This window comes from Rhinolophus ferrumequinum, chromosome 10 (genome assembly GCF_004115265.2).
Source record: "Rhinolophus ferrumequinum isolate MPI-CBG mRhiFer1 chromosome 10, mRhiFer1_v1.p, whole genome shotgun sequence".
Taxonomy (NCBI): Eukaryota; Metazoa; Chordata; class Mammalia; order Chiroptera; family Rhinolophidae; genus Rhinolophus; species Rhinolophus ferrumequinum.
In genome coordinates this window covers 21,854,279-21,978,803 of record NC_046293.1, presented here as the reverse complement: position 1 = coordinate 21,978,803, position 124,525 = coordinate 21,854,279, and the positions used below count along the sequence as shown (strand labels likewise).

At 38.9% G+C, this 124,525-nt stretch overlaps 4 protein-coding genes across 4 annotated transcripts; 2 read left to right on the top strand and 2 right to left on the bottom strand.

Moving 5' to 3' along the window:
* Window positions 1–31,573: 31,573 nt before the first annotated feature.
* On the top strand, window positions 31,574–38,484 carry SNRPF (small nuclear ribonucleoprotein polypeptide F). Its single transcript, XM_033118442.1, has 4 exons — window positions 31,574–31,713; window positions 33,595–33,720; window positions 37,719–37,783; window positions 38,373–38,484. Exons 1-4 carry the CDS (start codon window positions 31,711–31,713, stop codon window positions 38,437–38,439), a joined length of 261 nt encoding a protein of 86 aa, XP_032974333.1. The 5' UTR covers window positions 31,574–31,710; the 3' UTR covers window positions 38,440–38,484.
* Window positions 38,485–38,617: 133 nt separating this feature from the next.
* On the bottom strand, window positions 38,618–78,737 carry CCDC38 (coiled-coil domain containing 38). Its single transcript, XM_033117632.1, has 12 exons — window positions 78,620–78,737; window positions 71,690–71,743; window positions 69,053–69,150; window positions 67,557–67,726; window positions 65,171–65,228; window positions 62,893–63,056; window positions 62,700–62,780; window positions 60,233–60,396; window positions 58,330–58,422; window positions 44,032–44,266; window positions 41,915–42,008; window positions 38,618–39,628 (listed from the first exon to the last, which is right to left on the bottom strand). Exons 2-12 carry the CDS (start codon window positions 71,727–71,729, stop codon window positions 39,515–39,517), a joined length of 1,311 nt encoding a protein of 436 aa, XP_032973523.1. The 5' UTR covers window positions 71,730–71,743; window positions 78,620–78,737; the 3' UTR covers window positions 38,618–39,514.
* Window positions 78,738–78,910: 173 nt separating this feature from the next.
* On the top strand, window positions 78,911–93,267 carry AMDHD1 (amidohydrolase domain containing 1). The gene is made up of 9 exons (XM_033118459.1): window positions 78,911–79,099; window positions 80,507–80,613; window positions 82,421–82,485; window positions 84,382–84,659; window positions 86,711–86,936; window positions 89,283–89,407; window positions 90,650–90,743; window positions 91,314–91,474; window positions 92,350–93,267. The coding sequence occupies exons 1-9, from the start codon at window positions 78,963–78,965 to the stop codon at window positions 92,435–92,437; spliced, it is 1,281 nt and encodes a 426-aa protein (XP_032974350.1). The 5' UTR covers window positions 78,911–78,962; the 3' UTR covers window positions 92,438–93,267.
* Window positions 93,268–98,527: 5,260 nt separating this feature from the next.
* HAL (histidine ammonia-lyase) lies at window positions 98,528–121,565 on the bottom strand. Its single transcript, XM_033118457.1, has 20 exons — window positions 120,936–121,565; window positions 120,204–120,264; window positions 120,087–120,114; window positions 119,663–119,737; window positions 119,495–119,567; window positions 119,320–119,386; window positions 118,969–119,006; window positions 118,027–118,152; window positions 115,818–115,957; window positions 113,892–113,939; window positions 113,096–113,243; window positions 112,245–112,340; window positions 112,100–112,158; window positions 111,143–111,223; window positions 108,677–108,742; window positions 108,436–108,601; window positions 105,603–105,737; window positions 101,875–101,983; window positions 101,707–101,776; window positions 98,528–99,265 (listed from the first exon to the last, which is right to left on the bottom strand). The coding sequence occupies exons 1-20, from the start codon at window positions 121,180–121,182 to the stop codon at window positions 99,125–99,127; spliced, it is 1,974 nt and encodes a 657-aa protein (XP_032974348.1). The 5' UTR covers window positions 121,183–121,565; the 3' UTR covers window positions 98,528–99,124.
* Between the last annotated feature and the right edge of the window lie 2,960 nt (window positions 121,566–124,525).

Genomic DNA, 124,525 nt, shown 5'->3' with positions numbered 1-124,525 from the left:
ATCAATACTTTCTCCCAGGTGTATCCATTGTGACACAAAACGTATTCCCTAATTCAAACTCAAGGTACTGAAAGAAAGAGGTTTTAGGATTAGCTGGTGGGCAGTTCAAGAGCATCGTAGTACAGAGACGGGGCGTGACAAAAAGCAGGTCCTTGGCCCTTGTAAGCACTCTCACCCTGTAGGGTGTATTGTACTGTGAAACAATAATGTTGTGAAATAGTTACCAGGAAGAATTTAGTAGCAACCCCAAGTAACTAATTGTGGATAGAATTACTCAAGACTGCTGCTTATGGAAGGAGATTAAACAGCGCCTGAGTCTGGAACTTTTTTGCAAGTTCTATGAAAACATAATTCGATGTACACATCCAGGGAAATTTGCAAAAGTTAAGTAAAAAGCAATTTTTTATTGCAGTGTTCATTTTATGCCTTTGAATATTTTCCAGAAAATTGGCTACTTTACAGATATCATTCAGTTGTGTGTGTCACTGATGAGGACGAGCTTTGGGGCACATGTAGGTATTATCTGTAATGACTCCACTGGGGATATAGAAGAAGTTTATATCTCCCAGGAGAAACTGGGGTGAGGTCAGCATCATCCATTTGGGAGACATCAAAATTATTCTTCCAGTCAACAGTGGGAAGTGGCAAATGGTGTGGGAATGCAATGTGTATTAACACTTTAGAAAATAAAACTTTTGAGTTTTCAAATATTAGCAGTATTAGGACTTTCTTCATAGCTTATAGATAATGTTCCCGATGGAGTCACTGAAACCAAACAACTCTCCAAATTATCCTTTTTACCAAATAAATGATAGGAAATCATTTCCTTACAGGGAAAGCAGTCTTTTATAATCTGCACAAAACATTATTATGTTTTTCTTATATTTTTCACTATTCTTAACTGAGAACACTTATTTGGTATATAGTAAATTTTCATTAAATATTTTCGACTGACATATAAAACTATGGCTATATACTAAGAAACAGGGATTAAGAAAAAACAGTGAAATCAGAATGATTCTTCATATTCTAAATGAATCTGTCCCTTTACACCAATACTTTATATATGAAGCAGTTCAGGAGAGAAAAGTAATTAGCATTCTAATCAATTTCATTTGGTTGTATAGTCTAATTTAGTTCTAAATTCTAATTTAATTTAATTCTACTTGAGTTATAAATTCTATTTTCATTTTGAAGAAGCTATCTGGGAAAAATTGGCCTGCATAAGGCAATCTTACTCAGTGATACATGTATCATTGCCTATAATTGTTTTTGAAAATTTCAGTAATGGATTCAGAATTTCTTTTAAAAAAAATTATGAATTAGTAGGAAGCTTAACAAACCTATGGATTTTCAATAACAAGTTTCCAGAAGCCACATAATTGACAAATTAAATCTAGAATATTCCTGAGAACTTGGAAGAAAGCTAAAAGGGCCTTTAAGATCTAAAATAGATAGAAAAAGTTGACGTGCCAAAAACTTTATTCATGGAAGAGCTCTTTAGGTCTTCACTTAAATTATTCATGCAATGTTGGTAAGTTTGGTTATAACATTTTCCTAGGCCACAGCATATTAGAATTAACAAATTAGAATGGAGCAGGATGGCGTTAAAACAAGGAACGAGCTGAGGCAACCTGGTAATAAGGAGGATGAGAGATCTATAAAAAGTAGCCATAAGGACAAAAAACCCCACAGCAGTTTGAGGTCTTTTAGTGCAGAGGCAAAGCACCAAAAGGCTATAAAGCTGTCACTCTATTATAACTTAGTACAATATGTGAGGTTCCTAATGGATCATAGGATATTCAGCATCAGAAGAGACCTTAGGGATCATTGAGCCCAACTTCTCACCCTATCAGGAACCCTCTCCACAAAATCTTTGTCCAATGGTCATCCAAGTTTTGTTCCAAAAATCTCAGTAAACGAAAGTCTCAGAAGCAGCCCTTTTCATTTTGGGTACTGTTTTATTTAACTAGGACACCTCTCATCTTAAATTTTTACCTATGTTTGCAGTTTAGTCGTCTGCAACTAAACAGAATAGGTCCACTTTCTTTCCTGATAGGTATTTAAAGATTTTTTAAATTAAATTTATTGGGGTGACATTGGTTAATAACATTATATAAGTTGCAAGTGTACAATTCTATATCATCTGTATATTGCATTGTGTGTTCACCACCCAAAGTCTAGTCTCCCTCCATCACCATATATTTGATCCCTTTTGCCCTCTTCATCCTCCCCCAACCTCCTTCCCCTCTTGTAACTATGCTTCTGTTTTCTCTGTCTATGAGTTTGTTTGTTTTGTTTGTTCATTTGTTATTTTTATTTGTTATAGCCCACATATGAGTGAAATCATGTGGTTCTTGTCCTTTTGCATCTGATTTATTTCATTTAGCATGGTACTCTCAAGACCTACCCATGTTGTCACAAATGGCAGTATTTCATCCTTCCTTATGGTTGAATAGTATTCCATTGTATACACTATGTACCACATCTTCTTTATCCAACCAAAGGACACTTAAATTGTTTCCATGTCTTGGTTACTGTGTATAATGCTGGGGGTATTTGAATATTTGAAGTCAAGTTTTGTTGCTCTTCTTAACTATTGTCTTCTCCAAGTGTTTGTTTAATCACCTGTATGGTATGATTTCCAAACCTTTCACCACCTTAATCACCCCTTTAGATATACTACAGTTTGTCAATGTTGCTTTTATACTGTGCATCTAGAATTCAACTCCAGGTTTGTCTGGATCAGTGTAGAAGAAAACAGAACTCGTAGTTCCCTTTACTTAGGTTTAGGACTTATATTTCTGTAGACTAAAAATGCATTAGCAGCTTTGTGATGTTGGCTGATATTATGCTTGAAGCAAACTAAAATCCCCTTTTCATATATTGATGTCTTAAAGAGTCATTAATAAAAGGTAAAATATATTTTGTTTAACCATAGAAAGAGTTCCATTAAAATACATTGCAGGTAGTAAGCATTGAATAAATATTAATTTAAAGAACAAAAGTTAACAAAGTTAAATCATAAAATGTGAAAAGTGGTTAAAATTTTAAAAAGAAATTAGTACTGAATGGGATTAGTACTTGTTTTCTGAATAAAAATCACTTGTGTGGAAAACTTGACTCTTCAACAACACTGTATGCACATGGTATTCCTATACACTTCTAAGGGAAGGAAGGACTTTGACAGAGTGATTTTTTTTTTAGTATACCTAGTATCTTTCTTCCATGGAACTATAAACATGATCCATTTATCCTCAAAGCATCCATGTGTGGGAAAGAACAGGAATATTTGCACTCATTTAAAGAGAAAGAAAGTGATATAAAAGGTGTAAGTGCCAAACTTAGGTCATTCAATAAGTATACACTGGAGATAGAACATGGGTTTTCAGATTTTTTAAAAAAATCATTGCTATCCGTCAGTTTTCCACAAATACGATCTTACCTCTCCTTGAACTAGAAGAGTATTGGGAGAAAATGAATTGTTTCCATTGACATAATCCTATGTTTAGTTTTCTACCCGGTCTATGTCCTTCAAATGCCATTTAAAAACATCATCTTGAGAATTTCCTTAAATTTTAATCTAAGCCTTCTGCCACTGGCACTGTTTCTTATTTCATGTGCTTCCTGGCTACAGCTGCTCATTCCTAGGAAGGGAGTGAGAGCTTTTGAAAATACATGTGCTCTTCCAAGAAGGTAAGCGGTACTTTTGTTTAAAAAAAAAGAAAAAGAAAAAGAAAAAAGAAAAAGAAACTGCACGCATGCTCTCTCATGTTTAAATTAATTATATGGAGCCTAGAAAGTTCAAACAAACAAGAACATTTCTGTTGTTATTACAGAGATAGCTACTCTGGGCAGCACTGTATTGACACAAATTTTAAACACTTTCTCTTCTATATAGCTCTTAGCTAAAACTTTCTACACATGTTGCTATTTTTCACATTGATGAAAAGATGCTTAGAGTCAAATTAGTACTTTCTTTTAAAATGTAGGGAAATAGAAAAAGAAACAATTGCCTACGGCCTGGTGAGGATGAAAGAATAGTAAACAGTATGGGTGATTCCTTGTATTTATATCTTCTATATTGTGGTGTAGTGGTTAGGGTCATGGACTGTGAGGGCTGACTTCCCAGTTTTGAATCCTGGCTCTGCCACCTACTAGCTGTATGACTGTAGGCAAATTATTTAACCTCTTGGTGCAGCCATTTCCTTATCTACCATATAGGAATAATGATAGTAGCTAATGTGAATATTAAATGAATAATATTTAGAAGTGGTAGGAAAGAGCAAGACACAAGAAACACTAAGTTGTGTTAAATACGTAAAATAGTGAAATACAAATCCATCATGTACATACAATCTCTTTTGATCTCCCCTGGGATTTTTGTGTGTGTGATTTTTTTCCAATTTTTATTATTATTTTAAATTTTGTTTACTGATTTTTAAATTGCAGTTATATTGACATACAATATATTATATTGACATACAATATTAGTTTCAGGTGTACAACATAGTGATGCAATATTTATATACCTATGGAGTGATACTGTGTCCCCGAAAATAAGACCTAGCCAGACAATCAGCTCTAATGCATCTTTTGGAACAAAAATTAACATAAGACCTGGTATTATATTGTATTATATTATACTATATTACATTATATTTCATATTATACCCAGTCTTATATTATAGTAAAATAAGACCAGGTCTGATATTAATTTTTGCTCCATAAGACGCATTAGAGCTGATTATCCGGCTAGGTCTTATTTTCGGGGAAACACAGTAAGTCTTGTACCCTTCTGCCACCATACAAAGTTATTATTTTATTATTGACTATATTCCCTATGATGTGCATTACATCCCCATCATTTATTTTATAACTGGAAGTTTGTACTTCTTAATCCCCTTCCCCTTTTTCCACCATCCCTCCACCCCATTCCCTTCGACATCCATCAGTTTGTTCTCTGTATGAATCTATTTCTGTTTTGTTTTGTTTGTTCATTTGTTTTTTCCAGATTCCACTTGTAAAACCCTATAGTATTTGTGTTCCTTGGAATTTCATCTTCAATTATACATAGATATTTAATAGGCAGAAACTAAATCATTGTCCCGGCCTAATTTTACATGCTGCTGTACATCTATAAAAGGAATTACACAGGAGATGAAAGTATGAAACAACAAATCTTATCTAGCTAGAGGGAGAGGGGAATTGGCTCTGATGGAACAGCTATAATTTACCCGGCATGATGTTGAATACTTTATAATTCTAGCAACTCTTTAAGGTTAGGTTGTCAACCTCTTGATGAGGAAAATGAAGCTGAGAGAATTTGAATAACTAAGCCAGGTTCACACAGCTAAGTAAACAAATAAGTCAGGACTTGAACTCTGGTGTGTGTGTGACTTTAAGTGCAGTATTCTTCCCAATTCCTCTTTTGAGAGAGGTGGCATAGCAAGGCAATTAAGGAGGGGTTCAAAACTAGACTGCCAATGTCCTTATCAATAAAAACACTCATAGAATGTTTCTACCTTAATAATCACAGTTTAACCCATGCAGCCATGGGTTTAACCACCACCTACCTTACTTATGTCCAAATCTCACTCGTGAGCGTCAGGGCCGTATATCCAGTTGTCAATGGAGAGCTCTACTTAGACACTTCAAATTCAACACATTCAAAACTAAACTCATTATCTTCCTTCCCTAACACATTATTCCTCCTGTATCCTCTATCCTGTGGAATGTCACACTTATCCGTCTACTGGATCAGCACATAAACAGTAGCGCTTTCCAAACCTATGCAAAACTAAGTGTTCTGAGGAAAAAGAGTTCTGTTGTCAAATAACTTGAACATTAGGTTACACAAAGTGAAAAAGGACTTCTCAGAAGCTTTAATATGCTAAGTTCATTGCAAATCTCTAAGAAATGAACACAATATTATATGAGGTAGGACTGCATTCAGTTGTATGCACCCAACTCAGTAGCTTAACCAAATTGAGAGTGATTTTCTTCACGTGACAAGAAGTCAGGAGGCAGACGGTCCAGTACAAGTGCAGCTGCTTAGTGAAGCCATCATGACTTGTGTGGTTTTCTTCTTCTTGGTCACAAGATGCCTGCTTCACCTCCAGGACCTGTGTCCCTGTTGTAGGCAAAAGAAATGGAAAAAGAGAGAAGGGAAGAAGACATATGCCAGCTATGTCTGAAAAAGCTTTCCCAGCAGCCTCACCCACATGCTTATATCTAATTGTCCAGAACTGGGGTATGTGGCTTCTCCAGACCATGAGGAAGTCTGAGAAGGTGATTATTTTAACTGGGCACATCGCCACCCTTAACGAGTTCAGGCTTCAATTAGAAAGAAAAAGAGGTTAATGTCAAGTAGACCACTAACTACATATGTCATCAAAAGTTAGCAATTTCACCCATGTATTTGGCCCAAGCACTTATTAACATATTCTGCAACTTCCCACCGTTGACAGATGGAAGTCATTCTGCTTGGCTTGGTACCCAGACCTTTTATGATGTACCAGTTCCTGCCGCAGGCTTTCTAGCTCCACCCACAGTGAACTACCTGCCTCTGAGGTGGACAGCAGTGCTTCCCGCCTCTAGTTTCTGCGCTCTCCCCCTTTCCCTCCTCTTCTCTCTTCCTTCTGGCTAATTCTGGCAGATCCTCAGAAATTTAATTCAGATAGTAACTTCTGTAACACCTTTCTTTCTTACTCTCTCCTCTACCAACAGGATTACTTCCCCTCTCTCCTCCTCTGGATTACTTCATTATCCTCAATTATAGGGTTTTTTTCCTTCTATACTGAGTGGTGGAAAAAGCAGGAAACAAAATTATATTTATGCTTTAATTATAACTATGGGAAACATGCATATAAAAAAGGCATGGGCTATATAAAAATATTAAAGATGATTGTTTCCCTGGCTGCTAAACTTTTAGCGATATCATAATTTTTATGATTACATTTTTATTTTAAAAATATAACAACTTAAGGCAGAATATGAAAAAGCAGGACCTGAAGAGTGACACATAAAGTGGAAATTATAGCTGTTCCGTTAGCGCCAATTCCCTTCTCCATTTAGCTGGATAAGATTTGTTGCTTCATACTTTCAGCTCCTTGTAGTGCCTTTTGTAGAGATATAGCAGCATTTAAAATGAAGCCAGGACAACGGTTTAGTTTCTGCCTATTAAATATCTATGTATAACTATTAGCTTTTACAGCTTCAGAGTATTAATACATTTTGAAAACCTGTAAATGAGTGGTAAAAGAAATTGGAAGGCCATGCCATGTAAGGTTGCAATAAAAATAAGTTCATTTATGTTCTGGCAAACTTCAAAATAACACCTCCAATGTGTTCTAGCTTAAACCTTTTCTACGTATAAATGCTATTTATTGACATAAGTGTTTCTTATTAAACTTAAGGAATAAAAACCTTAAATCCAAAGCTAATACAAAATTAATATGAAAAATTCTTTGTTCTGGTGAAGTTTAAACTCCTTTTCATGCATGCAATTAGTCTCTTTAACATAACTATAGGAGGTTCCTTCATCATAAAGGAATAGTATATCATTTTCCCAGTTTCTTCACTCCTTCGGGAATGTTTGAATGAATGAAAGTTTTATTACAAACAGAGAAGAAGGAATCTTCTTTTAAAATTATCAATTATTGTTAGAATACATGATATTCCTCGTATGGACAGAACTCTTTTTTGGTTACAAAAGCATATAGAACTATATTAACATTTTAAAAGCAATACTAAAATTTATATTAAAAAGAATCCTGAAGCAGCAGGAGATTCTGTCTACTAATGTAATAACCCTCTTGGAAGTTTGTTCTGTGGAACTATCATTTTCTGGCTTCCCACTCACCCAACAGGGGAAAAGAGGAGGTACAGATTGCTTTCTCTTACTCTGAAAAAAAAAAAAATCAAAACCTGCAGACTTGAGGCAATAAGTAGCTAAAGTCAGGAGCTTTGAATTCATTTCTCATTCTCATTGGTGTGGTCCTGGGTATAGTACTTTTAAATACACAAAGAGAGTTAAATACACTATGGTTTCCTAGTATGTCTCCCCCCACTCCTTTTTTTGGTATATAAAACGATATTTAATCGCCCCTTTACGGACTGAAAATACTCTGCCATCTTGAATATGCATATAATCCAGAGGTATAAGTAAATAGAGTCCTATATAGAAATAAAAATTCTCCTATGCAAATCTGAATGAACCTGGTCTAATGTGCTTACTCCTGACAGGACATTCTTTTTTCTATTATAGCCAATAACAATAGCTGGTGTTTATTGGGGACTTGGTGTGTGGCATGGCCTGTGCTAAACGCTGGGCTACATTATCACCTTCTGTCCTCATAGTCACCCTAGAGAGAAAACTTCAGTCATCATCCTCACTTTACAAGTGAGAATGGAGACTCACATGGCAGAGCTGAGACTGTAACCCAAGCCACTTGTTTCCAAAGCCCATGAGCAAAACCACTATGTCCTCATTGGTCTTTGGGAAATAGAGAAAAGCCACAAGAAAGGCAAACCCATCACCCCAAGAAACCAGTTTTCATTTTGGTATGTTTCTTTCTGATCTATATCTATACAATATTTGTTTCATACTCTTTTCACTCATTATTATTATTAGAAATTCTCCCAAAATATCAATTTTCATGGCCATCAATTGTTCCAATGAGTGGATATGCCTTGTTCTACTTAATACCACATTTATTTGGACACTTAGGCTATTTTCAGATTTTTGCTATTATAAATAATACTTGTGTAGCTCTCTATGTGAATTAAATATTTTCTTAACATGGGATTATTTCTTCATGATCATTAAAATGGAAATACCAGATCAAAGGAAAAATAGATTTAAGGCTACATTACCAAATTTCATTTACAGAAGGGCTGTAGGAATTTGTACAACTACCACTAATATATGGTGCCTATTTTACTTTACCCTACCAGCACTGGATATTATACTTTAGGAATATAAATTTCTTAATTAAGTATGTGAAAAGTGGTATTTTTTATTTGCATTTCTTTTATTGGATTATATGTAAAATTGAACATTTTTCTATGTTTGCTAATCCATTTCATTTCACCCTTTTCACTAGTTTCCTAAGTTGGAAACTTAAGTTACTGATTTTCAGATCTTTCTTATTTTCTAACATATGGATTTAATGCTGTACATTTCCCTCTAAGCAGATTGATTTTGCTGTGGTCCACACATTTTGATTGTTATACTTTTATTTTTCTTTAATTTAAAATATTTTAAAATTTCTCTTGAGATTTCTTCTTTAGCCCATGGGTTACTTAGAGGTATCTTGTTTAATTTCCAGATATTTGGAAGTTTTTCCACTATCCTTCTGTCATTTATTTCTAGTTTAATTCATTGTGGTCTGAGAATGTACTTTGTATGATTCCTATTCCTTTAAGCTTGTTAAGGTGTGTTTTATGGCCCAGAATATGGTCTATCTTGGTGTATATTTCATGTGATTTTGAGAAGGATGTGGATTCTGTGGTTGTTGAATAGAGGATGCTATAAATGTCAACTTGATCAAATTGATTGATCATTCAGGTCATCTATATCCTTACTGTTTTCACCCTTTTTAAATTGTACTTTTAGCAATGCAATGAGTGAACAAGACAACTGAAGAGGAAAGTAAATAAAAATCTAAATTACACGTAAAAGTTTTATTGTAGGAAACAGATTTCCATGCACGCTTTCCATGAAGTTTTTAGTTTTTGTCTATTCCCTCTTTTTAACAATGAAGAGGATGTATGAAAGGAAAAGCTGGGTGAGAGGGTAAGCCAGAAACACAGAAGAAAATGTTGAAAGGAAACACCAATCACGTCACTAGTCTGAGATTTTTCCATGTTCTAATGATGGTTTCATGACTATTAAAAAAAAACAAAAAACAAAAAACAAAGCTTATTGACCAAGGATTTTATCTTTATGTCATCTTGAGAATTCATAACTTTTAATAAAAAAGCAATATTATAACTCTTAAAAAGAGCATCTATAATCTTGTGTTTTGAACTGACCCTTGTTTCACTGTAAAATACCACAAACTCACAGTTATAGGCTTGGAAAGGTAACTGTAGGACGGAATGTTTGGCTGATTACACCGGGTTACAGTTTTAAGAGCTGCTTCAAAAGCAATCAGACTATTTGGAAAAACTCTTTTTTATATAACAAATGTGTTCTTCCTTTAAAATGTAAACACTGAGCCAATCTTAGAAGCAAACATTGACTGCATACTTATATCAAGTCAATTGTTGTATCTTAGTTATAACAATGCAAAAACGTGAAGCATAGGTTTACTTTTTAACTCCAATGCTGTCCAAAGATCATTTATTGGCCTCTGAAGGAACAGGTGGCACGTCTGTTATAGTTTAACAAGTGGCCTTTGGGTGAGGTATAGTCATTCAGATACCTCAGGATGCTTTCAGTGCTCTCATGTGTGGCAGGGTGCACTTGCTAAAACATTCTCCTCTCGATCTGGAAACCTAGCGTCTGTGTCATAGGCACTTGGGCAGGTATTCCAGACTTCCCTTCTGAGTCATAGATGAAAAATGCCATGTTGCAACTGAGACAGCAATTCCTTTGTCAAGAAATCACATTCTTAATTTCCTAATGTTGACATAAATATTCCAGTTCTTGGTAAATAAAATAGCTTTTTTATTTGCAGTATATATTTGAGCATTCATCTTTTTGATAACAGAATTTACAGGTATTTTTTTTCCTATCAGAGGTACCGTTAATTATACTAGGCTCCCCAAATACCAACAATTCAATTCTATTCCCACATCTGTTGGGTTGGCTGAATTGGAAATGTATTACATTTATCGTTGATTTTAGGAGTATTTACATCTTTAGGGAATTGAGATTACATTTTAATGAACGTGGTATAACTTTCCATGTATTTAGGTCCTCTTTAACACATTTAAATAAAATTTTATAATTTTCTTCATAAAAATCTCATCAATATTAGACTTATTCCTAGACACTATTTTTGGTTGTTTTTATAAACGATTTCTTTTAAAAAAACAATATTTTTAAAATCTTTGTTGTAGGTATATTGGAATGTAATTGATTTATTTTATACATTGATGTTATATATAGCAAACTTACTAAATTCTTAATTTCAATAATATATAGTTTTTTGGATTTCCCTGTATAAACAACCATATCATATGCATGTACATACAGTTTGTTTTTTCTTTTCTAATCCTTATAGCTTTTATTTGTTTTTTGCTGTTAATTACACTGGCTAGAACATTTAGTACATTTTGAATAGTCATAATATTGGAAGACTGGTGATTTTCCTTATTATTTTATAAAGTAAGCAATGTGTTTAAAAAGATTTTTTTAATCCAGCACTAAGTGTTTTATGCTGATAGAATTCAAGCTATCTAATGTGAGCTATTGCTGGAGTTATAGCCTATCATTAATCATTTCCCATATCTTTACCTTTTCTACTAATTGAATTGCTCTTTATACACTTTCCAAGTTCATGTTTTAAAATTCATTTTTTCTCATTTCCAGTAGCATATTTTTGTGAAAATGAATATTGATTGTGAAATCAATTCCTTACTGAGAAATTATCTTTCTTCATTCAAATTACTTCTTAATCTCATGGCTTCCAGGAAAAACTTAATTACAAATGAAATTACTTTCAAAGACAATGAGATGACTATGGGTCCACCTAACAGTTCAGTGAAGTTTTCGTTATTTCTTCCTACAATGTTTCTAGTATTTCAAACATGCAGGTTGCTTTGTTGCACAACATCAGAGGCACCATACGTATCATTGTCTCTGTGAACGCTAGGCCCTGGAATTGTGCAGTGCACAATTTGCTTGCCTATATATTTCACTTTTCTGTCTAATTAGGAATTTGGGGTCTCTCTCAAGCAAGTAGTAATAATCTGCAAATGTCTGACTCCAAAAACAAACCTAAAAGTGTTTCAAAAAGACTGTTTGGCTGCAAGCAGAGAAATATTACCATGTTTCTCCGAAAATAAGACCTAGCCGGACAATTAGCTCTAATGCATCTTTTGGAGCAAAAATTAATATAAGACCCGGCATTATATTATATTATATTACATTACATTACATTATATTATATATTATACCCGGTCTTATACTAAAATAAGACCGGGTCTTATATTAATTTTTGCTTCAAAAGACGCATTAGAGCTGATTGTCCGGCTAGGTCATATTTTCGGGGAAACACGGTATGTCTGAGAGAGATGTTACTATAATGTAGCTTTTGTAGGGTAATCTTCTTCTACCCCAAATCAGGATTGCTTCAATGTTCTTTACTGTAGTATTATGTGATTAAGTGAATTGTCACTTCTGCTTATATAAACACAGTTAGAATGAGGTTAAAAAATGTGAAGAGTGGGGAGGAATTCCTGGGGAAAAGAATCAACATAAAACTAATATAGTTATAAATCTCATAGTCATAATAATAATATTTGTAATGAGATAATGATAATAGTAAGGTGGTAATGATAATAATGAATCTTAGTTGTTTGGCTTAGTTCCAAATTTAAGCTGCATTGTAGCTTAGTTTTTGTCATAAAAATATTCTTTAAAAGAGAGAGAGACAGGATTACATAGCATAGCTGCTTCTTTCTCACCAAGGGAAGTCAGTGTTAATGAATGCCAAACATATAGTGACACCAGATTTTCAATTGTAACTTTTTGAACTGTCATCTCATGTTCAAGCGAGGTCAAAGTATATTTTATCTGACCGAAACCATAAAGTTCTCTTTAGAAAGGCAGGTCTTTAGTTATAGAATAAAAAGGGCATTATATATATTCATTATATATATTTGTGGAACTATTTTGCTCAGTATTCGTTCAGTATTGAATAGCACAGGTCTAGTGGTAATACCACAAAGGAAGTAATATGTGCTAGGTGCAAAGTAAGCACATGCAACTAGGTTGCGCTATCAGAAAAAAGCACTGGATGGAGCCAAAAGAGGAGTGAAAATCAATCATGACCTTGATAGAAAAGGATCAAGTTTAAATGCTCTGACCTATTTGTGAATGATGATGATAGCGTAGGAGCTAAACAGAAGGCAAAAATAGAAATCACAGGTTATAAGAAAAAGTTATGAATTGTCACGAGTTGGAAAGCAACTTAAAAAGCAAAGGTAGTCTACACGGGCAACGTATAAGGCATATCAGACTTGATGGTACTGAAAGGTGGCCGGGGACTGCAGCTGTGATTAATTTATCTTCATATCACCAGTGCCGGGCGCAGAATAAATCCTCAATAAATATTTGTTGAAATGGAGGAAGAATGATCAATTAAATAGCTGTGCGACCTAGTTAAAAATACCCCAATTCACCAACGTCATATGTGGTTAAAGAAAATCTGTTTCTGAGTTGTTTTTGTGGGTGTGGTTCCCAGGCAGCATGGGTGACGCATCAGGAAAGATGGCAAACAGACTGAGAACTAGTGCTGTAAAAAGTGATCTCACTATAACAGCATGGGTGGGCCTGGTAGGTCAGTTCTCTTTACAAGCACATTCATTCTAGAAAGTTCTAATACGAATAAGAAGAAGCTGACAGAAATTGAACAGATTTCTTCATTAAACAAATAGAAAACATCAAATAGGTAATGGAAAATGTTAATTGAGGACAGGAAGAAACATTTTTATTTTTATTACAACCTTTTGCCTCTTTCATTCCCTTTCACAGACTCAGTTCTCAGCTCCCTTCTCCCTCACCCCCTTCTAACCGTACCCAGTCAAGGCAGGGATGTTTCCCTATAATCAATTCAAGAGCACTGTCTTTGGAGATTAAGTAACTTGCCCAAAATCACCAGAAAAGAGACAGCCGGGATTTGAGAAACTGGAATCTAGAGCTGTTGGCTATTACCATTCTACTAAATTAGATTATGCTGGATTATGCTGTAGTTGCATGGCAGGTAGAAAGCAATCTGCCTTCAAGTATTTTCCCCCCATTCCATCATTAAGCAGCAATTATCTTTCAACTCAGTCAAAGATCCTGACCTTTCTTACCAGAAGAAGCCACCCAAAAGTTTCTAAATTACCCATCCATATAAAACAATAACAACAAAAAAACCACCAAAGACCCATAAATCTCCAGGAATAAAGAATAAAGGTGAGAGAGGACATGGTGAGCATGTTACCTCCCAATTAACTTCATTCATATAATGGGAATAATAACACGTATCTTATAGGTTTCGATATGATTAAATAAGTTAATTAAAGCACTTAGAATAATGCTTGGCACATAACATTTAATAAAACTTAAAATATAATAAAAAAGTATTATATTTCATTTTCCTTTCAAGTGCTGTGGAAATGTTTTTCTTTTTCCTAATTAACTTAAAGAAAATTTCAATATCACTATATGTCATTATATTCTGTAGTCCAAGAATGTGATTTCTAGCATGTAGTGATATTTCCAAAAATTCTATACAACTTATTTGGATATTTCTTGTAGTGAAATACAACATACCATAACTTACTGTTCATATTTTAACAAAAGTAAATTAAAAGATTATTGATCGTGCTACAAATGCAGAGATGAAATGGTTATGAGCCCAGACTCTGGCATTCTAACTCTAGTTTAGAATCCCAGATCTTCTACTCACTAACAGAATCCCAGATCTTCTACTCACTAACAGAGTGAATTTGGGCAAATTGTCTATCCTCTATATGCCTCAGTTTCCTCATCTGTAAATTGGGAAGTAGTAGTAGTAGTATCTACTTCATAGATATAAGGATGAAATGAGTCATTATATGTAAAGTTCTAAGAATAGTGTCTTGTACATAGTATGCACTTATGTGAATTATTATTTCTTTTATACTTTTTCTATATAGCTGAAAATATATTTTGCCAATTAATTTAAAAAACATATCAGTAAAATGTTCATAAGGAAACATTCAAATGTCCCCACTCTTAAAGCCTGAAGTATATTTAATATGTGGTTGAAATTCAAGCCTTTCTAACTATACGCCTAATTTTAGTATATTGTAATTATTACTTTAATTCTATTTTAATCCTCAGATACTTACTTAGTTGGCTTTATTGTCTCAGCCTGTTACTTTTCCCAAAACCCATGCATAGGTTTAAATTACAATGTTTATGTAATTTTAGAGCAAATTCCCTGAAAAAGCAAACTGTTAGAATATAGTAAATGTGATAAATACTTACAATTTTTATCTTTTTATACAGACACTGCTAAACATCATAAATCTTAAGGCTCAAAGATTAAACAAAATACATGTACATATTTTTCATCTTTATGCTTCTGTTTATGATATATTGAAATTAACAACAGGCTCAAATCAAGCAGAGAAATATGCTAGTGACTCATCACATTTTAATGCTGCTTAATTCTTCAACTTCCTGTGTGCATTAGCTAAGAGATACCACAATTTAAAGAATAATGACTAAAACCTTTACTATTTCCTGTTCAATTTCCTTCTAAAGGAATGTACTGATTTTTAAATGTTACTCAGACATTCTCTGTGTAACAAAAAGCAGGGAATTTGAATTCTCTTAACAAGCATATCTTCTATAGCTAAGAATTTCGGATGAAGGAACAAGTGAATAAAAGTATTTTCATACGTTTAGAAAGGATGGGTCTATGTACAGAGAATTAAAAATTCAATCAAATATTGTCTGTGTCACGTTGACAGAATACTATTTTGTGAACCTTACAATTTTATTCCAACGTCAGGCATCAGTTACAGACCTGCACACCAGGTGGGTGTAAGTGGCATTAGGGCAGCACAATTGTGATAACCTCCCCTTGAGAAATAAGATGAATAAAGTGCCATTTAGGTCACTCCTTGGAAAATGTCAGAAGCATAATACAAAAAAGAACTAAAACTACAAAGTCATTAAAATTTACTTATAAAGAAGTCAAAGGGATCAGCTTTCTTATTTATAATTATGAAAAACATTGCATTCACATCACTAAGGGTGTAGTAAGATTTTATTTAACTACAGCTAAGTCCTCTCAGCAAAGTGAATATTTTCTAATGTTATATAAAAAATTTTAAAACTCTACTTATTTAAAATCAATCGACTATCCAAAAATTTGTGTGTTCCTCTCCTTCCATTTCATGATTTATAAGGAATTAGCTTTAGCACTCTTTTTAGAGCATAAGTTGAAAAGGCATTTTAATTTCTACCTCAGAGTAATTTTAAAACCACATCAATTATTTTTCATGTGCAGCTGTTTTTTATCCACAAATTATTGCTTTAGGCATTTTTACTTCACCACACGTTTCAAGAGAAGGAATGAAGCGGAACCAGCTAATCTACAAATATTTCACTAACAGTAGATCAGACTAAAAAAAAAATTTGACAGGGGGTAGTTATGAACCAAAACTTCTTTAGAAATAAGAACTGCTCATTAATAGTCTAAACATTGAATATATAATCTACTTTACTTGCATTTAATTATCACTAAAGAGTTGATTCCCCATTTACTTTCCCTCCTACCACTTACTCATTAATTATTTACTTATGTGCTAGGAAACATAAGTGAAGCATAAGACTGTTCTCAAGAGACTTACAGTGTGATTAGGATTACAATAATTGCAGATAAGACAATAAGAGAATAATACAAAGCAATAAAACACCAATAGAGACTGGGATGCCAAGGAGGAGGAAGAGGAGGAGAGGAAGAAAGCTGCATGGAGATGATAAGATTTGGATAACCTAAGGAGGAAAACGGAAGACACCCTCCAAAGCCATACGCGAAGATTTCAAGTTGACTAAGGAATGTTTGGGATACTGGATAGGCATGTTTTACCCTTAGGAGCAGGGTACCCAGAAGCAAGTAGAATAATAGAATGTAGCACTGGAGGGGAGCTTAGAGGTCATCTTTCTGAATGTGCAAAAATCTCTTTTATAGCATCTCTGGATGACAGCTATTTAACATCTACTATGATATGTTTAGTGTTTGTTTGTTTAGCAAAAGATTATGCTCCGTATACTGTTCTAAAGACTTCACAGATACAAGTCAGGTGGTCTCCTAACAACCCTATGACAGAGGCATGGTCATCCTCTCCACTTTACAGATGAGGAAATGAGGCGAGGAGAGGATAAGTGTTTTGCCTCAGGCCATGGAGCTGGTGAGTGACCGATCCAGGATCCTCATGCAGACAGTCTGGCTGCAAAGTCCATGCTCTGACCAAGCGTTCACCCTTTCTCAGAGTAGTTGGCCAGATCAAATGATGAGATTGTGAGGTCGAAAAGCTCCTAAAATTTCCCCTACATTTCAGCATTATTTGTGATGTAGATTTGCTTCATGAAAATTCATATTTCAAGCAAAGAACATGGTGGAACTCTGAGGATTTGAGTATAAGTGAGTTAAAATAGTCACCAAGTATAGTTACCTAGTACTTGTTTGACACTAAAACCATTGACATCAATTGCATTTTTAAAATTCTCTTAAAGTGAATCCAACTTGACAAACTTAGTGATACTGCATGTAAAAATAGATGTAGTTGATCTATTCACCTGTGAAAGTCTTTAAACAACCTAATGGCTCAGGATACTATAAAATATTAAAGTGTACTAAATACTAAAGATGATGGGATCACTTCAGAGGTAGAATTTTCTCATGAATTGGGAGAATGTTTATAATTAAAAATTCTTCTTGGTAATCTTTCAAAATCCCAATGCTACTAGGGGAGTAGAGACTGCAAGAACTGAAATAGGCCTCTTATCCCAAAGCCAGAATCACATAATCCGAAATACTGGATTTATTCACTCATTCATTCAGTCAGTATTGACAGTTCCCTCTAGGTGGCAGGCACTGTTTCAGTGCCTGGGGATTCCCGGGGTTATGAAACAGAGGTTCCGACTCTCATGACACTTAACATTCTTTGGGGATGAGGGGTGTAGATGGGGTATAATCAGAAGAAGTTTAACATTATTTTCTGTTTTGCCAAAATTATACCATATTGGATTCCCATTTGCCCCCAATTACTTCTATTGTGTTACTAAGAAGGAGAGAAGACTGCAAAACCTTGAAATGTGATTACAACTCAATAAAAAGAAGATATAATCTGAGCTAGAAAGAAAGTCTGTTTTTCCAAGGAGCAGCAGAAGGAGGTGGAGCCAGCTTTCAGGAACACCCGGGTCCAATGCTAACACTCCCAGCAGTGTCACCCAACTTCTCCCCAAGCTGAGAAATTCTATACCTTAAGAAGAAGGCTAATAATTTTTTAAAATGTCAAGAATTAAGGCAAAATAAACACTTAAATTCAGCACATGGTGTTAGCATATAAAAACAAAATACTTTATTACAGAACCATACATTGACAGAATAATCAAATGTTATTGCAAGATCTTGGCTATGGAAATAGGAATCTATTGATTAAGCCTGCCATGACTCATATAGGATGGTTTCCTCCAAGGAAAAAGTTGGTCATTCAATTAAGCACTTATGATAATAGTTTCTTATAAAGAGAAGTCAGATATTTCTAAGTTTTAAGGCCAAAGAGAAATAGTTAAAATCTATCACTGAAAATTTACAGATTTTATCGGGTAAATGGTTCAATACTTAGTTGTGAAGATACTTTTTTCTCCATAGAGTTAAAATGCTTACACTGATCATTTTGTTTAAGGAAACATCCTAGGGATAATTGTCAATTACAAAGAAGGATCAGTACTCTGGCTCTTTGCTTTAAGCAAACATAATTTTAATTGCCCCAATAAAACAGCTGTATGGAGTCCTTTATATCTCTGATAAAGGCCTTATGTTCTTCTATAACTTTTAGAGAGTGTTGTTTTGGTGGTGAGATAATTAGAACCCAATATAGATTCTCTTCTCTTACAGCAGGTTCCATTTTTCACATGTAATTTCACAGTGGGTGCTATGAATGACTAGGTCTACACAGTCACTGCATCAAATCAGGACTCTAAAATACGCTTGGTTTATTTTACCATGGACTAGCACACCTATAGTAGAGTACGAGAAAAATAAATTCTGGTACCATTTGGTGTCATTCTCATAGTATTAACATAATCTCTATTGAGCAAAACCATAATTTAAAAAATTGACTCAATTTATCTGTTGTCAACTATGGCCTAAGTAGTTTAAATAAAAGGGTTGTCATGATAAAGAAGAATTCTGAGGCCTTTTGAATAAGGAAAGAATCTGGAACAAAGAAGATAAAAAGGTTTCAAGCTTATTTGATTTTGAGTATCTTTACACTATATAGTAAAATTTCACTAACTTATATTCATAAAATCAACTACTATCACCTAGCTTGGGTTAAAGGTTTCTTTTCAAATATTTATGATGCAAGAAAATCAATAACAAAATTTTAAAATGTGTACTGATAAATTTATAATATTGCATTTTTTACACTTGATAATAGATGATATCATACTGTATATAAATTCTTTGGCAACTTAATTTTTCTAGTTCAATGTGCTTTTCAGATTTATTTATATTGGTCATTAGTTCTCATCATGTGTAAAATGAAGACAGTTGAACAAAAAGGCACAAGGAAATATTTTTAATTTGTGGAACAATTCCTGGGATTTAGTTTGCTCTATAGGAAAGAATAAGTTTCCAAATAAATATTTTAGCAAATAAATATGTTACTGCATTTTTCATTTTCTTAAATATTCTGACGGGATAAGAATATATAAATACTTTGACCGTATCTATAAGACAAATATTTCCAAAGTAGATATTGCCTATGTTTGTAGGGTTAGTTTCTGTACCATTCATTCACATGATCAAATTGTTTAGCCCACATCACGTGTGCAGGCTTCAGCTGCACATTCCGGTTATTGCCAGAGGAAAAGCAGAGTTTAAGATGCTTGGGAAAAGCACCTGAGCTAGTGCTTCTGCCTGACCCCGCAGGGGATCCCAATCTGGGGTCCATGCATGAACTTTAAGGAGGTCTGCAAACCTGCAGAAACACACAAACAATTTATGTGTGTTTATATGAAAATTTTCAGAAAGTCCAGGGTTTTCATGATTATCAAAGGTGCTAACCCCCTAAAAGGGTAACAATCGTTGATTTAAGCAGTCCTCGCTCGTGGAAGATTCAGTGTGCCAATAAACTGCGATAACAATTTTAGATCAAAAGATCTGAAACGATGTCCTTTTCCTGTTGACCACAAATTGAGTTTTGAGATTAGAGTCACAGTCTTTCCCTGGCAAATCCTTCCAACACCTAACTGCCATTGACAGAAAAACCATTCCATGTAATTTTATTCATTTTCGTGACACTAAACATTTCTTCTGTTTGTCTCTTGTACCCTTTGTCAGTTCAGCTAACAATATTTTTGCGGTCCTATTGTGTGCAGATGTTGAAGATAAAAATGATGAACCAAAACAGACATGTCTCTGGCCTTCCCGGATGGATATGTAGCAGAAAGCACTCTCATTTTTCCTTATTTTCTATATCAACTGGAGAGAAAAATTAGAAAACATACTGAAGTTCATCTAATACAGCTAGAAAGCTCTCATATTAAACCAAATGCATGAAGTAAAGTGACATCTAGTGTTGGCTAAGTGGCAGTGAAATAGTGTCAAGACACTGCGTAGCTTTAACCTATTCTTTGGAAATAATGTTAAATTTGGCTTGACCAATTCCTAACATGACAATTTTGCTTCATTATTTAAAAATATTTTACAGTAATTTTGAAATAATCTGAATTTAAATGTTAAGAATATTGTTTTTTACTTTCTTAAAAAAATAAAATAGTCAAAGCACAGAGAGAAGTATAAAGAACAAAATGACACTTGTGTATCTATCACCTAATTTTGGCAAATCCTAACATTTTGGTATATTTACTTCAGATAGTTTAAAAGTAAAACATAACAGACACATTTGATGCCCTGTGGACTCTTTCCTGATTTCATTTCCATCTTTTTCTCCTCAGAAGTAACCATTATCTGATTTATTATCTTTGTGACTGTTTTTATATTATTACTACCCATTTGTGTACCTATAAAATTTATAACATTGTATTTTTTACACTTAATATAAATGATACTATACTGTCTAACTCCTTCTGCACATTGCTTTTTCTAGTTCAATATTATGCTTTTCAGATTTATTCATATTGGTCATTAGCTCTTATCATTTATTTTAACTGCTGTGTGACAGCAATCCATTGACTGAATTAGACCACAATTTATTGATCTTACAGCTGACGGACATTTGTTTTTTTCTAGTCTCTTGCTCTTGTAAACTATGGTACAATGAACACTTTTGCACCTGACCCCTGATGCACACATTTGAGAGTTTCTATTGGCTGTACACCTAGAAAACAGTGCTTGGGTGTGTACTTTTAAAATATCTGTAATGAGAATTTGCTTTCCAAAGTGGTTGCACCAATTTACACCCTCACCAGCAGTGTAAGAGAATTTCTGTTGCTTCACATTCTCACCAACACTTGGTATTAGGTATTATCAGGGTTTTAAATTTCTGACAATCTGCTTGGTATAAAATGTTATCTCATTGTTATTCAATTCTCATTATTCTGATTAGCAAAACTGAGCTTCTTAAAAAAATGTTTTTACCACCCAAGTTTCTTCTCTGAATTCCTTTCCTCTCATGCGTCTATTGGATTGCTGACATTTTCCTTATTGCATTGTTTGGGTTTTTTGTACATATTCTTGATACAAGTACTTTGTATGTTCGATGCATCTCAAATATTGTTCCTCAGTTTATGGCTTGGCTCTTCCCTATGTTCATGGGGTCTTTTCATTTCAATGTGATCAACTTTATCAATCTTTCTCTTTTTATAGCTTATTTAAGAAATTCTTCGTCAAGCTTTTCTCCTTTATTTTCTTCGAAAAAGTCTTTATTTCCATATTTGGGCGTCTATGTTGCTAACTTTTGTAGTGTATGAGGTAAGGAATGTTTTTTCCTATGGTTAATAATTGTCCTGACATTCATTGAAGAGACTATTCCTTCCTCATTGCTCACTGGAGTCTTACCACCACAGTCACTCAAGAAATTAGTTGTAAAATATCTCTTGCACACAGCTACATCTATAGCACCTTGAGTTTCCCTCAGTTGAGTTTCCCTCATGTGTCTACTGCCTATACCTGTGGGCGTACCCCAACTCACACTCTGAGACCGGTTTGCCATTTGACTAAGAAATATGGCCAATTTCAGGACCATTCTTTCTAATGTTCCTAGATTTGGTGTCTGTGTTCTGACTACTAGCTTTTTCTTGGGGTATTCTGGGTTCTGAGTTAGGATGACCAACCACTGCAGTTTACCCAGAACTGAGGAATTTCCCCAGCGTAGGACTTTGAGTGTGAAAACTGGGACAATCCCTGGCAAATTGGGATGGGATAAAGAGACCCTTGGGTTGGTCTCTTTACTTTACTTCCAGTTTCAGCTTCCTCCCCTTTGATTCCATGACTCTTTAATTTGGTCTTATTTCTGTGCTCGGCAATCATCTCTACATTGAACTTAAATTTGTTGAGTACCAAATATATATATACATATATATACATATATATATACACACATATATATGTGTATATGTGTGTGTGTGTGTGTGTGTGTGTATCTCAAAAGCTGTGTGAAGCATTTTCACATATAGTACCTCATTGAACAGTTACAACAACTCTGTATGTCTTCCTTTAACACATGAGAAATGTATTTAATTGGCAAGGATCACATAATTAGTGACACAAAAGCCTTTTGACTGAAAATATTTTATTTCTACTAAACATGCTATCTTCCCAGCCAGATGAAAATACAGCTGTAAGTTTCTACAAGGTATCTACACTTGTACTAACTGAGCTTCTGGGTGGAACTCCATTATGCCTAGCCTCCCACTATCCATACATTTTTGGTCGAATATGATTCCTGGTACATTTGACAGTATATGAACTCAATTTGGTATGTTATAAAACATGGGTCACAATTCCATTAGTATGAAACAATACAAACATCTCGAATGTTTCATTAGGATAAAAACTAAGAAGAAAGATAAACATGAATATTATTGCATGGCACATCACACGGCTACATCCAATTGTATATCTCCAGTCAAAATGTTACTGTGTGGATATGAGATCTCTTCATTTTAATGCATAATGTAAGTCTTTCCCTTGAGCAAGTGGAATTTATTCCTGGGATGCAATGTTGGTTCAATAACTGCAAATCAATTAATGTGATATACTATATAAACCAAATTAAAGATAAAAATCATATGATCCTATCAATAGATGCAGAAACGACATTTGACAAAATCCAGCATCCATTTATTATTAAAAAACTCTCAGCAAAGTGGGAATAGAGGGAACATATCTCAACATAATAAAGGCCATATATAACAAAACCACAGCTAACATCATACTCAATGGGGAAAAGCTACAAGTGTTCTCCTTAAGATAAGACTTTTATTCAACATAGTATTGGAAGTCCTAGCCACAGCAATCAGACAACAAAAAGAAATAGAAGGCATCCAAATTGGAAAGGAAGAAGTAAAACAGTCATTGTTTGCAGATAACGTGATACTAGATATAGAGAACCCTAAAGATTCCACCAAAAAACTATTAGAACTGATACATAACTTCTGTAAAGTAGCAGGATACAAAATTAATATTCAGAAATTGGTTGCATTTTATACACCAATATGAACTGTCAGAAAGAGATATTTAAAAATATAATCCCATTTAGAGTTGCCTAAAACACACACACACACACACACACACACACACACACACACACACACACACAAAACTAGGAATAAATTTAACCAAGGAGGTAAAAGCCCTGTTCTCAGAAAACTATAAGACATTGAAGAAAGAGATAGAAGAAGACACAAATAAATGGAAGTATATATCATGCTCACGGATAAGAAGAATTAACATTGTTAAAATGTCCATACTATTCAAAGCAATCTATAGATTCAATGCAATCCGTATCAAAATACCAATGGCATTTTTCACAGAACTAGAACAAATAATCCTAAAATTTATATGGAACCACAAAAGACCCCAAATTAGCCACAGTAATCTTGAGAAAGAAAAACAAAATTGGAGGTATCACATTACCTGACATCAATGGAAGCAAACCAAGTGCCTGTCAACAGACAATTGGATAAAGAAGAGGTGTTACATATATACAATGGAATATTAGTCTACCATAAAAAAGAAAAAAATCTTACCATTTGCAACAACATGGATGGAACTACAGGATATGATGCTAAGTGAAATAAGTCAGACTGAGATTCCACTTATATGTGGAATCTAAAGAACAAAATAAATGAGCAAACAAAACCGAAACAGACTCATAACTATAGAGAATAAACTGATGATTGCCAGAGGGGAGGGGAGTTAGAGAGCTGAGTGGAAAAGGTGAAGAGATTAAGAAACACAAATAGGAAGTGAAGTACGACCTAGAGAATATAGTCAGTAATGTTGCAACAACTATATATAATGCCAGATGGGTACTAGACTAATAGCGGGGTCACAGCATAAATTATATAAATGTCTAACCACTGTGCTGTACATCTGAAACTAATATAAAATAATATTGAATGCCAAGTGTAACTGAAAAAAATAATTACAAAATTTTTTTCATTACAATATTATTCATCTTGAAAAAAAATCTTTCAGGTTTTCCTCCAAACCCAAAATGTTTTTGTAGATTAATACAAAATATTATTTGTACAATATTAGTTTCCCAAATATTAAAAGGACTTATGTGGGAAATTAAAAATGATGCAATTAGGGCCAGCCCAGTGGCTCAGGCGGTTGGAGCTCTGTGCTCCTAACTACGAAGGCTGCCGGTTCGATTCCCACATGGGCTAGTGGACTCTCAACCACAAGATTGCCGGTTCAACGAATCAAGTCCCGCAAGAGATGTTGGGCTCTGTCCTCTGCAACTAAGATTGAACACAGCCCCTTGAGCTGAGCTGCCTCCTGGATGGCTCAGTTGGTTGGAGCGTGGGCTCTCAACCGCAAGGTTGCCATTTCGAGTCCCGCAAGGGATGGTGGGCAGCGCCCCCTGCAACTAGCAACAGCAACTGGACCTGGAGCTGAGCTGCACCCTCCACAACTAAGACTGAAAGGACAACAACTTCACTTGGGAAAAAAAGTCTTGGAAGTACACACTGTTCCCCAATAAAATCCTGTTCCCCTTCCCCCCCCCCGCCCAAAAAATGATGCAATTAGTTTGGTAAACAAAGGATTTTTTTTAAATTTATTGGGGTGACAATTGTTAGTAAAATTACATAGATTACATAGATTTTAGGTGTACAATTACATCATCTATAAATCATTGTGTGTTCACCACCCAGAGTCAGTTCTCCTTCCATCACCATATATTTGATCCCTTTTACCCTCATCTACCACTCCCCTCCCCCCTTACCCTCTGGTAACCACTAAACTATTGTCTGTGTCTATGAGTTTTTGTTTCTCATTTGTTTGTCTTGTTATTTTGTTGTTTTTGGTTTATATACCACATATCAGTGAAATCATATGGTTCTCTGCTTTTTCTGTCTGACTTATTTCACTTAGCATTATATTCTCAAGATCCATCCATGTTGTCACAAATGGTCCTATATCATCTTTTCTTACTGTCAAATAGTATTCCATTGTGTATATATCCCACAACTTCTTTATGCATTCATCTATCGAAGGACATTTTGGTTGTTTCCATGTCTTGGCCACCATAAACAAAGCTGAACAAATTTATTATAGAACTTCCCAGTCTTTATTTTGTTAATATGCATTGTGACTTCCCTACAGATAGTGTAGCATTTTCTAAATGATTTGACCATGAAATCTTTTTGTTTTGTTTCACTTTTTGTTTCATAACTTCTCATGTTACTTGGAATATACCTACTACATAAGGAAATGTTTTTGTGTGTAACAGCACAATACCCTCTAGAGGGCAGCAGATCCCCGTGGCATATGGCCAATCACCTATTCATTGAACAGACTGACAAGGGTCCTGGAACATGTTCTATTATTATTCCAGTCATGAATGTAAAATTTCTAGCAAGTACAGGCATTGAAATTTAGCTTAAGGGTGATAATAGAATAAATGCGTGGCACTGAAATATAATAGTCAAAAATAAACCAATTGAGTCTCTGATTGGGTTGAAAGGTTCAGATCACAGAACACATCTTTTCCTTCTTATTTTCCTTCTTACCTTCAGTCAAACAATAAATATGAATCAAATGTTCCATAAGGAATAAAATGAAGCATTAGAATCAGTTCCCTTCTCAAGGAGCTTGCTAAGAGATTGGGTAGATATTTAGATAATGCAGCACATTACCTCATTGCCTTTCAAGCCTAACTGCAAATTAGAATTACTGGGGGACACTTTTAAACAATAATAATGCCCAGGTTCCACCTCAGAACAATTAAATTTGAATCTCTGTATTTCGTTTCAGGTATGGCATTAAAAAAAAGTTCTCAGATGATTTAATGAGTAGCCAGGGTTGAGAACCACTGTACTAAGATGATAAAACAATATTTTAGGTAAGTGGTGGTCTGACCTTTTCAAAGAGGAGAAATTTAGGCTTGATTCCCCAGGGGAAATGTTTTAAATGTAGAAAAATACAAAAGGAAAACCGTCATTCTTACATCCTCTGTCCAAAGTTAGCCTTTACTAACGTTTATTCTTTCTTAGCCATCAGGATTGCATACAACAAATCAAACAAATCCCTCTCATGGTACAGGCCCTAAACATAACTTCAGAAAACATTGCATAGTCTTAGAGCAAAAGACATATTTTTTTTGCCTCCAAAAATTCATTATAGCTCACCTTAGTTAACAAATAGCCTAACACATTCCAAATAGATGCATTGGACCCATGCATGGGCCTCATCTTTTTCTCAGAGGAGAACTAGAGAAATCATGGTGGTTTCGTGGCTCTTACCTGATAGCAAAAAGTGGCTGTGCCAGTACAGATTTTCTGGCTACAATCTAAGGCCATCATCTACCTATGTAACATTCCTGGCCTCAGGGTCCTTACTTGGAAATAAAAAAACTGAAAGGGATTTTTCTTTAAGTTTTCTGTGTGTGTGAATACATAAGCAATATATACATCGATTTCTGAACATTTGGGAAAAAAACAGAAAAATTAAAAACCCATAATCTTATCACCCAGAAGAGAGAGCCATTATTAACATTTTAACATATTTCTCGCTAGAAAGAGGAAAAAAGACAGGAGGACACACACCCCCACACACACACACAGATTAAGAATGGGATATCCGAGTAACCAGATGTATAAAAGGAAATCAACAAATAGAATATTTATTATTACTTTATGAAAATAAATTAAGACATGAATGATTCTTAGGAAAATATAAATTACATTAATTGACAATAATAAAGAGCAGAAACCCTGAAGAAATCGATAGCTACAAAAAAAACCCTGAAAACCTTTGCAGAAGCTTACTTCCATGACGTAGGTATCATTACGATCCCCATTTTATAGAATGGGAAACTTCATGGAAAGTCTACCTATCAAGGAATTAGCAGAGCTGGGAATTGCCAATAGTTCCCATGATCAAAATAACCACACTCAAAGAAGGTCTGGACCCCAACAAGAAAAATCTTATGCGATGGAAGGGGAGTCATTTAACAATCAGTAACCCAGCGCCTACACTGTTCAGGGTGCAGGGGATGCAAATATGAATAAGCAGGCAATGGTCCCTGTGGTCAAGAAGTTTCTAGTCGAGTCAAGACAGACAAATAATTATACAAACTAGACTGCAATGTGTTAATTGCTATACCAGACGTAGAAAAAAAAGTGTTAAGGGTGATAGAGCCCAGAGTTAGGAGTGATGCCACGGGAGCCTGCAAAGGGCTCCTACTGAATGTACCATTTGGGCTGGCTCTGGAAGGCAGGCAGAGAAGGGAGAGACGGGCATTCCATGCAGAGGGCACAGCCTGGGCAAAGGCACCACGCTGTAGATAATCTATATGTTGACTTCTTCATTAAATCATCTTTAAAAACAATGCAAAGACATAATGCTGTTTTGACAAAAGGCAGTAGTTCTTAGTATCATCCTTTTTCTGCTTCCATCAAGAAAAAAACTGCTGTTAGTTCCCATTAAAATGGTAGGAATATTTAGCAGGAATTGAGTGTATTCTTCCTTACTGAGTTGTCAGAGATTCTGTCATGCCATTTGTCTTCTAAGCAAGTTATTACGAAGGCTGTCAGTAAAGAGTGAAGATGAGGATAAGCAATATATTCACCAGTCAGTAGGGGACTGACAAGCTGTTCACTCAGAATCAGCAGGGGGCCGTGGGAAAATGTCGATTTAAGCAAGCCTATGAAGGACTATCATTCAAAAGAGGGGTAGGTTTGTAAGAAGCTAAGAAACTCTTCCTCTAATTTTAATTCCCAGAAGCTGTCTGTGGGCCCTCTGTCTGCTTATGGAGAATAAAATAAAGACATTCAGACATGAGTGATCTTAATTTTGACCACTCACCAAAACCTGATTCAGAGACTGACAGACGAATCTGATACGATACAGAAGGTCATGTGTATGGGCGATGAAGTCAACAGTCACATATCTGAAAATAACTCAGTCTGCAGTATAGGAATTTCATTGTCTCACTGAGGCTGTGAACGATGTGTGGAATTCAGATGCTTTGTTTGTTTCCCTGAGATTCTTTTAGTTTGGAATAGAAGAGCTAAGGAGCAAAGTTTGGAGAAAGACAGATCCTGGCTCTGAGGCTTATTCCTTGTGGCACTTAGAGCAAGTACTTAGCAACTCTAGCTAATCCTACCTACCTCACAGAATTGCTATAAGAATTACATGAGATCACGTAAAGTACTGGCACATAAGTGCTCAATAAATGGCAGCCATAATGGTGGTGGTAATGGTGGTGCTGCTGCTGGCTTACATATTATTATATAGATCCAAGAAGAGTCTAGACTTTTCCCCAAACAGAATATGCACCTACAGGGAGAAGAAAACTTTTGTTGAGTCTAAATAATTTATGACAGATGAATTACACTATGAATAAAAATATTTTCTGCTGATAAATTTTATCTTTTTCGTTGTCAATAATATAATCTAACCTGTTATCTATAATTAGAAACAGAACCAGTTTTAGTTCCCCTTCTTAATTGATCACATTTATAAACCAAGATACAATCTCAACAACATAACTGCAAAATCTCATTTTACAGTGTATGGTTTTAAAACAATTATATTTTCCTGCCTAGCATTCTCAACATACATGGAAAACTGAAAGGTTTCATCTACAAGAAACTTATTGTTCCCTAAACTGAAAAACTATTCTATTCTTTATTTGGGAGATGATAATTAATATTTATTATTAATAATAATCAATAAACTATAATTAATTCTGTAATTGAAAATAGTTACAATGCAAGGGACATTTTTTATTTTACTCTTCATTTTTTCCAATTATTAATTTAAAATATCAAAGAATAATAGTATCAAAGATATATATTAAGATAATCTATTTCAATGCCTTAATTTGACTAATGTGAAACTAAGACCTTGAGAGGTCCAGGGACTGAACCTCATATCAATGATACCAGGTGTAATATTTACATATTTTATTTTCAGAATTGCAGCAACTATAAATAACATAACCTGATAATTGCTAGAATTAATGTGGTATGGAATACACCTGACTCTCACTCCCGGTGACTCTACAAATTAGTGATGTCCGCAATATCCTGTCCTCAGCAGCCTGGCTCAGCAACCATAGACTCATGCCTATGGCTTCTTTTATGAATCAGTCCATCTCATATTTGGTCTCCCTCTTTTCCTGCTGCCTTCTATTTTCCCCCCCTTACTGTCTTTTCCAAAGAACGCTGCCTTTCATTATGTGCCTGAAGTAGGACAGCTTCAATTTTGATATTTTCGCTTCCTGTGATGTTTCAGACTTAATTTGCTCTAGGATCCATATAAAGTAAGATTAATATTTAACATGAGAAAAAACAACTTTAAATACAACTATCTTTATATAGATTACAGAAATATTTTTTTTCCCTTCACTGAGATAACAGCTAAAAAAATAAGTCAGACTTTTAAAGTACATACCATGTTTCCCCGAAAATAGGTCTTATATTATTTTTTGTTCCAAAAGACACATTAGGGCTTATGTTCAGGGGATGTCATCCTGGAAAGTCATGCTCAGGCTTATTTTCCGGTTAGGTCTTATATTCGGGGAAACATGGTATTGAGCGTTTGAAAGTGAGCTCTATAAAGTAGAAAAAGCATACAGTTTTCAGGATGAAACCCACTGTGTGGCCCTGCACAAGAGGAGCCTGTTTCTTGTCTCTAAAAAGGGGCCATGACCACTAAATCAGTCTGTGAGGTAAGATTCCCATTATAACAATTGTGAAGGAGCCTGGCACATAGTAGGAACTCAAAGTCTGTACAAAGGCTAAATATCCATCAGATGATGGTGAAACTTAGGGAAAACCCCCCTGAACTTTAGGGTAAATAATTCCAACTGTTTGGCATAAACTACACTGAAACAAAATTACTGTGTTCTGTCAGTGTTCTCCAACATTTACATGGACATTAAAATCAACATGAACATCTGGTGAGCCCTTACGTGGCCAAGCACAGGCCTAACCTCTTCACATTAATTATTTAATCCTCACAACCTCGTGGGTAGTGTTGTTTTAAAAGCCACTTACTGCTGAGGAAACAAAGGCCTTAGGGGATTAAGAAACTACCCAACACCTTCCCCAACAGATGGGCCCGAGGTTCTGAATTCAGGCTGCCTCCAGTCTTACCCACTAATCCATAATGCGTCAATACGCAACATTTAAGCCTAAATTCCAAAGTCATCTCCTTAGGGTTGCAAAAACGAAACCCAAACCAGCACTACTTAAAGCGTAGCATTTTAGATCTGAGCGAGCTGAACGTCTGTACTGGGGAAAAACAGGTGAGATTCTGATCAATACCGTTTTGCCATCAAGGATTAGCCCGTGATAGCGTAAACATCCCCCACGTCCTTAATTATAAATACATGTAAAAAGACCGGACTGGATTTCTGCTGGCAATGCAAAACAGATCGACAGGGAGACCACCACACCGTATTCTAGACTCAACTTGACCTCATCTGAAATATATTCTGCACTTTCTACAGGGCGTTTCACCTCCCTTAGTCTAGTCTTGCTTTCGCATTTCCTTTAAAGTGGGTTGAAATAAGCATTACAGAATAGAGGTCAGGTAGAAAGGGACTGTGGCAGAGGAGCGCCCAAATCACAGAATCTGTGGGAAAGTGAGGATAAAATTCTAGAGCCTCAAACTCGTTCTCACAGGTGTAAAAGGACAAAGGAATGCCCCATTAGCCAGGTAGGCGAGAAATCACGTCCATCTCTCAGCCGACCCCTGGAGGTGAGCAGACCAGATACCGGGCGGGCTCACTGTTTTTGCAGCCTCGTAAGAACCCTCCGGAGTCCAGTAGCCCACAGCTTCCCATAGGCCCGCAAGCAGCGCCTATGGCACAAACTAGCGCAGTACCGCTGGTTGCTAGAGATACTGCCCAGCCATCTCATCCAATCAGCACATATCTCTTTGCGTCCAATCACAGAAGCGGAAGAGCTGAAGTCGGAGGTGAAAGGGCACGCTGCTTTTTGGCGGCCATTTCTCTTGGAGCACCGCGATACCGGCCCTGCTGTAGGTGCTCCAGTCACGAGGGACGACAACAGCAGGGTCGGGGACTTGTAACCTGCAGCATTTGCCCATCGTCACAATGGTAAGGAGGAAAAGAACAGCTGGAGTCGCCGGAGAGAGAAGGCGGGTGACCCGCCTTCCGGGCCTTGGTTGGTTCGCGCGTTTCCCATTCATCCGCGTGAGGCGCAGCGCCCCGGGTCGCTTCCCCCTTTCTTCCTGCTCTGGGGTCTGAGGCGCGCGCTCCTTCCTCTGCCCTCCGCTCCCCAGAAGTGCACCTGCCCCCTTTCCCCTCTTCGTTTGAGCCTGAGGCATCTTTGCTGGCTGGATCCACAGGGTCAGGGTAAAGACGAAGCGGTTTCTCGCGTCCCACTTACCACGCTGCAGAGTCCCCCTTTCATTCCATGCTGTTGGGGCTCGCAGCCCCGCAGTGCTCTGGAACTCTGAGCTCAGGCTTTGGAGCATCCATTTGTTCATTTAGCAGATATTCAGCTCATGCTACCTGGCAGATGCTGTGCTAGGAGCTGGGAACATAAAGTGAAAAGTACTGATGAACCCAGTCAGCTGTGGGAGGCATTAATCAAATAGTAACGGAAATATATAATTGCAAGTAATGTTAAGTGCTAAGAAAGAAGTAGACAGGATGCTGTGATGGTACATTAGAAGAGTGGTCAGGGAGGGCATTCCCTGGAAGGGGACGGATGTAATCTGAAACCTAAAGGACGTGAAAATACAGCGCGTTAAAAAGCAGGAGGAACAGTGTACCAAGCACAGGGAACATGAGCATAGGCCCTAAGTACGGAAAGAAAGCTGGACCACTGCGAGGAATTGACAGAAAGCCGCAGCTGCTTGCAAGAATAGTGGTTATGAGACAGGGTCAGGCAAGATCTCTCAGGTCATGTTAGGAGGTCAGCATTCTCCAAGTGCAAGTGGAAGCCATTGATGCATTTAAGCAGAGATATAACATGATTAAAAAATCATAGATAATAAGTTGGAGAAAGACAGGAGTGACAATGGGAGACTCATTAGGACGTTATTGCGGTAGTCCCATGTCCTTTGAGATCACTGAATATGCTTATCTTACATGGGCTTAGTATTCATAGCTAAGTTTCTTGGTTCTCTTCTTTCTTTGGGCTGATGAGTGAGCAGATGAGGGACGGAAAAAATGTCTGAATTCACTGAGGATACTCTGGTTTGCAGAATAAACAAACATTAAGTAATAGCTCATATGTAGAACGCACTGCTAAGTCAGGTAAGACCCAGTCCTAGCTCCCGGAATTCAGCGAAAGACTGTCAAATATGATCTGTCCCCTGCTTCATTCTGTAGCCTCATATATGGGACTCTGACAACACTGAATTGTTTGTATGTCCCTGACATCACTTTGTTGCTTAATTCTTCCCTCCTTTTACATAGGTAGCCTCCCCTGCCTATTTTTTTCCCTCTGGAAATACCTTTCATCCTTTAAATCGGAGGCATTATTTCCTTTCCTTTTCTCTTGATGCTGGATTAGTTTGGTACCCTTATACATAGCATATCTCGTCTTACTACAATGCAATATAAATTGTCTCTCTGTGTGTGTTTTGCCCTTCCCCCGTCCACTGTGAGCTTGAGGACAAGGATTATCACCTGCATTATTGTTATTCTTTTTTTTTTTTTTAACTGCCTCTACCTTTGTTTCTTTATAGCCTGGAACAGTGAATGATGCATATTAGGTATTCAGTGTTTCTTAAGGAAATAATGAATACTTTTTTATAAATTTTGATGGGTTGAAGAAGAAATTGGCTAATTAGGTATTTAAATTTCTCTGGTGCTCTTCAACAAATAAAAGTGAAAATTAGTGTGAGGAGTCAAGACTTTGCTTCATTTGGATACCATCAAATTTTGGTGCTTTGGTAGCAAAGACTAGGTGGTGGGAGCTTAGTCAGGAAAATGATTGACTGAGTTCTTTGTTTGTTCATTTTGCAGAGTTTGCCCCTCAATCCCAAACCTTTCCTCAATGGATTGACAGGGAAGCCAGTAATGGTGAAACTGAAGTGGGGAATGGAGTACAAAGGCTACCTGGTATCTGTAGATGGCTATATGAACATGCAGGTAAGTTAAAGATTTATAAAGATCATTAAATTGTGTTGATTTTCTTCACCTTATTCCTCAAAGGTTTAGTGTGACTTACAAGAATCAAATTAATTAAATTGACAAAGCAAAATTCAGGAATAGAGTCAAGGACAGGATATTATAACTGATAAACTACGTATGAGAAAGGTGTTAAACAAAAATTCAGCCACAGATGTGACTCCTAGTGGTTAAAGTGAGAAGAGCTCAGATGTTTGATTCATAATGCTGTAAGGAAAACACTGGTTTTCACAAAAAGCAAAACGTCCCAGCACTTAGCTCTGAAAGAAATTTTTCAAGTGAAATTCTTAAGTCTTTTAATGAATGCTAAAGGCACAACATCAAGTAATTCCATAAAAGCATTTCTTGAGGGAGAAAGCATACCAGCCAAAGGAATTGATTAACTGACTACGTGTCTGTTCCACTAGCTTCTGTAAATGCTTCATCCAGGTTTTTAAAAATATATATAACATAAAATTTACCACTTTAACCATTTTCACGCATGCAACTCAGTGGCGTTAAGTACATTCACGTTGTTGTGCAGCCGTTGCCAGTATCCACTTCCCCAGTTTTTTCATAAACCCAAAATGGAAGTCCGTACCCATTAAACAATAACTCTGTACCCATTAAACAATAATGCCCCCTTTCCCCTGCCCCAGCCCTTGGCAAATACTATTCTTTCTGTGTATTCTAGGTACCTTATATAAATAGAATCCTACAATGTTTGTTCTTTTGGCTTATTTCACTTAACATAATATTTTCAAGGTTCATCCATGTTGTAGCATGTATCAGAATTTCCTTTCTACAGCTGAAATTAATATTCCATTGATATATATACTGCATTTTAATCCAATCTTCTGTTGATGGACATTTGAATTATTCCACTTTTTGGCCATTGTGAATAATGTGGTGAACGTGACTGTACAGATATCTGCCAGAGTCTCGGCTTTCAGTTCTTTTGGGTATATATCCAGAAATGGAATCCTGGATCATATAGTAATTCTTTAATTTTTTGAGACGCTGCCATACTGTTTTCCACAGCAGCAGTGCCATTTTACATTCCACCAGCAATGCCCACAGATTCCAATTTCTTCACGTTCTTAATAACACCTGTTGTTGTTTTTGTTTTTGTTTTTGTTTTTGTATAATAGTCATCCTGGTGAGTGTGAAGTGGTATCTTCGTTGTTTTGATTTGCATTTTCCTAATTAGCAGTACTGAGATCTTTTTATGTCCTTAGTGACCATTTATACAGTCTTCTTTGGAGAAATGTCTAGTTATGCCCTTTACCCATTTTTAAATTGGGGTCTTTGTTTTTTGTTGCATAATTATAGTTTCCAGCCAGGTTTTTGAAGAAGCAATTTGAGATTATATTTTTCTGAAACTCAGATATTTATTATGTAACTGGTTAATGGAAGATGGATGAATTTTAAAGGTTACCTAGACAGGTGGTCAATCCAACCATGATTCCAGGTATTCCATACTGGTAGGACTTTTACTTGTAGGCAGAATACTAACAGGATTACTTGCAGGCAAAAAGCTGAGATTTTCCTTAATTTAAGAGTTTACCCCCTGAACAGATGATGCTCAGGTTCCCAAAGTTCTTATAGAGCATTGTTTTGGCCTGGAAAATTCCCCAAGTGGGAATTATTTATGAAGGCCATAGAAGAATCTGAAGAGTGCCCCTTGTGCTGAAAATGTTCCAGACTTAGAACAACTTCCAGACTTACACAATTTTATGAATATAGTTAAAACCACTGACCTGTACACTTTAGAAAGTGACTTTTATGTTACGGGAATTATATCTCAGTTAAAAAAAAAAAAAAGGAATAAAGAGTACCCACCAAATATTTGGTTTTAAAATGGAGCTTCCTGGTGAGCCTGCCAGTTACGGAATGTATCTTTAAGTAACTAACCACATTGATGATGCTTTTGGGTTTGTTCACTCGGCACATATTTATTGAGTACCCATTATCTTCCTGGCACTGTGAATACACCAATGAACAGAACAAAGTCCCTACCTTCAAGGAGTTCATGTTTTATGGTGGGAGATGGTAAAATAATATGATGTGGTATCAGGTAATTATAGATGCTAGGGAGGAGGAAAAAAGCAGAAACAGGGAAGAGAGTGACAAAAGTGTGCCGTGCCAGAAAGAGCCTCTCTGAGGAAGTAAGTTTAAGCAGAGACCAGAATTGAGTAAGCAACTGAAGAGAGTTGCTGAAAGGATAACAGCTGGAAAGAGAGCACCCTAGTTTGAGGGAACAGCGAGAGCAAAGCCTTTGTGGCAGAAACATGATTGGTGTGTTCAGTGCACAGCAAAAAGGCCAGAGCACAGTGAGGTAGGGGAGAGTGGCACAGAGGTTGGAATGGTAGTCAGAGGGCCTTTTAAGTGATAGTAAGGACTTAGGATTTTATTTGAAATGTGATCAAAGGCTTTGGAGCATTATTGTACGATTTAGAAACCGTTAAATGTTGAATATCTGCCCAAAATAATCACCTTTAAAAGTCAGTTGATGCTAATACCTTATTTCTAAGAGCTTTTACATACCAAACTAATTGTCTCAACAATCACATGTATTTCACACAAAAACCTTATCCTCTGGGTATAGGTTACTTTTTGTTCTCTATAGGAATAGAGGGAATAGCATCCAGTAGCAGTAATAATTCATTGACGTGTTCAAATATCTTACTTCATATCCTTCATATCCTCTGTAATCCCTAGTTTTCTTTCCCTTTGCCAGTTGCCCAGCTAATGAAGGAAACTTCCCTTTCTCCCCTGTTCATTTCTTTTGTGAGTCCCAGGTAGCACTGGTTGTGGTTTTTAAAAAGTAAAGTTTATTGCCTATATGTAGAAGGAAAGCTAAACATCTTGATGTAAAATTAGAAATAATATAGTTCCCTAACTATAAAGGTTATTCTTTTTTACTGTTGAAACATGAAAGCTTTCATCAAACTTCAAGTCAAACTTGGTTTTAAAATGGAGCTTCCTGGTGAGCTGCCAGTTACGGAATGTATCTCTAAGTAACTAACCACATTGATGATGCCTACAATATCATAAATAAATGTTTACCACAGAATAGATATGTAACCCACCAGCCACAATTTAGTAATGAAAATGATAAGTTTCAGTATTTATGAGTGAATTTCAAATGCCAATTTCTAAGGTGTTTTGGGTCAAAAATTTTTAATGAGTTTATCATTATTGTTATTATTACTAAAGTATAGTTGCTTAAAACTATATATTTAGTTTTAGGTGTATACTACAGTGATTCAACATTTATATACCCTGCAGAGTGATTACCACAATAAGTCCAGTAACCATCTGTCACTGTACAAAGTTATGATATTATTGACTGTATTCCCTGTGCTGATAATTACATCCCTGTGATTATGTATTTTATAAGTGGAAGTTTGTAAGGTCGTTCTAATTTTTAACCTTTTAAGAACTTCTTTTTTTCTGTTTATTAGCACATAATTAAAAAAAATATTCTTATTCAGTTCTTTGGTTTGGTTGATGACTAATGTAAAAGTACTTGGTATTTTAGCCATAGCTTTTATACACCCATTGGGTTCCTCAGTATGATACTACAGTGTAACGCATTACTCCAAGAAAACTTAATGTCTGCTTTGCAATTGAATTTTCAGGAAACTTTTTAATTGAAAAATTACTCATAAATTGGGAGAGTGCTTTCCTCAATACATTTTTTTATTGTCTAATAGAACAACTGAGAGATTTAAAAAACTATGTTGAAATGAGCTTTACTGTATATTCTATATCCATCAATGTTAAACTTTACTGAGTATTTATATGAAACTAAAAAGTACTACAATAGTAATAGAAAGGTAATCTTCTAATATTAATTATAGATAAATGTGAGTTGGTATAAAAAGGTCTCAGTTAATAAGTTCTCTCACCAGTGTTAGGTGTTTTATACTATTTACCTTCTGTATCATACTAATGTAATTTCTTTTTATTCAAAGCTTGCAAACACAGAAGAATACATAGATGGAGCATTGTCTGGACATCTGGGTGAAGTTTTAATAAGGTAACCAAACAGCAGTAATTGTATATATAACGAGTATTAGAAATAATTTAGTGTTTCAATTTCAGAATTACTTTTTAAGTTCCTATTAATTTAACATAATATTCTACAACTAGACTTCAGGAGTCTTTGAAATTGTTAAAGTTGTCAAAGAAGATTTAAATATTTTGGAGCTATTCATCCTTAAGATTTTTCTAGTATTGATATTAAACTTCTAGTTCTTAGCTGTAACCTTTTTCAATGATTCTGGTTGTAGGAGCTTGGTTTTGAATTTTAGTTGTGTCTGGATGCATTTTTTTGATTTTTGTTACACTCATTTTCTAGAACTAACTTTACACCTACTTTAGTCATTATTCTCTTTGGAAGATCATGAATACCATTTTATAACAACCACATGGTGAAAAAAAATAAGTGCCATGTGCTTTTTAAAAAAACAATGGTAGAAACATTTTTTTAAAAGAGAAAGACTAAATGATATATTGTAAATTTAGCATTCAGTATTTTTTATAATGAAAAAAATCTAGTAGTTGTAAATCAGATCTTATGTGGTTTCCAGTTGGAACAACAAAATGGACTGTTTTTCTATTTACAGGTGTAATAATGTGCTTTATATCAGGGGTGTTGAAGAAGAGGAAGAAGATGGGGAAATGAGAGAATAACATCTTGTGGGGCTTTTTTTATAAAATAAAAAAATTGGTTTTTCAGCTGACTGGTGAACTATTCATATTCAGATATTTACATGCAAAGATCAAATGTTGAAACAATTGAAAGATTATTCACAGAAGTAATGCTTGAAAAATCACCCAGCTTCATTCAAGCTGGTTTTCTTTTGTAAGCCCAATACTCTATTTTTTTCTAAAAGGGAAAATTATTTATATGCTTTATGTTTATAAAGGTGAATTTCATCCCTTTTCTTGTAATTATATATTAACTGAGACCTTTTAAAAGCAACTGCTTTTAAAGTTATTTTGAGCCATTTTTAACATGTATAAAGTTAAACATTTTCTTACAATTAAATATATAATGTATTTTACTTAGTTGACAAATTACATAATATATCAGCATAAGCTAAATAATGTACACATATTATAGCTAAAATTGAAACATCACCTGAAAATTTAAATGATTGTGGATATAGAACACAACAGAAATTGTAAACACATTTAGGCTGAAGACATGGTTTGTTCACTTAAGAGAATTAAATTTTCTGAACAGAACTCATTAATGTGAGTTAAAAACCAGTCTTACAATTATATTCTAAGAACATAACCTAGTAGTTTTCATTTCAGTTTTAAACTCCTCAAAAACCCTTAAGATGTATTAGAGTTGAACATTAAAATCCCTACTCCACGGTGATAAAATGTGTACTGTGAACTTTCCTGTGGACTGGTTTTTTCAACCAGACTTTAAATGGGTCATTTAAAGTCTGATGTTGACAGAGAATGCCACTGCTGCAATTTAGTGATCGTTCACCATGTAGTTACATCAGTAGACTTTAGATGTGAATCCCCAACTGGGACAACTCAACGTGTAGATATATAATGTTTAGAATAATACTTAAAATATGGGTAATAAAAGGCTTCAACAACAAAACAAAATAACTCCCATTCCCAATCTTATAACCTGGAGAACAAAGCCTTTCTTCAAATTGGGTAGGCCAGCATATATAGAAGAATATTGCCATCATTGAAAGCCAAAATCTACAAAATATACCTAAAACATTACTGCTTCAATTCAAGTGAAAAAATATTCATCCTCTACTGGTTTTGTTTTTGTATCCTTGATTAAAAATAGTTCCTGTTTGTCACTGGATGGAGGTTTTGAACGATAGACAAGTCGTCTTCCCAGCTGAAACAAAAGAAAAAATACATAATATTCTCCAGCATAACCTTTCTCTGTTGAAGTGTAAATAAATTACTAATATTAACTTGATTTTTTTCCCAAGGAATAATATGGTTTAGAATAGTAAATAATTAGTTACAAAGGGATTGCGAACTTTGCCAACATGCTAGGCAAAGTAAAGTGATGGCACACTAGAGTGTGCAGAAGACAAAGCAGTTAGGTTTTATGGGGAAGTGGGGGAGATTTAGGTCGATTCAGACATGTCAGCCTAGAAAAGGACCGTGCCTGAGGCCAGCATGTCTCAGTGCCACATCTAGTTTTTCTTCCATTGGTTGGAAGAGATTGCTCTTCTCTGTTGAGAGTACCTGTTGACTTGCATTTTAAAATCCTGTTAAACAAAACTTGAGAAAACCACGTGCTGTCTCCAACACTAGTAATCCTGTTGACTCTTGGAAGTGTTCCCACCAGAGCAGAACAGGCTCAGGGAAATCCCTCGTTTCACACCTATTCATTCTCTCTGGGGCAAACACTCAAGTAAATCGTGCTAATTATTTTTCTCTTTTAGTCTTTTATCCCCCATAATCTTTTTTTGTTTTGTTTTGTTTATGTATCTGAATTTGTGTAAAATGAAATGGATGAGAAAACTGTTTATATTCTACTGGACTTCACATTTGATGGGACATCTCCATTGTGTCTCAAAACGGGCGCTACCCCTATGTGAAACTGTCCCCTGCATTGGAGAATGTTTGACATTCCTGGCCCAGTGAACTAAACAGTAGTGTTCCTGCCTATTCTACCAACAAAATGTTCTTAGGGGACAGGAATCCCTAAATTCCTTTTTGAAAGTCAGAATTTTTTTTTTTCCACTGTCAGTGATCTCCTTTGGTAACTTTTGGTATTAATATGTCTGAGAAAATCTCCAGTGATGAAGTGTCCCAACTGGGTAAGAACTTCTATCACAGATCTTCATGCATTGTCAATTTATCAGATCATTATTTTTTTTTCCATTTTTTTCCAGTTTTAGTTTTCATTCTCAGTTTTAGTTTGTTAATTCAATAAGCACTTATTGAGTGTCCACTCTGGCAGGCATTGGGGATACAAAGGTCATTAAACTCATTCATGGTATGGAAGGAAAGATGGATATATTTTAAAATAATCATTTCAATTTTGTGGGTTTGTTGAATAGCATATACATATGGAAGGGTGATGAATGGTTAATTCTTTGGGAAGAAGAGGACAAGTCAGGTCTTCATAGGAAGAGTTGAACTTTTTAGAAAAGCACAGACTTAAAAATGTTTATTTAAATAAAATAATATATTTAAATAGTTAAATAAAATAAGGTAATTATCACTTTTTGACATACATACTCAGTTGTCATATTTCAGAACTTTTTTCAAGTACTTCAAAAGGCTGGTTGTCAGGTACACAGCATTCACTGTAGGTTAGCTATTTCTATGGTAAGGATCAATATCCACATTAGCTTTGTAGATAACTATGAAATTGGCTTCCTGGAATATATTTTAGACCCTAACTTAGAGGACGGAGAGTGGCATCCGGAAACAAAAGGCCCTGCACACACAGCGCGGAGGCAGGGACCGTAAGCACTCAGTGACTGCCCAATCCCCAACTTCTTACTACAGGTGATCGTGCAATATAAAGAACCTTGGCTTCTGGTCCTGACTCTGCTGCTAAATCTGAAGTGACACTGGGTAAATCATTTTAACTTCGACCATTAATCTCATTATTTTTACAATGTGAGGATTGGAAGACCCTTCCAGTTAAATGTAATTCTCTGGGTTCACTATCTTCATTATTAAGTGAAAGAAGCAAAGTTCATAGCTACCATTTATAAGAAGAATATACACAAGTACATAGGATATTTTCGGAAGGATGGGGAGGAAACTGTCAGCAGTGGCTGCTTCCAGGGAGGGGAACTGAGGATGACTTAATTTTCACTGAATACTCTTGTATCTTTTGAACTTTGAACCATATGCTTGTACCACCTATTATTTTTAAAAATAATTCTCTGGTTTCATGAACCTGGAGCTAAAGAAAAAGAGGAGAGGGGACAGGTTTCTTTTACTAAAAAGGAGGTCTAATGGAGAACTGTTACCCAGAAATTTGAATTCTAAAAGTAGCAAGGAACCAGAGAGACCAATTGAAGCTGTCAGCAAGAAAGATTATTTTACCGAAGTGCATCCTGGATAAATTAGATGGATTAGGCATTTTGTTTTCATACCACAGAAGCACTCATATTGATGTATCTAGACCTATTAATAACAAAACACAAACCTTTTTCTTTGGTTGTGCTACTGCTCTTTCAAGGGCAGCTTTTAGCCTTTCCTCCTGGTGTCTTTGTTTTTCTTTCATTTTCTCTTCACGCAACCTGGCAAGAGGAGAACATTTTCTTCTAAGTATAAATCACATTTGGAAAGTAAAAAACACCTATTTTGTTACTATTTGGTAATGAACTATTATAAGATTTCCATTAAGGTTAAATGAAAATAATAATTTATCTGCAGCCATAACTGTGGCTTTTGAATATTTATGTGAAGTCTCAACAACAGATCCTGTTTGTGTTGAAATGGGAAGAAATTGCGTGTTGTCATTTGGGTAAAAATCTATTCCGATCTTGGTCTAAAATAAGCAGTTCAGCCAAAACCTCCTCACCGCTCCACTTAAATTTCAGCATTTCACAGTTTATCTACACAACAGCCACTTGGATTAACTGGCAGTTATTCCCCCCCCCCCCTTTTAAACCTTTTTATTGAACATGCAGAAAAGTACACAAATCATGAGTATGTAGTTCAATGAATTATCACAAAAGTGTATTTTCCAGTTAAATTTTTTTGAATGGTATTTTCAAGACCAAGAAATGCTATTTATCTTGTTTTCTTTGGGGTTGTGAAAATAAAATTAGATGACCTGTGCAGTCTCTACTCCAATGCCTCGTGCAGTATTGGCAATCAGTGACAGCTATTTTGTGGACATACTTAATTTTAAGTATAACAGTGAACATTTTTTTAATGCAAAATTAGTATTAGGTACGTCCAAACCATGGGGAAAATCAACTAAAATCCTCTCTTTTGATAAGTATGATAATTGCAATTAGAATCATGTATCACTACTGAAAATAAGTTGTAATTATACTTTGATGACAATTCATTTCCTACTGTAAAAAAGTTGCAGTGTTGTTAGTGTAATTAAACACAGGTCACATTATGGGAATCATCTTTCACTTAGAATTTTTAAAAAATTTGCTTTGTATTTGATAAAATTCCGTCAGGACCACCTTAATATATAATAGACTCCATTTTTATATGGGGGAAACAATCTCATGCCCCATATATGGATAATGTAAATAAGCAATAATAAAATATCTAATATTAATGGCTAACATTTGAGTACCTATGTGCCAGACACACTTTAGTGCTTTTACATAGATCATTTAATTTAATCCTCACAACAACCTTACAGATTATTACTGCCATTTTACAGATAAAGAAACAGACTTGCGAGGTTATGCAGCCTGCCGAAGGTCACAAAAATTGTACACGGCGGAACCTGGGTTGAACCCAGGCAGGTCGGCTCTCATGCCCCTACTTATAGCCACAGTACTAGTCGGCCTCCCAACATGCTTTTCTGCTATGTAACGTGAACATTGTTCCACCTGTAAGCATTCTGTACATGCCATATTATACTAGGGATCATATATTTATAATCATTGCCTCAAAGGTAGTATATACATAAAATCCTTGCTTAACTCGGAACGGAAATTATTGGTAAATCGGTGTATTCCCCCAAAAGACCCCAAACTAAGCAAGGATGTGGCAGGGTGTGGCATGTAGCAGGGATGATAATCCTCAGGAGCTTGTGAGGAATAGATGAGTTGATGTGTAAATGCTGTGTATGGAAGTGTTGGCAGTTACACACAGGAAAACCCTCGCTGCATGGCTCTTTCAAACAATTGTCTCATAGATTGAGTCTCCCTGCAATAAAGGGCTTATAATCTATGCCTTGTGTTTTTCACCACAACTGCAGTTCTCCTTCCACATGATAGCTCTTCAGAAATTATGTAAGTAGTGAATGAATATTCACCCTGAAAATTCACTTTTCTGGGCTAAAATAACTCCTTGCCTATCCCAAACTAAGTTAGTTGTCCCTGGACTTTCTATTCACATGGTTCCTTCATTCACAGTGCCCATGGACCATTGGTAGTGACACATTTGTTTCATAAGAATATTTGGTGAATATATTTCACACTAAAAAATAGCTCTTAGGAGGGCAGGGCTGGGTTTGGTTCCTCCCACTGCATCTCTTGTGGTCATCCTTGCTACGTAAGTGTTGATAGAATCCAAGCAAAAACAGCTACTTATTAAGTCATTCACGACACTTATGTAACATTGTACTTTTGCCGTCGTTCTTTCTGTTTTATCCTCTCAATTGCCTCCACATTTTCTTTGGGAACGGTTTCCATGAGATCACTCAGTTCCACCAGGCGAGACTCTACTTTTACCAGCTTTTGAATAGGGTCGAGGCTGCCAACATCTCCATCTCCAATGCAGACTTTGTAAACTTGATTAATTTTTTTACTAAGAGAGTCTATCAGTTTTTCCTGAGATTGAGAACGAGAGCAGAAAACATCTCATCACTATTTTCTTGTTCAATAAATGTACAAGTTCTATTTTACTATATTACAATGAAAAGGTTTTTTAATACTACAAATGTTTCTTTGTTTAAAAGGACTTTAATACAACAGAAGAGTGAGGAAAAATGCAGCAATGATAATTTATAGTCAGATCATTACTATAGTAACGTGTTGGATTATTTTCTTAAAAATATTTCAGTCTAGGTATAAATATAATTATCTTTTTGTTTGCATGTTTTTGTATATCTGATTCCCTGAGCATTCTAGTAGAGGCAAAAGACATTTTAAATCCTGTTTTGCTACTCCAGTGCATATCCTTGCAGCACAGCATGTGCGATGTGCGCTCCTTTGTTTTTTGCACTTACTACTCTAGTTGTTAAAACTATCCTGTATGACAGTTATTTGCATACATGCCTTGTCTTCCTTTCTAGACTGTAAGCACCTGAAGGGCAGGAGCTATTATGTTTACACTTAATATCTAAAACAACGCCTTGCACATAACTGTTCACTTAATAAATGTTTGCTGAATAAATTAATGCATTCTGTCGGAGGAAAAATAGTCACAAGCAAACAGATGCCCAGATTTGCCTACAAAAGCCTTTTGAGAAGTTTAATTTTCTAATCTCTCCGTTGAGAAGCCATTGCAAGTACTCTAGTCTAAGCAGAGGCTTAGGCCAAACCTTACTGATCCCTGTACCTGGCTACTGCGCTGTTTTAAGTGGTGGTGGAGATGCTGGAGCTTGTACGTAACGTGATTCGGGACCTCGAGAAAACTCTCTCCACTGTGTACCGGACATTCGGAGTTAATAGGGCCTCAACAAACTGCAGGGCAAAGTGAATCGCTCTCTAGGTAGCATTCTGCCCAGTGCCTGATTCTGCCCAAGAAGATGAGAAGCACCATGACGCCAAGGACAAATAACAGTCAAGACAGATGCTGCTCCTGGAGCCATGAGAAATCCATCCTGAAACCGCACGCTCCTTATGGAGCCACGTACAATTACAAGTCAAGTCCTGTTGCCAAGAGTTGTGCTTCCAACAGCTTGTCTCTCCCACCTCCTAGTTTAACCACCTTTCTGATGATCCTATTTACCATAAAGCCCCCCTTTTTTCTCTCTAAAGTAATACATATTGTATTTACTATTTATATTTAAAATGCTTTTTAAAGAAAACTTAGAGAAGTACAAAATAATATAAATGGAAAAAGTAAAAAAAAGCAAAAGTTGTATTTGCCATAAAGCTCCTTTTTTCTCTCCCTTTCTAAATAACATTTATTGTATTTTCTATTTATTTAACACATTTCTTTAGAAAACTTGAGAAATACAGAAAAATAAAAAAGGAAAAAGGTGAAAGTGACCCATCGAAGGCTTGAAATGTACATTGGATGTGAACAATATTGCTGCAATGTGAATCATTTCTAAAAAATATATTGAACACTGATTCTGAGGAAAAGCAACTTTAATATGAGAATGGTTAGTACCTGATAGAAATTTCTGAAGACCTCTTGAACCCTTAAGAGTTTTAGAAATTGTTGGACAGGGTCCTTTCAAAATGTCTTTTAAGTTCCGGTCAAACAGGAGAGGAAAAGGCAAGGAGAGATATTTTCCTAAGATAACAAGGTAAGAACTACGTAAGAAATAGGATTAGGGAATGAGGTTAAAGAAAATACTCATGGAAAAGCGATTGAGGGCCTCGCCGAACAGAAGGGCAAAGAAAAAGGGAGCTCAAGGCACAGGCCTCCTGATGATAGAAGCCCAGTGTCAGGCCTATCCCTGGAATGGCCACCAGATGGCAGGCTTCTCCCAGAGCACCTCGGAGAAGGCTGCTAGGAAAGGCTTCTAGGATGGGAGGAGCTCCTGCTGCTCCGTGAGGTACAGTGGGGCAGGATTGTGCAAGACTGAAAACCGGGTAAGAATCTCGGATTCCTTCCATCAGTGGATGGGAAGTGATCTGGACAGAGCAATGTGTAGAAGGAAGAATTGAATCAAAACTGGGTAGGGGAGTGGGGAGATGTCTAGATGTCATTTAAATTTCCAACTCAAGGATTCTGTAATACTAAGCCACGTCACATTCCGTGTGCTTATTGTAAACAACTCTCCCAGTTGAACTGCATCAGCTCCCTGTTTGAAAGAAAAATTAAACCAGAGATGAATACCTTCTGCAAATAGAAGTGCAATAGGTTACATTCCATTCCATTTTCACTGAAAATAACTGCTACGCAAAACAGCATGGATGAATCTCAAACATAGTGTTGAGAGAAGCCAGATAAGCCAGATTACATGATTCCATTTACATGAAGTTCAAAAACACGAAAGCTAATTGATGGCAATGGAAGTGAGGATGATGGTTACCTTTGAGGGATAGAGACTGGAAGGAGGCATAAGGAAGGCTTCTGGGGGTGTCGATAATGGTCTCTTCCCTGATACAGGGGCTGGTACACGGGTGTGTTTACTTCGTGGAAATTCTTTGAGAAATACACTTTCGATTTGCGCACTTTTCAATACTACATTATACCTGAACTTAAAAATTTAAAGTAGTATGTTAAATCAATGAAAAATATTTTTAGGGGATTAAGTACAGTTAGGAATGTGGAAATTTTGAAAGAGTAAAATACTGGTTTTATAGTGATCATAGCTCCAAAGTAACTGATAATTTATGAATATCAAAATTAGGTGCATCTATGTTTATTTACTCAAAGGATTATGTTTTGCACATTTTGAGATCTGAAAGAATGGGAGTGGTGCTGCAAGCAGGAAAAGTCTAAGAATATTTTTGCCTTACCAATTTTCCTGCTCTCCTCTCCCTTTTCACCCCTGCATTTTGTATCTGTAGGAGAGTGTTCACCTTCCCAGAGTGTGTAATACATGAATGCTCAAATTATACTTCTGATGCAAATCTCACTCCTTTACAAAGAAATTTTCAGATCAATTGTACCTTCTCTGTTTAGGGATTTGGTTGCCTCAAAGTTTAAGAGTATTGAAAATGCTACTTTTTTTCATAACTGCCCTAAACTTGCATGAAAGGGGCTTGGTGGGAGGAAGGGGGTGATAGCACATTTATTTGACGTTTTCCATGTCAATCAGCTTCAAAATTATTTAAAATGGAATTGAAGGGTGAAAACACCCAAGTGTCCATCAACAGATGAATGGATAAATAAAATGGAAAACAATAGGATATTTTTTAGCCATAAAAGGAATTCTGACACATGCTACAGCATGCACGGACCTTGAAAACATTATGCTAAGTGAAATAAGCCAGACGTAAAAGGACAACTATTGTATGATTCCATTTATATGAAGTACTTAAAGTAGACAAATTTATAGAGACAGAAAGTCGAATAGAGATTTACCAGAGGCTGGGAAGATTGGGGATTGGGGAATTATTGTTTAGTGCATACAGAGTTTCTATTTGGGATAATGAAAAATTCTATGGATAGTGGTGACAGTTATACAATATTGTGAATATTCTTAATGCCACGGAATGGTACACTTAAAATAGTTAAATTGTAAGATTTATGTTATGTATGTTTTACCACAATAAAAGAGAAGTTTAAAAAATCCAGCATTGAAGAAATGAAAGGTGGCTGTCATCACACTTCTTCCTCTAGCACTGCATGTCCCTATCCCTTCCTAACTCAGGGTGCTGTACCACCCTAGGAAATATATGTGTGTGAAGGGGTGCCTTTTGTAACCATAGCTATGGGTAGGCAAGGACTATCGTCTAGTGCAGTTTCCCCAAGTCTACTTCTGAAAATCAAGTTCATAACCATAAGTGTGATATTAGCCTCACCTATTAGCTTGAATTTTATTTGAGATTTTTATAAGGAAACCAATGTTAACTGGAGTCGTTGAGCTAGAAACTAACCTAATCATTCATTCAACAAACATTTATTGAGCACCTACTTTATAGGGACACTAAATTTAGCTAACTAAGATGAGCAAGAAATCCCTGCCCTCGAGGGGTTTGCATCCACAGCTGGAAGAGACTAACATGTAAATAAATAACTCACTACTGTGTGTCCAGGTGCTCTTTAAGGAATCTATCCGCAGTCCCAAAGGCCCAAATCTATACAAGCTCAGTGTTGATTCAGTGCTTCCTCTGTTAATTATTTGCTCCATAAATTACTACCAGAATGATCATAGGCAGTGAACTGTTTCATATGTTTACACTCTGACTAAAAGAAATAGGGGGGAAAAAATCTCAGCCACATTTTAAGAGAACCCCCAATGCCAATTTGAATGCTTTCTATCTACTATGTAAATTGACTGTTACATACTAAAAAAGGTAACTCCCAGCTTGTTTTCTGCCTTTATCATTAAGCTGGGACTTCTGGTTTCCTTCCATTCCCCATTCCAATGTGCAGTATCCAGGGAATGCAAATTGTTATCATGAGCCAAAATAAAATTAGCATAGGCAAAGAATGATTACCTGGGCATCTGAGTTAAATTGTCCAAAACTAAATAGCCTGGACCTTAATTCCAGTTCTGCTGCTTTTTCCTCTTCTCTCACACAGCTGGCCTTAAGCATTTCCTTGTGCTCCAAAAGAAACTCTATGTTGCTATTTCTATTGCAAAAGAAGAAAGACCCTTGTCCATAATTTGTGGTTTAGTGAAATAAACCATCAGTCAGGAGCTTCAACACTCCTTCCAGATCATGTGGTAGCATCCTATGTCTAGCAAGCCAAATCCGAGTTTATATTTTTGAGACATTGCCAAAGTATATGCAACTTTCCAGGTTAAAATAAGAAGAATGCACAGAGGCTGCTTTTAACTACCATCAGAAGCGTTTCTTCCCCTCTACTACTTTTGTAGTTCCCATGTGTCCCCCAAATAGAGAGCAGCAAAGGTGAGGTGTCAGGAGCCCAAGTTGTGGTGAGATCTATTATGTCTGGGTTGTCAAACTTGGTTGGTAATCAAAATATCTGGGGAACCCAGCGGAAAAATAGACTCCTGAGTCCCTCACCTAGAAATTCTGATACAGATCTAGAGATGGATTCTGACATAGATCCCCTTTTCGTGCTCAACTATGCCCACCGCATCCCCAAAAATATTGTCAGGGATGGGGACACCATACGCGGTGAGGATTGGGATTAAAAGGATACATTAGTGGTAACGGGGGCAATGAGATCATGACTTTTAGGTTCTTCTAAACAAGTTAATTTGTTCCAAAGTTCAATGTAGTTTGACCTACTATTTAAAAAGATTGCCATCTGCTGGCCCAGAACACTTCTGACAAAGGTTCTACACATTTTTAATAATATAATGCGTAGATACAAAGATCTGTTCTCTGTGACTTGAAGCTGTTTTCCAAAATTGACATAATACAAAATTTTAGAGTAAAAAGGAACTTTGTGAGTCAGCAAATCCAGTCTCCTTCCCCTGACAGAAATCCCTTTTATACTAGCCCTGATATATTGATACGTACTTTACAAAATGATGCAATATTTAAGTCACAAAAATAGCCGTTTTGCTGAGGAGAGTCACAGCCAAGAAAAATGCACTTACTAGCATTATCATCCAAAAGCATGATTTGATTAGCCAGATGATGGGGAAAATTGCAGTGAACAAAAATTAAGGTAGCAGGGTGACACTTCAATTATTTTTAATCTTTTATTATTGCTAGCTAGGAAAATATTTTGATGAGTGAAAGGAAGTAAGGACTAAAATTAAAGCCAGTCTATTCTGTGTAAGCATAACTTCTACTCTTTATTCTCCGCAATGTAAACTATTATTAATAAGAACCCACCCTAAATCCAGAGAAACCACAACAAAGGGCCACACATGAATGAGTTGGACTCTGTCTCTGGTCAGAAATCACTTAATAGAACAAGTCTACTTGTTTTTAATGACTTACATTTTATCCTGTACAAGTTTTTCTCTTTTATTCACGTCTTCAAGATTTTCATCTACATCTTGGGAATACTGTACCAAAGTAAGATTCTGCTCTTCCAGCTCTGTAAAGACTTGAAGTAGCTCCTCTGGTTCTTTGAAATAAAGCTCTGGCTCCTAATCAATAATGAAGAATACAATATGCTGCTTATGCACATGTGACTTATCTAGGAAAATACCGTGGGGCCAAGGAATACCATTCTGATGATGAGGGAGACGTAGGGGGACATTGTCATTACAGTGGAGCCTACTTCCACGTGAGAGCTGGCCCTCAGGAGGAGGGCGTTTGGGGTGTTGGGGGAAAAGAAAGAAAAGAGTGAGGAAAAGAAGCAAGGATGGAGCAGAAAATGAGGCCAGGGCAGGGAGAAGGGAGAGGTGGGTCTAGGGAAAGGCAGAGGAGAAGAAACAAGAAAGATAAAGACAGGGAGCTGAGGGAAGGTCATTTTTCTCCCCGCATTTTAATTATTTTACATTTTCCAAGATTTTAGGAACAAGTATATATTACTTTAATTTTTTAAAAGATGACTTGGGTATTTGCACACCCACGTTCATCATATTAGCCGAGAGATGGAAGTAACCTAAATGTCCATCGATGGGTGAATGAATAAAGGAAATGTGGTTTATCCATATACTGGAGTATTAATCAGCCTTAAAAAGAAGGAAATCCTGTCACATGCTACAACATGAATGAACCTGGAGGACATTATTCTAAGTGAAATAAACCAGTCACAAAAAGACAAATGCTGCATGATTCCACGTTTATGAGATACCTAAAGTAATCAGACTTTCAGCGAGTAGAGGTCGCCAGGGGCTAGAAGGAGGGGCCTTAGGAGAGTTGTTCAGTGGGTCTGGAGCTTCAGTTTTGTAAGATGAAAAGTTAGAGATTCTGTTGCACGGCAATGAGCGTGTTGTTAACACTACTGTACCATCCACTTAAAAATCGTTACGATGGTACAGTTTATGTTTTTTTACCACAATAAAAAAAAGGTGACTTGGGTAAGGTGTGTGATATATAATAATGGACGGTGTTTTTAAAGTGGTTTTTGTTCCTTTTGAGTTTGGTTGTATTCAGGGTGGAGTTAGCTCAAAGTTAGTCTTGTAGCCATGAAGGGATATTTTGTTAAAAGTCAATTTATCTTACAGTTCAGCTTCTCAATATTTCTCAAGCCCCAATAAAATGAGAAGCAATCAGGAAATAGCAATTTTTACAGGAAGACTGTAGATGATATATATCTCCTAAATTATTACCATGTTACAGACATTGATTTTTCATAAAATGTCTGATGACAAAGATGAACTATAGGTACAATTGGGGCACAGTATCAAAATCATTTCCTTCTGCAAAGTTGTGGACTATTTGGAATAGGAAATTTTAATTTCAAAAGAAGAAATGAGCATCTATACATTTCACCTGACGTAATATTTAAATCAAGAAATAAAACCTGGTTACCAGATCATAGTCCATATCATCATCTAAAAAGAATTCCAAACTGTCTTCTGAGCTTATACTTTCAGATAGGCTGAAAAAGAAAAAGAAAATGCCTGATTTCTGAGCCTTTTTCTGTCAACAGATTTGCTTTCACTTCTACATTTTCTTTGGGACCTAACTGTAACATTGTTCTTTTCAATAGCTTGTTTAGCCTTTTGGGGAACATTTTTGCAGAAATCAAAGGATTCCATTTTTGTAGAAATCAATGGATTCCATGAGTATGCAAAAGGAAATCAGATTCACCCAAACAAGGGTGACATCTGCAAACAATGAGACCACACGGAAGGGCCATATCATACAGTACCAATTAGTAAGGGTTGTTTTGTTTTGTTTTAAGAAACACATGACCATCTACACTGCCACATCGATTTTGTCCATTTTAATGCAGGCTTCTTGAGAAACTAAACTTGCTCTAGTGCTCAAAACAAAGCTTGTGCCCCAAGTAATACAATATTTGTCTTTTTAAGAGAAGATTTTACTTTTCAAAGTTATCTTCCGATCAGGCTGAGGAAATGTTGGTTGAAGAAATGTATGAGTGATGAGGTACATTCTTAAAGAATAATTACATGGCTTGCAAAGTGGAAAAATTCTGGAAAAATTCTTTAGAAAGGATGTATCGAAAATGATTGGACCATTAAAGAGGTAGGAACTTTCAAGTAGAGGGTAGTGATCATGGGAAAATGGGTGAGGGGAGGGAGGGAGAACTAGAGATACAGGAAAGAATGAAATCATAGGAACCAAAAATAGAACTACTGGGGCCAGGAGAGAAGCGACAAGCATGACTCCAACGTTTGTAGTCTGTGAGCCGGGAATAATGGAAGTAGCACTAACAGGAAGGAAAACAGTGTAAGGATGGGATAAGAAATACAGTAATATTTGCTTTGTTCATGTTGACTTTGAGGAAACTAAATAGCTACCGGGAGCTGCCTTTTAAACAATGGGAAATAAGGCGTGGGAAAACAGAGACAGGGCCATAGGAGAACATGACTATCTGGGAACCATCCCCTGAGAGAGCATTTGATACTCCTGTCCACCCCCTCTTCTCCTGGATTCAGTGACATCAGTTTCTCATCAGTCTTCTCCCACCTCTCTGAAACTCGTTAACCTTTTCTATAAAAACGTCTGCTTCCTCAGCCTTCATCCCCTCTCATTCTACCTATTCTTTGGGGAAGGGTGTCATCATCTTCTCTCACAGATTCCACCACTGCTAATGTACTAATGACTCCAGCATCTCATCTCTTTCTCTTGAGTTCTAAACTTCCATGTCTTACTTGCACTGGACATCAGTAGCCACTTGACTGCTCCACAGGCAGCTAAAACTAACATCCAAAATTACACTCCTTCTGTTTGTTTTCAGGCCTGCTGCTCTTACTGCGTTTCCAATCTCACTGAATGGCAGCACCGTACATCCAGTTGCCACGCTAGAAATCTGGGAGTTATCTTTGACCACTCTCTTTTCCTCACATTTTCCCCTATCTTTATGCAATCCTTTCAGAGCCTGTCGAGGCCACTTCCCAGATATGTCTCAGTCTTTTCTTCTTCGTTCTCACGGCCACTGTCTGGTTGAGGCAGTTCATTATCTCTCACCTGAATTGTGACAACATGTTCCTAACTGGCCTCTCTACCTCTACTTTTGTCCCCCTCCATTTCATTCTACCACATCATCCGTTTTTCTAAATAACTACCACGTTATCCACTTTTCTAAAATGCAAATCTGAGTTTGTAACTTTCTAAAAAGCCTCAGTGGCTCCTCAGGGCTCTTGAGACAAAGCACAGACTCCTTAGGATGGCACCTCCGCTTACCTGCTTATGAAACAATACAGGTATAACTCAGAGATATTGTGGGTTCAGGTCTAGACCTCCACAATAAAGTGAATCGTTATCTTTTTGCTAGTGGAGGGTCTTGCCTTCAGTGGTAACAAACACATCTGTGACATGCAATAAAGTGAGGCACAATAAAGCAAGGTATGCCTGTACTTATTTACCCCTCAGACCTCTCCCACTTGCACCCTGCGAACCAGCCATTCTGAACACAGCCAAGATCTGCCACTTCTGTGCCCCTCCTTCTTCTGGAGCTTGTCCTCACCGATTTCTCCTCTCACCAGATTCAGCTTAGATGCCACCTGTTCTGCAGAGTGTTCACTGATCCTGCCCTTCCTCTCCCACTGCCTCACCTCTCTGGGTTAAGAGTCCTTCCTTTGCAAGCCTGTGCCACTCTAAGCTTCTCTTTCCAATGGCATTATCATATTACATGATAATGACCAACTAATCCTTTGTCTTTGTCACTAGATGGTAAACTACTTGAGGCAGAGACTGTCTTTTATTTATTGTTGGTCTATAGGCATTCAATAAATATTTGTTGAGTGAATGGAAGAGACTATGAGAGTGGTGAGCTTTCTGAGGGAGTGAATGTGGTGTCTGCATATTACTGTGCATCAATAGGTGCAGAAAAGGCATTTAGCAAAATTCAACACTCATGATAAAAACTCCCCGAAAAAAACAATATAGAGAGAACTTCCTCAACTTGATAAGAGTATCTTCATCTACAAAAATCCTACAGCTAACATTTGACTTAATGGTGAAAACTTGGATCCTCTGATGGGGAACAAAGCAAGGATGTTTGCTCCTAGTACTCATTCCACACAAGAAATTCTACCCCCTGCAATAAGGCAAGAAAATGAAATAAAAGGCATACAGATCATAAAGGAAAAAATAAAACTATTTGCAGATGGCATTATGGTCTACGTAGAAAATCAAAAGGAATCTAAAACTCAAAAAACAGAAACATAATTTCTGGAACTAATAATTGAGTTCAGCCAGGTCAGAGTATACGAGATAAATATACAAAATCAATTGTACTTCTATCTCCTAGCAATGAACACAAGGAAATTGAAATTGAAACTATAATACTATTTACAATTGCTAAAAAATAAAAAATAAATACTTAGGTGTAAATCTAACAAAACATGTACAAGACATGTACGCTGAAAATGATGCAAGACTAATGAAAGAATAAAAAACAAAATAAATGGAGAGACATATTATGTTCATGGATTGAGAGAGTTAACATAGTAAGGATGTCAATTCTTCCCAAATTGCTATACAGGTTTTTATTAGTTTGCTAGGGCTGCCATAACAAAGTGCCACAAATGAGGTGGCTTAAAAAACCAAATTTATTCTCTTATAGTTCTGGAGGTCAGAATCAAGGTGTCAGCAAGGCCGTGCCGTCTCTGAAGGCTCCAGGAAAGGATCTGTTCCATGCCTTTAAGCTTCTTGTGTTGCCAACAATCCTTGGCATTCCTTGGCTTGTAGATGCATCACTTCGATCTTTGCTCCTGTCATCACATGGTGTTCTTCCTGTTCTTAATGACATCATCTTAACTTGATTATATCTATAAAGATCTTATTTCCAAATAAGGTCCTTCATAGATACCATGGGTTAAGACTTTAACATATCCTTTTGGGAGACATAGTTCAACCTATAACAGGGTTAAATACAATTCCTATCATAATTGAAGCAAGATTTTATTTTTTGTAGATATGGACAAGATTATTCTAAAATATATACCATATTTCCCCAAAAATAAGACCGGGTCTTATATTAATTTTTGCTCCAAAAGACTCATTAGAGCATATTTTCAGGAAATGTCTTATTTTTTCATGTACAACAATCTACATTTATTAGGATAAGTCATGTCATCTTCTGGAACATCGTCATAATGTACTAAATGCGTCCATCTGGCTGACGATCTTAACCAGGGGCTTATTTTCGGAGTAGGTCTTATTTTCGGGGAAACATGTTATAGGAAGACAAAGGGACTAGAATAGTTAGTATAATTTGAAAAGTAGTAATAAAGTAAAAAGAGTCTACCTGACTTCAACACTAATAACTATAATAAACCAAGACCATGTGATATTGGTGGAAGTACAGCCACATAGGCCAGGGGAGCAGAATAGAGAATCCAGAAATAGACCTGAACAAATATGCCTCACTGATTTTTGACAAAAGCAATTCAGTGGAGAAGCCATTTCAACAAATGGGACTTGAACAATCAACAACTATAGATGAAAAAAAAAAACTGAAAAAACCCAAAGTCTAAACCTCATACCCTTATACAAACATTAACCCCAAATGGATCATAGGCTTAGATATAAAACTATAAAACTTTTAGAAGAAAACTTGAAAAACATTTTTGGGATCTAGGACTAGGCAAAGAGTTTTAGACTTGACATAAAAAGCATGATTCATAAAATAAAAAATTGATAAATTGGACTTCATCAAAATTTAAAAGTTTTACTCTACAAAAGACCCTGTTAAGATGAAAGATAACCTACAGACTGGGAGAAAATATTTGCAAACCACATATTTACAAAGGACTAGTATCTAAATATATAAAGAATTCTCAAAAACCACAAAAAAAACAAAAGCACCAGACAATCTAGTTAGAAACAAGCAAAAGACATGAACATTTTACCAAAGAGGATATAAAAATGTAACAAGCACACGGAAAGATGTTCAACATCATTACTACTAAGGAAATGCAAATTCAAAGAACAATAAGATACGCACATTTATCAGAATAGCTAAAACAAGAAAATGGTGAAGATGCCAAATACTGGTGAGGACATAAGGAAACTTTGCTGGTGGAAATGTAAAATGGAACAGCCACTCTGAGAAACAACTTGGCGGTGTCTTTAAAAACTAAACATGTATCTACCATTCAACTCAGGAATTGCACTCTAGGCATTTATCCCAGAGAAATGAAAACTGTGTTCACACAAAAAGTTGTACAAATTTATTATAGCAATTTATTCATTGTAGTCCCAAATTGGAAACAATCTGGATGTGTTTCAATGAGTGAATTAACTAAATTGTAGTGCATCCTCCCATACCATAGAATACGAGTACACAGCAATAAAAGGGGACCAACTATTGATAGACCCAACAGCTTGGATGAGCTACGCTTAGTAAACGTCCAACCCCAAAAAGGCTACATACTGTATAATTCCATTTATATAATATTCTTGAAATGATAAAAATCAGAGAAAAGGAGAACCGGTTAGGGATTGCTAGGGGCTAATGGGAGTTGGAGAGAGGGAAGTGGATATGACAAAAAGAGGCAACATGAAGAATCCTTGTGGTGATGTTCTGTATTTTATTTATCTTGACTACCAATGTCAGTATCCTAGTTGTGATATTGTACTACACTGTTGCAAGATGTTACCACTGGGTAAAGGACATACAGGATCTTTCCCTATTATTTCTTGCAACTGCATGTGACTCTACAATTATATCAAAACAAAAATTTAGTTAAAAACAAAATGGTGACTGCTAAATGCCACAGTAGTGGAGGACCTCAGTGCCCCTGGAATTCAGAACGTTGTGTCTGTGTTGATTTTTGTCACATGTGATTGTCATGGATATTGCACTGCTGGCCCAGATCCTTTCCTTGGTGCCAGTGTATCCAACCTGGGCATCAGTATATTTTGTTAAAGCTCCTTGGGGTAGCCAGGGTTGAAACAAACAATCAAAAATGATTTGTGGTCCTATTGCAGCAATTTTGAATGATGTGGTAAAACTGAAAACACACAGGCCAGGAAAGTAGCTTAAACAATTGGGCAGCAGATTCTGAGAAAAGGGCCAAGCAAGATGCAGGGGACGGGCAGTTTCTGTAAACAGCAGTTGCAGCCACTCATCAAAGAACTCGGAGGCCTGTACGAGCTCAGTCACCTGAGGAGCACGCAGAAACGGCAACCACTACCTCCAGCATCTGTTACAATGGGTGTGAGTATATACTATACATTGAAGAATGGCCAAAAAAGATATTTGCTAAAAGACATTCACAGTTTCCAAGAGAGTTAATTAAGTATGTACTGTACTTTGATAAGGATGATTTCTTAGACTCTAGGATGACAGTGGGTTTCCTGCATGGTGTTCCTGTTCAAAATGTCCAGGTGAGGTCCATGTCATCGGTGATGGTGATGGTGAAAAGAAATAACATGTGATTAGAAATTAATCCTTGTTACTTGGTGCCAGCTATTCATTTTTCCGCATGGTTATGCCCACTACCTTTTAAAATTATTACAATGATGATTGTATAGAAAATGCAGCTCTTTTATTTTCTGCCATTGGGTTCCAAGCATAAGAATAAAATCAAAGGCACCCTGGTTGGGGGTGGGAGTATGTGGCGTTTGTCAAAAACATGATACATGTCACAAATCAGGGATATAAATTGTGAAATATAAGCCATGGTTCTATTTTTACCTAATCATGTATATTTCTAATCAGATACCTTAACTGAGGGAAAAAATTAAAATGATGGCCACGTCAGTCATTCCATCCTGTGGAGAAAGCTGCCATGGACACATTCAAGTCACCCCTGCACTCGGCCCCCACCCATCAATGTCTACCCCGACCCTGGTCTGAGACTGAGCCCTGGACAATAGTCTTGGATCTTTTCATCCAGTGGTGGCGCCAGGTCCCCCAGATCATCTTTTCTCACCCCAGCACTCATGACTTCCAGCCACTCTTCCTGCTCTTCTGTCTTGAAACCATAGCAGTCCTCGCTGTCCCCACCCTCTCTCTTCCCAATTAGCCTATAGGCCCTTGGTCTCCAGATCAAAACCAGAGGTGGGCACCTTCTCTGGTTTGACTTTTGTTAGTGAAGTCCCAAATCTCTTGTGTTACCTTGGCTCCCTTTTCCCAGAGGATAGTCTTCTATAAATGATATCCCCTTGGTGCCCTCACCACTGTTCTGTTTTTTCTTTGTATTTAATTCTAGAAATGGAAAATAAAGAGGAGAGAGATGGGGTGGGGGAAACCACTTCTGAGAATGAGAGCTTTATCTCAGAATCACTGTGAAAACGTCTAGGGAAAGAAATATAAGATGGGGACATTGTAACCAGTAAATATCTGATGTAGATGACAAGGGCCGGTCTTTGGAGCAGGCGGAATGGATGAAGACCCACCCACAGAGCACAAGGTCCCTGTCTCCCGTGTCCATCTGTCATAGCCTCTAAAAATCCCAGGGGGAGCCATTCTCTCCTTGGACTGAGACTCATTGCTTTCTGAGCATCTTCTAGTTAGATGACAAATCTAGGAGCCCTGAATCTTAAGCTGTTAGACGCAAATACTTCTCACTTTTCCTTTCATTTGTTTTTTTCTCTGGTCAAGAACCATGTGTTGAGTTTAATCAAGTGTCCTCACTGTGCTGGCTGTTTCACACACAACGATCGAATTTAATCACACCCAGCACAGTGAAAAAAGACACAAGAGAATTGAGCAGGGCAGCCATTTGTGGTGTGCTGGTAAATGTTTAACAACCAGCTCTCCGGGGTGTGTGTGTGGGGGGAATTCTCCCTGATTTTCTGTTTACTGATCTCTGTGATGTAAATGTTCTTTGCCCTAGAGTCTCAGGATCAGCTGTTCCGCTGAGGACTGCAGATCTTCAGAACTCTCTGGGTAGCTTTCTCCTCTGCAGTGCTCCTCTCTGGGAACTGCACTCACTGGCCTCCCTGCACCCCCAGCTCTGGCTTTTCAATTCATGGGGACTGCTGGGCACCCCTGGGCTCTCCCTTCCTAAGCTCCGTCCTGAGGCCATCATAAGGCTTATCTCATTCATTTCCTTTCTCTGAAGGATGATTTTGCACTGCTCCTTGATGTGCAATGTCTGAAAACTGTTGCTTGACATAGTTTTCAGACTTTTCAGGCAGGAGGGTGTCTCGTTCTTGTTACCCCAAAGTTACGAGAAGTGGCAGTCTTCCCATTTGACTGGTGACCCCACTTTGATCACTTATTAAATTGTTATACACATAATAGGATCTATTTCTGGTCCACTAAGCTGACTTCCAAACCCCAGCACCATGCTGTTTTAATTCCTGAGACTCTTGTCAGAATATGTTGTGAATCTTAAAGGGTTAGTAACAGCCCTCTCCATTACCTCTTTTCTTCAAAAGTGTTTGTTTTTCTAGATGAACCTTAGAATCACTGTATAAAGTTCTCCGCAACCCAACACCCAGCTCCTTGATACATTTTTGGTAACATTTTTATTATAATTCCATAAAACTTATACATTAATTTGAGAAAATTTGGCAGCTTTACTATATCAGTATTTCTATCTAAAAACACAACATACTTCTCTATCTGTCAAATCTCCAGGTCACAAAATTAAGGTTATTGTTGCTTTCTTGGATTTAATTTTCTTGTATATTTTCTAATTAATAAAGAGTTTATTTAGGTTAATAAGTTAATAAAGTATAATTGACTTTGTGTTCATCTTTCACTCTACAGAACCCTTTAATAAAATCAAAGTTTTTCAGGTGTTTTACAGGCGGAGGTACTAGGTATGGTATCATATCATCTGTAAATAATTATTTTATTTGTCCATATATATGTTGTTACTGTTTTTTTCCTAACATGAACCTGAATTTCCCAATTAATAATATATACTATCAGAGATAGTGGTGATTCTTGGTCAGGTTCTGCTTGAAATGGAAATTGTAATTATTTAACAAGTAACAAATACTGAAGCAAGACATTTTACAGTAAAGGATATTTACTTAATTGAAATTAAGAATATAGGACTTACTTGTTAATCTTTTTGCAAGACCGCCACTCATATTTTCTTTACTCTTTGACATCTTCGCCTTTCTCAGCGCTTGCTGGATTTGCCATTGTTTTGGAGACAATTTTAGCAGAAAAAATCCATATTTCATATACTCTCTAAGGAGGAATTCTGTTTTTGATATTTCACTACTCAAAGGAAACAAAGGTATGTTTTAAAAAGTATGTTCACATAGATATATCTGTGTGAAAGCATATTCATTTTTTTTACAAAAAGATTCTACAAAATTCATTCTCTTGATTATGTATTTGCATAATAATTTACTTAGCAAAAATTATAAATATGACCATAAAAATATGGGCATCAATAAGATATGAGATGAGAAGAATCTGTAGGAATGCTATTTGAATAAAACATGCCCCAGGTAGGATAGACTGACTGTAGTTTGACTCTACTTATACATTTCTGAGGGAAATATTATATTAACTTTTAGACATAGGGAGAAATTAGAAGGTAGCGATAGATGATACTTATGTGAGGAGAAGGGAAACACTCAATGAGCACCTACTACGTACTGGGCAATACACAGGACACACTACAGATACAATTTCATCCTCAGTACAGCACTTTAAAATAGGCATTATCATCCCTATCTTTTGGAAGAAGAAATGAATGACTTGCAAAGCCATCTGTCTGGTAAATGGCAGAGCCAGCACTCAAGACTAGGTCTGCCTGACTCAGACGCCCAGACTCTTGCCAACAATCCACAGTAGCCTGGACTGAAAGCCTTTCCCCAGCCTCACCTGGCTTTCCCATAATCATGTGTCAAAGTGGACTCCGAAGGAAAGTTTAATATCACAATGAAGGCCCTTAGGAAGCGAGTTCCACCCTTCTCCTTCAGAGCTTTCCTACCCATACCCTCATCAATACCCTTATCAATATCACTCCTGTATCAATAGCTTCAGCTTCAGTGCTTCTGTTGGTCAGAGCCTTCCTGAAGCCCTGGTGTGTGAGTGATATTAAAGAGTCAAACCTGGATGTTTTTAACTATGGTCAAGTGTATCTCACTTGATTTAATTTTAAATATCTAAAGAAGCTCACATATCACCAGTCATGGATGTTGGGAGCCTCTCATTCTACCACCACTTTCTTTTTAGATTGAAAGTCTCCCAGATGTGCTACTAAAAACGGTTAAAATACCTAGAGTTGCACCGCTTCCAAGCAAAAACTTCAGAACTAGCTCCAGTTCCCTTTGTAAACAGATTTCCAGCCATGCCTGCAGTGGAAGACCTCCAGGGGCCATCTCTAGCCCTTAGAGAAGGAAGAGGGAAGTAAATAGCAGGTGCCTGCATCCCTTGCTGTGTTACCAGTTTGTTTTCCATTACCTTTTGCACCTTGCTAAGATAATGAGACACACAAATAATCAGCAAAGTTCTCTTCAGCAAGGCTGTTTGGAGGATTTAACTGCGTGGCCCTTGTGCATAAGTACAGTGCTTTGTGCGAACGTAGAGGCTACTACTGTAGTTCTATAAGTAGAACAGAATCATCTAATTACATTATGGAGTCAAGGAGGAAAGGGAATTCTCCATCTTGGAGCACCTTCAACTAGACTCTCAACATAGAAGAGGCTGCTATAGCCAGAATGTGCTTGAAACATACATTTGTTAATAACAATTGGTTTCAAAGAAACTACCATCCAGTCCATTTGCTGCATTTTAGACAGGGCTATTGTCCAGCTCCTCAAAAAAGTATAGGAGGAAAGTTTAGGATTTGGTTTTAGAGGCAAGCTAAACATCAAGTCCTCAAAAAGAAAAAACGAATTTTAACGTGACTTGATACCAAGATTACAGTGTTTCCCAGGTCATGAAATTACTGCCCAAGGATGATGACAGAAGGGAGCTTCTTTAGATATTTAAAATGAGATTAAGTGAGATATACTTGACCATAGAAAAAAATATTTAGATTTGGGGAAATAAAAAAGAGTGGCAGGTGGTATAATAATTTTATCTCAACTCTTGCTCATGTATTTTTGTCATTACGGATGGATCCCGGTTTCTAATATCCAAGGCTAAATTCAACTAAGTATAAGTAAAATATAAAAAATACTCCCAATTATAATGTAAGATAATTGTGAAATGAATCCCCCTTGAGGAGATGTTAAAATGTGGGAAGAAATGTGCCTTAAAATGAAAGAAAAAGGACACTTAGAAAATAATTTGTTTAGTCCTAACATTGGTTTGCTTTTTTCCAACTAATTTCTTGGCTTCTGTGTTGACAAGTTAGAGAAACTTTTCCGCCAGAGATCACTGTACAGTCCTGATACTCAGGCAGGCATGATCTTTGATAGACAGATTACTCATTTTAAAAATGTGGCCATACTTATGGAATCATCAACTGATAAGGATTATTCTCACTTAGGTCTTGCTCGGCACAAATAAGTTTTAATGGGGCGTGGGCACTTGATAAGGAAAAGATGATGTCCTGTCCTCACCTTTTCACTGCCTGTACCTCCATACTTGCTTTCTTTAGCTCTGCCATCATTTGGAGTTTGTTTATAGTTTCTTGTGCAGCACTGAGAAGTAACAGAGATTCGTTAGTTTATTTTGTGTTGTGTTGTGCTTTGAGAAACTAAAAAGAAGAAAGAGGGAGGTAAAAAGCAATTTGGCCAGAATGAAAAAACGAACATTTTAAGGGCATCTACAGATCTCTGGTCATTTTCTCGAAGGAATTCTTCAAAGGCCATTGCATCTTCTTGGAGCTTTGTTTCTGCTTTCAGGAGTTGCCGTTCCTTCGTTGCTGTGTATTTATCAAACTTTGTGATTGTATTTCTTTTGGTTGACAGAGCATACTAGCGATATTGAAAACGGAAGTGCATTGAGAACATTATTCCACATTTCCAGCACATTTCTAGTACATTTCAACAGTCTCATAATAAAGGGGCGGACGGAGGGGGGAACTTGCATTGTAAGTGATCATTTGTATTAGAAAAAAATGGTATGCCAAAATTTAGGGGCCACGGCCTTTATTTCATGAAGAAATTTTATTTTGGGGATAATTAGATGGGAGACTAATTCCTCTCTTTCACTTGTATGAAGAGGCTCAATATTGTTCCAAAATGGCTGTACCCCACAAATCAAAAATAGCAACATATTGCTCCAAAGAACCGGTCCACCTGGTGTTACCCAGTGTCCCTCCAATACTTTCTGAGCATTGGAAAACTGGGCTGTCTGCAGCTAGAGCCTTCTCCCATAGGACGTACCCAGGGAGAATCAGGTTCCATTGCTGCTGTACCAGTGATGCATGCCTCCAAGCCAGCCCAAGGGTAGAAGTGTTTAACCTCAAAGAGCCCCATTTAGGTCCCCAAATCCAAGTTTGACATCAAGCATCTATATTTTTTTGGTATAGAATATAAGAATCCACTTGGGCTTTTAATGCCATGCATGGAAAATAAACTATAAACAAAGGCACATACATGATAAATGAACTAAAAATATGTAAATGAGATCATTTTAAAGAAACACAACCAATAATTAGATACTCCAAATTCATAACAAAAATATATTTTATTTACTACTTTATTTGCCCAGTATTTATTGAGTGTCTACTGTGTGCCAGGACTGTTTTAAGTGATATTAATAGAGCAATGAACAAAATAAACACAATTGCTTTTATGGGGTATACATTCTAGTACAGGTGGGAGTCGGATAAAGGAGAATAAGGACCCCAGTGGGCAAGGGCAGGGGTTGTCATTTGTCATTATGATAGCCAAGGAAAGCCTCCCTGATACGGTGAAAATTAAGAAAGTAGGGAGCAACTCATGTGGATATCTGAGGGAAGAATGTTCCTCCCAGAAGGAAGAGCCATGAGTCAACAGCATAATTGGTGCGTCCCAGAAACAGCAAGGAGGCCAGTGTGGCTGGAGCAGATGGAGTAAGGGGAGAGTGGTAGGAATGAGGGCAGAGAGAGAGAGCTGGGCGCCAGATAAGTCATCAGTGGTCTTTAGAGAGAGGCATGTGTGAGAAGACACTCCTATTGCTGTGTGGAGAACAGACTGACTGTAGGAAACAAAAGTGGAAGCAGGAGATCAGTGTTTAAAAGTTATAGCAACAATTCATGCCACAGATATTAGTAATGTGGACTACACAATAACAGCAGTGACAGTCATGAAAAGTGGTGTGATCATGGAAAAAAATACATTTGAAAGTGGGTTGTAAGAAGATAGAGTTGAGGATAACTCCAGTATTTTTCACCTAAGCTACTGGAAAAATGGAATTAGTATTTACTGAGTAGGGAACACTGCATGAGATGCAGATTTTCGGGGGTAGGGAAGAGTAGAGCAGGGGCAAAGGTTTAGAAATGTAAAATCTGAGGTGTCTGTTGAGCATCTAAATTGAGATATTAAGAACTATAGTTGCACTTGTGAGTCTAGAGTTCAGGGAAAAGGGTCAAGCTAGAAACATAAATTTGGAAGTTATTAATATGGAAGTGGAATTTAAAGCCACAGGCCTGGAGGAGGGTAGATGGAGCACAGGGGGAGGAGTGAGCCCTGAGGCATCCCAACATTTGGAGATCAGGGAGAAGAGGAACAAGAAAACCGTAAAGGAGTGAGCAGCCGGTGATGTGGAAGAACCAAGAGACAGTGGGTCCTGGAAATCAGCTGAAAGGGTTTCAAGCAAGAGGAAGTGAACAAATGGGCCAACTGCTGCTGAAAGTTTAAGTAAAGGGAGACTGTGAAAGGACAGTTCAAATTTGGCAATAGAAAGGTAGGTCATTGGTAACCTTAACAAAGTTGTTCTGTTGGAATGATGAGGACAAAAGCCAGATTGAAGTGGGTTTAGGGGAGGATAGGAAGGGCAATAGATCTGGGTATGTAATGGAAAAATAAAATGTTAAGGTGAAAATTGGCAATGCTATGCAAGACGTTTTCTATTTGGCTAACGGGAGAAAAAGTATTTTTACTACCTCAAGCAGAAACCTGTCTCTTTGGTCATTAATGAATTCATGGACAGTCTTTTTGTGTCTGCACCTTTAAAGAAAATTGAAATTGACTTAGGTTTAGTTCATTGTCTCTCAAAAATGTATAAAGTTATGTAATTAAATTATAGCCTATAGTATGTATGGACTTAAAAACTAATTCAATAAGAGTAACTACTATTTATTTTGTGTCCATATATTCCAGGAATTTTATTAGACAATTGAAATACATCGTTTTATTTAATCCTCACAATAACCCCACTAAGGTACTTACTACTCTCCCCACCCTGTATATGAGGCCCTGAAGCTCAGAGATGGCAAGATGCCTGCCCGAGAGTGCACAGCTAACACACAGAAAGAGGGCCAACCACCCCTAAGCCTATGCTAAATAAGACTGGGCTATTTTAAATCTTAACTTTTTGGCCAATCTAGACATAAAACTGAACTCTTTAGGCAAAGTGTGTGTGGGGAATCACAAACTTATGGCAGGAAAGGAAAAGATGTCAGCCAGCTGACCATCTAGCAATCGAAAATACCAAAATTTCCTTTCAAGGTGACTTGGTTCTGGAAAAATTATAGTCTACATTTCAATAATGTTCGCTTCATGAAAAACCAACACAATGTGATAGCAAATAAAATATTTTAATAAGAAGGTCAATGGAAGTAGAAATAAAGTAGTATTTCCCAAATAACCAGTGAGCCTGGGCTGCACTGGGAAGCCCATGCCTTGCCTGGATTGTACTCTGCCTCTACCTCTTACTAGCTGTGGGAACAAAAGTACATGACTTACCCTCTCCAAGCCTTAGTGTCCTCATCTGTAAAATGAGGATAATAATTGTGGTGGATTATATTGTTCTAAAATATTTGCTGCCTCTCTGTGTGAGAAGATTATCTCCACTCCCCCACCCCCACCTCTGACCCCAACCCCCTGATGTCAGGCTTGACCATTAACTTGATCTGGCCCATGGAATGGGAGTGGAAGGGACCTAAGTGTCTCCCATGTCCAAATTTCAAGAACCACCACCAGGTTCTCTCTCTCTCCCTCTGTCATAACTCCAGCAACGTCCCAGACGGGGGCTGTTCCTTCAGTGCAGGACTCAGCGAAAACACCAAAGTTGACAAGTGAATGAGAAGCAAAGCTCTGTTGTTGTAAGCCACTCAAATTTAGGAGTGGTTTATTACCATAATGTAAATTAGCCCTAGAGGATATATTACTATTACTTTCTACGTTATAGTGGTATTGTGAGAAGGAAATGAGGTAACATATTATAAAACACATAGTAATTTCTTAAGAATGGTTAGCTGTTATTATTTCAAGAATACCATTGGAATGGGTAATCACTTAATTTTTCACTAATAGTAGTAATAATGATTATTATAATCACTAATAATAGTTCTGTGAGGGTGGGTGACAAACAAGCAGCTTTGGAGTCAGACAGGCATTGATTTGAATTCTGCACCCACTTAGTGACTTTGAATAAGTGACTCAACTTCACTGAGCCATTTTCATCAGAGAGGAGGCAAAAACATCTAACATACACGAAAGTAATAAGCACCTTGTGGAGGATTGTGGGGACAGAGCCAGGAAAGCAGTTTTCAGGCTCTCAGCCTCACGGGGAAAGGTGCTGGCTCGGGTAGTAGATGGCCATCAGCTGTGACTAGCTGGCCATCAGCTGTTACCAGTTAGCCATTAGTCACTGATATAACTGCCGTGGCTGAGCTAGCATGTGCGAATTGCAGTTAGCATGGAGGGTTGCAGCTAGCAAATGCGCTTAGCAAGTGGATTGCAGTTAGCAAGGGGTTGGTTGGTTGGCTGGCAGAGAAGCGGACAGCAGATTGCAGATTGTGTGGCTCCTGCTTCCTGTGTCTCCAACCCAGCTGCCGGTGAGAATATAGTGGTATGAACCCCCTATCCATCGCTCCGTTGGTGTCCCTTTTTGGCCTCACCATATCCTGCGTTCTTGTGCGGGGAGCAGAACTAGAGACCCGGCATGACAACAGGTAAACTAATTTCATTCTATTAGCTTGTATGGCTGGGACAATCAAGACTTGTCTTTAGAAAGTTTATATATTTCTACATCTAAGAACTGAATTTAAATGTCCAGAGCCATTATCTTTACTACTGTATCATTTTGGCAGTGACTTGCTTCCTTAGAGCCATGAAAACAAGTAACAGTCTATTTCTTGGAAAAGTATGTTTTCTTATTTAAAATAGATTTTATTCCAACTCTCAACCCCCATTTACAAAGACCCCACCCCCACTCCCTATTATGAGACAGCACACCTTATGTTTCTTACCTCCAGAAAAGCCACCAAATCTGATATCAATAGTAAATATTCAAAACGATGTTCTTAAACAAATAATAATTTAGACTTACCTTCTGTTAATCTGAGAATAAGAGTGGGATCTAGCTCAAATTTTGCAAGTGATCCACCAACTGTGTCAGAGTAAAACATTATTTGGCTCAGGTGTGAACGACTCTTCATTCGAGATGAGAAAGTAGACTTTTGGTGGACTTTCATGTTGCGGTTCGAAAAATTTTCCTGCCCAAGTGGAAAAGTTTAAAAGAATTCTAATATACCAAAATAATGTTGTCTTAAAAGTGATCATATATAAAAACTAGCATTTTCAACAAGTGTTTTTCTCATTACTAATACATTAAACAAGCAACCTCAAGTTCTTATCTTTGAAGAACTGTGTTTAGTTTTCAGTTCCTTCTCATGTAAAGCTGAACACAAATGTAAAAACATTCAACCTTTATTAAAATGTACATGACAAATACAAGACTGGAAAATGTTGCTCTGGCTTTATTGTCACCATGTTTTCTTGCCCAAAGTGCAGGGAACTTGTAAATTCCACTGATTTGAAAAGAATAGAGTGATCCTGCGAAATTGAAAACTTAAGAGGAAATGCATCTTCCCAGTAGACATAAAAAACATCAGCCTTCTGACTTTGTGAATCTTTTCTCAATTTAATTTTGTATACTTTCAGTCAAACTGTTGAACACATGTGTAAAACCATCACCCCACAGATGAATCAGTTATGGAGAATTTCTGGATATTTTCCTCATTTTTTTTTTTAAATCCTGCAATCAGCCATTACTTCTAGGAATAAGGAAAGAAAACCTCATGAAATCTGAACCATACAGTGTACGTAGTGAGATTAACTGTAAGATACAGCTGGAAAGTTAGCCTCATCGCTGACTTAGCTTCATACCAAGTAATTCTAAAACGACACACCCTCTTCCATTTCTTCCTTCCCCCACCACCCTCCCCAATACATACATATACAGTCTCTCATCTGTATCTGCCTGGCAAATGTTGACTTATCTTGATTCTGCTCCTGTTGTCTCCTCAGTAGACTGCGCGCACACACACACACACACAAACAAAACCACCACCCTCCTCTCCCACTTCTCGCCAACAAACACTTTCTCTAGATTTCCTTTGTATGCATCTATTACTATATTTCATCAACTTTAAGATGCCATTTACTGTAAGATGCACTATTTTGTGCACTGCCAGTTATGTATGGCATCCCCTCTCTAGAAGCTGGATCCCAATTTCAGGAATAAGAAAATGTATGAAAATGTGGGTGTTAGAATCAATGAAGTGAGGGCATGCTGTACATGGTCGCAATGGATTGTAATGGTGTGTCTGTCTTGGAAAGACAGGAGAGGGTGATCAATAGGTCCCTACCGTGAGCTGGATGCTATTCTGTGGTGGGTGTTTACACCGACCCCCAGCACAGTGGTTGGCACATGCATTAACATCTGACCCCATGTCTAAACTCAGCAAAATTCATAAAAGTGATGGAGAAGCAAATATGTTTCTAACATTAATTGGACTGGGATTTTAATAAAACCTTACCTTTTTCCTTGTAGTTTCATCTTCTTTGTAAAGAAAGAGATCTTTAAAAAAGATCCTATATGGCCTCTCCTTTTTGAGTGAGTCATCTTTTAGTTTCTCTGTTAAGAAAAAAGAAAGAAGGAAAAACTTCTGCCATCCCTCCTCTGTGGACCAGATGGCCAGGCTCCCACCAGCCAGGGTAGAGTAAGTGGGACACGTGGGTCTTCCAGGAGGAGGATAAAGTCAGCCTCGCCGCCCCAACTGAGGTCGGGATGAGGAGCCTGCATCTAGGGGACAGGAGCCACAGGTCCTCTGTTTCCCACGGCACTGGGCATAGTGCTTAGTGATTCGTGGGGAAGAATTCTACATTTGTTACGTAAATAGATAGGGGGGCTATTACAAGATAGTGGGATCATATTTTAAGATACTAACATGTTGATTCTTCCCACCACTACAAATATACCCATTACTCTTACACTATCTTTTCCGCCCCAATAGACACGGCCAATACCCTTAGGGAGATTCTCAGTCTAGACTAGAGTCTTAAAAGTCAAAGATAATAACAATTATGTCAAGGATGTGGAGGAATTGGACCCTCACACACTGCCAGTGGGAATGCGAAATGGTGCAGCCACTTTGGAAAACAGTCTGGCGGCTCTTCAAAAGGTTGAGCATAGAGCTGCCATATGATCCAGCCATTCTACTCCTAGATCTATGCCCAAGAGAAATGAAAACACTTGTTCACACAAAAACTTGTACATGAATGTTTATAGCAGTAGCTTAGCTTAGCTCCCTCACATTCTTGACAAAGTAATATAAATCCTTTAATAAGAAAGGGACCATTCAATACATACTATTCTACTGTTCTAAATTTTTTTTCAGTTAACAATATATTTAGGTGTTCTTTTCATATATATATATATATATATGTATATTTACCTCATCAAAAAAAAAAAAAATAGCTACCTAGCATCCCAGCATCCCATTCCTTGGATGTATCGTGTTGTATATAACCAATCCCATACCAATGGACATTATAGTTGATTCCAGGCTTTTCCTAGTATAAACGATACTGTGATGAATACTCTTGTACACATCTTTAATCACGTGTGCAGATGTGTCTGTAGAATAAATTGCCAACATGGCCCTGTTAGGCAAAATAATTTCTGCTGATTGACATGACCAAGGCTGTCTTAGGAAACAAGTTGCTCTCAGTGACTGATAGAAATGTCCTTACATAGATAAGTAAGCCTATTAAGTTGTTTAATGCTTTGGCATGTACAGCTCTTAACAAGTAGGTGTCACTTAGCTACAAGCTTTCTGTGTTCCTGGAGGCTGTATATATTAAGCCTCCATCCCTTTTTGGGTGTGGAGATCCACCTTTTTGTTGACACCTTAAGTTTGCTTAACAAACTCTTTGTTTAATTCTGGAGTTCTCAGCTTCTTTTCTCAATCTCTTGGCCTATCTTCCTTTGGAAGTCAGTTTCAGTATACGTTGGGAAATTTTCCCAACACCCTATTTAAATGCTCTTAAAATGTCTGGTGGCCCACCAGTACCCATTCTCCCTTCTCCTACAGGAATAGAGCCCTTAACTCTAGCTTGGCATATGGGCACCCAGAGTAAAGACTGCATTTTTCAACCTCCTTTGGAGCTGGATATATCCATATGGCTAAGTTCTGGACAAGGGGATGTTAGGGGAAGTGGTGAGTGCAACTTTAAGTCACGTCCTGCAAGGAAGGGGCAGGCTTCTCCTCCATTTTCTCCTCCTTGCTGGCAGGAATATGGGTGTGATCACTGGTGTAGAAGCAGCCACTTTGGATCAAGGATATAGGCCAGCAACAAGCTAGGGGAAGCCTGGGCCCCTCATGTGAGCCTCCACACAGGCCCTGGAATGCTTACGTACAGACTTTGTTACCTAAGAGAGAAATAAACTTTTATCATGTTTAATCCACTGCGATTTTATATTTTCTGTCAGTTGCAGCCAAACCTTTTAATTCTAAATATAGATAAGGCCAAATTTCCTTTAAAGACAATTCTTATAGAGTACCTGTAACCCATAACAAACTCTTGGTGTTATCCAATTTTTAAATCTTTGTCAAATTTATAAGTGGAAAAAAAAAGCTATTCTTGTACATTGATAAATACTAATTCCTTGTATAGTCGTGAAGAAGTGGGAGGATAAGGAGAGAGGGTGGTAAAGGAAAGGAGAGGACAGATTTTGATAAAGTATAGTTATTCATGTCTTTTATTATAACAAATATTAATGATTGAGGTTTTTTTAAACTTTAAAATTTTATTTCAGACTAATTAGTAAACTAAATAATATACATAATATATAATTTAACATTCAAAAAGCATATCAATGGAGAAAGTATTAGTTCAACCTTAAATCTTTTTTTATTTTGAGTTGTTTTACGTCTCAAAAGGTTCCAGTATCTAGCTAAATATGACAATTTAATGCTCCTCTAATTTGAAGACTTTTGAGAATTAAAAAGTAGACGAGAACCTTCTCAGTGGGTAATTTATAAACTCTTTCTATAGAGAGACCATGTCTGATGCTTATTACATAGCATTCTCCTTTTCTTACTCCCAACCTACTGTAGAGTATGACCAGGCTAGGCACAAAGTAAGAACTCATTGATTGATCTCTGCTTTACCTTCAGGAGTCAATGGTATCGGGGATAAATGTGGTAACATTTTGTCTCCTGGCCCTGTCCAAAGAAAAGAAAATACATTTAAAATTTTTCTGTGAGCATTGCATAAAGCCATTAAGTTCAAACGCCAGTGACTCCCAAATATGCTTTATTGCTGTTAATTTATTATAAAAGCAGTGCGCACACAAAGTCTTTTACCCAACATTTCCACTTCCAGGAACTTATCTCAAGAAAATAATCAGATCAGTGGGCAAAAAAGTATGTACAATAATGTTGGTTGCAGAGTTCTTTAATAAATAGAGAGTTAATTAAATAACTATGGTATACCAATAAAATGAATTGCCATGTGGCCCCTTAAAACTATGTTGTAGTCATTATTTACTTTTTTTACTATATAACTAAAAAAATATATATTTTAAAAGGGAATAGTGTGAATTAAAAAAGAAAAAAACATGCCAAATCAGAGAGGCATTTGAAAAATTGTTCACCAAACATTAATAATGGTTGTCTCTGATTTAGAGCAATCTCTCCTTTACTTTTTATCAGGTTTGGGATTAGGGTTAGGTGAGAGAGGCACTCACCTTAGCTGCGAAATTCAAGGAAGTACCCCGAAAAACTTAGTTATCAACATAAATAACATGTTAATACAATTAAAAAATTTTTCAAAATTACTTCAAGAAAAAAGTGAAATCTCAAAATTTTAAATATAGATAGGATCTGACTCTGCACTTACATGATCCAGAGTGAGTGTCTCATTGCCACACTCTTGTCCCAGACCACAGATCTTGTTTTTATTTAAAATTGTGATGTGGTGTTTATTATGGATTTTTTACATTAATTTTTATTTTTTTAAACAGCGAATTGAAATTTTGTTTTGATTCCTGTGTTTTTCTCTCCCCCTTATATTTTGCACAAAAGGCAAGTGCCTTACTTGCCTCACCCTAATCCTTCCTTGTCTTAAATTTTTATACTTTTTTGTATCATTCATATGTTTCAACAAACTTGTCTAATTTTTACAATGAAAAAAGTGGCAATGGTATTTTCATTTTGGGGGAGAAAATGGAATATTCAGGAGTTTATATAAAAAGGTGTGCCCACCGCAGGAGCAATGGGATAAAACATCCGATTTCGGGCTGCCCATTTCAATTTATGCCTCAGTAACACAAAGAGCCATGTTTAAGTGCTGAGTGTCCCAGAAGCACTGTAGCATGTGACTAAGAATGCAGACTTTGCAGTGGACAAGCCTGTTGGTTTGGCATTTACAGATGTGTGAGCAAGCTCATTTAACATTCAACAAATATTTATTGAGTACCTACTATGTGCCAGGTACTGGTCTAGTGATGGAGACAGGGCAATTAAAAAATAAGACACACACAAAGGACAAAAACCATTGTCTTAATGGAGATTACATTTTAATTGCTTAGCATCTCTGAGCCTCATGTTCCTATTCCATAAAATAGGAATAATGGTCCCATTTCTTAAGGCTTTCATGAGGATTCAAGTGAGGCAATGTATGTAAACAACTAAGCAGGGTGCCTAGCATACAGACAGAACTCAGTAAGTGGTTGCTATTATATGCTAATATTTACTAATTAGTATGCGATTTTACTTGCAGTAATTATAAAAATAAATATGAAAAGGAGAAAATAAATTATGCTAAAGCTTATAAAAGAGAAAAATTTAATAAAAACCTACAGCATTGATATTATAGTTTTTCAGATTACTGAAGATTTTTTCACAGGGATTAGGTTCATTCTGACAGGTGGGAAAGAATAAGGTTGATGAAAAATTGATGATAATCTGTTGGGTTGATATATAAAGTGATGAGGCAGAAAAGCGTTCATAAAAGTGAACCTGAAGGGGGACTGCCCAGGCCTGCATCCCCACCCCAGTCTCGTCCCCTAGAAATAAATAAAAAATGTCCAAACCCTCCTAAAAAAAGGAGATAAGACCCTAACTGGAGTAATCTGGTTTTGACGCCTGCGCAAACTGTTAAAACCTGTCCATTAGTCGAACTCTAGCCTCATTATAATAAAATTAAAATAAAATGAAAATTAAGGCTCCCCCGACCTTGGGTTTTTCTATATGCAGTCTGGGTAAGAGCATGCACAGAAAGAAACTAGTTATATAACCAACATGTGTCAATCAAATGACCTCAGTCTATATGTCACATCTCCTGCTGTAAGGAAATTTACCTACCCTTTCCTATATAAGAAAAAGCTAACCTAAAGTTAGGTACAGTTGTCTATCCTGGCAACTTCTATGCCGGCATCTTTCTTCTTGAATAAACTTACTTCCTTGCTCTCCTCATTTCAGGCTGAGTCTGTGAATTTATGCAACTTTTGCAAATGACCAGGGGTGAATTCCAATGACGCAACATAAAGATTTGTAGGAGATTTTCTTAAGTTTCTACTTTGTAATTATCCCCACCCTTAAGGTTCTGCTCACCTCTTTCTTGTCATACTTCTGCTCCTTCAATCTTTCTGTCTATCTGAATTCACTCCCTTCCCCATCCCCACTCCCATTCCCTTCATTCTGAAAGTCTATCTGCAGTAAACATCTTTATTATGGGTTCTGGCACTTTTTAACTCACAGAAATGCCGCAAGTTCCTGCTCCTCTACGCCAACTGCTACTAGCAGATATCTGCTCTTATTTCATCTCTCCAGTAATTCACAGAACACGTAAATGGAATAAATAGTCTCTAGAAGTTGTTATGCTTCTCTACTTCTGTATTAACCCCCCTACTGATTAGTGAAGTGTTGGAGGAGAACACAGAAAGTGAGAACCAGCTATTCTTAGGAAGGGATTATAAAGTTCTCTGAACTGAACCAGTATGATATGCCAACCAGGAAAAAAATGCCAAAGCTAGTAAATGTCTTTTTTATGCAAAATAAAAAATTGCATGATGACTAAGTAAAGGTTTTATACCAAGAGAGGGAAAATGTTGTTGGATTGTATAGCAAATGGCTGCAAATTCACATCTAAACTACATGTTCACATCCAATTTCTGACATAAAAAACAGAGAGAGCTCAGAAAAATCAGGGATTTTAAAATGGTGGTGTGTGATTGCAAGCCTTCATTTTTAAACATAGCATAGGCTAGTGATTAAGAACATAGGCTGTCATTGTGCTTTTTAATCCTCACACTTCAATTTCCCCATCTTTCTAAAGGGAGGATAAGAATAGCGCCTTCCTCGTGGGATTGTTAGGTGAGTTTTGCCTGCCTTTGGACAGCATCAGGAACACAACAAGTGCCATGTGAGTGTAACCCATGGAGAAAGCATTCTAAGGAGCATAGGTACCTGTCGTGTTTGAAGAATAGCAAGGACACCAGTGGCACTTCAGCACAGTGAATGAAGGGAAGAGTGACAGATGAGGACAAAGAGATAACAAGGGCCCTGGAGGTCATTTACTCAGTGGAATGGGAATCACGAAATGAGTCACTCTGACTGCTGAGCTCAAAAGACACTATCCAAAGAGAATGAGGGTTGAATAAGGAGACCTGTTGGAAAACTACAGCCATTAGGAGGTGAGAGATAATGTGGTCTCGGGATAATCGTGCAGTGGTGAGAGGTGGTCAGATTCCAGATATATTTGAAAAGTATATATTGACTGATAAGAATTGACTGATGGTTTGGATGTGTGGTATGAGATAAAGAGCTCAGGAAAGAAAGGATGGAGTTGCTATGAGCCGAGACAGAGAAGGCCGTGGGGGAAGGAGCAGTTGGGAAGATCAAAGCTTCAGTTTGGAACATGTTAAGTTTGAGATATCTACTGGCTATCTGAGGGACATGGGTATAAAATATACTGTTCTTCCAAGTGAACACCATGCTGGTTGATTTATTTAATTCTTGCATTCCTCTAACATTATGCAATTATATGTGGTCACTGGGTCAGGTCCTTTGATATGTATCATCACAGAAGTGGCATGAAGGCCCTGTGGAAAGACCTGGCCTTTGGGAGCAGGCAGGTCAGGTGCCTCTGATTCTTATCAACTCTTTCTTTTAGGCCTATCCAATTAAATTCAGTACCTTAGGATCTTCTACCAAGTATGAATCTCATACCTTTCTTCTTGGCTTGTTGCAATTTTCAAACACAGATAATATGTGCAAAGTGCCTACTCACAGTAGGGTGACAAGGAATTAAATAATTGCTTATACTTTCCTCAACATACATATCTAGAGCTGTCCTCTTTCTAGATCACTTTGTCTCATGAATAACTACCAGCATTGGAAAATAAACTGACAGCTAGTTTTCGTAAGAAACCCTGAATTAAAGTTCTTGAAACCAAATCATTTGAGAGGACTCTACCAGCAACGTCAGTGCAAATTTGGGGAACCTGACCCACTTTAGTGCATATTCTTAAGATCCCAAGCTTTGCAGAAGTGGAGAAAGAGGAATGGAGTTTTATAATGCCCAAACCTAAAGCCCTGGACCAACTCAAAATAAAATTAACACTATCTACCAGATATTTTTGAAAGAAGTTTGTGTGTGAATTTCTCAACAATTCTCTCTACAAACTCAACGAAAATCGATTTCTAGATTCTCTCAACACTATAAAGAGCTTTATCTCTCATACGCAAATGAAGATTTACACAGATTCTCTCAGACCCAATGTCTTTCAATGTTTTCCCACTTCCTTCCCACCCACTTGGACTAATACAAGGAGAAAGGGTTGTGAACTGTGTCCTTGAATGGTGTGTAGAGACCAGAGCTAGCAATTATTTTGTTTACCCGTGAGCCAGGAACCCCTAGGTCCTTGGCCTGCCCAGATGACTGCCTTTTTGATTAGGTCAGAAGCAGAGCATAATGATGAGGAAATAACCTTCAGCTTGACTTTTAAGGCACTGCTGGCGTCAAGCTAACGATTTTGTGTGGACTTTTCTGTTGACATTTCTGACTGCCCCTTTTGTAAACTTAAAAAAACAAAACAAAACATAACTGGAGGTCAAGTGGAAGGAAAAGTAGGGGAAAAGAAGTCAGCCAATCCAAGTCAGATGATGTGAAAAGTACTTTGAAAACTAAGAAGAGCTATAAGGATGTTGGTTATTACGAAGGAAAAAAATGTGTTGTCCTTACCGCTCTAATTATTTAACCGTGACCAAGGAGGAGAGAAGTCCACTCTCATCCTTCTTGTTCTGCAAACCTCTTGTTTGCAGGGGCTTTTCAGGCAATGTTGTTTATCTGGACTGTAATTGAATGCACTCAGTTCATCCACCCACAGATATAAATCCCCATATTATAAAAGTACAATTTCTTTTAGACTTGCCAAGAACTTAGAAGCTTTAAGTACATGGCACATTCTATGAAGTCAGGAGCAGACCTAGTACTACTGGCTGAAATCTAACTTAATTAAACAGCAAGACAAATAACAGGATTAAAATAAACTAATCGTAGTCGTAGTAATAATAATAATAGCTATGACTTATTAGAGCTAGGCACTGGGCTAAATGATTTACATTTCATCTTATTTAAAGCCCAAACAAGTCCCTAAAATAGAAAACAATTGTCCCCATGATACGGATGAGAAAACTGAGCCTCAGGGAAAACAATTTCCTAAGGTCAAACAGCTCATAAGTAACAGAAATAGGATTAAGACAAGTATACTGAACCCCAAAGCCTTCTGTTTTCCTATCATTTCACACCATCCTTTATAACTGGATAGTTTGCAAAAAAAATTGTAAAATGTAACAGTCTTTAGTAAAAATTTTATCATGTAAAACTTTAATATTTATGAATTAGTGTTTGTGTTTCTATTTTCCACTATTTCTACTTCTCTCTATATTATTTCTCTCTGCATATTATACCTTTCTTTTTAACACTGTGTATAGACATATACACAGCTGTTTGTGATTGTAATCTATGGATTTTTGTTTTTCCTTTTGGGTCTCTTGTACTTACATTGTCTGTTGAATTCTTTTCCAATATTCTTCTTTCCTCTCTTTCCTACCTGACTGGTCTCTCTCTCTTTTACAGCCACAATAAGAAACTAAAAATATATTCTTATTTGTGTTCACCTAAAGGAGTTTTTGCTTTCTGTTCTTTTTTAAAAATGGCTTTAAAATGACACTAAATTGACTTACTTTTGTATTTTATGGTTTTACAGGCCCCAGCCTGCTTTTTATTGTATGTTATTCATATCCATAAAGTGTCTTCCTTTTGATTGTAGTCTGTGCTGGGCAGGGAAAATGCCCTTCCTGTCTGTATGTTCCACAGGCCTAACACAAAGCTTCTACTAAATGTATGTAGACAAAATGAAATAATTAAGAAACTCCAAGCAAAACCCTGCCAGTTTTCACAGCAATTGATAGGCGGGAAGAGATGTAGGTGAGAATTATAGACTATCTTCTTTAAACAAACTTGATTCTGTCTCCTACTTTGGATGCAAATTGAGGGTAAGCCCCACTACCCCACCAGATACAGTTGAGGGTGTAGGGGACACAGAGTTGGAACCAGTTTTACCTCAGCGAGTTTGGATCTAGGAGCTGTTTCAACCAATCCTGCAGGACAGGCGTTAGGGGAAAGATAGGCGGAGGGGCCGATCGATTCTCCAGTCTCGGCTCTATCATCCCCCACCCCGGTCCTCCTTCATCTCGGGAACCGTCTGGTAGGAGATCCCGGAGCTGAGCTGGTCAACAGAAAAGTGCTCGGCACCCGCCACTCTGCTTCGTGGCCGCGCGGACTCAGGAGCAATGCCCCCACCGCATCCCCCTCCCCGCTACCCCAGGTTCCTTCAGCAGGCGGCCCTCCGTGTCCTAGGCTGCCGCCCAGTCCGCTGGGCAAACGTTTCTCCTCGCTGGGTCCCTTCGCTGGGCTCTGTCCCAGATGCCCTCACTTGCTTCTACCAGGTTTCCCCCACACTTCCCGCATTAGGGGCCCTGGCCCAGGATGACCCCCTTCCGTCTGGCCACGTGATCGTCGCACACCTTTACCTCTGCAGGTGACAGAGCTTCAGTTTCCTTATCTGTAAAGTAGGGACAATAATCTCTACCACATTTACCCAGAACGTGACAAGGCGACCAAAAAAGAGGAGATTCCATTATAACAGTGATTACTAATCAATGTTGTCGTTGTTGGTACGGTACTGTTACTGTCATTGCTATGGTTGTGGGGGAGGAGCTCATTCCTCCAGGGGTTGGAAGGGCCGCCGCTGCAAGCGCCCGCCCCTGCTCCACCCTCCTGTCCCAGGGCGGTGCCGCCTGCGTGCCTGCACCCTCTTCTGCCGTCCCGCCTTCGGTCCCAATCGGGCGCGACCGACCCGCGGCACCAGGCGACATGGCGGGCGACCACCGCCTCCTGCTGGAGAACGCGCGGCAAGTAGTGCTGGTTTGCACCCGCGGCGAGCGCTTCCTGGCGGGGGACGCGGTGCGCAGCCTGGCAGTGCTGGAGGGCGCCAGCCTGGTGGTGGGCACGTAAGTGGCCGCGGGCGCAGGGGGGCTACCGGCGCCCGGGCCGCGGGCTGGGAGGACCCGTAAGCCAGGACCCGGCTTGTCGATCTTTTTCTCATTTGTGCGCTGTGGAAGGAAACCGGGTGAAAGCTTTCTCGCACCCAGGGAGACATTGGCAGCCTGCCTTTCAGGCACCTGTTGCTAACATGTCTGACTGCTTCGGGTTGGCTGTCATTGGGTGGAAAAACGCACTCAAGCTGTACATGCCACTGGGACGCATCACGATCGCGCTTCTGTTGATAAAATATCATTGTCCTACAGTTAGAAGGGGCTGGGGTTTTCTCCGATGCTTCTTGAAGTGCGGCCAGGGCACCACCCGCGTCAGATGGCCTGAGACGTTTTTTTAAGACAGATTACTGCTCCCTACACATGCCCTCATCCCAGATCTTTTGACTCAGCGTCTCGTGGGCGGAGTTCTGAGACCTGAATTTTTACAAAATACCTCGCCGACCCACTAAAGCTTGAGAACCGAGGAAGACATTTAGATGGTGATGGTTTTGGGTGATAGGAAATCAAGCTTCGGCCACTGGAAAAAGAGGACATTTTCAATTTTCGTTTCAACTTCTGAGCTTATTGCCAGATGTGAATAAAACAAGAGCCAACGTGTGGGAGAGAGGGCCTGGACTGGGAGTGGGTATGGATGCGGATTGGAATCGGAGAGCCCCATGGCACCGCGATTGCACAAGATCAGTCAGTCTCACCCCTTATCTGAGGCTGTTTAGGGTTGTGTAAGAGTCCAGCTTTTAGGGACTTTGTGTGTGTTTGTTTTTAAAACAAAACAAAGGAATGTAAACATTCCCACTATTACTGTAAAAAAATGTGTTAAAATCAATTAACGGAATTGCACAGAGGTAGGAATCCAAGCCTAGTTGATGGCCATACTCTATGGAGTCCCCAGGAGCCAGGCCCCTACTATTTTGCACTGCTGTGCATAGACCTCCTTCTCCAGTCACTCCATCATCCAAGATGGCTGCTCTATCTCTCCTTATGGTGTCTACATTCCAGCCAGTAGGAGGTAGGCAGAGAAAACAATCCTATTGGCTAGACCTTCCTCACATAGCTACCCCTGGTAATGGGCGACTGGGAAATGTAGTCTTTATTCTCGGTGGTCTTGTGTTCAGCTAAAATTAGGAATCTAGCACTGTGGGAAAAGGAACAATGATCTTGGGGAACGATTAGCATTCTCTGCTACACACGATTTGACTTTTTGCCTTGCATATGGCTAGAGTCATTTTTTCAAAGACAACTTCGAGAAGAAAATATAATAAATGTTGACTGACACCAAAACACATCAATGACATTTTAAGACATTAGTCAGATTTCTCACAATGTTTCCCCAAATTTACTAATTATTTCTTGATTTTTTTTCAGGGATGGGTTTATAAAAGCCGTTGGTCCTGCTGATACTATTCAAAAACAGTTTTCTGAAGAAACGTTTGAAGAAAGAATTGACTGTTCTGAGAAATGCATCTTGCCAGGTATTAACCTCTTTTCAGTAAAACCCTGAAAGCAGTTTTAATGATGCAAAGAGGAAGAGTAGTAGCTTGTTTTAAATGGGGTATCACAATGATATTAAAATATAATAATAGCTACCATTTATTGAATTTCTACTATTAAATGCCTAGCTGCTTTACAAACATGTTTTCATGTTGAATCCTTATAACTGCCCTGTAAGGTAAGTATCATTATCAGTATGTTACAGATTAGAACACTGAAGATTAGGGGTGAAACATCTTACCCAAGATTGCTAAATAGGTAAGGGGCAAGCTGGGAATCAAACCCATTCATTCCACTTCTTCCCACTCACATGATGAAGAGAGACCAGCTGTGTTGTGTTTAGGTTCAAAAACTTTTGGAAGAATTTTGTTAATCCATTGCATAGGGGAGGCAAACAAGGCAAGCTGATTGGTATCTTGAGAGATTGACAACAGAATCAGTTTACCTACTATCATCTCCTATGCTGTCAATGTTTTTTGTTCTTTTTTTGTTTTTTTTGTTTTTAAATTGGGGAACAGTGTGTACTTCCAGGACTTTTTTCCAAGTCAAATTGTTGTCCCTTCAATCTTAGTTGTGGAGGGTGCTGTTCTGCTTCAGGTTGTTGTCCTTTCAGTCTTAGTTGTGGAGGGCGCAGCTCAGCTCCAGGTCCAGTTGCCATTGCTAGTTGCAGGGGGCACAGCCCACCATCCCTTGTGGGACTCGAAGAATCAAACTGGCAACCTGGTGGTTGAGAGCCTGCGCTCCAACCAACTGAGCCATTCGGGAGGCAGCTCAGCTCAAGGTGCCGTGTTCAATCTTAGTTGCAGGGGCCCACCATCCCTTGCGGGACTCAAGGAGTTGAACCGGCAACCTTGTGGTTGAGAGCCCACTGGCTCATGTGGAAATCAAACAGGCAGCCTTCGGAGTTAGGAGCATGGAGCTCCTACCGCCTGAGCCACCGGGCCGGCCCTGCTGTCAGTGTTTTGATATTACATGATATGGCTTCATGTAATGATGTGAAACAAGTTTCACAAATTTTGAGTTCTATAGAAACAGAAGCTAAGATTTCTATTTTTAAAGTGTGTACTGTGTATATCTGACAGAGCTTCTGCCTTCTGGCTCTTGGAAGTTAGAAGACAAAGTCAGGGTGAAACCTTATGAGAAACATAAGCAGAATATACTAAAAAGCAATCTGAGTAGGGACTTTTGATTTTATTCCAACCAGAAACACTAACGTGCCATTTGATCCATCAGGTATTTTGAATATTCTGGAAGGACACACTTTACTGAGTTGTACCTGGATAAACAAAAGTTCCAAGTGATTGCTGTATAGTTTCTCTTTAATTAGAATATATTTCTTTCTTGAAGAAATGTTCATCTTTCTGATTTCATATTTTTCCTTCTTAAGGTTGAAGGTAGGAATTGTATGATTCTATTTTCACACCCAGATTATTCCTTGGTGGTAGAGTCCTTGGTTTTGTTTAACTAATAGATTTGACATCCTGTTTTAAAAAACTTGCTTGGTGCACATGGACATAATGGGCAAAAGGAGCTGTATTTTTTTAAGGAATATTTTCATCAGGTTGAGTCACCTTCCTCCATTAAAGCCTTCTAGACTAACTATGCAGAGAGTCCTCTTGTTTTCTCTCTGTTGAGGGAAGAACCATAGAGACAAATTCTCCCTCCCTCATCCATCCAATATGGCTGACTACCATCATGCTTTCCCAAGAGCCAGATGGTATCATCTGCCTGCTATCTAAGGGCTTTCTAGTTCTTAACTTTAAAAATGATTTGATTTATTGATTACAGGTTTGGTGGATGCACACACACATCCAGTATGGGCTGGTGACAGAGTTCACGAGTTTGCAATGAAGGTAACTGCAGAGAATGATGGCAAATAAAAAAGAAGCACAGACATAGACAAGTCTTTTTTAAAAGAATTTGTAGGCTCTCAGGCTTTGCAACATGTGCCTACATGTCTTTTTAATGGATATTTTTACTGGCCTTAACTATGGAAAATAAATTCCAACAAAACTAATTTATAACTGTCCCAAATCTTTACACTATGCACAGGGCTAGCAATCATTTTAAGTATAATAGTTTTCAAAAAATTTTAAATGAAAATTTCTCCTTTTAATAGAACTGAGCTGCCTTGCTCACTAATTTCTCCTCTCTTTCTCTTTCCCCATTCCACACCACCACCTTGGTGGCCTTTGAAGGTGCCCCAGGAAATAGTTTGAAAATCACCGTTCATTGGTGTCAAACTTGGAAAAATATATTACTAATCACAAAAATTTTTCAGAAAAATGAGACTAATTAAGAAACATAAAATGTAGTCTATGTCAGTCATTAACTAGTCATAGTTAACCCTCAAATCCCTGGTTGGAGCCATTTTCACATTACCTTTTTTTAGTAGATTTTATTTCTTAGAGCAGTTTTAGGTTCACAGCAAAACTGAGCAGAAGCTATAGCGGCATTTCATATGCGACTGCCCCCTACCCCCAGCCCCCCCTATTTTCAACACCCCTCATCAGAGTGGTGCATTTGTTGCAATGGATATGGTACATTTGTTACACAGACACATCATTATCTCTCAGAGTCCATAGCTTATGTTACCGTTCACTCTTGGTGTTGTACATTCTGTGGGTGTGGACGAATGTATAAGGACATGTACCTACCATTGCAGTATCATACAGAGTTATTTCACTGCCCTAAAAATCCTCTGCGCTCTGCCTATTCATCCCTTTCTTTCCCAACCCTTGACAATCACTGATCTTTTTAGCATCTCCATAGTTTTGTGTTTTCCAGAATGTCATATAGTTGGAATCATATAGTATGTAGCCTTTTTCAGATTGGCTTTTTTCCACATAGTAATATGCACTTGAATTTCCTCCATACCTTTTCTTTACATTGTTTCTTTAAAAGTGTATATCCCAACAACTAAATTGGATTATTTCAGGAAAAGAAAAAATTTCTTCCTGATATTGTGTACCTTTCTCAACAAACTGGAACTGTTTTTAAGACTTCTTTATTAAATCACAGATTTTTCAGAGCCAAAAAGCAACCTTAGAGATTTGCAGTCCAGTTCTCTCTTTATGTGGATGCAGAAAGTGAGGTCCACAGAGGGAAGGGTGTTGAGTGAGTTCACCAGCTCACATGGCAGAACCCAGATGAAAACTGGCAGGGAGACAGACCCCCAGGCCGGTGCACTGTGTTTGCACCACACTCCTTGCTGCCCCAGTAACAAGAGCCCAGTGGGATCCCAGACAGAGCCTCTTTATTTGCTTGAATGACAGAGGTCAGGCCCCAAAGTCTAGGGGCCAAATACTGAGAAAACGAACACTCCTCCTCCCCTTTAGTAGAGATGTGAATAACTGCAGTGGAACTCCCGAATGTCCTAAGCTTTGTTTTCTCACAGGTACTGGGGGACAGGGGGAGACTTAACTGGTACACACTGGGGTCTATTGGGTTGTTAAAATACTGAAATACTTCTGTGGTGGTAAATTGCCGGTGCCCTGAGACCTGAAGTCCCCACCACATCTCCCATTTCTGCCACCCCAGTCCCTTCCTGGACCCCACCCCACCCCACCTCCCCACTACCCGGTAGAGTAGAGGTTTTTAGGACTGTGTGCCTCAGCATCCTTTCTGATCGGCTGGTGCCTGACATATCGATTGTGAATGATTTTGAGTCTCACCCCTGCGGGTAGGCTGTAGACCTATCCGCAGCCTCCGCGCATTTGCTGGGGACTGAGGGTGAGCTATGCGTTCAGTTGGCAGGAGCCACATACATGGATATTCACCAGGCTGGAGGAGGGATCAACTTCACGGTGGAGCGCACGCGCCAAGCCTCGGAGGAGGAGCTGTTCAGCTCCTTCCAGCAGCGGCTGCAGTGCATGAAGAGGGCGGGGACCACGCTGGTGGAGTGCAAGAGCGGATATGGCCTCAACCTGGAGACCGAGCTCAAGATGCTGCGTGTGATTGAGCGCGCCCGGCGGGAGCTGGACGTCGGCATCTCGGCCACTTACTGCGGGGCTCACTCGGTGCCAAAGTAACCTCAGCAGAGGAGGCCGGGGTTTAACTCGGGCATTGAGAACGAAGAAGGGGCCATGTGCCGCCTAAGAGGGGGGCTTAGTTCTCCAGAGGGTGGAGGTGCCTCAGCACTTTAGTTCTCGCAGAGAGAACAGTAGAGGCCTTTCGAAAAGGGTTCTGATTCTAACGGTCAGGCACTTCACACACATGGTTTTAGGAAGGCAATCCCCACTAGACCCATCAGTATGCGAGTTCCTTAATGATGAAGGAAGGAGGAGATGTTCAAGACGCTTTTGGTTAACAAAGAGAAATGTCTCCTTATAGGTCCTTTTAAAATGACAGCTATTAATCTAAGTAGTTTCCCCATGACGGTTAGCATAGAAGCACATTAGAGTTTGAGAGTAACACCCTTAAGAGATAGATCAAATCTTCAAGTCATGAGGTCTCAGAACAGTTTTATTTTTGTTCATGTTTGCTTGTTTAACCACAATCACTTTTGTTTCATTGTTGTGTTTTATAGCTTTCTCCTTTATCTAAAAAGTTTCTCCTATATGATTTTACTGTAGATAATTCTGTCCCCTTTTGCATCTGCATCATACCTGTCCTGGAATTTCTAGACTGGAATGTCCGCAGTTCTGAAACTAAAAGTTCTCAAAGAAATCCAGGATGTGAAAATGCACAGGGCTTTTCCAAACTTTTAGTGCAGTTTTCAACTTTGAAAACCTAGATATATAAATGCTACAGGCTTACAAAAATTATTTGAAAAATAATTTACATATTTTAATAATGTATTCAGTTTTGTGAACTTTAAAAAATAAAATTTTAATGGTAATTTTGTGTTCATCTTCAGAGGAACTAAAACAACATTAAAATGTATTAAAATTCACAAAACTAATTAAATAGAAAAGAAACATTAATATTTCCAATGATGTTTATTGTATGTTTTTAGCATTTATACTTCTGAAATGGCACTAAAACTTTTTGGACATCTTGTCTAAAGAAAGCAGATTTTGTTTTTCAAATGGAATATAGGGGGTAGTGTTTGTTTGTTTGTTTGTTTGTTTGTTTGTTTGTTTTTTTCCACAGGAAAAACAGTGTTACATGGTAGAAAAGTCTCAGGCTTTGGAGCAATACCTGGGTTTGAATCCAGCTTAGCTATTTTCAGCTGGGTGATTCTGAGGGCATCACTTAACTTTTTGGACATGAATTACTCATCTATAAAACAGCTAAATAGCATCCTATTCTATATGGTTGTCTTGGGAATTAGAAACAACATATGTAAGTGCCTGTCTCCTCATAGTCCATCTCTGTCTACCCACCCAAATGGTTGTTGTTGAATGAGAGGCTTCTTCCATGTGCCAAATACAAGGCTGAAGTTTTACAGAAATTTTCTCCATCTGCCAATGAGCCTCTGAGATCTGCATTTTGATCCCCAATGACAAAGCCTGAAGCTCAGAGTATGCCAAATTACATTTAAATAACGTGTCCAAAAAGTTACGTAGCCAGCAAGTGGTATAGCTCTGTGTATATCTGACTTCAAAAACCCAGCCCTTTCAAATATATAACTACCCCAGAATCTTAGAATTTCGGGGTCTCCTACTATCCTCTTCACCCATGTCCCCAAATGGTGAGACAGGAAGCCTTTGGCAGATGCTTCTAGAAACAGTATGGAAAAAGAAAAAGACAGAGTGATAGCTGGGGCCCAGGTAAGGGGCCTGCACTTGGGTTGTCAGGAAGCCTCCAGATGCCCTCTAGGTATCCTTGACAAACAGACTCATTTTCTCAGCCAGAGACCTTACTGGCATTCCCTAGGGCAATACCAGTGTGCCAGAACGAATGAGCCATTTGAGTCTCTGTTTACAGGGTCGGTACATCCAGAAGTCTTGTCAGTATCTCTGCTATGTGGGCAAGTTCCAATTGTTAGGAGTCCTGAGTACAGCTTTGGTGATTTCTCTACCTTTCTGAAGTTTGAGGTCATTTACCTACAGTTTCTCAGGTTCCCCAAACACCGAAAACCCCTCCTCCATTTAAAAAAAAAATATTTGCCCATGGTAATCTCATTTTCTTCAGAGGAAAAACTGCTACTGAAGCTGCTGATGACATAATCAACAACCACCTGCCAAAGCTGAAGGAACTTGGCAGAAATGGGCAAATTCATGTTGACAACATAGATGTGTTCTGTGAGAAGGGTGTCTTTGATCTTGACTCCACCAGACGGATTCTTCAAGCTGGAAAAGATACAGGGCTACAGATTAACTTCCATGGGGATGAGCTCCACCCAATGAAGGCTGCTGAGGTACGCTGGACCTTTTGCTTTTCCGTTGTCAACACTCATGCTATGGAAAACTTACTTAGTTTGTTCAAAGACAGGAGTGGCCTGCTGAAAAGATGGAGAGTGGGGAAATTTGTTTGAACAATGTAAAGATTGGTCTGGTGAGCTGTGGAATCCCTGACCTCTATTAGAAATGTAGTTTTTTGCTGGTCATTTACATTTTTGTCAATTGCTGATATGTTAGTAGAAAAAGAAGTACTTTATGATCTCATTTACTGAATTCTCAGCCTATTTTGGTTGGTACACAAAGCCATACTATGTAGCAGACTATTAATTGCATATTCTATTAAATGCAGCTTCTACAGTCTTTCTGTGACATCATGCAGGTGAATTTTAGTGCCATTAATAGCCACAAGGACACCTAGAGGGCATGGTTTTCAAATCTGTATGTCTTGTCCAGATTCATTTATTCATGCTTTCAACAAATATTTGAGTGTCTACTGTGTGCCAGGCACTGAGAATTCATCAGTGAATAAGATAGACAAAGTCCTGCGGAAGTGAGTCTAGATGTTTCTTCTTTAAGCCCTGGGGAGACATCTAGAAAACAACTACCCTTGGGGCATAAATATTGATGTACATACCCTACATGTGTCTGAAGCACGGCATATCCTGCTTGATCTCTTAATATCACTTCCAAATTATGTCCTGTATCTCCTGCCCCAGTGAATGACATTCTCTATCTATTCTCTATCTATTGCCTACATCGTAAATCAAAAACCCAACATCATTTGACTCCTCCCTCCCCTTCCCCGACTACATTTCAGCCAACTAGCAAATCCTCCCAATTCTCCTCCTAAGTGTCTCTAGATCCACATCTCTTCACTCCACTGTCTGGTTCCAACCACTGTCAGCTCTCACTTGGATTCCTGTAACTGTTCTTGCCTCCAAGCTTGCCTCCACTGTAATCTGTTCCTTGAATCCATCCCCCGGTGCTTCTTATCTTTCCTCTCCATTGCTTAAAACCACTTAAAAGCTTACTGTTGCTCATAGGACAAATTCCAAACTCCATACATGTAGGCTTGCTAGGATCCTGCCCTTGTTTATCTCTCTATTTTCCCTTCTCTCCTCTCCTTTTTCACCTCCCCCATCCTGTCTACCATGAACTAGCCACAATAAACTACTTTTAGTACATTGAATACCCCATACCTCTGCACACGCTGGCTAACTCTAACGCACTTCCTTGTTTCATTTTAGCTATGGCTTTTTTGGGGTCCTTCCAAAACTTCTCCAAGAGTGTCTTATAGCACCTCCCTGTACCTATCCCACTAGGTTAAAATTACCTCTATAGTTCCTACTGGACTGGAAACACATGAGGCTTGCACCCATGTCTTACACAGCCCTATCCCTGGAGGTTAGCCCAGCGCCTGGCATACCGATGGCCTTCAGTAGGTAAATATTTGTTGAATGTTTGTTAAATGAATGTGAACTGGATGATCAACAAGACGCTTTTGGTGGTAGAGAGGTGAATTAAATCAATAGAGGTCAACGCCCAGGATGAGCAAATCAACTTTGGAAAAGTGAGGGTGATTCCAAGGTCAGAAAGAACTCCCTTGGGGGAGCCTAGTCTGTCCTGTGGATGCAGGGCTCCCCAGAGCCCAGTCCAAAACTGCTCTTAGACCTGAGCCAGCTGCTGATGAGGGGCCAGCTCTTTTGGAAATATTGTCTACTCTCCTTTCCTTGGAATATGTTTCCTTAACATATTACCCTTCAGCTTGGAGCTGTGTGTGTGTGTGTGTGTATGAAAATTTTTCTAGCTCAGAAGAAATCCATTTTAATCATTTCATGATCATCATAGCATTGCCTCCTCTTGGTTTTCTTCTAACAATCTAGTCCTAACTTTTCATCTGGAGAGAAATCAAGCTCAAGTAGTATTCTCAAATTATACACAGGATTTCACATTTTAAAAGTTTGTTTTCTTAATTGATCTCTTTTCACTGAGAGCAATGGCATTCCAAGATACCTTTCTTTATTGTGATTTGATGATGCTCTAATAGATATTATTACCAATATTACTCAAAGTTTTATTCTGATCGATAAGTCATAACATTTTCTTTTTTTAGCAAATGTCTGAAGAATATCAGTAAGCATTTGTGTTTAGGAATAGTTTTTGAAGTAGCACAGTATCTAATTTTCAAATGAATGTCTATCACAAACTTTTACCCATTTTGGGGCTTGTGCTTACGAGAGGTAGTTGGCAAGAAATCCTCATCATAGAGTGGTGTTTATTTTTGCAGGAAAAATAATTTGATGGTACTTTACTGATTTGTTGTTGCTATTGATCAGACTTCTGTCTTTGCACATTCTGCTTAGCTTGGGGCTGAACTGGGAGCCCGGGCAATCAGTCACCTGGAAGAAGTGAGCGATGAAGGCATTGCTGCCATGGCAACGGCCAGATGCTCTGCTGTCCTTCTGCCCACCACGGCCTACATGCTGAGGTGAGGTCATTCTCACTCCCACACAAGAACTGCAAGTACAAGCAATGAAGACACAGACTTCCAAGATCCCCAACTATATTTCATTGCCCTTACAAATTCCTTAAAAATGCAGATCAAGAAAACCTAGCTCATGGAAAATGCCATTTCTGGAGTGATGTTTATAAATGAATTATCCTGAGGAAGGAGCTTAGACCCCAAGTGACTTTGAGTGGTGGGATTATTGAGGAGGGGGCACATTTTCCCCCCTTTTTTCTTAGTTTTTGGAATTTTCCAATTAAAAAAAATCAATATGCATTATTTTTATAATTAGAAAATAATGAAATAGGCTTTATACTTCAAAAAACATGCATAAGATGTTAGGGCTATTTAACAGTATTTATGATCTGCATGAGCTGTTTTCTGAGAGGATGTGAGTAGGTGCTCCTCATAAATCCTGGGGGTGGGAGAAGAGAGGAGGTGTATATTTTATAAAATCTCCCCAGGAATTTTGCTGTATGCCCTCTATGGATTGAATATACTTAGTACATTTTTTTTATAGCTGCCATTGTTCTAGTTCTACTAAATATGTTGCTGAGATCTTATGACTCTTTCCATTGTACCACTTCCATGACAGCCAATGAGGTTGTGGTCGGGGAGGCCAGAATTCCAGAAACAGTTTATTCTTTTAGGACAAAGTGCCTTCAGTGTGGTTGGGATACACGGTTTTCAGGGCGTGGTTCTGCAGTTATGGCCTTCGGGCAGTGGTTATCAACTTTGGGGTGCTCTTGCCCCTCAGGGACATTTGTCAATGTCTGGAAACATTTTTGGTTATCACAACTAAGGGATGCTACTGACATCTAGTGGATAGAAGCCAGGGATGCTGCTAAACAACCTGCAATGCACAGAACAAAAAATTAACCAGCCCAAGAAATGAACTGTGCGAAGGCTGAGAACGCTGCCTTAGGGATTGAAAAGCCAGGCTTTGAGTAATTGTTATAAAGAAGAAGAAAGAAGTGTTTCAGTGCTTTTCTCATTATGATTTTATACACATACATTTATACATTTCTTTTACTATTACTATTGTCTTATTTTTAAGAGTAGACATAATGTAGACTACAACCAGGAAAAATACTTAAACTTGAATTTCTGTTTCTTCTTCCAGAAGACAAAAGGGTTGTATGACTTAAGTCTTCTTCCGTTCTGATCATCTATTCTACAAAAGCTCCAATTCTGGTGACTGACACCTCTTTTTCCCTCCCTTAGACTGAAGCAACCTCGAGCCAGGAAGATGTTAGATGAAGGGGTCATAGTTGCTCTGGGCAGTGATTTCAACCCTAACGCCTATTGCTTTTCAATGGTAATGATTTTTAATGTGCCTTTCTGAGCAGAGTGTCAAACTGCTACCCAGCATATAAATAATTCAAAAGTATTTCTGTTAAAATGCATTGATGATCTAAAAATAATTTCCTGTGAAACAAGAAAAAGGTACAGATAGTAGTGTAATTGGATATTTCAATACCACAAGCATGCCTCCAGGCATAGAGAAAGTAGAAAAGTCCTACTTGCATGATTTTCTGATTCAGCCCTGGGCTTTGTGGTTTTACAATAACCGGTTTCCCCTCTTGGAGAATAGAATAAGCTCAAAGAAGTTTTAGTAAGTAAGAATGGAGGGGAGCTTCATTTTATACAGTAAGTGGTCTGGAAACGTAAATAAATATTAAATGCATATGTGGTAATCCCTATAATAAAGGAATCTTATCTAAAGCATACGAACTTTTATGTATTAGCTTAAATTGTCCCATGTCAATTTAGCTATTTCCACCTATACATTTAACCACCATTATTTGTTGTGCTGTGTTGAGAAATGTCCTACGTAGCAGTTGCCATGTGGGTACGTTTCTCCAGCTCTTTTCTTTTCCCGCCTTAGCCAATGGTCATGCATCTGGCCTGTGTAAACATGAGAATGTCCATGCCTGAGGCCTTGGCTGCTGCCACCATCAATGCAGCTTACGCACTGGGAAAATCGCACACACATGGATCATTGGAAGTTGGCAAACAGGGAGATCTCATTATCATTAATTCATCCAGGTGAGTGGAGCTGTTTTATTTTATGCCCAGTGTACTACGTATGTAGACTTGGTTTACATCCCTTTCCACTAATGATTAGTGTCGGGCTCTGTGTAGGCTCAGAAGCGATCCTGTCCCCTCTATCGTCATCCTTTTATAACCAGAAAGCCTCCCTACAGGTCCTAAACTACAGGGTGGACTAGTCTCTTCATTTGTCTTACATCTTTTATAGAGCTCCAGGCTTCCGCTCTGGACTTTGGACTTTATGTGCCCCCTGGCATGGGTTTTTGTTTTTCTGCTTGGCTTCTGACCTCGTGCTCACACTGGACTAGGCATGATCCACCTCTGGTTTGTCACCCTGGTTCTGATTCTTTACCGCTCTGACTTGTCATTCCTACTGGATTCCCAAAATCCTTTCTTCAGATTTCCTGCCCTGGTTTCTTATTATTCATGTACAGTCTGCTGCCACCTGGGCCTCCATTGTGATAATTTGAGTTATTCTTCTAAATCAGAGCCTTGATCCTAGTGGGTCTATCATAGCTTTTGGACCTCAGCTCAACAGATGCGAGTGGTTCTGTGATTCTATTCTCTATGATCATAAACCACTCTTTCTCTGTTGAAAATAATGCTGGTGTTATTATTTATGCATCATTTAATTGAATCAAATAATTTAAGATCAAATACTTAATTGAATAAAATATTTTAAGATCAAATACTATGATCATTAACATTATCATAGACTAGCTAGTCATATGCTATTTTTTTATTTAAAAAAAGCCCAATATCAATAAGTAGGTGTAAAGAAATTTTTAGAGAATGTATTTTTAAATTAGCATTTAATGACAGTGATAATTTTGACTTACAGGCATTGAAGTAATGTTTGATTTTTTTTCTAGATGGGAGCATTTGATTTACCAGTTTGGAGGCCATCATGAATTAATCGAATATGTTATAGCTAAAGGAAAAGTCATCTATAAAAAATGATAGATCTGAAAGAAAAGATTCTTCAATTGTATAAAATAATACAATTATATTAAAAGTTAAAATACCTTAGTCGTTTATCAGAATGGTGTCACTTAAACCTAAATGTATTTCAGTGTTTTGTTAATCCACTTGTAAAATGCAAGGGATTGACTTATTTTAATGTGCACCTGGACATATAAACAGGTAAACCAATTGTGATGATAATCTCAAAACATTAAATTATTTCAAAAAGATTTGTCACAAATATTCTGACGATTATTTTAATGGAATATCACAAAAATGCCTCTGTGGGGGAAAGCAGATTGGCAATTAGGTAAATGTATTTTGAAATTCCCATTTTATTTGTTTTTCAAATTTCAGTGTTTAGACTACATGTATTGAAAATTGAGGGAGGGAGGGAAAACCAAGTGATATGCCCCAAATTAAGTTCAATTGTAACCTTCTATAATAAGCAAATAGATTTTCCTATCCCCACAGTGTGTCTTTCTAGATGCTCTTCAAATACATTAGTGCCCCCTGACGGAGGGTGTTCTTCCATTTCTAATTTCTTCTCAACCCTTGCTCAAAACAGCCTTCACAGCAGAGTTCAAGATCTGTCATTTTGTACACGGGTACCCGGGCCTTCCTGTGATGGATGCATTTTGTCCCAATACAATAATATAATTTTTAAAAATTGTTTTTAAGTTTTTACAAAGGTATAGAAAACATTTTATAATTCCCAGTAAATATTTGCTGCTATTATTATTGTTGCCGTCTCCTTACAGCCCTGGAAGTAGATCAGTGGTCTTGTCTATTAGAGCCTCTTAGGAAATAAACAAATTACTTGTGAAGAGTGGATGAATATCTATCTATCTGTCTCTCTCTCTCTCTCTATACACACACACACGCACACACACACACACACACACACACACACACACATATTTCTAAAGCCGCATAAGTTTACTTGAAATCTGTTTAAATGTTTTCATCTTTATAACCACAACTGTATTATCAAACTTTGTCCTATTTATGAAGAAACGATTTGAAAAGTAAACGTTAACTATCCAAATTACCATCCATTTATCCATTTCAGGTTAATAAAGGCTGAATCAATGAGGCTTTACCTTATTCAGTATAAATCAAATCAAGATACCCTTTGTTGGGAGGTTAAAGGTAACGTTGCACATGGCCGTCGCCCCCTAGTAGTTTGGGGGCTGTGGAGCAGCTATCCCTCACATGCTTGGGAAGGAGTCTTGAGGGGGTGTGAGAGGTGTGTGATTACTGTGGGTGATACCTCCTTTATGACCAATCACCTTGTCACTGGTGGGATGCAGGAGATAGATGTAAAAGCTAAAAATAAATATTGGCTCTGTCCCGGAACCCAGACCATGCACACATGTGTGTATATATATATATACATATATATATATACATATATATATATGTATATATGTATATATACATATACATATATATATACACATACATATGCATATATATATATACATATATATATGTGTGTGTGTGTATATATGTATATATATCTTTATACCTATGGAATAAGAAGGCAAAGCACACCTTATTTTCCTTATAGAAGCCATTCATTCTAAACAAATAGTGTTCATGTCTTTTTTGAAGGAAAGCAGAAGAGGATACCCACCCGAAGTGCCTTACTCCTCCTAGGCCAGTGTCCTGTAAGCCCTTGCCACTCAAGGGAGCTTTCTAGAAATGCAGAACCTCAGCCCCACCCCAGACCTGCTGAATCAGACTGCATCTTAAGAAGCGCAGGTGATTTGGGTGCCCATTAAAGTCTAGACTCCTGCCTCACCAACTTTCACCATTCCTCTAAAACACCACCTGCTTTGGTTGTTCCGGGCCTTGTAGCACTGTTCCCTCTGCCTGGAATGTTCCTCTCTTCTCTACGTGGGAAATCAGAGCTAGTCGCTCCCCAGCCCCACCATTATTCCAAACCTCTATGATAGTCTTTATAACATTGTAACTTAAATGTCTTTCCCTTTAGATTGTGCGTTTATAGAGGGCAGGGACCTTGTGGTATCCCCAGGATCTCGTATGGGGACTGGCTCATAGCAGGTGATGAATAAATGAATTAATAAAGGGCTGCACAAACATACAAGAAGTCATAGTGAAAATTACTTATCAAAATCCACTCAGCAGGCCAGCCCAGGGATGCAGTCGTTCTGTGGATTGGAAAGAGCATATGAAGTCCTTAATATAATGTCAAAGGATGAAGCTCATGGGGGAGTAAAGTGTAAGAGTAAAACTAAACAAAAAGTAGTATCAAGGTTAGGTGGGGGTAGGGTTTGCCATTCTCAGCTTTCGGGGTTGGAAGGATTGTGATGAGAGGGAAAGGTTCCAGGATGGAACATCATGAAGTGTTTGAAAGTTAGGTGATGAGTCCTCCTACAGCAGAGGGTTCAGTGGGGAGCTAGGACTACAAGATCAGGTCGGGTCAGCTTTCACAGGTCTTGGAACATCAGTCTCACTAGTTGGAATTTCATTTTAAAATCAGGGAAGCCACTGGAGGGTTTCGAAGAGTTTAGGACCAGCACAAGAGTGTTGCTCTAGGGAAGAATAACCTGGTTTTAGTGTACACAGCAGGCACGCAAATATTTGTTGTGTGAGTGGACTCTGGCAAGACACCTTGAACAGGTCGTTTGGTGGAGAGAGTAGGAGGTATCAAGTGCTAGAAGTTGGGGTGGAAATCTTTCGCAGTGGCACGGTGAGGGGTCAGCGCTACTCTACACGCCACATTGGGCTAGATCAATGATCCTTTTCTCAACCTTTAAAAATGACCTGGCCACTGTTCCAGGAGAACATTACATTTCTTCCTGAGGAATAAGAGTTTATCGGATAAGCTTGAGTTTTGGAAAACCACAAACGATAACAACATGTAAGTTTTTTTGCCTCCCCCAAACCAATTTCATCCCCTTGGGGGTCAACATCACCCCCATTGAGTTGAGGACGCTTGTACCAGACGCTGTGGGAGACAGGTGAGGCAATGTGATACGCTGAAGGGAACACAAATCTGGCCCTTGACATCTGGGCTTTGATTCTTGTCGAATTCTTTATTTATCTGTAAAGGTTGGATTCCTTCCATCTCTGAAATTCTGGTTTGAAGCTGGGCCCTGCCTTTAGGGAATTTACAACCCAATTAGGGCAGTGAGACTGACATTAAAGAGTAGAACGAAGGCAGGCAATATTAAGAGCTGGTTGTCTTAAAAGGAACTCTGGGAAAAACAGTAATTTTTAAATTTAAAAATTTTTGCCAGATTTCCCCCCAAAGCATGAACATCTTGGTCTTTATAACAGTAAGCAGTACGTAGAAGGATAAAGTCAATGCCAGCATCTTGGAGAGATTGTTTTTTCTGATGGGAAGTTATTCCAAAATATGAAGGCACATGTTTTCCAGTTGGTTCTGCTGAAGCTACTGCAGGCATTGGGAAGCTGGCACCCAGACAGTAGAAACCACCATTGAGCCACAGCCATCTGGCCTTGCTCACGCACCCTCGAGATCTCAGAGGTGCTTAGTGCTGGTGGAGTTTCGCTTTCTTTACTGTACCATTAGCCTGGATTCTCATGCTCTCAATGACCTGGCTTCTATTTACTTCCCAAGCTTCCCATCTTATTGCTACATGTTGTTATTGTTTAATCCTCCGGCCCTCTGCCTAGGCGTTAAGGCGCAAGGGCGAGGACCAGGACCATGCTGGTCACCATTGGTTTAATGATCGAAATGGACCAAACACAGAATTGGTTTCTGGCATAATGCCTTTTGACGTTGAAGTTCAGCTCACATTTCTTCTTTTTCTCCCCTTTCTATCTGACTCCCATCACTCAAAGCCCAACTTAGTCACCTCTTTCAGGAAGCCCTCCTGATTATCTAAAGGCGCTATAGTTATGGTGCCTTCCTCCAGGACACATGCTTAGTAAGTAATTGCTGTCTCATGTCCCCAACTAGATGGAAAGTCTTTTCCATCTTGTGTTATATGCTATATGGATGCCCCATAGCTCCAGCACAGCACCTCACAAACAGTGGCTGTGGTGGGTAGAATTCTGCCAGCTGCAGGAATCAATACCTGACTAAAACTGGCTTAAGGAATGAGGAAGTTTATTGGCTCAGCCTTGGACATTTCACAGGAAGATCAGACTCCAGGAATGGTTTATCCAGCAGCTCAATAATTCTGAAGACCCAGGTTTCTTCCCTCCCTCTGCTTTGCCACCCAGTGTTGGTGTCACCTCAGGCCAGATTCTTCCTTGGGTTGGGCTGGCTGTCAACAGGCACGAGTGCTCCATGCCTCCTCATCAGGTCCAGTAGGTAGGCGAGAAGGCTGGCTGCTGTGGCTCTCAGGAGAGAATACAGATACTCGAAGCCTCCAGTAAAACTCTTCTCTGTTTCATTGGCAACCTCAGCCCTTTCTTGAACTAACCACTAAGCAAAGAGAACAGGAATACCTTGAGACAAACCAAGCCTACCCTTTGAGCTGAAATGAATTTCCGCCAACTCTTTTTGTTGGGGTTTTTGTTTTTTTGGTGTATTGTCAGTGTTTAATTTGATAAATACCTTTAACAGGAGTAGCCTCCCAAGTGCAAAATGATCATGCTATTCATGTGATAATTAGAAGATGTAATAAAAAGATAACAATCCAGTGACCATATCTAGAAACGAGACACAAGTTTAAAGAAGTTTGAAATTATCTTCTTTCAAAAGTTTTGGGTTATGTATGGGATTTTATGTATGTAGTAGATTGTTATAATAGCAGTCCCCAAATCATATGCCCATGTCCTCCCAAGGACATGGCTACTATTCTCCCAAGTTGACCTTGACTTTCTTTGGCCAACAGGAACAGCAGAAGCCAGAAAAGCCTCTCTGCTTTTGGGCTTGGCCTGTGGCTGCCCTAAGATGGTTAAGAAGTCAGGTGTATCTCTAACTCTAACTAGTTTGTATCTCTAACAAAGCCTCTAACTCTTGCTGCTACTCAACGGGAAAGAGAAAGTATACTGAGTCAATCACACTTTCTAAAGATACTTTTTCATGGGTGAACAGTCATTGATAAAATCTTTCAGAAACTTGATTAACTGCAGTTAGAATAGCCTTCCCCTAAGGAGTTAAACTTTGTTATAAAAATCTAAGAATACTGTGACAACCTAAGACAACTGAGAGTCAGTTTATTCCATATTTACCTTGACGTTCCCTTGAAGGCATGTGATGTCAGTTACTAAGAGAGCTGTGTGCAAAAGCTCAATGACAAAGTGCCCCAGAGGACCATAGGGGCCTGTGGGATCCAGCACTCCCAAACTGGAGTGAAAAGCAACCATCAGACAGTGGGGTTTACTGGCTCAACTGAAGCTCGTAGGTAAGAATGCATAAACTTCATTTGTGTGTGGGCACATTTTAGCAAATAATAGCATCAAGAATAACCTTTTGGCAAACAAGTTCCTCAGCAGATTTTTTGTTCACTGAACTACTGTAGGCAGCAGTTTTCACTTCTATCTCCATCTTTCCTGTGGACCGGTTGTAATATAGAGTGAAAATTCTATTATGAAATATACTATTAGACCTGTTTTAGGTTGCAATCAGGTAGGCAAGCTGGCAAGTGTCTCTGTCCTTTCCTTAACCAGTTGCAGGTTTCAGAGCCATGGTTTCAGACTCCTGAACTTGGAAGGCCTAGCACATGTTTGAACAGTTGGATGCAAAGTCACAGATCTTGGAAACCATGAGGTCATCTGACCCATCCTTCATCTGCACAATTACACTTAAGCCTTCCCATAAGGTTCTTTATCTTCTTTTGGGTAGAGGACCGATTGGGTAATACATCCTAGGGGCCCCATTTGATCTTTGTCAAAGGGACCTCATTTTAATGGTTACCATTATAGGAAAGGGTTGGTTAACTTCTGAATATCAGATTCCTTGTCTGTGAAATGAGGAGGCTTCCTAATGCAGGTTTATTATAATAGTGTGAATCGAGTACTAACACATAGCAAGGAAGTGATAAAACTAACCTCCAACTCTAGTTTAAGCATCTGAGTCTTTTCTTTTATATGTGTAGTGGTATTTGATAAATATGAAATACACAGTTCAAGAAGGGCCAATTCGATAGCAATCTTTATATTTATTCCTTAATTCCTTTACACAAAACCTCTTGTTGACCTATTGACCGTTCTTTACTATGACTCAATTAATACAAGAAAGAGCAGCTGAAGGACAAATTATGATTTAAAAAGGGTGGTTTATGAAGACATATTAAGAAACATTAGTCATATCATGGCATAGTACAATCAGGCAAAGTTAATCAGTGGAAAGCTTGTCAAAGCAAAAAAAAGATTCACAAAAGTCTAATGTTTTTAGGAAAGAATGTCATCAATCTGTTTCAAGATCTGAGTTCACCTAATGTTAAAAGACCCATGCACCGTGGCTGCTCTTCTCTCCCTTAAGAGTGAATGGCCTGTTGAGATCATCAAAGAAAGAAAACTCCTATAACCTAAAAACACCTACTGCATCTTGAACTAGGTCCACAAGAACACGATGCTAGATTTAGCAACTGTCTGTGATGCTGCCACCAGCCTGATGAAAGTAGGTTTTAGAAGGACTGAATTACATAATGAATCACTCTACCTAAAAAAGTTCTTGGGTCTCTCCTTCAGCACAACACTGCTTGCTGTTGAAGTGCAGTTCCAAGACAGAGCCCATCAAAGATCCCCAGACTCTGGGATTTTGCTGGATTTCTTGTTTAGAAATTCCAGTGAGAAGGCCGTTGGAGAAACAGGTCTTGATTCTGGAATATGCTCCATTCTGTATTTTTCAATGTAGGGTGAAGCTACTTCCCAAACCTGAAAAACAAGGACAAAACAAAGTCAGAATGTTGACAGCATTGTTTTTACATGCCATTAAGCATGAGCTTCATCTGAAGCCAAAACATCATCTATACCTGACTGGACATATAACAGCTGTCTACTTGCTTTTATTTTAAGCAATGTGACACATAATTAGTCTTCGGTGGCATTCACAGCTTTTCAAATACAAAGTCCAAAACGTTTCTAAAGTTACCATAAAGGTTTTTAGCTGCTTACTCTTCTAAAGCAAAACAAGCCAATAAACAAATAAAACCTAGAGAATTCAGTGTGGACAGAATTAAGGAAAGTTGCCCAAGGGTCTGACCATGAGTTTTCTAAAGAAAGTCTTGAATGATAAAAAGCAGTGGATTTCCTCATTTGCTCTAAACCAGGGGTGTCCAAACTGCGGCCTGTGGGCCAACTGCGCCCCGCAATCCATTTTTAATTGGCCCGCAGCAAATTCCACAAATATATTTCATTTATTTAAATAAACCAGGTGAGGCAATATGTACTTCACCTCGAGTGAGTGGCCCGGCTGTTTGTGCATTTTACCGCATATGGCCCTTGGTGAAAAATGTTGAAAAAAGTTTGGACACCCCTGCTCTAAACCCTGCCACACTTGCTCTGTCTCTTAGGCCCTTGCTACTCGAAAGTGTGGCCCTGGGCCTGCAGCATCAGCATCACCTGGGGCAAGTCATAATGTCAGCCCCACCTGAAACCTGCTAAATCCAGATCTGCATTTTAACAAGACCTCCAGGAAATTCACACACATATTACAGTTGGAGAAGCACTGCCTCCGTCAGACCCTTGTTTAGCTTTTACCTCCATCTACCAACCTATTCTCTATCAAGCATAATATCTTCTCAAATTAAGGCCCTGTTTTTGGTTTACAGCTGCTTTTTATCTGATTGCCACAGCCAGCCAAGGAGCTTTTTGTGCTATTCTTTTGTATCACTTTAGAAAATGTATTCTTTCAAAGGCTAACCTGCTCAAAAAGGAATCAGCACCCCCATATTCATTGCCGCATTATTTACAATAGCCAAGACATGGAAGTAACCTAAATACCCATCAATGGATGAAAGAATAAAAACTAATGTTTAATATGAAATAATAGAGCTATTGTTCAGCCATTAAGAGAAAGGAAATCCTTAAAAAAAAAAAGAGAGAGAGAAAGGAAATCTTGCCATTTGTGACAACAGGGGTGGACCTTGAAGGTATTATGCTAGGTGAAATAAGTCAGACAAAGACAAATACTGCATTATCTCACATATATGTGGAATCTAAAAAATAAAATAACACCAAACTCATAGATACAAAGAACAGATTGATGGTTGCTAGAGGTGGGGGGTAGGCGTGTACAAAATAGGGAAAGTGGTCCAAACGTACACACTTCCAGTTATAAATAAGTCATGGAGCTGTAATGCACAGCATGGTGACTACAGTTAATTATACTGTATTATATATTCGAAAGTTGCTAAGAGAGTAGATCTTAAAAGTTTTCATCACAAGAAAAAATAATTTTTACTGTGGGTGGTGACAGATGTTAACTAGACTTATTCCGATCATTTTGCAATAAATACAAACACCAAATCATTGTTGTACACCTGAAACATGATTGGCATCATGTTATATGCCAATTCTATTTCAATTAAAAAGGTAAACATTTCACACACTTATGTACTAGCACCAAAGTTGGCGAGTACGGGGCTCCCTTTCAAAGGGTGAAGGGCCCTCTTAGAAAGAACAGGTGTGAAGATCCAAAGGAAAAATCGTTCCCCAAAAGCAGAGCAGAGCAACAATTCCAGGGGAAATCAAACAATTCTACAGAACACAATACCCACAAATTACGAAAAAGGCTTTAAAAAACTTTACAAAAACATATTTAAAAAATGAGTCCACATGCTAGGTGTCTGTCCCTATCAGACAAATCGATAGTCAGAGCAGCCAGAGGAAATCAGCAGTAAGGGAACTGTATCTCACCTAGGATGATGGGCAGGACACAATAGCACTAGACAGACCCACAGCCCTTTGAAGCGAAAACCTGGGGCTTTGTTTTCTCTTCAGATCTATGCAGGCATTGGGCCAGGTGGTGGCGACAGCGTTACAGAAAGAGAAAGTCCTTTTAAATGAAAGCATGTTCTTGGTAAAGGGGGTCCATGAACCTTTCATCTCATGTTCTCCCCACGAATGCTTGTTCCAAAACTCCATTTAAAATCTATTTCAGCTTCCAATCCTTAGATATTCATTGTCTGGGTGCAACATGGGGCATCGGAGCTTATCAAATAGCTTCTTGGTTGCTTTGCATAAGAAACTTTTTTGTTCACCCCCAAGGAATAGCCAGAAAACAAAAGAATAAGACCACTTGTTCCACTTCCCACTCCCACTGTACTTTCCCATAATGACCCCAAACTAAGAAATAAGCCAAGTAGCCAGCTTGCCTTTTGCTCCACAAGCAGCCTGTGTGCTGCCTCGATGTCTGGGGCCATGAAGCGATCTTTTATCCAGGGCCTACAGACAAAGCACAGGAAATTGTCAGCCAAACATTAACACTGCCAGAGTTCACAGTGCTGGAATGGTGTCACTTGCAGGGACCTGTTAGACTTTACCTTACAACAGAGCGCACCAGGTCATAGACCTTCTCCAGGGGCGTGGTTGTTCTCAGGGGGCGTAGAAACTCTATGCCCTGGCAGGCTGCAAGGAGCTCGATGGCCAGCACTGAAACAAGAAAGGTGGAGGGGACGACTGATTAAAGTCTGACTTCCTGCTCGAGGGCCAGAAATCACACGGAAGTTGACTGCCATTGCCAGCCAACTCACAGATGGATGGTTCTCTGTCTACTGAGAGAAGGAAGCTGCCTTGATATTTGGTTACCATTTTAAATCTGCTTTTCTAACCCCTTGGCTGTATCTTTAATGGTGTAAAGGGGAGAACAATTCAGGTAAATGTCTCAGTGCTCCCCTTCTCACCACATCTAATCAAACCGGATGAGATCTGTTTCCTATTTCCACTTCTGTGCAAATTTCAATTTGTTTTTAGTCTTGCTGGTCCCTTTGGCCTAAAATACACCGACCTTCATCAAAGGATTTAAGGAGACAGTGAATGAGCAACTCAGTCTTTGGTTGCCTTGGGAATGATTCTATAATGTCGGTTTCCAGTCTTCAAACTCAAAGGCTCCCAAGTCCACTAAAACTGAAAATCTAGAAGCTGGTGTTTGGATGTCTTCTATCTTCATCACAATGCATCCCAGAACAATTTGTGCATACCCCGCTTCCTTTACAAAACTAATATTGCATACTTCCCCCAATTAGCTGGCCCTATTCATTCTTCAGGTTTTAATCTTAAATACTCCTTCAGAGATGCCTTTTCTCATCCCTTTAGACTACATTAGGTTCGTTTATGTCCTCCTAGAACTCTATTCTTTAATCAGAGTTTTGTTAAGTGCTACAAAGAGTTGCCAAATTGTTGTCCAATATCCTCTTTTTTGGTTAGACTGTAATTTCCAAGAAGGTAGAGAGAAAGAATATCTCATTCATTGTTTAATCCACTGTGGATTATCAAGTAGTAGATGTCTTTCCACCCCAACCAGGTGGAACTATTATCTTTCTGTGCCCTCTATGTAATGAAGAATCACTAGGTGCTGTAATAAGCAGGTGCTTATATTGTACTTTATATCCAGCACCATTGTATTCCAAGAATTACAGGTATTTGTTTAATATCTGTAATCAAAGCAAACTTAAGTAAAAATGAACATGCTTGAAATACAAATTGCCAATTCTTTTTTTTTTAATTGCACCCCCCTGATATGAATGGATAGAACTACATCAGAAGAGCTGGCTCTATAATTTGGACCTATAGTGCTAACTTTCTTGTTATACAAACATCTGAACACCAAGTCTGTGCCAGGCACTGTTCTAGGTATTCTAGGTCCATCCAGCCAAGATCCCTGCCCTCATGTAGCTTATCTTCCACTGGGAAAGACAATCAAGCCTAAGTATGTCAGGAATACGAAGTGATATTAGGGAAAAGGGGGGGGGGAGCAGAATGATGGGTGCTGTTTTAGCAGGTTAAACAAGGACGGCATCTGAGGTGAAATCTGGGCAACTAGGTAGAAAGTGAACCATGTGAAGTCCTTTGCGAGCAGTATTGTAGGCAGAGGGACCAAAGAGGACACAGGTGCGAGAGAGGGATGTGTCCTTGGCAGATGCAAAAATTGCACTGTGGATCCAGGGTAGAGAATGGGATGGAGAGAGGTGGCAGTGAGAGCCAGAAGCCAGATCATGCTCTGCATGGTCCTTGTAGGCTACAGGAAGGGGGTTGGATCTTGTTTTGAACAATAGGAAGTCACTGGCAAATTTTCAGTAGGGGCACGGTATGGTCACAATTACGTTTTAAGAAGCTCACTCTGGATATTGTACATGGTGACTGTAGAGAAACGGTAGTGAAAACAAGATCAATCACAAGGAGATGAAAGGGGCTTACTTTGGTGTCTTTTGAAGGTAAGGTTGATTTACTGATGAACTGGAGAGAAAATCTGAGAATTGATTAGGGTGGCTCCGTAAGCTTTTGGCCAGAGCAACATGTTCAATGGGGAGACCATTTTAAGAATGAAAATTAAGAATACGCTGTGGTATACAGATAATAATAAGTGTTGGTGAGGATATAGAGAAATCAGAACTCTCTGGTAGGAATGCTGGTAGGACTGTAACACGGTACAGCCATTTCTGGAAAACAGTCTGGCGGTTCCTCAAAAAAATGGACATAGAGTTACCATATGAACCAGCAGTTCCACTCTAGAGAAAAGAAAACATGTGTCCGCACAGAAACTTGTGCACATATGTCCATAACAGCATTATCCATATTAGCCAAAATGTGGACAGAACCCAAACGTCCCTCAACTGATGAATAGATAAACAAAATGTGGTATATGTATACGATGGAATATTATTTGGCCAGAAAAATGAATGAAGTATTGACACATGCTACAACATGGATGAACCTTGAACACATTTCGCTAAGTGAAAGAAGACAGTCACAACCTTCCCCCCACACACAGATTATATGATTCCATTTATGAAATGTCCAGAATAGGCAAATCAACAGAGAGAGACAGTACATTAATGGTTGCCTAAGCCTAGGGGGGAGGGGGAATGGGTAGGGAGATTGGGAGATTGATAAGTAAAGGGTACAAGGTTTCTTTTTTGAGGTGATGAAAACGTTCTAAAATAGGTCGTGGTGGTGGTTGCACACCTCTGTGAATATATTTTTTAAAAAGCTGAATGACACTTTTTAAATGGGTGAATTTATGGTATGTAAATTGTATCTCAATGCAGCTGTTATATATATTTAATGCTCTCACATTTATCAAAATAGTGATACTCTTTTGTCAGCCAACTGCTTCCAATACAGTTGCAAAAACCGAAAAACTTAGAGAATAATGCCTAAAGGAAGGTAATTTCCCTTTAAAAAACAAAACAAGCAGTAATTAAGAAGGCAGGGAGAGGTGGGCCTAACCCAGGGTCCACTTATGAAGTATCTTCGCCAAAAAGGTTGGGTCAACTGCAACGTTCCAGGAAATGCCTGGAACAGAGAGCAAATTAAAAGTGCCACCACGAGGAAGCTAACAGGTAAGTCCAAAATACTGGTCTCTATCAGAAAATTGACCTGGTTTTTAAACTAGTCAATGGCATGGAGGAAAAAAGAAACAAGGGCACATGGGATTGTTCTAGATGAAAAGAAGCGTACAACCTTGATCACCAAATTTAAAATGTGGGCTTTGCATCCTAATTTGAACAAACCTACTATAAAGACATTGAGATAACTGGGAGAATTTGAATATGTACTCAGTGATGACACCGAGACTCATGGGATGTGATAATGGCATCCTGATATTTAGGAGTTAAAGTACGCAGGAGGAAAATAATATGGGGATTTGTTTGAAAATAATTTGAGAAAAGCAAAAGAAAATACGAAGCAAATGTGCTAACTGTGGAATCAGAGTGAAGTGTGTCTGAGTTTCATGGTACGAATCTCTTACTTTTGAATATATATTGAAAGTCTTGTTTTTTAAAAAAGCCAGTGGATGAACCGGCTTAGTCAGCCAGTGTGGGTCTTAATCTTCAGCAAGCATCAGAACCACCTGGAGGGCCTGTTACGACCAGCTTGTTCTGCTGTCCTCCCTACAGTTTCGGATTCAGTTGGTGGGTCTGAGGAGGGGCTTGAGAAGTTCTAACAAGTTGCCAGGTGATCCTGATGCTGCTGGTGGAGATTCCACTCTGAGGAACACTGGCAGCGTCATTTACCGGCCAGGCCTGCCCCCCGAGCTGGCTGGGCTTACCTTGCTCCACGTGCTCAACGACCCTGAGGGCTTTCCTTGCTGACCATCCTCCCATGGAGACGTGGTCTTCCGTGGCCGCGCTGGTGGAGAGAGAATCCACGGAGGAGGGGTGGCACAGAGCCTTGCTCTCAGAAACTGCAAGAGATCAGTGCAAGATAAATATGCTCCCAACAGGAAAAAGTGCCCACATGACCTGTGTTTTCCCAAAGTGCTCCATGGCATGGAGCTTGTTATCCCAGCACCAGATGGCCCAAAATTCTTTGGGAAAAGGAAGTAGGTTATTGTTTTCTTTTCACCCCCGTGAAGTGAAAAGGGCTCTAAAGCTATACTGACTTCTGAGATAAGAGTGGATGGAAATTGTAATATTACAAAATGCTGGAAGCATTGAACATACTGGAGGGACTAGGAAAAAAAGAAATGTGGTTATTTTCAGGTACTGGAGAACAATTTGGTTGTGTCACCAGAGGAGGTGGGGTTGGAATTCAGTTGTGGCATTTGGGGATTGAGGCTCGCCTTACAGATCTTGGGCAAGGAGGTTTAACAATTTAAATCATCTGGTCAATGATGACATAAGTGGATGTTCTGGGTTTAAGCAAGAGCTTGATGTCTGCCAGATATCTTGGGGAGGTAAGGGAGCTCGAGAGATGACCGAGATTAATATCTCTTAAACTGTATTGTGCATATGAATTACTGGATCTTATTAAAATACAAGAGTTGAGTTTCAGGTGGGGCCTGAGATTCTTCTGTTCTAACAAACTCCCAGGTGATGGCTGTGTTTTTGGTCCAAGGACCACATTTTAAATAGCAAGGACCTAGATTATAGAGTTCCTTCTCCGCAGCGTCAGAAGCCTGGAAAGGTTAAAACATCAAAGTATTTTCCCTCCCTTGTGTGACATTGAGAGTGAAGCTTCCATTGTTTTCTATGCTACAAGGGATCCTATCTGAGATAATGTAGCTATAAACTAGGGTGATCAACTCGTTCTGGTTTACCCAGGACTTTCAGTTTTAGCACTGCAAGCTCTGGGTTCTGGGACCTTGAACCTGCTACATGGATCAGCAGGCTGTAGTGAGGTTTGTTCAGAAACATAAAGTACAAGTGGCCAAAAAATACCACCAGTTTCATTATAATGAAAGCAAGCTGAACGACTTTAGTAGGCAGCTTGGGAAACTATACACATTCAAATGGGGCTTCTCAAAGTCCATAATATTCTCTAGAAATCAATTACCACTCCACCTGCCATATTAATGTGGGAAATCGCTACTCTTTGCAGTGGTATTTTAGTAAGCAGGTAAGTGAGCAAATAGAATATACTGGACAGAGGAGAAGATTAATTCAGTGGCTCTTTGTTGGTTATCTGTGTTGAGTTTTGGTGTGAGGCTTAGGTATGAAAGGGGTTAGGAATAATATTAATAGCAACTAATACAGAGGATGCCAAAAAAATGTACACACATTTTAAGAAAGAAAACTATTAAAATTATAATGCTCAATATATACCAATAACAAAAGATGAATACAAGTCACATTTGACTTCTGCAATTACCAGAGGTGCTCAAAGTGGTTACCATCAGCGTCCAGACACTTCTGATTATGGGGAACTATTGCTTGAGCAACATTGACCAAAGTGTCCCCTCACATACATTTTTTGGCACCCCCAATATTTATTTAGTGCCAGGCATAGTTCTAAGGCTTTATATGCATTAATTCATTTAATCCTCAAAATGGCCCCACTAGGTAAATTTATCATGCCTGTTTTACACAGGAGTAAACCAAGGGTAAATAGGATTGAAACTTGGTCCATATCGCACTGTAAATGGCAGAGCTAGGATTTGAACCCAGAATTTGTTCTCTTAATGAACCACCACACTATCCTGCCTCTTGGGTAGGTTTGCCAGATACAAATACAGGATGCTCCGTTAAATTTGAATTTCAGGTAAAAAATATTTTTTAGTGCAAGTATGTCCCAAATAATTCAAATTTAGCTGGGCCTCTTGCACTTCTATTTGTTAAATGTTGCAACCATGTTTTAGGATTAAATATTGATTTAAATGAGATCCTCATTAATTGAAATGAAAGCACAGATTTGGGAGCCAAAATGCTTGGGCTTCAATTTTGCTCTACTTCTTACTAGCTGTGCACTATTGCGTAAGTCACTTCTCAGATCTTCAGGTATTTATCTGTAAAATGCAGGTAATATCAGTACCTCCCTCCTGATATTGTTGTGACAATTAAGTGACTGAATGTAAGTGAAGCCCTGAGCACTTCCTTTGTGCCAGGCCCTGTTCTGATGAGTTATTTATTTGTCCCTCACAGTCTTGGCTCAGAAATCAGCTAGATTGAAGCTCAATTTTCATAAAAGCATCCTGCTTCTTATAAGCATTATTGTGTGTTGTAATCACAGTTTTCATGGCTAGTATATCTAATGAAATGTATCCAAAGTGTAATCATTCAGGTCCTTTCAAGTTTCACCATTAACTATAAACATCTTTGTCTTTTTCTTTCTGATAATCTTCAAATTGAGAATAGGGGAAAAATTACGCAGATTAAGTTCATATGTGATGTCAAAGTGCTTCCTACAGAGAAATTATGGAAACTTTGTTGTTTGCAATCTCACTATGTATCTTTATGTTTCAGTATAATGTTGTTTAGGTTTTATTTTATATTTTTTCCCTAAAAACAATTAAAGAAGCAACCTGCTGTCTTTCTATTGAGAAACGTGGGATGCTAATGAAGGTGTTAAAAAAGTGAAATCTCACTCAAACAGAAAATTTGATATTTCAGGAAAGAACTTTCAATGGACAGGCTTGTATTCTGGGAAAAGACCAGTGTCCTTACCGAGGGCTGCAGCTGTGCAGTGGGCTATCATGAATCCAGAGTTCAGACCACCTTCAGCCACCAGGAAGGCAGGCAGCTCGCTGAGGGAGGGGTTACAGAGCCTTTCGATTCTTCTTTCGCTAATCGCGGCAAGTTCATGGACACCAATGGCCAAATAGTCCAGGGCCTGAAAGAGTTTCTCAATTCAGTTGGCCTATATTGGAATATGCTTTCAGGGTCAGGAGCAATTCTAAAAGCTTACTTTGGCTGGGTATTCACCATGGAAGTTTCCTCCAGAAATAGTCTCTCCCCTGTTGGCAAAAACCATCTTTCAAAGTAGGTTAAGGTTTGAACATACATTTGCTGATTACTTCAAGTATAAGTCTTTTCCAATCTGCTTATTTTTAACATTGAGGTGGCAGCTCTTATAAAATGTGGAAGGAGAGTCTCTCTACAAGCAGTTGTTGACATAAAGGGACACACAACACAAGCAAATAAACAAAACAACCTTAAAGATGAGTTGTGTATACGCAATTGGGGGCCAAAGAAATATGAGGCATGAAATGATGTTCTCTCTTGAGATTAGAGATTCTTTAGCACCATAACTGTACTAATCTGGTGGTTAGTACTTGCCCTCAAAAAGTTTATAACCTGAAACTAACAGCAGAGACCACGAACCAGTTCAAGAGCAAATTCTATTTTTTCAATGGGCACTGTGAGCCTGTGCTCCATAGAAGAACCTGCTGAATGACCAGACTGTCTGGGACAATTGATTCTGGGAAAACTTTCAAATTCTCTACTCAGTGATCGCAGCAATGGCGACCAAAAGGTCGTCCCAAACCTGTTTAAGTCAGGCTCACTGAATGTTAGTATTCTCAGGGATCATTCCGTTCTTTCATGCACTTTACTGAGACCAACAGGCACCCAGACAAAGGCAATAATAGACCCTCCTTCTAGGTTCCAAAGAGCTAATTTTCACCTACTGGGCTAAAGAATATTCACTACTTATTTACAAGGAGATCACTCTGTGTGAGAAATGGTCTGACTTCCAAAGAGCTGGAGATGCGTGTGTCACATCACCTTAGTCAAGTTTGGAATTTCCCTTTTCTGTACATATAACCATGAGCCTGTTAGGCCTCACTCGTGCTCTTCTCCGTGAACCCACCCCAACCACAGGACTTGGTCTTCTCTCCATTCTCTGAATCCTGATAGCAAGTGATCTTGGCACCAATTTAGAACTTAAACATGTTCTGTTGTTCTTTAGTTGTTCCAAATTTGTTGGCTATTAGAGTATAACAATTAGATGTTAACTCCCATAATATCCAACAACTTTGTGATAGGTGCTCTATATTTGCAAAAGAAAATTGAGAAAAATATTCTTTCAGGTAACACCAGTATTGCAAGAGAACTCCCAAAGATTAGTCTATTGGAAATTCATCAGCAATTAAGAATCTTTAATTGAGGGAGTAAAGGATTTTTGGCTAAAATTTTTGCTGAGGCAAGTGGTAGGGGAAGAATTTAGTAGAGAATTATTTCCTCCCCAATTTCCTATAATTTAATGTTGGGTTTTTTTTTTTTTAACGCTATAAGATATCCTTTAAAGTCTAAATTACCCTTTCAAGTCTAAAATTATGTAAGTGCAGAATGGATACCTCTCTGCAGTCCAAGAGCTGATACTGAGACAAGACTACACGGAGTTCAAGAGAACTAATACTCCATTTTGGGAGTGGGATAGTGTTGAGGTAGGTTAGTGAGTTGAGTATTACTTAGTGTGGGTTTGACTTAACTGTAAAACAGTCTGAGAGGACGTAAAACATACATCCTGAAGTAAGCCTGTCAGAGAAGCCACACAGAAAAGTTCTTGTGAGAAACCTTACCCAGCGGTTGTGAACCCGTCCGCTAACCCCGGCTGTGAACTGATTTCAGGGCTGCTAATTCCAGCATTTCCCCAGTGTTTAGAACTGAGGCAGACATGAGTTTGCAAAAAATAGATTCCTAGGGGGTTTGGTGGTCTTCAAAGGCAGTATTGTCTCTGTGAAGACTTTGCCAGTGTGACCCCTGACTGATCACAGCAGCTCCTGAGGGAACTAAGCCTTCACAGAACATTCCACAGCAAAAACTGAGAGACCCATGTCATGATAGAAAGAAGAGCTCCACCTTTGAGAAATGGGTGTTGTTACTATTCTTAGTACAAATATGGAAACACTGACTTTACTGATTTGAGTAAAGTTCATGTCAGGAACAAAAACGGGATAGGGAAAGCCATAAGTCTTTGATCAACACTTTGATACGTGTGAAAAGGTTGCCTTTTGTTTAACGCATCATGCAGCCAGTAGAACGAGCAAGGCTTGCCTACATGCCAACCTACCCAGGGTCCTCACAATCACGGTTGTGTTGCAGGTCTCCATGCTTCTAACAACAACCTCAGCAATGGGTTTTAGGGCCAGTGTTTTCATGAAAGTTCTCAGCCAATGCTGGAAATATCTCCTTTAATCTTTCATGGGTCAATTTTGAAGGCACAGCACGTTAGACTCCAAACCTGAGATTAGGTTCAGAGACATGCCTCTGCCCCTTACCAGCTCCAATCTGGAGAAAGTCACTTAACCTCTGAGCCTCAGGTACTTTGTGTATAAAATGGAGTGACAGAACAGAGAGGCTACAGAAAGTGATCACTTCAGAAGGTCTTAAAATGACCAGCTGAAATTCTATAATCACAGTCAAAAGATACAGGGTTATCGGTTGCACTGTTTAGTTCTGTGGTAATGATTTTCTTCACAAATGCTATTGTGTCATTCGCCACACCATGAACCTAAAATATAAGATTAAATAAGTTAATACATGGAAGACACTCGTAATGGTGCCTGTCACAGAATCTTATATTCTTATTAGATTAGCAAGAATATTTGAAAGTGGGATTTATTTTTACTGTAAATTCTTCAACAATTCTTCCCCATAGGCTGTTTTGATCTAGCTAAGGAGAATAGAATTTGCTCAGTACAAGGAAGTGAGGGTATTTACTCTAGAGTGGACTCTATTACACTATAGACTGGGATTTGGCACAAGTTGATATGCATATCAAGTTGATTTGGCACAAGAATGATATGCATATTGATCTCTCATTCAACTAACTACCATATGCAAATGAGTTGTAACATCTGCAATACAAGATGCCACTTGCCAACACAGGTCATTTACATTTTTTATTTAAAGTTAAGCCTCACAGACAGATTCATTTATGATGATTTATGTCTGCCTATTAAATGCAGATAAGGTATACCAAGGGTGGCTCTTGAATTTTGATTCTTTCCTGTGAACAGCCCTGGCAGGCTGGTTCTAGTTTTATCTAACAGGAAGCACTAGTAAAACTCCATTAACTGGTTAGGATGATGTTATTATTAAGAATTTCAAAAAGTGAGCACACTAAACCAACACAGCCAGCTTTCTGTGAGACGTCTCTTCAAGGCAGTTGAGCAAAGCAATTAAAAAGGAAACAAACAGCTTACTACACAGACTAGAAACTTTACAATAATTGGACAAATGGAAGTATGAGCTACATAATTTTCAGTAGAGGCAGTAAGAAATTTGGGTTATAATCGACAATCACATGATTTTGCAACACCTTCCTCTTTTTCTGTTACCCCTGGATTTGGGAGAGAGAAAAGAAGCTTTTTGTTTGTTTGTTTACCTGTGGACAGCAGCGCAAGGTGTATGCATCCTGAACACGATCACAGAACCTGTGACTTTCTGTGGAAAAAGATGAAGGGGGAACATGTTATCCATTTTCCCCCCCACAAAACCAAATAAGCTCACTCACATAAGCATGCCCAGACCTGCTATTTCTGATGGATGGTGATCCGAGTCCAAGAGTGACCGAAATCGAAAAGAAACTTCAATTTGCCCAGGATGAGGGCGAAGACTATGAATGTCTAGAATTGATAAAGGAGAAAAAGTCTGAGCAGCTCTTACATTAGAACGAACTACAACGGATGGCTCAGGACCATCCATGGTGTGCTAACACAGCCCTCAAAATCCCAGGGTTCCTTAACCACCACTTAGAATAAGAAAGCGAACACCAAAAGCAAGACTTTCCTTGTTGTCTTTATTCTTTCAGTATCTGAGTGCAAATTATGTGTTGAGGCTACTGAGACTTCAGCTGAAGACACTGAGCTACCCTAAAAATATTTAGGCTTATAATGGAAGGGAGCCCTGTAGGGGCTTAATTTTACTAAGTAATTTTTAGACAGTTTTTCTGTCCTACTATATATAATAGTGGAGAATCTTTCAAACTCACTACTTTCTAGGTAAGCTACCACTTCTACAGTTTTCTTTTTCCTTCCAAATTTCTAATGGGGACCAACCTGAGTTCCACTATAATTCTAAAACCCTGCAAACAGATTCCTAAAACAGCATACAGTTTAATGGGAGTCAGATCTGGGTGATCTGGGACAGGTCATTTAACGCTCAGGGTCAGCATCTGTCTGTCAAATGTGATCATTTCAAGGATCAAATGTGGCATAATTTAGATGAAACTGTCGCAGCATTGGGTATGCCATAAGCACTTGGGTTTTCTCCTTCTTTCCTCCCACCCACCTCCACCACTCTTGTGACTAAAGACCTCAACCAGCCCACCCTACCAGCGTTGGTTCAATGAATAGCAACCGAAAGGAAGAACCATGCTAACCGGTATCGAAGGCTTTGGTGGTGCCTTTCAGCACCTCCAGGGTCAAAGCGGCCACGATGTCAGCCTGCCGAGCAATGGCACTGGCTCTCTCCACAGCTTCGCAGCCCAGGGAAGTGATCATCTGCGTCCCATTGATGAGCGCCAGACCCTTTGGGGAGGGGGAGAGAAGTTTCCTACTGTATTTTGTTATAACAAGACTATGAAGTTGATTTAGTGTCTTTTGCTTTCCTAAGAGGAAAGTTAGGCTGTCAGCTGAAGGATGCTGATTCAGGGTTTCTGAAGTGCAGTGCAGAAGTGCTTATTTAAGCACTTGAGGACTAAGTGCCATCCGATGTGAAGTCGTTACTATAAATCTGCCAAATGGAATAGCTAGTAAGTATCCCTGTTCTCAAGGCAGCAGTTTAGCTTCAGTGTACAATGCATATAAAATCTTTAGCTCTTAATTACACTGCATTTCTTTTTTTAACGTCTCATCATTGTAGACAAGACACCTTGAAACATGTCTGGTGCAAAAATCTTGGTTTAGAGCATCCTAAGGGATGCTGGCTTAGCGTATCTCTTAGGGATCCCTAGAGATCCTGACGTGAAGTTTAAGTTCTTAGATAAGAGAACCCCTAAGCACGTGTGGCATGAAGAATCTTTTAAATGCATATGGAGGAGCCCTTTCTTTGGTGGACAAATTTTAACAGACATGTAAGTCACATTTATTTTAAGAAACTGGTAAGACTGAAATTAAGACTGAAAATAGCGCATAAAGACTTGTTAACATGAGCAGATTTTCTTTGAATCTTCTTACCTCTTTTGGTTTCAAAATAATTGGTTTCAGCCCATGGGCTTCCAGGACCTAAAGAATAATTTAAAAAATATATAAAAAATGGGTATCAAATGAAATACCAGCCTATTTCTAATTTCATGAGGGATCTAATGAAAGATCTTTAAGCCCACAAGTCTGTCTTATAAAAGATTAGACCTACATGCATTGGTTCTGTTCATCATGTCTGGTCTATTCTCTAGTTCTGTCCTTCAGTCTGAAAGCAGACTTAGCTCTCAAATAATATTCGTACCTAAATCAGGGGCTCTAGTGTCTACAGAATCAAGCCTGAGTTTTGATTTCTAGGTGCTTTGTGTTCAGTGCCCACTTTAATGATTTCCCTTTCTCCTGCTGCTTCCTGGGCATACATGCCCACCTGTACTGTGCTAAGGCTGGGCTCCTGACTATCTGTCTGCACTTCCCTGCCTCCAGAGCTTGACATAAGACGTCCTCTCCCCTCCTCCTAGTTATCTAAACACTGGCTGAACCTCAGAGCAGGGCTTCTTACTTCTGGGCCAAATGTGTGAACACCAATGAAGGTGTGGGGTGGGGTGGGGTGGGGTTGTTGGCCTAACAGATGGAAACAGTCCTGAGGGGAAATGGGCAGAATAATCTTCCTCCAAAATAAAAGAAGTGAAAGCAGTCAGTAGGTTAAGGTCTCTGTAGGAAAGAAGAAAGACAGAGCAAGCACCTTTTACTAGGTCAATTTCACAAATTTATTAGAGTCCCTATTAAACACCCAATTCTGTTCTAGGTGTTGGACTGGGGCTGGGTTAAGGAAGACGAGCTCAAGGGCAATTACAGTGATAGAATGTTAAGTGCTGCAGGAGGTAGGAAGTGGGTACAGTTCAGTGGAAGATAATCACATAAGATGCCAGGAGAGCACAAAGGAGGAGCAAAAGGGACAGGGTGGGGTGGGGGTGGGGTGGGTGTGGAGCCAGAAGAGCAGAGAGGGTAGTTTCCCAGGGGACTCATCAAAAGGAGGAACAGGAGTGAGGAGGGAAGAGAAGAATGGACCTGTGCTGGTCCCTCTGCCTGGGCCACAACGCATTCCAGCTGCAAGGCCCCTCCCGCTTCTGTGATGTTGAACCCTGGCAGGGAGGGATGAGGGATGTCAAACAAGACATCCATCTTGTAGGCCACTTTGAGTTCTGACTGTCTTCTAAGGGCAATGGGAAGTGTCATGGGTTTTAGCCAGGATATGCTCAGATTTGCTGAGAAGGCGGTTGGGGAACACTGCACATGCAGACATCATCAAGATGGGGCCGCATGGCAGAAAGGTGATCTAGAACCTGTATCCCCATAAGGATTAGCTGTTTGCTTATCTTCTCCCTCCTTCTTAGTCCTCACCCTCTTGCTTACTGTTTGGGGACTTCCCAGCAATTGATCAGAGATGGCACTTCCAATCATTCTTTGGGCTTCTCTGATGGAATTTGGAGATGAATGAAGAAAACATTAAGTTGTATCAAAAACAAGCCTTTCTGATTAGCTACCAAGGTGGGAGCTTGGGGACGGAGGAATGGAACCTGCTTTCCAGAGGCCATAGAGTAAGTGCTATGATGCTCAGCTTTGCACCTGTGAGACCAGCAACTAAGTAAACTTGGGACAATGTATGACCTCCCGGGTAGGCACTGGAAGTGTTTTAGATGCAGAATAAATTCCTGGATCAACACTGGTAGCTGTACCTTTTCACCAAGGTGATCACCGAGACCAGAGGCTGAAGGCTGACAATTGAGTATGGAAGCTAAGAGCCTTGCCTAATTTGACTTCCAAGCTTTGATTTTCTCATCTAGGACAACAGCTGCTCCCTCCCTGGGCTGCTGTAAGGATTCAGTGATATGAAGCATGCAATATACCCAATGCCCAGTCTAGGGAAAACACTGCACATGGAAGCTGTTATGAAAGTCTTACGTATTTAGCGTCAGCCCAGCCACTTTTTGGAGACCACATCTTCCCTTCTCCAATTAGCCCAAGGGCAAGGTGAGAGAGTGGAGCCAGGTCTCCACTGGCACCAACGGTTCCTTTCTCTGGAACATAGGACAGGCAGGAGGCTGGGAGGGAAGCAGGCATCAGTTACCTCAGGAGTACTTCATTCTGGCTGTCCCCATTTTGCCAGTGAGACTAACCACCCCCAATAGAATCTAGTATCCCTTTACTAGACAAATGGCACAAATACCTGAGAAAAGACAATTCCTCAAACACAACTAATGCTTAGCTGACCTGGCTGAGCTACTATAGAAAGAAAGAGTGAGGGGGAGGATGAGAGAAAGAAAGGCAGGAAGGGAGAAGGGAGGAAAGGAAGTCAGGGGAGGAAGGGAAGAGGACCCTCGCACTAACCAAACCTTCTCTTGTAAGCCTCTCTACGTTTAGACTTTCTCCTAAGGACAAAGGGAAGCAGTACAGGTGTTAGCCAGGATATGCTCAGATTTGCTGTGTGAAGGTGGCTGGCGGAACACTACATGGAGAAACAATCAAGCTGGCAGAAAGCTGATCTGGAACCCATAGCCCCATAACAATTATCTGTTTACTTCTTCCTTCTTCTTGGTCCTCTGCCCCTTCACTTACTGTGCATGTTCCAATCTGACCTAAAAATTTCAAGAATTCTAGCAATGCATCTTAAAGACGTGATCAGGAACTAACTGTTGTTCCTTATAGACTTGTCTCTAAGAACAAAAAGTTACAAAAGATCTCAATATGGAATTAAGAGGTTTTCCTATTACCAAAAGTTGTGTGTTGCCATTAAAACCTGTTGGAGAATGTCTGGAAACATGTAAATATTTACATTAGAAAAGTAATATAAAATGTTCCAGGAGGATAAGGTTCACCAAAGTATTGACAGGGGTTCTCTGGAGAGGAAAGTCATAGGCAACTTAAACTCTTCTTTTTGCCAGATTCCTAGTCACCCGCTCTGCCACCTCACTACCATTTATAAGTGGACATAGTTTTATAGGAAATGCCCAGTAAGTTACCAAAAAAAAAAAGGCTTTGTTTTTCTAAGTAAATTCAGATGCCTGAGAGCAGTGTTTTTGCCACTGCTAAATAATGTCAATAGAACAAAGCAGTGCCAGCCACAAGCCAACTTCCAGATCAGAGTTCAAGTCACCCTGGGGAATTCTCAGAACTCTTAGGGACCCAGGGGTGCCTTAGACTCGCCCGTAAAGCATACATATGTGGGTTCATGGCCGAAATTATACTAGCTGGGATTGTAGGGCAGACCAGGATGGGAGCAGAAATAAAGAGGCGCTGGAATCATGACTGGTCTGTTTAGCACAGCCCTGTACACAATAGAGGGTTCATTCAAATTGCTATTCACTGATCAGCATGTCACATCTATGGATCACTTGTGTCTGTAGCGTGGGAACTCTAGCATGTGTTTTAGTCTGTGTAACTGCCCAGCCCTGCTTCTCCTCCCACTCCTTCACCACAAAGAGTGTCTGAGCCTCTGCTGACCTAAAATGTTTATCATTATTTGTGAGAAGGGACAATGGCCTCCCAAGCATTTCAAAGCTTGTCTCCATATTTTAATTTTGCTATCCCCTGAAGTAAGCTCCAAAGAGTTGAACTGCATCATATCCTAGCACTAGTTGGCTTCACGATCACAAGCAAGTCTTGGATTTCTTTTCTGTTCTATCTTTGGGAGAAGTTAGACTTAGTTATTTAAGTCTGGCAATCCTACCACTTGGGGAGCATTACAATTTCAGATTCCCAGGCACCAAGCACAACTATTGAGTCAGTCTTTGGGATGGACATCCAAGATTCATGATGTTTCCCAGATGATTTGATGCAACTTCTCTAACTACATTTGGGCACCACTGAATCAAAGTTCTCTCCAGCCCAAAGTTCTCTCCAGCCCTAAACTTAAGCCCAGACTTGAGGGCCTGGTTCCAGTCTTAAAGATGCCAAATACTAAGGGAAGGATGATAGAGAATGGGTTAAAGTACACAGGGGTAAGCTTCTCTGCCATAATCCCACACCTAGCTATCCTCCTTGCCAAACCCATTTTTCATTCATCTCCATTATTTTATGTCTTCTTGTCTCAACCGATTCTTCACCAACCCATCAATCAAGTCTGCCCTGTGGGGCATGCCTCAGTGGACGGATTGGGGATCCACTGCATTACCATTAAATGCTTCGATAACTTGTTTGAGGGTCTCCAGGGAAATGCCACTATATCCTTTAGCTAAGACATTGATCCTTAAAGCCAAGAGCATCCGACATCTCTCAGGGATTAGTGGTTTCCCAACACCTGCAAAACAGAATTGATGTTTTCTACAAGAGAAACAAAATCTTTTCCACCTCTGACTGCCTTTCTCTCTGAAATCTATCTCCACTTCTTGGGATGGCCAGATGGCTCAGTTGGTTAGAGGGCGAGCTCTGAACAACTGGGTTGCCGGTTCGATTCCCACATAGGCCAGTGAGCTGTGCCCTCCACAACTAGATCAAAGGACAACAACTTGAAGCTGGTGGCTTCTGGGGAAGCACACTGTTCCCCAATATTCCCCAATAAAATTTAAAAAAAAGTCTTTCTCCACTTCTTGACTCAGGTAGTTGGACTGCTCTCCCTCCTGTCTTGCTTCTTAAAGTCCCATCTTCCAGACAAAGGTGAAACTCCAGTTTTGCCTTCTCAGTTCCCCTTCTTGGAACATTTTTAGTGAGCCCCCACCACTTGCTAAAAACCCTTAGAATAGAGTCCAGACTCCTTAGCACAAGTCCCCTTGCAATCTGATGGAAGTTGATTCTTGACACACTGTCCCATCTTTCCTCGTCCTGACCCACTCGGTCCTTGACTTTCAGCTTTAATTCCATTTCCTGAAGGCACCACTCTCTTGGCATGATTGTACACAGGCTTTGGTCCCAACCCTATCCTTCCACCTGGCCTGTTCCCTTTTTTGAGATTCAGCTGGAAGGTGGTCTTGTCCGATGCTTCCTGCTTCCTTGCCTTCCCTCCAGCAGAACTGACACCTAGTCCTCGTGGCTGTTACAGGATGCCCCACACTGAGCTGTACTTTATTCATCCAATCAAACAAGACCTAGGAGGTACCCAGTGTTTAGAATGGTTTACCTGAAGAATGTGAACGTACTAGGTTGACCTGGAGCTCCCTAGGAGAGAAAGAGAAAAAACAACCTTCTTAAATACTTCTTGGTAAAAGTGTTCCCTCAGCTGGGGAAATGAAGGGAGGGACAGTTAAACCTTCGGAGGGACAGGATGAGGTGGCGTGAGGCAATGGAAGAAAGCAGCAAGCCTGCGTTTATAATACCCACGCCTGGGCAAGTCAACCCAAGCCTCACCCTCCTCATCTGTAAATTGGGGCAAATATGAATTACTTCCCTTTTTGAAAGAAATCTCAAAGATGGGGGTAGGTGGCATGTGAATGTGTGTGCGTTTGGTGGGGAGGGCAGGACTCCAACTTACTCTAGCTTATTGATAGGAATTACAGTTCTGGCAAATTTCCCAAAACCAGTGGTAATGCCGTAAACAACTGGAATAAAAAAAAAGACAACCAAAAAACAGATGTTACACAATTAGGTTCCGGCCATGTTTTTTAAGTCTATGAAAATAATTGTATGACACAAAGGGGAAAAGATACCAGTTTTTTCTTTTATGATGCGGTCTATGACTTCCCTGGATTTTTGCACCTTCTTTTCAGCAACTGGGGTGAGCTAGGAAAACAATTGGTCAGAGCTGAACACACTGAAGACTTCTACACGCAGCAGAAAAAAAGGCAGAGGACATCCTTCCCTTCCCGCCCCCATACCTTTATTTTGTAGTATCCCTTGCCCAAATTGACCAGATCCTCTGTGGTCAAGCTGTCCCCGTCTAAGTCGATGTACTGCACAAAAGAAGGGGATCTCCATCAGTCCGAACAGCTCAGTTGCTCGTATAAGCGAGAAGGGAAGCCTTAAGCAGAACCAAACTTTGACACTCCAGAGATTTTTATCATTGCTGGGACACACTAACATGCTCATTGAAAAGACAGTGTGCTTAAGAGGAGGCCGAGTAAGGAAAATTAGAAATAAAAAAAGCATAATGACTTTCCCTACTACAGAGAGCTGGTCAAAGTCCTGTCCTAACTGATAGTGTTTGTTCATAGATTTTGCTGACTCTCCCCACCCATTTCAATGGGGGTGAGAAAGGGGGCTTAATTTTCTTAACAAAAGAGCAGTCGTTTTGAAGCTTACCTTTTCAGGCTCCCGGTATTTGCTGTATCTGAAGTCAGCCAGGTAAAGAAAAATACTGGGGAGTATGGAAGAGCCCCAGCCCCCAGAGCAGGCCAAGGAGCCTGCAGGAAAGGATACAGGTAAACTCCTTCTGGCTGCGATGGAATGAAGTCAGGCGACATGGCATCCCCTTCTATAACTGAAACAAGAACCCAACAGGAGACCCCTTACAGTTCACAACCGAGGGACACTTTTGGCCTTGCTGGTAAACCAAGGAAGGACTCTTCAATTGCCTTTGAATTCTATAGACACGGTCGCTTTAAAATGACTTTAGATACTTTCAAGTGTTCTTAGCGTCTTTACAAAGAAGGAGAGCAAAAGGCAGAGATGTAGGTGACGGGCATTGCCTCGGGTTTAAGTGAAAGTTCAAGATCAAACCCCCACCTCTACCCCCATCCCTGGCTTTGTTTTGAATCTGAACTCCTCTGGCCACTGGCCTCTAGTGGGTGAAGTTGTTTTGAAGGGCGAAAAGATCTTCACCTTCAAGTCTGTAAAAATAATTGTGTAACACAAAGTAATTCACTAAGTGCAAAGGTATTCAGACCTACAGTCCTGAGTTCAAACGGGATCTTTGCTTCTTACTAGACGCCTGAGTATAGATAAGACCTCCTTTTAGAGTCTATTGCCTCATTATAAAAGGTGGATAAGAATCTGACCTTTCTCGCAGGGCTGCGTGAGAATCTAAGGCACACACAGCCCTCACGCATTTTCCCTCGAGTGGGCATGACAATGCCACCTCCCTCGGAGGGATGTGAGTAGTATGTGAGGCCGTGTCACGTCAGTTCACACTGCTCCCCTCTGGCCACTCACCCACTTCCACGAACTCATTGTCCTCCAGGGCCACCTCAAGTGGGTCCTCATTGTCCAGCAGGCCCAGGCCCTTGCAGCGGCGCACGAGAAACTGCACGTCGTCCACCGAGGCAAAGCCACCGTTGTCTGGCTTGTTCTTGACGTACCTCCGCACGGCCTCGCGGCCTAGCCAGCCCACCGTGAGTTGCGCATCCCGGCAGGGCACGGCCAGCCATTCTCCGCGCACGTGCACTGTGTACCTGGGCATGGCTCCCTGCGGCTCCTGTGGCCCGATGAGGCCACCACAACCAGGCCGCTCCTGCACCTATACCGGTGACAGTTACTGGTGACAGTCACCAGGAGGGGAGAGTTTTATCTGGCAGGGACTCCTGAGCTGTGGTTGGTGGGGAGGCCAAGGATAGACTTTCAAAATACGCCACCTCCCTTGACTTGACTCATTCACGCATTGCACAAATATTTATTAAGGGCCCCACGTTGTCTCTTTGGGTTTTTGCAGTTGAGCTAGGGGCAGGAGTGGGGTCCTGGGGTGCAGGCAGGCCAGCTGCCTGTCCACCTGTGATGCAGCCCTGCTGGCAGAAAGGCCTGGGGGTCCTATTGCATGCTGGCCCCCTTTCTTCAGGGTTCCTGATTTCTCCCTCTCCTGGCTCCGGTCTGCATTCTCATCCCTTAGAGCAGCTTATAAACACCATGTTCCTGTCTTTATCTGGAATTACTCAACTGTAAAATGCACCTTGCTGGCCAAGTGTGACACCAGGGAGTGTGGCAATCCTCATTCATTTGTTTATTCCACTAACATGTGTTGAGCAACTACTCTTTGCCACTGCTAAGGTTTTCTGAAGCTGTCCCTCCACAGAGGGAAGCTGCAAAGGCCAGAGATCATTTTTATAACTAAAGGTCATTGTCTGGACGAAAGAGCCACCATGGCTTGGAGGTTACAGCTCACACAGCCATGGCTGGGACTCTAGCTCCACGACTTAGTAGCCTCCAGCAAGTAAGTTATTAATTAGCCTTTGCTTTCTCTTCAAAAGACAAAGATGCTAACTGTCTCACTGCAGTATTTTCTGAATCTACCTGGGATCAAATCCTGGCTCTGCCATTTACGAATTGTGGGACCTCCGGCAAGTTATTTGACTTCTCTGGGCCTCTGTTTCTTCATCTATAAAATGGAGATAATAGTACCTATTTTAAAGGGCTGTTGGGAGGATTAAGAGAGTATATATATATATATATATATATATATATATATATATATATATATATATCTCCCTTAAAGTAGCACTTGGGACATTGGAAATGCTACAGAAGTGTTTGTGATTATTATTATTTGGACTTTAATACTCGAGATACCTATAGTGCTTTATAAATGTTCTTTAATCTTGGTACGTGGATAGCTCTAATCCAATTAAGCTTCTTCAATACAGATAACTGCTCCCTGCACCCAATTCATTATCACTAGTATAAGGGACTCTGAACAGCAGGAAAAAGGAATCAAGCAGCATTTTAGTAGGAAGCCAGTTTCTAGAGATTTGATTATTGCAATAGGAAAATCCCGAAAAACCTGTTTCCACTAAAATAGACTTCTGGGGCTAGAAACATTTGCTCACAGAGAACACCCACACCCAGCATCTCTTTGACAGCTTCCCGGAATGTGTACAAATCAAGAGCTACCACCCCTTCAGCCTTATTGAAACTGGCGCTTGAGCCACCCACACCCTGACCACACTGGAATTTGTCCTCACCTGAATTCGATATACGTAAACCTTAAATTCCACTACTCGACCTTCTGACCATGACCTTACAGCATTCTAGCTCTCCCCTTATTTCAGTCATCTCTGCCCTTGGACCTGGCTTCTGGTGAGTTCCTGCTTCCGTCCACCTCCCACCAGTTTCCATACTTCCTTTCTTAGGAAGCTGGTCCCCTAGTTGCTCACTTGTACCACTTTCTTCAGCACTTTGAAATTCCTTTATGACCCTAAACCTGTGCCTACACTCTGAGACAAACAGAGTCCTAACAACAAACTTCCATCTGTGTTCACCCAGCTGGAAGGCTCTGCTACAGAAAGTCCTGTGATGGTGTAGATCCTGGCATTGGCTGTGTACTGGCTGCGTGCCCTCAGCGCTTCCCAAACATTTACCCACTCCGCGAGGGCTTTTTCAGTGTCCACCTCCCCTAATTCTCAGAGGAAAACCTTACCTCCTCCCTCTGAGAAAACTGAGGCCCTTACACATGAAGTTCCTTAACTTTCTGCTCTTTCATTCACTCATCCAACAAATATTTCTTGCATGCCTATTATGTCCCAGTGTCCCACGCTCTATGCTAAGTGCTAGGGATGAAATAAATAAGATACATTGTCTGCCTTCATGGTGCTTACTCTCTGGTGATGACATATCAGGAGGACTGATAAGAAGTCCAACATCCCTGTGTTGTAAGAAAACCCAAATTATGCAGGCACTCCAGTTGCCAATTCCAGCTGACCTCAGCTTTTGTATAATCCCAGGCCAGATATCAGAAATGTGAGGGAGAAGCCTCCAGATGACACCAGCTCCCAGCAATTTGAATCACAACCAGCCATTTGAGGATTCCAAGCACAGGCCCTAGATACTGGAGCAGAGACAAATTATTTCCACTGGCTCCATCAAGATTCATGTAGACTGTAAGTCTACACCTTTACTTATGTTATTCTTTCTCCACCTAGAGCACACTTCCACATTTGCTTGGCTAGATCTTCCTTATTCCTCAAGTCTTAGTTTATGCCTTCTCTTTTCCATGAAGCATTCCCTAAACCCTTTGGGGTTAAGTGGCCCTTCTCTGGGCTGCTTTAGAATTCCTCGTCTTTAACATTCTGCAGACATTACCTATCTTTATTCACCTAGAAATTACTCATACATCCAGCCTGACACCTAGACACTCAACATGTTTGTTAGTGGTGACTAAATGTAGAGAACCAGCCCCAGGTACATCTGCATAGACGTTTGTCTTTAGCGCCCTCTACCTTCTTCAGAGCACCTTTCAACACCACCCTTCAAACATCCCTTGCTTCTATTCACTTTCAGTATCGCTCATTAGCAATAACTGAAAAATGACATTAGCTTAGAATGTGGAATAAGCTTAGAGGGCAGGCAGGAGAAGCCTTCAAAAGCTTCATTTGGGTCCGTGGATTTGCTGAAGTCTAATCACTTAAGAATGTGATTATATACCAGGGATTTGAGGACTTTGTCCTCTGGTATCCCTGGGACAGAAGACAAGTGAGAGCAGCGTCTTGAGAAACAGAATCACACTGCAGTGTAGATACATGTCCAAACGGAGAGAGGGACTAGGGAGAGAGCAAGGGGAAATCTCAGGAGCACAGGAATGGACAGGACTCTGTCTCTGGTATCTGCCCGACTTTTTGGGTGATTAGTCCTACCTGTTTTAAGACTTCTGTCACTGCGTTGGGACTTTTGAGGGGTATTTAATGATGGTATACACCACCCACATTTATATTCTAAAACACCACTCCTCTTTGTTATGGTTTATTTGGCCAGGGGTGGACCCAACCTGGGTCAGTCTCACCTCTGGAGATTGGAAATTGAGAATAGTCTCTCCGTGA

Coding starts and splice junctions, on each gene's coding strand:
- CCDC38 (XM_033117632.1), bottom strand. CDS start 71,729: ATGTTACCACATTTATCCCCGATACCATTGACTCCTGAAG. Junction 62,781..62,892: donor TCTGTAGATGCCCTTAAAAT/GTTCGTTTTTTC, acceptor GTTACTTCTCAG/TGCTGCACAAGAAACTATAA. Junction 44,267..58,329: donor GGGAAAAGGGAGCCAAGGTA/ACACAAGAGATT, acceptor AATAGTGATGAG/ATGTTTTCTGCTCTCGTTCT.
- AMDHD1 (XM_033118459.1), top strand. CDS start 78,963: ATGGCGGGCGACCACCGCCTCCTGCTGGAGAACGCGCGGCAAGTAGTG. Junction 79,100..80,506: donor GCCAGCCTGGTGGTGGGCAC/GTAAGTGGCCGC, acceptor ATTTTTTTTCAG/GGATGGGTTTATAAAAGCCG. Junction 91,475..92,349: donor ATTATCATTAATTCATCCAG/GTGAGTGGAGCT, acceptor TTTTTTTTCTAG/ATGGGAGCATTTGATTTACC.
- HAL (XM_033118457.1), bottom strand. CDS start 121,182: ATGCCCAGGTACACAGTGCACGTGCGCGGAGAATGGCTGGCCGTGCCC. Junction 108,743..111,142: donor ACAGTGCAACCGATAACCCT/GTATCTTTTGAC, acceptor CTACTTTGAAAG/ATGGTTTTTGCCAACAGGGG. Junction 108,602..108,676: donor ATGGTGAATACCCAGCCAAA/GTAAGCTTTTAG, acceptor AAACTCTTTCAG/GCCCTGGACTATTTGGCCAT.
- SNRPF (XM_033118442.1), top strand. Junction 33,721..37,718: donor ATGGCTATATGAACATGCAG/GTAAGTTAAAGA, acceptor TTTTATTCAAAG/CTTGCAAACACAGAAGAATA. Junction 37,784..38,372: donor CTGGGTGAAGTTTTAATAAG/GTAACCAAACAG, acceptor TTCTATTTACAG/GTGTAATAATGTGCTTTATA.